This window comes from Dama dama, chromosome 28, assembly GCF_033118175.1.
Source record: "Dama dama isolate Ldn47 chromosome 28, ASM3311817v1, whole genome shotgun sequence".
NCBI classification, from domain to species: domain Eukaryota; kingdom Metazoa; phylum Chordata; class Mammalia; order Artiodactyla; family Cervidae; genus Dama; species Dama dama.
The window spans coordinates 23,709,715-23,853,893 of NC_083708.1; the positions used below are offsets into that span (position 1 = coordinate 23,709,715).

Sequence of the window (144,179 nt, forward strand, 5' to 3'; positions counted from 1 at the left end):
GAATTGCTCCACGTTGAAGATTAAACCCCAAGGCTCCACTTCTATCTAATCTTTCCTTTTTCTCATATTTGTTGCCACTACTCTTCAAGACCTCTGGTTTTCTTTCCCTTTCTGTATTCTTTTAGTACATTAGAGCCCCTTTGACTTCTCTTCCTTTACTATTTAGCCTAATTTCATGCAAGCACATTTCAACTCTGCCCTTTTTTCGTGCATGCACATTTTTAACTCTGACCTGTTTTTCCCAGTGCTTTTGAATCCCTAAACTCTAACCTTCCATCAACGTACAAACTCAGGTAAAAAATCTTGATAACTGCCACGCTCATACCCTTCTTTCCGTTAGAATGCTTGATGCTCCTGTATGTCAAAGATGATTCTGAATCATATGGATTCTTGCAATTTTCATCTCAGTTCCAGGAACCTTTTAATTCATTTCTTGTAGACTCAGAATCATATTTCCCAAGGTGACCTTAAAGACCACTTCTTGTCTGTGATTTTATAGCTGCCTTGTGTGTGTGTGCTAAGTTGCTTCAGTTGTGTCTGACTTTTTGTGACCCTATGGACTGTAGCCCACGAGGCTCCTCTGCCCATAGGATTCTGCAGGCGAGAATACTGGAGTGGGTTGTGTGCTCTCCTCCAGGGGATCTTTGCAACCCAGGGTCAAACCCGTGTCTCCTGCATTAGCAGGTGACTCTTTACCACTAGCACCACCTGGGAAGACCTATAGCTACCCTACCTGCATCAAAACATCTAAAAGATTAGTTTCTAGCCTTTGCCCTCACTTCATTACCATCCTTTGAGTTTTTAATCAGTTGCACTGTTTCTTCCAACCTTAATGAAAACTGGTCTCTCAAAGGCAACCAGTTTCAGGACTCTCACTTCTAGAATGGCAGCATGAGTTCTATGGACCCATTCCCCAACCAAATAACCATAATTGGTAAAAACTGTTTTTAAAAGACAACCATTTAAAAAATAAATAAATAAAAGCCAACCATTTAATGTATATGGAAATTGGCATAAAGACATACAACAAATAAAGAAATATTTATTCAAGAAAATCTACTAAATGCAATAAGAACATTGAGAATCTGGGACATTTGTGCCGGGGTCCAGCCTCGGCAGGATCCAGGGGGTACCCTCGGGATGAACGGTGTTGGTGAGAGAAAGAGAAGACACGTGAGACTAGCCTTGATAGGGCCCAAGTCTGCGAGGGAGAGAGAGAGAGAGAGAGAGAGAGAGAGAGAGAGAGAGAGAATGACCAGACGGGGGTGTTTACAGGGTCTGGCAGAGTCTGGCCATGCTTTATTTTTTACCATAGCTTTTATACCCTAAGTTAGTACATTTTTAGGGGAAGAAAGTTTAACATTACATCATCTTGTCCCTCAGGAAACCAGGGTGTTTCCAGTAACTTCTTTGTGAGTGTCTTATACATTATCTTCTGGCCTCTGGGCCTATTGGCATTTTATGACCTAGGTGAATGCAAAGCTGTTTTCCTGTAATCTATTCTTTAATGAACACAAAGGTTAGTCCTTTTGCAGAAGTTATTAGTTGAATTTATCTAAAAGGTTTACAACACAAAGACTCTGCAGCTCCGGTGAGGCAGCCCCTGTTTAGCATTCCTGGTTAAAATGAACAATTCTAACCACTTTTAAAATAATATTTTTGTGTTACATTAATACGCATTTGCCAAGCAGGCTAGCAAAGGGGTCTAAATTGAAACACTCCTTTCATCCTGAATAATCTTATAGGATACCGCCATCTGGGGGACATGTTGATTAGAGCTCTAAGTTGATTCTGTTTGGAGAGAAATCGGGGAAGGCCTTCTACCTGTGTCACAGAAATTAGGGAGTAGTCTAATATAGCAAGCATCAGAAAGACAGAGATCATCTTTAAGGTGAGCGCCGGGGCAGCTTTTTGAAATTCCTGAAGTCCTGATCTGCCTTGCTTGTCAGGCTTTCTCCTCATGACCTTGTCATGGGTGGGATCTCGTGTGCTGGCTCCCAGCACATTTGAATTACAAGCTATTCCTCTGTCCCTTCTTCTGTTCCAGCTCAGCATGAAAGAAACCTCATTCCAGACAAATGCAGCCAAGAACATATAGTTCCCTCTCCCCTTTAGTGCTATGCAAGGGACAGGCTGCCAGTGTTTATCAAACACCCCAGCTACCCTTGGCAGAGTTTAAATTCCAGGTGACTACAGTAGAGGTCACAGGCTCTCTTCTTTCACCTAGCCTCAACTCATAGATCAGAGGTTCTACTACAAGTGTGGTAGGCTGAGAAGACTAGAACCTTGATTTCTCCCAGGCTAGCTCCTTCGGAGGTGGGGGTTCCACTATAGGAGAGGCAAGTCAAGGGGACCAGAGGCTGCTGCATACACTTTGTACCCTCCTCCTAAAGGAAGAGAAGTACATAGAGAAGTTCCCATCCCTTGTTCCATGGCTCAGAGATTTATTTTCTCCTCGGGAGGACAAGTAGGCCTTTAGAACAGAAAGTTCTGAAGCTCTACAAAATGAACTAACTTTCTATGAAACAGAGTGTGGGGAAAGGTTGAACCTAAGTGTGCTCTTAGAAATAGTGGGGCTGTTTGTTGGGAGTGAGAATGACAAGCTAAAAGACTGTCCAGCAAGTTTGTTAGAGGGAAACAGGGGGAAAGTTACCTAAGGAAATCACTCCTGGGGTCAGAGCAATCTTCATACACTGGCTTCATACATCAGCCCTGTAATGAGGCCTGGATTTAATAGCATCAAACTGTGGAGGAATTTATGCCCAAGGGCATTATAGAAAAATACCGCAGATCAGCCAGAAATTAAAGGAGTCCAACATCTGAGTGTGATCAGGGAAAGAGAGAATCAAAAGAGAGCCCTGCTAAAACCACTATTATCCCAGGAACTGTCTGCAGTACCGTCTCCAGACAATATCAGAGTCTCCAAAATAAAACAGTAACGCCAGTAGCTAAAGAAATAAACAGGCAAACAATGAAAAGCACCAAATGGGTGGGGGTGAATCATATGCAGAGTCGCTACAGTATATTGTCTAAAATGTAAAGTTAGAGACTTCCCTGGCAGTCCAGTGGTTAAGACTCTATGCTTCCAACGCAGGGGCACAGGTTTGATCCTTGGTCAGGGAACTAAAGTCCCACATGCCACACCATGCTGCCAAAAATAAATAAATAAATAGAATTTAAGACTAAAATGTAAATTTTAAAATAATGAGACATGCAAAGAAAATGTAAAGTGTGACACATATTTTTTTTTATAAAGCAGACAATAGAAACTTTATTTGAGGGGGCCCAGATGTTGACCTGGAGAAGGCAATGGCAGCCCACTCCAGTGTTCTTGCCTGGAAAATCCCATGGACAGAGGAGCCTGATAGGCTGCAGTCCATGGGGTCGCTAAGAGTTGGACACGACGGAGCAACTTCACTTTCACTTTTCGCTTTCATACATTGGAGAAGGAAATGCAACCAACTCCAGTGTTCTTGCCTGGAGAATCCCAGGGACAGGGGATCCTGGTGGGCTGCCGTCTATGGGGTCGCACAGAGTCAGACACGACTGAAGTGACTTAGCAGCAGCAGCAGCAAATGTTGACCACTGCAAAGACTTCAAAACAACTATCACAAATACCTTCAAAGAATCAAAGGACATCATCATGCCTAAGGAATTAAAGGAAGGTACAGTATTATGATGTCTCATCAAAGAGAGAATATCTAAAATGAGAAAGAAATTACAAAAAAAGAAAGAAATTCTAAAATTGAAAATACAATAACCACAAGAAAGAAAAATCACTACAGGGCTCAAATGCAGAACTGAGCTGGCTGAAAAAAAAGCAGCAAATAAAAATAAAGGTTGACAGAGATTATGCAATCTGGAAAAACAGAGGGGACAAGAAGAATGAAGGAAAAATGAACAGAGCCTAAGAGAAATGCATAGCAACACTGAGCTCACCAACATAATAGGATTACCAGAGCAGAGAAAGGGGAGAAAGAAGCAAGCAAACAAAACTACAAAAATGTATTCAAAGAAATCGTAACAATTTATTATACTTCATTAAAAAATTATCCAGGAGGCTCAACAAACTGCAAGTTGGAAAAACACAAAGAGCGATTACCCAGAAACATGACAGTTAAATTCAAAGATATTTTTGTCTAAAGGGAAAAATTTGAAAGCAGCACAATGGAGCTCTAATAAACACAATGTCAGATTAACAAAAACTGAAAAAGATTCATTGGAAGTTCATCCAACTAACAGGAAATACTAGGAGAACTTCTTCAGGCTGAAAACAAGTGACCTCAGACAGTAGTTAGAAATCATATAAAAAAATAAAAGAAAAAGATACTGGTAAGGATAATTAGGTAATGAAAAAAACATTGAATCTGTATTGCTTCTCCTTTCTTCTCTTAGTTGATTTAAGAAGCAATTATGTAAAACAACATGTATATAAGTAGGTCTATAACATATAGAAATGTAACATTTGCACAGAGGAGATAGGTGGGAGCAAAGCCATACTGGAATAAGGCTCAAATTTTGAAGACAGCCATAAATGATAAACACAGTTTATATAATAAGTGCTATAAGTATATATTTGTTCTTCTCTCAGTTTCTTTAAAAGATATACAACTATATAAATTAACATTTATAACAATGTACTAGGGGTGTGTAACATTTGTAGATGAAATATGTAATAATTATGGAACCAAAAGGCAGAAAAAAAGAACTACATAGGAATAACATTTCTATACATTACAGGAATGAAGTTACTATAAATCTGAAGAAGACTCTGATAAGGTAAGATGCATATGGCAAATCTGAGAATGGCCATTAAGAAAATAATCCCCAAGTAATTAAAAAATTGTAAAAGGGACAAAAATGTGACAAGAGAAAACATTCATTAATGTAAAACTAAGAAGTGAAGGAAAAATAAAGAAAAAAAAAAGACATGAGACAGAAAACAAAAGGCAAAATGACAAAGGTAAATCAACTATATCAATAATAGCATTAAATGTGAGTGAATTAAACAATCCAATAAAAGGCAGAGATTGTGACACTGATTAAAAAGGCAACAGCCAAGTATATGCTGCTAGAACAGACAAATTTAGACTTATGGATACAAATAAATTGAAGGTAAAAAGATGGAAAATATGTATCATGTAAGCAATAACAACAAGAAACCTGGAATGCCTATTCTAATATAATGCAAATTGGACTTTCAGAAAAAATATTACAAGAGACAAAGAGGGATTTTTAAAAATGGTAGCAGAGTCATTCTTAGGAAGATAAAACATTTGTAACCATGTTTATCTAAAATTAGAGCCAAAAAATGCAGGAAGAATTCACAAAACTGAAGGGAGAAATAGACTTAGAAAAACACAAATTCAACAGTAATAATTCAATATTACCCCACTTCCTTCTCTCTCCCCAGATCTGTGGAAGTATAATTGACAAATAAAATTCTATATACTTAAAGTACATAATGTGATGCTTTGATATATGTATATATTGTGATATGATTACCACAATCAAGCTAATTAACTTGTCTATCACTTCATTCAGGGATGATTTAAATCCCTTATGATTATACAGTGGAAGTGACAAAGAGATTCAAGGGATTAGGTCTGATAGACAGAGTGCCTGAAGAACTATAGACAGAGGTTTGTGACATTGTACAGGAGGCAGGGATCAAGACCACCTCCAAGAAAAAGAAATGCAAAAAGCCAAAAGGGTTTTCTGAGGAGGCCTTACAAATAGCTGAGGAAAAAAGAGAAGCAAAAGACAATGGAGACAAGGAAAGATATCCCCATTTGAATGCAGAGTTCCAGAGAAGAGCTCAGAGAGATAAGAAAGACTTCCTCAGTGATCAATGCAAAGAAATAGAGAAAAGCAATAGAATGGGAAAGACTAGAGATTGCTTCAAGAAAATTAGAGATACCAAGGAAACATTTCATGCAAAGATGGGCACAATAAAGGACAGAAATGGTATGGATCCAACAGAAGTAGCAGATTTTAAAAGGAGGTGGCAAGAATACACAGAACTATACAAAAAAGACCTTAATGACCCAGATAACCATGATGGTGTGATTACTAATCTAGAGGCAGACATCTCAGAATGTGAAGTCAAGTGGGCCTTAGGGAGCATCACTATGAACAAAGCAAGTGGAGGTGATGGAATTCCAGTTGAGCTATTTCAAATCCTTAAAGATGATGCTGTGAAAGTACTGCTCCCAATATGCCAGCAAATTTGGAAAACTCAGCAGTGGCCACAGGACTGGAAAAGTTCAGTTTTCATTCCAATTCCAAAGAAAGGCAATGCCAAAGAATGTTTAAACTACTGCACAATTGCACTTATCTCACACGCTAGTAAAGTAAAGCTCAAAATTCTCCAAGCCAGTCTTCAACAGTATGTGAACCGTGTACTTCCAGATGTTCAAGTTGGATTTAGAAAAGGCAGAGGAATCAGAGACCAAATTGCCAACATCCGTTGGATCATTGAAAAAGCAAGAGAGTTCCAGAAAAACATCTACTTCTGCTTTATTGATTACGCCAAAGCCTTTGACTATGTGGATCACAACAAACTGTGGAAAATTCTGAAAGATATGGGAATACCAGGCCACCTGACTTGCCTCCTCAGAAATCTGTAAGCAGGTCAAGAAGCAACAGTTAGAACTGGGCATGGAACAAACAACAGACTGGATCCAAATTGGGAAAAAGGTTTGTCAAGGTTGTATATTGTCACCCTGCTTATTTAACTTATATGCAGAGTATATCATGTGAAATGCTGGGCTGGATGAAGCACAAGCTGGAATCAAGATTGCCAGGAGGAATATCAATAACCTTATATACATAGATGACACCACACTTATGGCAGAAAGCGAAGAACTAAAGGACCTCTTGATGAAAGTAGAAGAGGAGAGTGAAAAAGTTGGCTTAAAGCTCAACATTCAGAACACTAAGATCTTGGCATCTGATCCCATCACTTCATGGCAAATAGATGGGGAAACAATGGAAACAGCGAGAGACTTTATTTTTTGGGGCTCCAAAATCACTGCAGGTGGTGACTGCAGCCATGAAATGAAAAGACGCTTGCTCCTTGGAAGAAAAACTATGACCAACCTAGACAGCATATTTAAAAGCAGAGACATTAGTTTGCCAGCAAAGGTCTGTCAAAGCTATGGTTTTTCCAGTAGTCATGAATGGATGTGAAGAGTTGGACTATAAAGAAAGCTGAGCACAGAAGAATTGATGCTTTTGAACTGTGGTGTTAGAGAAGACTCTTGAGAGCCCCTTGGATTGCAAGGAGATCCAAACCAGTCCATCCTAAAGGAAATCAGTCCTGAATATCCACTGGAAGGACTGATCCTGAAGCTGAAACTCCACTTTGGCCATTTGATGTGAAGAACTGACTCACTGATGCTGAGAAAGATTGAAGGGAGGAGGAGAAGGGGATGACACAGGATGAGATGGTTAGATGGCATCACTGACTCAATGAACATGAGTTTGAGCAAGCTTAGGGAGTTGGTGATGGGCAGGGACGCCTGGTATGCTGCAGTCCATGGGGTCTCAAAGGGTCAGACATGACTGAATGACTGAACAGAACTGTTCTGAATCACTTCACAGTTATCTTGTGTGTGTGTGTATGTGTGTGTGGTGAGAACACATAATATCTACTCTTTTAGCAAATTTCAATTATACAACATAGTCATCATGCTATATGTTAGATCTCCAGGATTTAGTCATCCCATGTTATTTAAATTTTGTATCTTTTGACCAATATCTTCTCATTTTCCCCATCCCCCAATCCCTGGTAACCACCTTTCTAGTATCAGTTTCCCTGAGTTTGACTTTTTTTATACTTTACAAATAAGTGATTTTATGCAGTATTTTTCTTTTTTGTCTGTCTGACATTTCACTTACCATATCCCTCAAGATCCATTCATGTTGCAGCAAATGGAATGACTCCTTTCATTTCTACAGCTGAAAAATATTCTTTTATACATCTGTCTAGAATGTATAACATAGTATATATAATATATACTATACGTAATGTATATATGTATAATATATAATAGAATATATTAATTTATATTTTTAGAATATGCTCATATATTAGCAGTTTTCACTGTGTGATGTGACTAGGGAATGTTTTTGTTGCTTTTTAAAAATTTTCCTATGTGCACAGTAACATTTTATTCCTAAGCAGAAAAAATAGTTACTTTTTTTTTTTTTCTAAAGCCAGCAGAGAATTACACTCTGTTAAAAATAGATGGGTGGATACAAGGGAATATCTCTTGCTATCTTGGAAGTGATGAAGTGTCCGAATGAGAGAGAAGGAGAGGGAAAGGCATGGACAAAAAAGAGGAGAGCAGAAAACAGCAAAGTAACAGAAGTTATAACCAATTGATGCCCCTCATATTTGATAAAAATATCTACATTTATTTCTCAATTGGGTTTCTCTTGGACATTCCAACTCTTTAGAAAAGGATGAATGGTGACCTATACAGATATAAAATTGGATCAAAATACTTTTTAAGGTTTCAAAAAGTTTTCTGGGATTGTTATAAACACACACACACACAGAAAGTAATTAAGCGTGACATAGAAAAGAAAATTTTATGTGCCTCAAGATTGAAAGCTATTTTGAGCCAATCTCTCAGAAGAGTAGACATTCAAAAGTCTTGACTGCAGAACATGAGATGGAGTAAAAGGAAGAAAGGAAGGTAGAAAAGAAAATTTTATGTGCCTCAAGACTGAAAGCTATTTTGAGCCAATCTCTCAGAAGAGTAGACACTCAAAAATCTTGACTGCAGAACATGAGATGGAGTAAAAGGAAGAAAGGAAGTTTAACAGCAAGTCAAGTGAAGGGGGATAAGAATAACTGGATAGGTATTTTATGAAAACTCAAATGACGGGGGAGCCTGGTGGGCTGCTGTCTATGGGGTCTCACAGAATCAGACACAACTGAAGCGACTTAGCAGCAGCAGCAGGAAACGATTAAAGAAGTGACAAACTAATATTTGCAGATTGAGCCAGCAGTTAAACGTGGACTAGGCAGTGACTTTGGCCACCTGATGTAAAGAACTGACTCACTGGAAAAGACCCTGATTCTGGGAAAGATTGTAGGCAGGAGGAGAAGGGGAAGGGAAGAGAAGGGGACGACAGGATGAGATGGTTGAATGGCATCACTGAATCGATGAGCACGAGTTTGAGCAAGCTCCAGGAGTCGGTGATGGACAGGGAAGTCCACGGGGTCACAAAGAGTTGGACACAACTGAGCGACTGAACTGAACTGAACTGAGGCACTGACATGGTAATATCACAGAGCATTAGTTTTTCAGTCTGTGGTGTGGAACAAAGGTTATTGCTATAAAAGGTATATTTACACTAAGTTGTATGTAAAGATACACTGAAATGCTGTACATACAGATGAGCAAACAGAACACTACTGGAAAACCAAAGGATGAGAAAGTCTAGGTCTTGGAATAGAAAGTTTTATCCTAGGATAAAGAAGGATGTGAGAAGCAAATATCAGATATCCTGGTGTCAGCCTTCCCAGCTCCCACCTTCCTGTCCTCTCAGGACACTTAAATTCTTTTCTGTGGTTTAGACTCAAAGTAGGTCCCAATTTATCAAGGCTAATTACCTGGTGGCTCAGCTGGTAAAGAATCTCCCTGCAATGCAGAACACCCATGTTCGATCCCTGAGTGTTACTGCATGACACCACTGACGTGTCACTGCGGATCCTCATCTTTCCCAATTACATGTCTATAGCTGTGGGTGAAGCATGATAAGAGAAAAGAAACACTGGCTAATCTCTTAGCATATTAGTTACAGAACTGAAATGCATATGTGTCATCTGTGCTACTTCCCATGATCTTCACTTGTTGCCAGACTTGTTCTTCCTCCAAACTCCTAAGTGCTGTGGACCCCTTTTGATTATGTATATAATTTTATAACCATATATATTAATACATGTATAAAATTTTACACATTTTATCTTGATTTGACACTAAATTCTTTGAGAACTGGCAAGTAACCAAATACTCAAAGAAAAGATAAGACAGTGGATAGACTCATCCTTAAGTGACATACTTAAAGAAAGATGCTATCAGGGATCTACAAAAGCTGCTAAAGCTGCCAACCTTAGAAAAATGCAATATCCTGTATCAATACACAGAGCTGGTGCAACACCACATGTTCGATACAAATTTATGGCACAAACCAGACATCTAGTTACTCCCATTCATTATGCAAACTAGTTAGTGCTCCTGAATCACCTTTTAATCAAGTGAATATCTTGTTCAACAGCATGTAATGGCCCAAGTAGCCCATTTCATATTTACAAGTGTGTGCTCAGTCATGTCTCTTTGTGACTCCATGGGCTGTAGTCCGCCAGGTTCCTCTTCCATGGGATTTTCCAGGCAAGAATATTGGAGTGGGTTGTCATTTCCTCCTTCAGCAGATCTTCCCGACCCAGGGATCAAACACATGCCTCCTGCATCTCCTGCATTGCAGGCAGATTCTTTTACTGCTGAACCACTGGGGAAGCCCCCCATTTCATATTGCTAGGTAGGAATTTACTCATGAGAAAGGAGAGGTGGCCTAGCAGAAAGGGATACAAGCTGACCTTTAAGTCCGATCCAGGTACTCCCAGGAAAGCTCACAGATATACTACAAAAATAACCACAGAGATTTTTCCAACTCCTGTACATAGGCCCTAAGCACACAGTGGATACAAACTAACCATAGGGGCTTCCTCAAGTAACCATAGGCAGCCAGGAGCCAATTAAGGGCTCATAAATAATCTATACATATACAAATCTGATTATAACAGACTGAATTATGGAAGACATACAATTGAGCCTGTTGTTATATAACTTGAAATTGCCAATTGGCCTTGAATATATGCCCATCTGTATTCCCCTTCTTGATTGGTGGTATAAGCCTTATTTTGCACAGGGCACAACCAAAAGGAGGCTATGGGAAGTGTGAAAAGGGGGATGCCAAGAAGGAGTATGAAGACTATGACTCCTTCAGAGTTGGCCAGCTCCCATGTCTTAGGAAAGTCTAAGGAAAGATCTGCCTATTTGAGTTGAACTGAGCTGTGACTTGTTTATTGCCTTAAACCCTTTAGCCTGTCATTCCAAATTTCTGTTGTGATAAGAACTGAGGAAGAGAAATGAACTGACCCGATCATATCATATTAAATAGAAATGAAACACTTCCAATAAGAACTTCTTCCTATTGGTTCTAACTTGGTTGCCACTTCCTCCTTATTGTACACACCCTGTTTATCAACCTGCTATTTACTGAGACCCACCTTCAGTTTCTCCTCTTTGACAGTTCAGTTCCTCAGTCGTGCTCAACTCTTTGCGACCCCGTGAACTGCATTACACTAGGCTTCCCTGTCCATCACCAACTCCCGGAGCTTACTCAAAATCATGTCCATCCAATCAGTGATGCCATCCAACCATCTCATCCTCTTTCTTCCTCTTCTCCTCCTTCCTTCAATCTTTCCCAGCACCAGAGTCTTTTCCAATGAGTCAGTTCTTTGCATCAGGTGACCAAAGTATTGGAATTTCAGCTTCAACATCAGTCCTTCCAATGAATATTCAGGAGTGAGTTCCTTTATGATTGACTGGTTTGATCTCCTTTCAGTCCAAGAAACTCTCAAGAGTCTTCTCCAACACCACAGTTCAAAAGCATCAATTCTTCGGTGCTCAGCTTTCTTTATAGTCCAGCTCTCACATTCATCCATGAGATCACATCCAGCCATCCTCTTTGACAAAAGAATCCTAAATCCCAATCCTGGAGAAACATAAGCCTCCTTTCAGCCACCTTCCAAAGCATCTCTGATTGGCAAAGAATTGTAAGCTTGTTGAGCAGTATACAAATTGCCAACATCCCTAGGATCATTAAAAAAGCAATGGAGTTCCAGAAAAATATCTACTTCTGCTTTATTGACCATGCCAAAGCCTTTGATTGTGTGGATCACAATAAACTGTAGAAAATTCTTAAAGAGATGGGAATACTAGACCACCCGACCTGCCTCCTGAGAAATCTGTATGCAGGTCAAGAAACAACAGTTAGAACTGGGCATGAAACAACAGACAGGCTCCAAATCAGGAAAGGAGTACGTCAAGGTTGTATATTGTCACCCTGCTTATTTAACCTATATGCAGAGTACATCATGAGAAATGCTGGACTGGATGAAGCACAAGCTGGAATCAAGGTTGCCAGGAGAAATATCAATAACTTCAGATATGCAGATGACACCACCCTTATGGCAGAAAGTGAAGAAGAACTAAAGAGCCTCTTGATGAAAGTGAAAGAGGAGAGTGAAAAAGTTGGCTTAAAACTTAACATTCAGAAAACTAAGATCATGGCATCTGGTCCCATCACCTATTGGCAAATAGATGGGGCAATAGTGGAAACGAGAGACTTTATTTTTGGGGCTCCAAAATCTCTGCAGATGGTGACTGCAGCCTTGAAATTAAAAGATGCTTGCTCCTTGGAAGAAAAGTTATGACCACCCTAGACCGCATATTCAAAAGCAGAGACATTACTTTGTCAACAAAGGTCCATCTAAACAAAGCTATGGTTTTCCCAGTAGTCATGTATGGGTGTGAGAGTTGCATTGTAAAGAAAGCTGAGTGCTGAAGAATTGACCCTTTTGAACTTTGGTGTTGGAGAAGACTCTTGAGAGTCCCTTGGACAGCAAGGAGATTGAACCAGTCCATCCTAAAATAAATCAGTCATGAACATCCATTCGAAGGACTGATGCTGAAGCTGAAACTCCAATACTTTGACCACCTAATGGGAAGAACTGACTCACTGGAAAAGACCCTGATGCTGGGAAAGATTGAAGGTGGGAGGAGAATGGGACAACAGAGGATGGGAAGGTTGAATGGCATCACCGACTCAATGGACATGAGTCTGAGTAAGCTCCGGGAGTCAGTGATGGACAAGGAGGCCTGGCCTGCTGCAGTCCATGGGTTTTCAAAGAGTCAGAGAGGACTGAGCCACTGGACTGAACTGAGCAGCATAATGAAGCTTCCTGGTGGCTCAGACGATCAAGAATCTTCCTTCAGTGCAAGAGACTCAGGTTTGATCCCCTGGGTCCAGAAGATGCTCTGGAGAAGGGAATGGCAACCGATTCCAGTATTCTAGCCTAGAGAATTAGATGGACAGAGGAGCCTGGCAGGCTACAGTCCATGGGTTGCAAAGAGTCGGACATGATTGAGTGACTAATACAGACACACAGACACACACAATACCTCCATCACATGTGGTACGTATGCTCAGTCTTTAACAAATCAACAAAAAACCTCTTTCTGCTCAAGAACGCAGAAGAGATGTTTAAGAAGGTACAGCCTTTGTAACTTCTCTTCCCTCCCCTTTGGAAATTCTGAACTGTGTTCCTTCTCCTCCACGTTTACATGGAAGCCTGAAAAAAAGCAGGACTGCAGGATTTCAGAGCTTCGGGGTCCCAGCCCTGCGTAGCGAAGCTCGGGACCAGGGACCGGCTTTCCGAATACATGAGCACCTGCGGGCACCTGGCAGAGAGCGGGGCGCTCCGCGTCGGGGGCGGGCTCCTGGGTCTGGGGTGCCCTCCCAGGAGCGGAAAAGCCAGGCGCCCAGACAAGGAGCAGACACGTTAAGACACGAAACGGTTCGCAACTGGCCAGAGGAAGGGCGGCCAGCGCGGCGGGGGCGGGGCGGGAAAGCGGAAGGGGAGCCGGGCGGAGCGGAAGAGGGGCACGTTGGGGCGGAAGAGGGGCGCGTTGGGGCGGAAGAGGGGCACGTTGGGGCGGAAGAGGGGCACGTTGGGGCGGAAGAGGGGCGCGACGGGGCGGAAGAGGGGCGCGGAGGGGCGGAAGGGGGTGTTGTCTCCAGTGCGGTCTTCAGGGCCGTGTGGCTGCGGTCTGGCTGCCGGGGCTGCACTTTAAGGAGCATGTCTTGGCGAACCCTGGCAGTCGCTGTGTAATGGACTTTAGCGCTTCTTCACTGGAATTCCTGACGGCGACCCGCGGGGCTTCGGCGGCGCTGTTCGTGTGAGGCCGGGCCGCAGGCCCACTGCTCTGTGCTGGGCAGAGGGACGCCGTGCAGAGCGACGCAGAGCCTTTTGTCAGGTGAACGAAGGTGATGGGGAAAGGTCATTGTAACTTTCCTGTGAAGGTGAAGAAATAGCTGATGTCGACATTTTCCAAAGGATAGAGACGCGTGATTTCAGTGCTGAATTTATTTATTTAAATTTCATTTAAATGCTGAACACTTTCCAATTCCTGTACTCAGTTGTTGTTGTTCAGTGGCTAAGTCGTGTCGGACTCTCTGGGACCCCGTGAAACTGCAGCACACCGGGCTTTCCGGTCCTTTAGTATCTCCCTGCGTTTGCACAATTTCATGTCCGTTTGAGTTTGTGATGCTATCTAACCATGTTATCCTCTGTCGCCGCCTTCTCCACTTGTCCTCAATCTTTCTCAGTAGTGTTAAAAAAAAAATAATAAAGACGGAAGAAGATAATTTAGGTGATTCATTTAAGTTCACACTTCCATGAAGTGGGCAGCCTCCTTTTGGAGAAATGCAAAATAAAGTGGAAGGCATGAAGCTTTCACGATAAAAAATAAAACAGCCAGTTCTTTTACCAGCAAATTGGACTTATTTGGGAGTAGCCAAGGATTTGGAGTTGGGACAAGCGAACTGTAGCAAAAGTCATAGATAAGTTCAACAAAGAAGACGCCCATTATGTTAAAGAGAAGGAGGAGAAAGTTGGCAGGAGTTGCTTTGAAGAAAGTTCTGGGTTGAGGTGAGAATTCAGGTGGTGATGGTTTCTCATAGGCTAAGTAGCTAGGTACACAGGAAATGTCCCCTTCTAGTGGGTCTGTAAATGATGCTCTCTTGTTGGAGCATGTAATTAACAAGGAGTAATTGATGCCTCCTTTGGTAGTGTGTCCTTCCAACTATTTAAAATGATGTTTTCTTTATTCAGTTTGACGTTTTGTGCTTTTCTCTGAAAGCATCGCTGATGAAGAGTCAGGTTTTCCAGTTTCAGTGGCCCTTGTCCCTTGATGCCAAGAAAGACTTCTTGGTCCACTTTGCACCCCCACCTTGGAGAGGAAAGTGCACCGATTGGAAACCTACTGAGGAAACCTAAGGAGGAGTAGAAGGGAGAAATTGCGGTCTAATCTTAAGATCTTAAGCGTTAGAGAGCGTTCTGATCATTTTGAAATGTGGAGCAACCATCACCTTGTTGGACAAACTGGTTTTACAAACATTTGACAGGCAGCAAAATACAGAACGTAAAATAGTTACACAAAGCAGAATTATAAATAAAAGTTTAGAACCAAATTGTATGATGTAGTTCTAAACTAGGACCGTAAGCCTGAGAGTAGCCAATAAAAGAAATCATGTTGGAGAAGGGGGAGTGTCAGGTGACCCTGTTGCAAGTGGTCTTTCTCTCTGATTCTTCTATGCACTTGAGTTTCTGCTTCTCTAATCATGTTTTCTCTGACATTTACTTGAACCCAAGGGAAAAAAGGCTCATCCCACTGAGGCAAATCTGGTGTCAGGTTTGCTTCCTGGAAGTTCCCACTCAGGGTGACCATGCATGCATACTAATTCATTTGAGTTGTCTTTGACTCTTTGCGACCCTATGAACTGTAGCCTGGCAGGTTCTTCTGTCTGTAGGATTCTCCTGACAAGAACACTGGAGTGGGTTGCCATGCCCTACTCCCAGGGGGTCTTCCCGACCCAGGGATCTAACCCACATCTCTTACATCTCCTTCACTGGCAGGTTCTTTACTACTAACACCACCTGGGAAGGCCATTAAAATAGTATTGTTATTTCGAAAGAACTGTTCAGAACCAAATGTATTACCCAGTAATACAGGCTATAAGTTGCAAATTCAGAAACCATGACTCTAGATAAGAATCCAGAAATAGTTAATAGTCCAGACAAGGAAAAGCTTAAGTGAATTCTGAACCTTCTAACTCTTTAAAAAAAAGAAAAAAAAAAGGCAAGTGAAAAGATTAATTTGTCATGGGGATTCTGAAAGACCATAATCAAAAGAAGAGGTTGTCCCCTTTTGCAATAATTTGAGAAGTACCAATAAGGGTATTGTCTTTCCGTGAAAGAGAGAAAGAGAAAAGCAACAGTGACCAAAAGGGTATACAAGTCTGGTCAGGTCATCTTTGGAAAGCTGTCTGCCTCAGTTATTAGCTGCTTCTCTTTCTAGTCAGTTTGATTTGGATGTTTCCAGTGTTTTTATAGGACCATGTATCAGGTGAAGTCTTCTTTAGGTGTGAGATGTGTACTCAAGTTTCAAGTCCCTGAAGTTTGGTTACCTTCCAGGTCGTGAGGAGGACCTGCTATAGACCGTTCCAAGGAAATTCAAGAGCAGTCTTTTTTCTTACTGATTTCAAACCAGAAAAGTGGAAGAAAATTGAAAACATTAGTTTGAAGAGGAGTAGCCAGACATTTAAAGATAGTAAAAATATTTGACCAAAGAGTTACTTTGGCCACCTGATCCCAAGAGCTGGCTCATTGGAAAAGACCCTGATTCTAGGAGAGACTGAGGACAGGATGAGAATGGCGCAACAGAGGTTGAGATGGTTGGGTTCCATCACCGACTCAATGGACATGAGTTTAAGCAAACTCTGGGAGATAGTGAAGGACAGAAAAGCCTGGTGTGCTGCAGTACATGGGGTCGCAAAGAGTCAGACATGGCTGAACAACAACAGCAGAAGAATTTGGGATCCAGTCCAGCATATAGGTATGTAACAAAACCTTGAAGATCACTGGTAGGACTGGAATTTAATATCTGTGTAAGTGAAAACATGATTTCTTTCTCCATGATTATCCTTTTATTATAGATAATCATAGTAAAACTAACTTGTTGGTATTGAACTTGGTTTGATTATTTACATAAATGAAATGAGAATAGTGACTGATCATGTAAGTTCTTTTTCAAAATTGTTTTGCTTGAACCTTGTAAACAAGGTACCCGGCCAGTTTATTTATTTATTTTTCTTGAGTAGGTCCATAAAGCTACCTGGTCATATCTGAGTCTATGTACACCTTTCTTGAATATGATAATACAGCCAAAGCCATGGTAATATAGCCAGTATTTCCAGTGGTGTCTTGTTATGACGAGAACAGATTCCCAGTGAATTTATGCAAATATACATATTGTCATGAAAAAAAAATACTTGGATTTTTAAATTCTGGAGGGATCAGGAAGGGAGGAAAAAAAAATAAATGTTTTAACCCTTGTTGTAAAGATACATTTTCTTAAAGGAGAGGGGGAAAAAGGGTCCTTTACATCCAGTTCTGTGCAGTATTTTAAAATTATCTAACAATTTCATCCTAGAATATTTGTCAGGATCTTTTACATGAATTTCTTTGAAGATAAACACATTTGCCGAAGCCTCGGAGTATAAACAATAACTGTCTATAAATGACAAAAGACTTAAAAATAGTACTAATTAAAGATGAAGGTTCAATTTAATGTAATCAACAAGTCTGTTTGGTCATTTCTGTGACCACATCTTTAAAACCGTGGCTGTATATTGTCAGCCTACTTATTTAACTTATTTGCAGAGTACATCATGAGAAATGCTGGGCTGGATGAAGCACAAGCTAGAATCAAGATTTTTGGGAGGAATATCAGTAACCTCATTTATGCAGATGACACCACACTTATGGCAGAAAGCGAGGAAGAACTAAAGAGTCTCTTGATGAAAGTGAAAGAGGAGAGTGAAAAGGCTGGCTTAAAACTCAACATTCAAAAAACTAAGATCATAGCATCCAGTCCCATCACTTCATGGCAAATAGATGGGGAAACATTGGAAACAGTGAGAGACTTTATTTTTTTGGGCTCCAAAGTCACTGTAGATGGTGACTGCAGCCATGAAATTAAAAGATGATTGCTCCTTGGAAGAAAATCTATGACCAGTCTAGACAGCCTATTAAAAGCAGAGACAAAGGATGAAACAGAAGCATTTAAAAAAGACACATGTAGGTGAGAAATTAGTGTGTATGATAAAAACAATTCTAGTCAATCATGTAATTTATTTTAGCAAAACTCTGACATTTTAAGTAACCCCAAAAGATTTCAGTATGCCATTTTTAAGTACATGTATCATAAAATATAACTGTTGCACCTAAAAACTCTTATCCCATTTTCATCTATCTGAATTATTTGTTCCCAATATTTATGTTTATTGTTATTAAATTTTTTTTTGTTATTAAGTTTTTATTATGTTATTAAGTTTTACTCACAAAAACTTAATGATTCATTAGACAAAGTCAGCCATCATCTCAAGCAATTTTTTTTTCTGACAGATTTGCAGCAGAGATAATGTGAATATCTGACTAGTAAACTCATGTGAAATAAAAGTATATTCAGTGCTGATGACTCAAGACATGCCTGTTTCAATTAGACTAACAAATTTAAACTATCACATGAACCACAAAAGCATTCGTGTGAATTGCTCTTATATTTCTGATAATTTATATAAGTAACATTTTTAGACCAATTAAATGGAACTCTTTTTATAAATTAATTTTGTGCCTAGAAATTGATTTCAACGGTTGGTAACGTTCTCTGGGAACTCTATAATTGTCCTCACTGCCCATATTAATTATCTTGCTTAAGTAAAATTTGCATCATTCATTTCGTGCAGGCAGCTTTTCAACAACAAAAATGAATAGCTCGCTTTTGGTAAATGTTCTTTCATTCTAGTATTCTTTTTGAGCCTCCACAGTTCTTTTAATGCTGCACACATACATGTAATTGTGAAATCAGCTGGGGGAGGGAGGAGCATAGTAATAAAACAGCCGATCTTTTCTTGATATTTTATTGGTCTGACCTGAAAGAAAAGTAGATCTTAGGTAGCTGGTGAGTTGGCAGTGATCAGCATTCCAAGAAGAGAGGCCAGCTTGCAGAGAAAGGTGAGTGGTGGGATTAATGAACAGGGTAGGTAGAGTTGACTTGTGGACAGATTCTTTAGCCTTGTCTCGTGTTGTGGATTCTCAAGCCTTGTGTGCCAAATTGTTATTGGCAAATAATTTGTCAAGTACTGTACCAAACATTGCAAATGTCCTCTTGCAGCTAAATCTAGTGGGAAGATTTGGTTAAAGTAGTTACAGCAAAGTGTGAGTGAGGGTTAAGGAAGGGTCTAATAAGCATTGTGAGAGCAGACAGAGTATTTTGTGTAGTTGAGAGTATTAGAGGAGTTGATTTGGAGTTGCTTTGAGGAAGAAAAAAGTGTAATGGGGAATCACATACTCAGAGGGTTGGAATGAATAGAACACCTGAAGGATATGAAAAACTGGAAGAAGTTCATTTTGGCTGGGAGGAAAAAAGGTATGTGTGGCATACTCACTACATACATGGTAGTGTTCAGCTCAAGTAGTGAAACTTGAAAGGTGGGTTAATTAAGAAAGAAAGAAAGTGAAGTCGTTCAGTCGTGTCTGACTCTCTGCGACCCCATGGACTATAGCCTACCACGCTTCTCCGTCCGTGGGATTTTCCAGGAAGAGTACTGGAGCGGGTTGCCATTTCCTTCTCCAGAGGATCTTCCTGACCCAGGGGTTGAACCTGGGTCTCCTGCATTGTAGGCAGACGCTTTACCGTCTGAGCCACCAGAGAAGTGAAGTGTTAATTAATGAGAACCTAAAACCAAATTCAGATGCCGAAAACCGGTCATATGCTGACAGTCTGAAGTGGAATAGTTCTGATTTTTTGTTGTTTACTCCCTGCCTTATGCTTATTGTTTTCTTGCTCAGTATGTGTTTGTGTTTACTTTCTGGATATTTCCAGCACCTGATGAATCAGGTTACAGCTTCTAAGAGAACTGAGAGCTTAGTCTCTGTGTGGGGAGGGGAGCTTGTTTGCCTTTGAAAAAGTTAGAAAACATGGAGAGAGTGAAAACTTTGATCTCTGCTCTCTTCTCTTTCCACTTTCCGATGGTGTGATTGTAAGCTTGTTCAGCTGGGCTGAATCTGCTGTGGTAGGGCAGTAAAGCAACAGCCAGACGAGTTAGCAACCCTGACAGGCTACAGTCCATGGGGTTGTGAAGAGTCAGACATGACTGAGTGACTGAACTGAACTGATCCATGTAATAAGTGGTAAGTTGTTCAGTCGTGTCCAATTCTCTGCAACCCCAAGGACTGTAGCCTGTCAGACTCCTTTGTCCATGGGGATTCTCCAGGCAAGATACTGAAGTGGGTTGCTTTGCCATTCTCCAGAAAGTATTCATAATAGGCTCTTATCCAGTGTCAAGGATTGGACCCCTAATCTTGGGGTTAGCAAACTTGAGAGGCTTAGCAATGTCCTTGAGTTTCTCAGGTACTACTCTCTGCCACAGACAAGGGGATATGAGGAGAGGAAAGAAGGGAGAGTTAGTGGAAGGAGGGCAGGAGTTTGGGAGGCAAAAAAAAAAAAAAATGGAATCAATAGAGAAAAGGATCCATGAGGTTTTTATTATGAGGTTTCCATGGAAAAATCAGCATATCAAAGATGTCTAATGAGGCAAAAATATTAGTGACATAATGTTTAAATTTGGTACTGATTTAAGTGTAAAGAGGTACAGATCTGATGATGTCTATACTGATTGCCCTTGTTTTGGATATTGGAGCGAGGTGCCATGCTAAGTCACTTTAGTTGTGTCTGACTCTTTACAACACTATGGGCTGTATCCCAGCAGGCTCCCCTGTCCATGGAATTCTCGAGACAAGAATACTGGAGTGGGTTGCCATTTCCTTCTCCAGGGGATCTTCCGACCCTGCATCTCTTAATCTCCTGCATTGGCAGGTGAATTCCTTTACCACTGGCGCCACCTGGGAAGCCTCATTGGAGGTGGTGGTGGGGGGGGGATGTTTGTGAAGACAAAACAGACATACTCTTTACAATGAGAAAAGATATGTTGTTTATTGATTCTATAATCTCTTTATAATAATTAAAAATGCTAATGATTTTACAAGTCTTATTCCTTCTTATTTTCTAGTTTAACTCTTTATTTTCCCTAAACAGAATACTATGGAAAACATAGGCACCTTTTTTCTTTTTTTAAATAGCCATCTAAGTTCTCATCAAGTTTCTTTGGCATAGTTCTCTTACATTAAAGTCACAGTCAACATGGAAAAGACCTCACCCTGAAATGAATTTTCCGTTTAATGGTCTCTTCTATACATGACTTACCACTAGGGGCAAAACATGCAGAGAGCACATTGTAGGCAAAAGCCAGCTTGGTCATGTTGTGTTTGGCTCTCTCTGTGTAGGCCTCTCAGTTTTGTGAACTGATCTGGCCAGTGACCTTGAGAGCTTATTTTTCTTAGACTAGAAGCAGGCCTAAGGAACCCTGAGCCCTACAGCTTTAATCTTCTTCAAACGCTTTCCCAAGATAAAGGCAGCCCCTCGTTCCATGTCCCACATAAGCTGAGAGGCAGGGGAGTGTGAGAGAGAAGGCAGTAGAGATGAAAAGGAGGAAAGAAGGGAAATCAGAACAAAGAAAATCCAAAGTGGCAGCAGTACCAGTGGAAATAGTTTCACGTTGTTGCCTTCTACAGAGAGCTGTAGTGCTGTGACTGAATTACTTATCTTGGCTCAAAACCAATAGTTTTGTTCTTTGGAAGAAGGACCAGGGAAAGTAGGGGAAAGTAGCTGAAGTCATGGGTTCTCCACTTACGTTTCCCACTAACAGTTACTAGGTCTTAGCCTCAGTACTCCCTGGGTAAAATGCCTCTGATTCTGAGAAAGTCAGAGAATGTAACTGCCTCGCTCTAACCCTTGTGAGAGAAATCTGTTATATAGTTAAAGTATGAAGTACACTACTAACCAAATCCTTGTAAAATGTGAACCACTAACCACAGACATTATAAGTAGGTAATGTCTTATTATCTATAACTTAACCTCATTTCTTAAAAAAAGTCAGTATTTTTATTAATGATCTGGTAGAGATTGTGTTGTATGCAAACCTGATTTGTATACCTGGAAAAAAAAAATCAGACCCACAGCTCTTGTCCTTCTTGTGAAGAGCGGTAGGGACTCCTAAGCTGGGAATGATAGTGGAGTGGTGGTTCTGCATCAAACTGACCAGGGGCCAGTGAAAAGGAGACCACCTTCTCTGGCTGACTGTAATACCCTTAAGCACTTGGAGCTACATATTCTGGACTTGGAATTCCTAGAATCCCCACAGTGAAATAAACTTTTTCTGTCTGGCAAATAAAAGATCTTTTATTTAGTTTGGGAAATGAAGGTTAGGTATACAGTAATCACTGGGCTTCCTAGGTGGCTCTAGGGGTGAAGAATCCCCTGCCAGTGCAGGAGATGCAGGTTTGGTTCCTGGGTGGGCAAGATTCCCTGGAGGAGGAAATGGCAACCCACTTCAGTATTCTTGCTTGGAAAATTCCATGAACAGAGGAGCCTGGAGGGCTAACAGTCCATGGGTCACAAAGAGTTGGACACGACTGAGCATACAACAATAACAAGAACTATAGTAATCCCTATACAGTAATAACCACATTAGGTATCATTTAGTACCACAAATGTTAAATGTAAAAACTCTGTGTGCTAAAACCTTGAATAAGACGTGGTCCCTGCTGATAGGAGTTTTTTAATTTACTGGAGGCAGGAGTGTGATTATGAGTCATTATAATTTACTGGAGGCAGGAGCGTGATTATGAGTCATTATAATTTACTGGAGGCAGGAGCGTCTCTGATTCTTTCTTACCTGGTTTCTGGTCATACATCAAGTTTTAAGAAATGTTATTACCTTTAACGAGGACACTTCTTAGTTTTCAGAACTGCCAGAGACTCCAGATACCTATGTGGCCACCTATAGCAATATAGCAATATTTGTGTTCTTTATTAAATATCTTCTATGCAAAAAAAACAGAATACTTAGAAAAATTAGTTTTGAAATTGGTGTTTTAGAAGATTGGGAGAGATTATTGGCAAAGGCAGAGATACCTCTCCATTCCAAATTGGAAATGTTATCCTTTAGCGGGTGATGTGAACTGGAGTCTGAGTCGGGAAGAGAAAAAAAAGAAATGGTATCCTTTAATAAGAAAAAAGTTTAATGAGAAATGTGGCATACTTGCCCATAGTTAAAAAAGCATAAGAAGAGTTTAAAGAACAGCAACAAGAAAAATAAATACCTGTGTATCCATTGTCTAGGTTAAGAAATACAACACGCTCATTCTGAAACCTAACTTTTTCAAAAGTATCTTAGGTTAGGTTTCTTCATGTCTATGTTTATTTTAATTCTAGCCACAGTAATAAAACCTCATTTCAAATTTAAGACAGTAGTCTTTTATAGAAGTAATTTAGGAATAATCATGTCATGGTCTCATAACATAAATATTGTTATTTCATCAGATACATATTTCAAAAGATTTGTGATTGTGGGCAGCTATTTAATTACTTGAAGTGATGCCTCAAGTTTTAAAGCTTTTTAATAAATTAATATTCTGCTATAAAAATATATGTATTTATTTGGAGAAAAAGAGTAAGAACTTTGAGATCTCTCCTGTTGTTTCAGAATTTGACAGTAAGTAGGTGACTCCCTAGAGGAAAGCTTCACACATAGGTAAGCTTTCATTACTTGTGAAATGGAAGTGTGGGTCTTGTTTCCTGTTTTCCTAGATTTGTTTTGGAAGGGGAGTGGGGCTGTATCATTTTCGTTCTAATTGGTTAGTGCTAAAATAGATAGGTGAAGAACTGATACTCTGAAAGTATGTAAGATGAGAGTTTCTTAAAGGTAGCCACCTCTGCCAATATTTTGGTCTCTACAGTATTTGGTATCTACAAGACATTGTAGAGAAAAGCTAATCTGAGTTTACTTTTTCTTTTCGTTACTCCCCAGCAAATTAGGATGTTGCTTAATTTTTGTTCTACTACTGCTTAAAATGTGAAAACTTGGAAAGAATGAAGGGAAATAAAATATCATAATCCTGTGCACTGATTTAGTATCTTCAGGTCCCTTTCTGCCTACAGAAAATTCTTAGACTTCATGATAAAAGTTTACTGGTGAAGAGAGGAAAAAAAATCAAGTCTCTAATAAAGCTTAGGAGTACGTCAAGGCTGTATATTGTCACCCTGCTTATTTAACTTATATGCAGAGTACATCTTGAGGAACGCTGGGCTGGAAGAAGTACAAGCTGGAATCAAGATTGCTGGGAGAAATATCAATATCCTCAAATATGCAGATGACACCACCCTTAGGGCAGAAAGTGAAGAACTAAAGAGTCTCTTGATGAAAGTGAAAGAGGAGAGTGAAAAAGTTGGCTTAAAGCTTAACATTCAGAAAACTAAGATCATGGCATCTGATCCCATCACTTTATGGCAAATAGATGGGGAAACAGTGGAAACAGTGACAGGCTTTATTTTGGGGGCTCCAGAATCACTACAGATGGTGATTGTAGCCATGAAATTAAAAGACGCTTACAATGCGGGAGACCTGGGTTCGATCCCTGGGTCGGGAAGATCCCCTGGAGAAGGAAATGGCAACCCACTCCAGTATTCTTGCCTGGGAAATCCCATGGATGGAGGAGCCTGGTGAGCCAGGAGGAACCTGGTGGGCCATAGTCCACAGGGTCGCAAAGAGTCGGACACGACTGAGCAACTTCACTTTCACTCCTTGAAAGGAAAGTTATGACCAACCTAGATAGCATATTAAAAAGCAGAGATATTACTTTGCCTATAAAAGTCCGTCTAGTCAAGGCTATGGTTTTTCCAGTGGTCATGTATGGATGTGAGAGTTGGACTGTGAAGAAGGCTGAGTGCCGAAAAATTGATGCTTTTGAACTGTGGTGTTGGAGAAGACTCTTGAAAGTCCCTTGGACTGCAAGGAGATCCAACCAGTCTATCCTAAAGGAGATCAGTCCTGGGTGTTCATTGGAAGGACCGATGCTGAAGCTGAAACTCCAGCACTTTGGCCACCTCATGTGAAGAGTTGGCTCTTTGGAAAAAACCCTGATGCTGGGAGGGATTAGGGGCAGGAGGAGAAGGGGATGACAGAGGATGAGATGGCTGGATGGCATCACCGACTCGATGGACATGGGTTTGAGTAAACTCCAGGAGTTGGTGATGGACAGGGAGGCCTGGCGTGCTGCGATTCATGGGGTTGCAGAGTTGGACACGACTGAGCGACTGAACTGAATAAAGCTTAATAAAAGGAAGAATTTTGTTCTGTTTTCAATTAGAGAATTGAGTTATTTTTGCTTAATGTGTACATACTTCGTTTCTTTGATAAAACTGAAAATTTGTTGAGGGTAAAATTTTTTTTTCCTCCTGAAATAGCTAGTTAATAAAGGGGAGATGACTAATAAGAACTCAGTTAATTTCCATTGAACTGTTATCAATTATGTCTTACCAAATATATCTTATCATATGCACATGTGTTTATATACTAGGATCCCAGTCCTATGAATTTCTTGACTATAAAAACCTACATGTAGTGTGTAATTTACTTAATGGCTCTTATGCACAGAATTCTTCAACCCCTTTTTTATTCTTAGAATGAAACTATTGTCTACTTTAAATAATCCAATAAAGAATCCTGTCCTGTTTTTAAAGATTTATCTTAATTGCTAATCTATTAGTTGTGTATGTTTCTCAGATTTTATCTTCAAAAAAGCAAAAAGGCTTCCAAACTCATTTTGAAATGATGTACAGTATTTTCATCTGTTTCTTTACTTTTCCCACAAACATTGATCACTGAGCTTGAATCTGGGGATAGTGAAAGGGGAGATGAAAGAGAAAGAACAGTGTTTGGGGTCGAGATGGATTTTTTATGCACGTGGCTGGAGTTGTGAGCTTATGTATGTTTCAGGAAAGGGTCTGCAGGAAGGGAGATGCCTTACAGGGTCCAAGAGTAGGCGCTGCGTGTCTAACACTTAGAAGTGAGTTGTTCCAGAAGATAAATGTGTTGACAAAGCAAAAGACTTCACTGGGAAGTGGCCCCCAGGTGAAGAGCAGCAGGGTAAGGGAACCCAGAACTGCTCTGCCATGTGGCTTGCAGTGTTGGGTTTTATGGTAATGGAGGTAGTTTCTGGGTTGTCTCTGGCTAATCATTCTGACTCAGGTTCCTTCCTGGTGGCCTGTGCATTGTTCAGCCAAGATGGATTCCAGCGAGAAGGATGCTGGGAGGTTGGCAGGACATATGAATTGGTGTCTCACTACTTTTGACTTTTCCCGAGTTCTTCCAGTTGGTGGTAGCTTCCGTGTTCCCTACCAAGGTCTCCTGTTGTAAGATAACTCATGCAAGTGGTTACTGTCAACCCTGGCCAGGGTAGGTGGTTTTGGGCAGTGGTTCCCCTAATATATATGTATATAATATATATATATAACATATAGGCATTAGAATATAAGCTTTGTTTGCTCACTTAATTTGTTTCTAGCCCCATTGCTTGTCATTTCTCAACAGCTCCTGAAATTTTTAGTGTAGATTTCCTCTGCTAGCTAAGAGAATCTTGAGAAAACTTGATATTTACATTTAGTCAATAATTTAGAAAGCCTTTAAAATCCTTTATTTTTTCATAGCTATTTCATATTTTAATTAGTATATTTTTGAACTTCACCTTTCATTTCCCATAGACTTAAGTTTATCAACCTTTATCACTTTATTTCTTCTTCATTTTTTAGGTTCATGCTCAAGTCCTGAGAAGTCACCCTATTTTAAATCTTTTCAATTTCTTTGAAAATGTATTTGTAGATTTGTGCTTTTAAGAGCATACAGTAGAAAGATAGCTCTGATTTTAAGGAGTAGTGTGAAACTAATGGTGGCCATTGTATTCATCCAGAGACATAGGTTTGAACTTTGTTGTAGGGGAAATAAAGGATTGGAAAAATAAAAAAGATAGATTGCACATGAGAAATGAAGGAGGGGGAGGAGATTGGGTTTTCTACTCTGGCTTTCTGTGTTGTTGATACTACATATAGTTAAGGGAAGGAATAAAGTAGTTACAGGTTTTAGTAGTGTGAGTTCAGGTTTAAACTGATTTTGAGAAGCCTGTGGTACATCTAGAGGTAAGGAACAAGGAAGTTGATTTTTGTTTGATTTAGGAGTACACAGGCATAACATTTCCAGTGGGGATGGAAATGCAGGATTTATTGTCTTAAGAGTTTTAATAAAAGCTATAGGCAAATGAATAAAAGAATTTCTACAAGTTAGTAGTAAAAGGTTCAGTTCAGTTCAGTGCAGTCACTCAGTCGTGTCCAACTCTCTGCGACCCCATGAGCTGCAGCATGCCAGGCTTCCCTCTCCAACACCAACTCCCGGAGCCTACCCAAACTCATGTCCATCGAGTTGGTGATGCCATCCAACCATCTCATCCTCTGTTGTCCCTTCTCCTCCTGTCCTCAATCTTTCCCAACATCAGGGTCTTTTCAAATGAGTCAGTTCTTTGCATCAGGTGGCCAAAGTATTGGAGTTTCAGCTTCAACATTAGTCTTTCTAATGAACATCCAGGACTGATCTCCTTTAGGATGCACTGGTTGGATCTCCTTGCAGTCCAAGGGACTCTCAAGAGTCTTCTCCAACACCACAGTTCAAAAGCATCAATTCTTTGGCACTCAGCTTTCTTTCTAGTCTAACTTTCACATCCATACATGACCACTGGAAAAACCATAGCCTTGACTAGACGGACCTTTGTTGACAAAATAATGTCTCTGCTTTTTAAATGCTGTCTAGGTTGGTAATAACTTTCCTTCCAAGGAGGAAGTGTCTTTTAATTTCATGGCTGCAATCACCATCTGTAGTGATTCTGGAGCCCCCAAAATAAAGTGTCTCACTGTTTCCACTGTTTCCCCATCTATTTCCCATGAAGTGATGGGACCAGATGCCATGATCTTAGTTTTCTGAATGTTGAGCTTTAAGCCAACTTTCTCACTCTCCTCTTTCACTTTCATCAAGAGGCTCTTTAGTTCTTCTTCACTTTATGCCCTAAGGGTGGTGTCATCTGCATATCTGAGGATATTGATATTTCTCCCAGCAATCTTGAGTCCAGGTTGTGCTGGAATAAAAGATAAATAAATAGAAAAAATGGGTAAAAAAACCTGGAAGAGGCACTTTACAAAAGATGATATGCAAATAACAGATTAGCATATGAAAATGGAACTTCACTTCATTAGATGTCATAGAAATGCAAAGTGATACCACAATGACTGTACCACTATCTAGAATGCCTAAAATGGAAAGAAAGAAAATAAAAAGACATTAGCAAGTGATTAATAAGATCATGGAGCAACTGGAGTGTTCACTCTCTGTGGATATGAAAACTCTTAGTAGCCAGTATCTCTTAAAGTGGAAAAAATGAACAGATGTGATCATTATGACCAGTCCTTGGAAAATGGAAAATGGCAATGTGTGTGTGATGTGTGTGAGTTTGAGAAAGAGAGAGAGATTGATATGTAGAGTTTGCTAATATGTTCACCACGAGTAATTTCTGTGGGAAATAAAGCCCACCGGCCCAGACTGAAAGAATGGACTTGGAGACACTAGGTGCAGCTAGAAGAGAGGCTTTAATGACGGTCTTGCAAGATCTGGTGTCTGGTGGGCAGGCATTCCCAGTGTCATTAAAACAAGCAATTTTATCCCCTAGCATGCAAATCCTTCCCCCAGTTCCTTCTTGGCTGAGAACTGTGGGGTGAACAGTCTTCCCTGACGTTTCCTAGGTTTGTTCCCTCTCTGTTTATGGGCTGGCCCCTCCCCAACATCTTGTTTCTTCCTTTTCTGTGCACCTATTCCTGTTTTTCTGTTTTGAATTCACCAGCAGAATGAGCCTCCACGAAAATCCTAGACATTCCACCCTCCCTTTGTTTGCCCGGACTTTCCAGTTTTATAACCCTTATGGTTACTACATCAGTAAGCTGTTGGGCAACTTTGGCTGATAGTAATTTTTCCACCCAAAGCCAGCACCCTTGAAAATGGACTATTTTAAGTTTTTTTATTTCTTACAATTTCAAGCTACCAGTGGTTTAAAAAAAAAACAACTTGCAAAATTCTTCAATGTTTAACAATCAGTTTTAGCCAACTGCTGCCTAATCCAGTACTTCTATTTTTAGATATAGCCAACAGAAGTGCATATGTGTTGACCCAAAAGACAGATACTAAAATGTTCACAGCAGGTGTATGCCAAATGCCCAGAATGCCAAAACCCAGAAACAACCTTAATGTCAATTACATTGGAATTGATGAATAGTGGTATATTCACATAATGAAATGCAACAATGAAAAGAATGGACTATTTAGAATCTCATTACACATAATAACAGTAATAGGTGTCACAAACATAGTTGAAACCAGACAAAAGAATATATACCATATTTTTTAATTTATATAAAGTTCAATAGCAGGCCAACTAATCTTGAGTGTTAGGAGTCAAGATAGTTGTTATCCTTATTTGGAGTCGTGACCAAAATGTGGCACCATGAATGGTGGACCTTGTAAGGTTCATGTTCTGTTTCTTGATCTGAGTGCTATTTACTTGAATGTATTTGCCTTGTGAAAATTTCATTAACTGTAACTTATAATTTGTATCATTTCTGAGTGTATTTTTTATGTCAACAAAAATACTTACAAAAAGCATTTGAACAAATAGGCAATTACCCGGAGATGAGATATATAAAATGAGAAGAGTTGACAGAACTTTGGGGAATGCAGAAACCTTACACATGTGTTCCTATTTCTTTCCCCATTTTCCTCAGGACTCCTTCCAGCTTCTTCTGTGAAAGCATTACATAAGGTAAGGTTAATACCAAGAATACTGCTCTGTTGCATTTCTGCCTAGAGGTTGTTTCCAAAGGGACTTTTGGACTGAATTTTTTCTTAGATTTAGAGTTAGAAGAACTGCCATCATGAAGAAGACTCCCTGAAGGCAGGAGATGGTGCTAACTACAGAATAGCAACAGTTTTCTAAACCCTCCTAGTGTGTTGGATTTCAGTAAATGCCCTGTAACTATGTCATCATCTCCCACTGATGTACTGAAATAATGTACTTTGTGAATTTTTTGGTTTGAGAAGCTGGGAGAAGGGAAGCAATCTTGTACTTAGAGTGCTTTGAGAAGTAGGGAAGTCCTTCCAGTAAACAGAAAGGTCTCTCGCTAAAGCCTGTTAATGTATTATATTAGAAAAGTGTCTGTTTAGCTAGACTACTGCATACTTCTCTCTTTTTTCCAGAAATGGCAAGAAGTCTTTTGAAGACATCGCCTAACCCTGTAAAGACAAAATTGCTGCATCAGATAGGATTGTCACTTTATAATACTTCTCATGGCTTCCATGAAGAAGAAGTGAAAAAAAAACTTGAACGGTTTCCTGGTGGATCTGTTGACCTTCAGAAGGAAAACAATGGCATTGGCATTCTTACGCTGAACAATCCAAGTAAAATGAATGCCTTCTCAGGTATAGAGATCTTTCTTATGTTAAAGAATGATACCAAATCTAACCTGCTATCCTGTAATCTTTATCCTTAAACTCTGTAGACAGAATTCTTGAAAGTCTTGGTACTCTTTGTAGAACATGAAAAAACAAAAAGTTGTCACATGAACCAGGAATATTTTTAAAATTTATTTATTTTTAATTGGAGGATAACTATGTTATAATATTGTGTTGGTTTCCGCCATACATCAATCAGTCATAGTTATACGTATGTCTCCTTCCTCCTGAACCCCCCCTCTCACCTCCCACCTGATCCCCTCTCTGTTGCCAGACAACACTAGTTTGAGCTCCCTGCATCAAACAGAAAATTCCCACTGGCTATCTGTTTTACTTATGGTAATGTATATGATTCCATGCTACTCTCTAAATTTCTCCCAGCTTCTCCTTCCCCTATTGTGTCCACAAGTCTGTTCTCTATATATGTATTAATATATGATACTTGTTTTTCTCCTTCTGACTTCACTCTCTATATTAGGCTCTAGGTTCATCCATCTCATTAGAACTGACTCAAATGCATTCCTTTTTATGACAGTAATATTTCATTGTATATATGTACCACATCTTCTTTATCCATTCATCTATTGATGGGCATCTAGGTTGCTTCCCTATCCTAGCTATTGTAAATAGTGCTGCAGTGGATATTGGGGTACATGTGTCTCTATCAGTTTTGGTTTTCTCAGGGTATATGCCCAGTAGTACGATTTCTGGGTCATATGTAGTTTTATTCCTAGTTTTTTAAGGAATCTCCATACTGTGCTCCATAGTGGCTGTACCAGTTTACATTCCCACCAACAGTGCTAGAGGGTTTCCTTTTCTCCATACCCTCTCTAACTTTATTTTTTGTAGTTTTTTCATGATGGCCCATTTGGACCGGTGTGAGGTGATACCTCGCTGTTTTGATTTGCATTTCTCTAATTATAATATGTGAACTGTGAACTTCCAGATGTTCAAGCTGCTTTTAGAACAGGCAGAGGAACCACAGATCAAATTGCCAACATCTGCTCGATCATCGAAAAAGCAAGAGGGTTCCAGAAAAACATCTATTTCTGCTTTATTGACTATGTCAAAGCCTTCAACTGTGTGGATCACAATAAACTATGGAAAATTCTGAAGGAGATGGGAATACCAGACCACCTGACCTGCCTCTTGAGAAACCTGTATGCAGGTCAGGAAGCAACAGTTAGAACTGGACATGGAACAACAGACTGGTTCCAAATAGGAAAAGGAGTACGTCAAAGCTGCATATTGTCACCCTGCTTATTTAACTTATATGCGGAGTACATCATGAGAAATGCTGGGCTGGAAGAAGCACAAGCTGGAATCAAGATTGCCGGGAGAAATATCAATAACCTCAGATATGCAGATGACACCACCCTTATGGCAGAAAGTGAAGAGGAACTAAAAAGCTTCTTGATGAAAGTGAAAGAGGAGAGTGAAAAAGTTGGCTTAAAGCTTAACATTCAGAAAACTAAGATCATGGCATCTGGTCCCATCACCTCATGGGAAATAGATGGGGAGAAGTGGAAACAATGTCAGGCTTTATTTTTTTGGGCTCCAAAATCACTACAGATGGTGATTGCAGCCATGAAATTAAAAGACACTTACTCCTTGGAAGGAAAGTTATGACCAACCTAAATAGCATATTAAAAAGCATTACTTTGTAGCCAACAAAGGTCCGTCTAGTCAAGGCTGTGGTTTTTCCAGTGGTCATGTATGGATGTGAGAGTTGGACTGTGAAGAAGGCTGAGTGCCGAAGAATTGATGCTTTTGAACTGTGGTGTTGGAGAAGACTCTTGAGGGTCCTTGGACTGCAAGGAGATCCAACCAGTCCATCCTAAAGGAGATCAGTCCTGGGTGTTCACTGGAAGGACCGATGCTGAAGCTGAAACTCCAGTACTTTGGCCACCTCATGTGAAGAGTTGACTCTTTGGAAAAGACCCTGATGCTGGGAGGGATTGGGGGCAGGAGGAGAAGGGGATGACAGAGGATGAGAAAACTGAACTGAATTATGAGCGACATTGAGCATCTTTTCATATGTTTATTCAGTTCATTTCAGTTCAGTCGCTCAGTCGTGTCCAACTCTTTGCGACCCCATGAATCGCAGCATGCCAGGCCTCCCTGTCCATCACAAACTCCCGGAGTTTACTCAAATCCATGCCCATCGAATCGGTGATGCCATCCAGCCATCTCATCCTCTGTCATCCCCTTCTCCTCCTGCCCCCAATCCCTCCCAGCATCAGGGTCTTTTCCAAAGAGGCAACTCTTCACATGAGGTGGCCAAAGTATTGGAGTTTCAGCTTCAGCATCGGTCCTTCCAGTGAACACCCAGGACTGATCTCCTTTAGGATGGACTGGTTGGATCTCCTTGCAGTCCAAGGGACTCTCAAGAGTCTTCTCCAACACCACAGTTCAAAAGCATCAATTTTTCAGTGCCCAGCTTTCTTCACAGGCCAACTCTCACATCCATACACGACCACTGGAAAAACCATAGCCTTGACCAGACGGAGCTTTATTGGCAAAGTAATGTCTCTGCTTTCTAATATGCTATCTAGGTTGGTCATAACTTTCCTTCCAAGGAGTAAGCGTCTTTTAATTTCATAGCTACAGTCACCATCTGCAGTGATTTTGGAGCCCAAAAAAATAAAGTTTGACACTGTTTCCACTTCTCCCCATCTATTTCCCATGAGGTGATGGGACCAGATGCCATGATCTTAGTTTTCTGAATGTTAAGCTTTAAGCCAACTTTTTCACTCTCCTCTTTCACTTTCATCAAGAAGCTTTTTAGTTCCTCTTCACTTTCTGCCATAAGGGTGGTGTCATCTGCATATCTGAGGTTATTGATATTTCTCCCGGCAATCTTGATTCCAGCTTGTGCTTCTTCCAGCCCAGCATTTCTCATTGATGTACTCCGCATATAAGTTAAATAAGCAGGGTGACAATATGCAGCTTTGACGTACTCCTTTTCCTATTTGGAACCAGTCTGTTGTTCCATGTCCAGTTCTAACTGTTGCTTCCTGACCTGCATACAGGTTTCTCAAGAGGCAGGTCAGGTGGTCTGGTATTCCCATCTCCTTCAGAATTTTCCATAGTTTATTGTGATCCACACAGTCGAAGGCTTTGACATAGTCAATAAAGCAGAAATAGATGTTTTTCTGGAACTCTCTTGCTTTTTTGATGATCCAGTGGTTATTGGCAATTTGATCTGTGGTTCCTCTGCCTTTCCTAAAAGCAGCTTGAACATCTGTAAGTTCTCGGTTCACGTATTGCTGACGCCTGGCTTAGAGAATTTTGAGCATTACCTTACTAGCGTGTGAGATGAGTGCAGTTGTGTGGTAGTTTGAGCATTCTTTGGAATTGCCTTTCTTAGGGATTGGAATGAAAACTGACCTTTTCCAGTCCTGTGGCCACTGCTGCACTTTCCAAATTTGTTGGCATATTGAGTGCAGCACTTTCACAGCATCATCTTTCAGGATTTGAAATAGCTCAACTGGAATTCCATCACATCCACTAGCTTTGTTCGTAATGATGCTTTCTAAGGCCCACTTGACTTCACATTCCAGGATGTCTGTCTCTAGGTTAGTGATCACACCATTGTGATTATCTGGGTCGTGAAGATCTTTTTTGTACAGTTCTTCTGTGTATTCTTGCCACCTCTCCTTAATATCTTCTGCTTCTTTTAGGTCCATACCATTTCTGTCCTTTATTGAGCCCATTTTTGCATGAAATGTTCCCTTGGTATCTCTAATTTTCTTGAAGAGATCTCTAGTCTTTCCCATTCTGTTGTTTTCCTCTATTTCTTTGCATTGATCGCTGAGGAAGGCTTTCTTATTTCTCCTGGCTATTCTTTGGAACTGTGCATTCAAATGGGAATATCTTTCCTTTTCTCCTTGGCTTTTTGCTTCTCTTCATTTCACAGCTATTTGTAAGGCCTCCGCAGACAATCATTTTGCCTTTTTGCATTTCTTTTCCGTGGGGATGGTCTTGATCCCTGTCTCCTGTACAATGTCGCGAACCTCCGTCCATAGTTCATCAGGCTCTCTGTCTATCAGATCTAGTCCCTTAAATCTATTTCTCACTTCCACTGTATAGTCATAAAGGATTTGATTTAGGTCATACCTGAATGGTCTAGTGGTTTTCCCTACTTTCTTCAGTTTAAGTCTGAATTTGGCAATAAGGAATTCATGATCTGAGCCATAGTCTGCTCCTGGTCTTGTTTTTGGTGACTGTATAGAACTTCTCCATCTTTGGCTGCAAAGAATATAATCAGTCTGATTTTGGCGTTGACCATCTGGTGATGTCCATGTGTAGAGTCTTCTCTTGTGTTGTTGGAAGAGGGTGTTTGCTATGACCGGTGCATTCTCTTGGCAAAACTCTGTTAGCCTTTAGCTATCTGTGTATCTTCTTTGGAAAAATGTCTGTTTAGGTATTCTGCTCAGTTTTTGGTTTAGTTGTTTGTTTTTCTGGTATTGAGCTGCATGAGCTGCTTATCTGTTTTGGAGATTAATCCTTTGTTAGTTGTTTGATTAGCTGTTGTTTTCTCCCATTCTGACAGTTGTGTTTAGTTGTCTTTATACCTTGTTTATAGTTTCCTTTGCTGTGCAAAAAATTTGAAGTTTTATAAGGTCTCCCTTGTTTGTTTTTGTTTTTATTTCCCTTAATCTAGAAGGTGGGTCATAGAGGATCTTGCTGTGATTTATGTATTCTGCCTATGTTTTCCTCTTAAGAGTTTTATAGTTTCTTGTCTTACATTTAGTTCTTTACTCCATTTTGAGTTTATCTTTGTGTATTGTGTTAGGAAATGTTCTAATTTCATTCTTTCACATGTGGCTGTCCAGTTTTCCCACCACCACTTATTGAAGAGACTGTCTCTTCTCCATTGTATATTCTTGCCTCCTTTGTCAAAGATAATGTGCCCATAGGTATGTGGGTTTATCTCTGAGCTTTCTATCTTGCTCCACTGGTCTATATTTCTCTTTTTGTGCCAGTACCATACTGTCTTGATGACTATAGCTTTGTAATATAGTCTGAAATCAAGAAGGTTGATTCCTCCAGCTCCATTCTTCTTTCTCAAGAATTTTTTGGCTACTCACGGTGTTTTGTGTTTCCATACAAATTGTGAGATTTTTTTTTTGTTGTTTTTCTAGTTCTGTGAAAAAAGCCATTGGTAATTTGATAGGGATGCATTGAATCTGTTGATTGCTTTGGGTAGTATAGTCATTTTCACAATATTGATTCTTCCAATCCAAAAACGTGCTATATCTCTCCATCTGTTTATGTTGTCTTTGATTTTTTCATCAGCGTCTTACAGTTTTCTGTATACAGCTGTTTTGTCTCCCTTAGGTAGGTTTATTCCTAGGTATTTTATTCTTTTTGTTGCAGTGGTAAGTGGGATTGATTCCTTAATTTCTCTTTGATTTTTCATTGTTATTATATAGGAATGCAAATAATTTCTGTGTGTTGATTGATTTTGTATCCTGTGACTTCACTAAATTCACTGATTGACTCTAGTAATTTTCTGGTAATATCTTTGGGATTTTCTATGTATAGTATCATGTTGTCTGTAAGCAGTAAGAGTTTTACTACTTCTTTTCCAATCTGGATCCTTTTCTTTCTTTTTCTTTTGTGATTGCTATGGCAAGTACTTATAGAACTATGTTGAATAATAGTGGTGATAGTGGGCACCATTGTCTTGTTTGAACTAGGAACATTTTTTACTAATTGTGTATATTTTAATGTTTTTTTATATATATGAATACAGATGTTGATAAAATTAATCAAATTGAGCTTGATTATTTTTTCCATGGAAATTTTAAGTGCTTAATAACTTCATTTGTGTTCAGCTAATATCACTTGGAGATAAAAGGAAGGATATTTCAGAGATTGAAAACTAAAGAGAAAACCCTAAAATGAAAAAAAAAATTTAGTTTTTTTGTGAACTAAAATAAGACTGTCATTTTAACCGTGTAATTCTAATAATCAGTAAAAGCACTGTACTTGCCTATTTGTTGCCTCTTTTCTAACTCTGAGATACAGGTAAATACCTTCTATTGCTAGGCAACACTCTTGGCATATAAGAATTTTACATTTAAGAGACTTCAAGGTCTAGGACCTGGATAATTTGTAATTTTTTGCCAAAGCTCAAATTTGAGCTATTCTACCATGATGTAATACAGAAGCCAATGAATAACCTTGCTGACTACCCAGCACTCATGTTTCAAGGTGATTTTGGCAGTCTCTGTTTATCAGTTACATGCTTCATAGAGGGAGGGGGTTGTGAATTATATTTTGTAGTAGCATTTGAAATATTGGGTTCAAAAATATCCCAATAGTTTTGTCTTTACATAATCATAACTATAGATGTAATTCGATAGACTGTAAACTTTGTAAATTATCAATGATGAGTCTTTAAACACAAGATGACTTTTCTTTACACTCAGCAGAATCCAGGGATATATCTTGCTATAAATGTTAACAAATAGAAATATAATGCAGGACACAAGTGTCAGCTATATATATCATTTAAAATTTTCTGGTAGCCCTATTTTTAAAAGGAAAAAGAAGGGTTAAATTAACTTTAGTAATATTGTGTTTAGTCAGTGTATTCAGAATATTGCAACTTGTGATTGATATAAAAAGTATCAATGAGATATTTTCCTGTTTTTTTCATACCAGGTCTTTGAAATCTGCTATGTATTTTACACTACTGTTAGCGAGTTGGGTCTGGCTGCTTGCTACTCAAAAATCAGCATTCAAGACAAGTGTTGTTAGGAAAGAAAGTTGCTTTTTAGTCAGAATGCTGGCAGTCTGGGAAGATGGTGGACTCAATGTCCCACAAAAACCACCTGTGAAGATTCTGCTCAGCCATGAAAGTTTTAAAGGAAAAAGGGGACATAATCTCAGTCACTGAGATGAAATGTCTGAGTCATTGCCATCCCCCACTGTGTGCTGGCTTGTTGAATTTTTGTGAGTTTTCTTTAGATGCTCTCGTTCACATAGTTTGTTTGCCTGGATTTGTTCCTGAGATTTCTGAAGAAGAAGCTAGGGAAGAGATCTAGTCCTCTGTTACTTATTCTTCACCTCTACTTATCTGATCTATGGAAAGAACCAACAGGTTAGGCAATGTACTCTGTCATCCAGAGATCTGATAGTTGTGCCTAAGGCCAGAGATGAGCAGAGGATGGCGTTCCCTGGCCTAAGGTTAGTGATAAGACAGAAGAGACTTCCTGTAGAGAGCTATTTCCTGCCAAAGTCTGTTTACACTACTGCACATCTCAGTTTAGACTAGCTTTATTTCAGGTGCTCAGTGACTTCATGTGGGCGTGGCTACTTCATTGGACAGTGCAGCTCCATACCTTCATTTGGTTCAGAGAATAAAAGGCAACTTTTATATGAGCCTATAAAAAAATAAAATTAGGTAAGATTGTTCTAGAGATTTTAGATTAGATAGCTACTAATTTTAACTAACTACTGAATAACTATACTTTATGATTTATCTTAGTAAAGCTTTTTATTCAAATGGAAACAAGTATTAATTTGATGCCTAGTGTTTAAAACTGACACAAGCAGAGCTACTTTGTTATTTTTTTTTTTTAGAGCTACTTTGATTAGAGTGATGGGGTTGGGTTGGGTTGAGAGATGATAAATGAGCCCTACACTCACAACTCTCAGGTCCTTGCCTGAAGATCACCCAAGCAGATACCCCATGGTCCATTTCATCTCTTACATTTATTTCACAGAGTCAGTAAGATTAGTTTAACTACTGGTGTAGGTTTCTTATATTCAGGGCCAGCTTTTTTTCCTACCTAACCACATATTTATGTGGCTTCTTAATTAAGGAGGAAAGAGAGAGATCACTAACAAATTGTAAATTTTTAAAGCAGAGAGACTGTCATGCTTATCTTCTTTGTATATACTCAGTACCAACATTATAGGCATTTGATAGACATTCAGTATTTGTAAAATTTGTGATCTAAGAGTCTTTTTTGATACCTTACAGTTCTAAATTATTTCTATTTGTCCAATATTTTATGTGTCTGTGATTCCCCCTCCCCTCTCTGGCAGGCGTTATGATGCTACAACTTCTGGAAAAAGTGATTGAGTTGGAAAACTGGACAGAGGGGAAAGGTCTCATCGTCCGTGGGGCAAAAAATACTTTTTCTTCAGGATCTGATCTGAATGCTGTGAAAGCACTAGGAACTCCAGAGGCAAGTATTGTATGAATTAAGCAGTAGATTCTACATGTTTGTCAGCCATCTATGGCTAAGATGTTTATATTTTACTTACATGGTTATTATGATGACAGCTATTCTCTAATAGCTTTCCAAAGATAAGAGTTTTTGTTTTGTATCTAAAAGACTAGCTTGTAATAGTGTGAAGTAATGGCAGAAAAATGAAGGACAGGAAGGTTGGCAGTAAAACGTCCACTATTAAAACCAGCAAGGATGTGAATTTTTTAAGTGGAAGCCCCTTAGCATCTCATGATACGGAGTTTTGCCTGTGGTACATATATGAAATATCTAGCGTGGTTTTGGCAATTGGTAGGCTCCAACAAATGCTGGGAGTTGAAACATTTGCTTTTGAATTATGGTGACCGAAAAGCAGTTGGAATCATCTGTCAGTATTTGTCCTCCAAGGAAGCTGTTTTTCGTGAATTCAGCCCTGGACTAACATTCCCTAGGCAGGAAAAAAAAAAAAAACAGATGAAAGAGAGAGAGGAAAAAGGGAGAAAAATGTATCTGTTACCATTTAATGACAGATGTGAACTGTATGTAGTTAATGTTTTAATTATAGAGTGGTGCTCTTGCACCACTCTATGTAGTATAAGGATTTCTGTTTGCATAATATATGCAATTTCTGTTTGTACAGATATATGAGGAAAGATCTATCTTTTCCTAATTTTGATAGATTTATATTTGAAAGTTGGTTTCAACATTTTCTGGCAGGCAGGAGGGTGCCAGCCTAAGAACTGAGTGAGCTACAGTTTTATAATCTAAGGGAAAGTGGAGACAGGGAGAAGACCACCATCTTCCGTATTCTTGAGGATTCCTTCATCAGTTCCTCCTCTGTGTTGGGTGGGGGTCTTTCTTGTCCCTATGTGGTCAAACTGGCACTGTCATGGTGCAATGGAAATGAGCAAAAGGAGCTAACATATGCCAAAATATGGTAAATCATCTCAGGTTTCAGTATAATATCACCTTTTCCTTATGTTTTTGTTTTTACTGTGTATAGAGAACCACATCATAGAAGTCATTAACTTACTATGCTTACTGGGCAGGATGTGGGTCTCATTCCACCATTACTTTATAATTTTGGGGCACGTCTTATGCTTCTGTTGCATTCTTTTACTGCTAAGGAAGCCTGTTTGGTTTCGTGGTAAAGTGAAACTGCTGTCTTAAATGATCATTAACTTACTAACTCTCCCAAACTTTGGTTTTATTTACAGTCCCCTCTTGGGATTAATTATTTAACCACTTGCTCTGTCCCTTTACTTTATCCCTATCAAGAATACTAAGCCAGCAATCTGAATATATGGATTCTTACCCAGGCTTTACTAGTAATTTTACTATGGGGCCTGCAAGTCATTTGCTTATAATTTTTCACCTCTAGAATGATTCTGTTGCTAGACATCTTATTTCTGTTCACAAAAGACACTATAAAGATAGAATGAGATACTAATGATAGATTATTGTGGGTCTGGTATAAGTCAGTGTTGGGTTCTACTCTCAGGCCTGGAAAGCCCACACTTGCCCAGCTTCAAGACCAAAGAAAGAGCCTGGGTTCAGTGACAGCTATCAGTGGGCCAGTGAAAAGAGGGAGCTTACATGTCTGAAGCAAAGTCCTGAGGCAACACCCCACCAGCTGCAGCAGGCAGGGCAGGACAGTCTTTGCTTCATGGAAGAGGGGAGCCACTTATAAGGGGAATGAGCTTCACGTTGGCTCATTGGTTACCAGGGAAACTAGCAGAATGCCCCTCACCGCACCTTTGAGGAGAACAGTGACTTGCAGGTATGTAGAAAGGTCAGCCATGTGAGTAGGGTGTAAACGAAGCAAGCACTGGTCGAGGAAGGGATGTACAGAGAGCCAGGGAAGAGCCACCTTGAGTGGCCTGACCTTACAGTCAAATAGGAAATCATCCCTAAAAATGCGAAAGGTTATTTTGCTTTCTTTTAGTTGGAAGGTTGTTTCTTTCTCTTTAGATCATGTGGCCAGCATTTTTTTTTCTGCTATATATGTAAAAACTACAAGTGGAAACATGCTAATTGTTCACACACATATATATAGTGGGCCTGATGTAAATCAGATAGGAAAATATCAGACTTCAAATAAGATATCACTTAATAAAGTTTATTCTTTCCAGTGAGGACCTTCTCCAGATAACTTGCTGTCTTGAATGTTAGCAGTAGAGTGGGTGTGGATTTTGATCTACGGCTGACAACTCAGGTGATGTGACCCCAGTGCTTAAATAGCACTGCAGGTGTCCATCCCTTGTAGTCACGCACATCTGCCAATATGGATAAAAAAAAAAAAAAACCTTGAAATCGTGATTCTGCTTTACAGTGTGTTATTTTCAGGCCCAGAGTGGTTTTAAAATACCTTATTTCAAAATATTTTCTTGTGTAGATGAATCCTTTATTGTACTTCTATGAAATATCATTAGTCATGGTTATAGGAAATATATAGCATAGAAATAGACAATTTAAATAAATTCTCTTTATGGATAATATTGGGCTTCCCAGGTGGCATGGTGATAGAGAATCCACCTGCCGATGCAGGAGATGCAGGAGACATGGGTTTGATCCTTGGGTTGGGAAGATCCCCTGGAAGAGGAAAGGGCAACCCACTGAAGTATTCTTGCCTGAAAAATTCCATGGACAGAGGAGCCTGGCAGATTGCAGTCCACGGGGGTCGTAAAAGAGTCAGACATGACTTAGCACACGCGTGTGTAATGTACACGTGTGCGTGGTGTATTTGTCACATGATGACTTTAAAATTAACAAGAACTAGAAACAGTTTAAATAAAATTCCTGATGACTGTTTCCATTTCTCATATAGAGCTTATTTCTATATGCCTGAAAAGTAACTAGAAATGTGTAAAACTGAAATTTTAAATAGCCTTGGGATTTTTAAGGCTCATACATGTTTATGAATTGCAGCTGCACATGTGAACACGCCTGTCCCTCACAGCTAAGAAATTCTGAGATGCTTAACATGACTTAAAGTTATACACAGCCTTTCTCTGAACAAAGCTCTTTTTTATCTAGCATACTTACTCTTTGTTCTCAGAGATGTATCACTGCATCTGCTTGTTTGGTGAATTCACTCTTCTGAGGATGGATAAGTAAAATAGATGATGATTTCAGTAATTGGATTGTTTTTCCTTCAGATTATTAATAAGGTACTTGAAAGTGATTATTAAATGCCTTTTTTTGAAAAAGATAATTATATTGATGTTTTTGCCACTGTGTTTTTTCCAAGCTTTGAAAAATATTTTGTTAATGAAAATTAGCAAATACTAACAAAAGTAGACTTGTTGACTGAAAGAAGATGGGCAACCTAGAAGTTGCGAGTTAATGTTTTATTCTGCGGACATTCTTAGGACTTCAAACCTAAGGGGAGACAGTGTCTCATAACCCTGAGAAATTGCTCTGATGCTCTGAAGGGGAGCCAAGATATATGGGTGTGTTTGCAACAAAGGGCAAGTAGTCAGGAGATTACTGTTAACTAAAGAAAGCCAGACATCTGAAGTTAAGGAATTCAGCACTTTTCTGTGTCCGGGAAGATTCAAGAGTCTGGGCTCACTGAAATCATTTCCTTTGGTATGTACCTCAGCTCTGGGGGCCAGTGTCCTGTTTTCTCATCCTGAGTTCCCTCAAGCTGCCCTGTTGGGAGTGGCTGCAGTCCGATGACTGCTCGATGGGGGTGCATTCTTTGTTTCCATTCTAAGCTCCCTTAGGCGCTCACCATCAGGGTTGACTGTGATTGCTGATGACTGCTCCATCCTTTGTTTACCTATAGGATAGGCAGTATTTTGTTTTTCAGACTAATATGTTGAAACCCTCCTGTACTCAGAATGAATGATCATCAACATTGTATTTGATTATCTGTTGTTAGTTTTTTTTTACCTTTAGGACCTGGTCTCGAGAGGTTGATTTCATTTTGATACCCTTTGTTTAATGAGCAGAGAAAAAAGCTCTCATTGTTCCTAGTGAAAGAAAGTGAAAGTCACTCACTCATGTCTGACTCTTTGCCACCCCTATGGACTATACTGTCCATGGAATTATCTAGGTCAGAATACTGGAGTGGGTAGCTGTTCCCTTCTCCAGGGGATCTTCCCAAGCCAGGGATCGAACCCACCAGGGAAGCCCCTAATTGTTCCTATTAGACAGTTAATCCTTCGTTAAGATGGTCCAAGCAGAGAGATGAATTAGCATAACACAAGCATTAGTCCTGAAAAGTTATGGAATAGAAAAAAAGAATAAAAGAGGAAAAAAAATCTAGTGCAGTATTAACCCACTTCTAAGATGTGAGTTGATGCTGCAGATGTTCTGCAGACTCTGAGAAGTCTTTTTTCAGAGGACAGAAATAATAAAAATCCAGTTGAAGCTTTAAATTGGGGGGGGGGGAGCAGGAAATAAAAACCTTCTTACTCTGCAGTGAATGGGTTTAATATCTTGAGGAAAAGTTTGGCCTTTTAGAAACCTGTATATTCTCTATCTACCTTGAAGATAGTAGACTTCTTTGTTGAATGACTTCCCTTGTTAAGTTTCGGCCAGTCTGTTGCCCTCTATTTCTCTGTTGCCTGAATTTTTGCAGCAACCTCAAAGTTCTTGTCTAACTTCTTTGCTTTTGCTGTGATTATTGTACAGTTCCATTGTAGCCTTATTGCTTTGTAGACAAGCTGTTATAAATTTCTCAAAACCCTTCTGTGTATTTTGAAGAAATTAGTAAATTCATACAATAGGCACTTAGGGAAAAAAAGGAAGGCTCATTTATGGTTCTCTTACTGGAAGGGGGACCGTTTCCAGGGCCCAAGAGTGAGCTCCTGTCTAACACTTGGAAATGAATTGTCCAAGGAGACATGCATGCTGACAAAGCAGAATGCTTTATTGGGAAGGGATGCCTGGGCAGAGAACAGCAGGGTGAAGGGACCCGGGAGGACTGCTCCGCCACATGCTTCTCAGTCTCAGGTTTTATTGTAACTGGGAGTTAGCTTTCCAGGTTATCTCCGGCCAGTCATCTTGCTTATATCCATATTTGGTCTGATTCCTGGCAGCACTTACATCTCTCAGTCTCGATGGTGTCTGGCAAAAGGATTTCCGGGAGGTTGGCAGAACGTATTATGGGCTGGCATCTCCTCCCTCCTGTTGGCCCCTCCCAAATTCTTCCCAGCTGTATCATACTGGTTTTTACTACTCGTTGATTGCTTTTGTTTTATGAATCAATGTAGTTCTCCACCTCAAATTCATCTGAGTCAGTTAACTTCAACAAGCACATACTATATGCAGAATGTTGATTACACTGCTAGCTTCTGAGGATAAAGAAGGCGTTTTGTCAGCCGCAAATTATCTAGCAAATGCCATCTCCTCTTCTCCTCCGTAAAGCCTCCTCAACTACTCCAACCCAGTGCATTGTTTCTTCAGACATGTGGAGTGGGTAACTGTTCCCCTCTCCAGGGATCTTCCCAACCCAGGGATCGAACCCAGGTCTCCCGCATTGCAGGCGGATCCTTTACCAGCTGAGCCACAAGGGAAGCCCTGCATTGTTTCTTATTTGCCACTATTCTCAGCTTGTTTAGCATTTCTCAGAATGCTTAATGTACTATACCTTGATGCATGATGCATTTCTTTTTTCTCACAAGATTTTTGAAGACTGGGAACCAGGGCCACATTCTACTGATCACGTTCCCTGTTTTTATCTTGTATAGATGATGTAACTAATAATAAATCTAAACACAATGTATACAATCTATAAATTCTCTAGTTAAGTTAGAAAAATGAAAATACTACAGAAACACAAAGGAGAAAGCTGTTACTGTGGGATTTAGAAAATCTTGTTGGAAAAATCTTTGATTCAGGCATTCCTTGAAATAGGTAGAGAAAAGGACCAGCTGTTCCAAATAGTGGGAGTGACATGAGCCAAGACATAGAAAAACAGTAAATGTAAGGTGTTAAAGGAATGGCAAATAGGTTGTTGCAGAAGTTAGGATGCTTGACTGAAGGGTACAGTAGTCAATAAAGTTGGTAAAATAGTTTGGGATCAATCCTTCCCAAGGAATTCTGACCTTATTTTATTGGTGATATGAAATTATCATCCTATAAGAAGGTTTTTCAGGCAGGATGCAAGATATATTACAGAGGAAAAAGAAATTAAATACAGAGAGGCCAGTTAGGAAACAAGGCTGTTGTGATAATCTAAGCATGAGTAACAAGTTCAAACTTGTGAAAATAGAAGAAGGGATTTAAATTGGAAATATTTCAAAAGAAGGTTTGAGGGGACATGCTTGGTAACTCAGCAAGCACAGGAAAACTGTGAAATGGAAGAGTTAAAGATAATACCAGGAATTCTGAACCTTTTGAACTAGAAAAACCATTCCTGTTAATTCAGAACTCACTGTGATCTATTACAGAGCATCTAGGTACATTTCCATCTTTCCAACCATTTTTTAAATCAAATAGAACAGGTTTTTAAAATTTTCCATTCCTTCCTTATTGTGTAAGAAAACTGAAGCTCACAGTTTTGACTTGCTCAAGTTTATGTTTTTATTATGTGGTAATACTTGGGTTAAAAGTTAGCTTTTTCATAACCAGTTGGTTTTGCCATGCCAAATTGGAAATATTGGCAGAATATGAAATTTCTTAGTAGGTTTTGGGACTCTAAAGGAAACAGTAGTTGAAGCAATGGGAATGGATGAGACTTCCAAGGAAGAAATTGTAGATAAGGGAGAGAAAGAGAATCATGGATTGGAATTTTGGTAACATGTATTTAGCTGAATTAAAAAGAGACAAAGAAGAAAACTTAGAATATAGTAATCAAAGAAATAGGAAGAGGATCAGGAGTTGAAGTGTTGCTAGAAACTGAGACTATCGAAAAAACTGATCAAAGGAAGATGCTATATATGTTATGGTGATACAGAAGGAGATGAGAATAAGGAAAAGCCATTTAATTTAACAAATAGGAGATTGTTAGAAACCTTTGAGGAAAGTCTTTTGAGAGAAGACTGAAGACCACATTATACTTGGTTTAAGAAAGTATAAGGGGAACTTGAGGAGGAGCCAAGATGGCGGAGGAATAGGACGGGGAGACCACTTTCTCTCCTACAAATTCATCAAAAGAATAATTGAACGCAGAGCAAACTTCACAAAACAACTTCTGATCGCTAGCTGAGGTCATCAGGCGCCCAGAAAAGCAACCCATTGTCTTCGAAAGGAGGTAGGACAAAATATAAAAGAAAAAAAGAGAGACAAAAGAGCTAAGGATAGAGATCCGTCCCGGGAAGGGAGTCTTAATAGAGGAAGTTTCTAAGCACCAGGAAACCCTCTCACTGGCGGGTCTGGGGGAAGTTTTTGAATCTCGGAGGGCAACCTGACTGGGAGGGGAACAATAAATAAAACCCACAAATTACGTGCCTAAAAGCAACTCCCAGCAGAAAAGTACCCCAGATGCCTGCATCCGCCACCAGCAAGTGGGGGTGGAACGGAGAGGAGCAGACGGCATTGCTTAGGGTAAGGACCGGGCCTGAGTGCCCTGAGGACAATTGGAGGGAGCTTTTGTGAGTTACCAACTTAAACTGTGAGATAGCAAGAGAGAGAGAGATAATTAATTGGCCTGAACACACTGCCGGCTGTTCACAGAACAGAGGGTCTGAGCAAGTCCAGAGAAGAGCTTTCAGGCTGCAGACTGGCCCAGCCCCGCCGGAGGCAGAGGGGAGGGGTAAGGGGCAGGCTCGGCCCCAAGGACCGCATCCCCTACCGCACTGCAAACAGGCCTCCAGTTTCTAATCAGAGACCTCCTGAGATTCTGGATGGTCGACATCCGCCGGGAGGGTCACGGCGAGACACAGGGTGCAGGCACCCGACTGGCATGGGCGGGGACTGGGACTGGGTACGCGGAGGGCAGAAGGCGCACGCACCGGACTGGCACGGGCGGAAACTGAGACTGGGACCGTGGAGGGGAGAAGGCGCGCCGCACCCAGGGAGAGTGCACCCGTCAAGCTCCTGGCTGCCTGAGCTGCCCGAACGTGGAAGGCACAAAAAGCAGGCGCAGCTTTTTGTTCTGTGCTTTTGTGGAACACCCGAGGGCTGGAACCGCGCACAGCGCAGGGCACGCTCCATATAGAACAGCCGGGAGCCTGAGCAGCGTAGACGGGGAAAGCAGCGCCAGCCCCTGTCCGCAGCGCGATGGAACTAGCAACCTGAATAAGAGACCACCTCCGCCTGCCTGTGTCAGGGCGGAAATTAGGCACTGAAGAGATCAGCAAACAGAAGCCAAATAAACAAAGGGAACCGCTTCAGAAGGGACCGGTGCAACAGATTAAAATCCCTGTAGATAACACCAACTACACTGGAAGGGGCTTGTAGATATCGAGAAGTGTAAGCTGGAACCAGGAGCTATCTGAAACTGAACTGAACCCACACTGACTGCAACAGCTCCAGAGAAAGTCCTAGATATATTTTTACTTTTTTTTTTTTAAGTTAAAAAAAATTTTTTTTTTTTAAATTTTTTCTCTTTTACTTTCCTTTAAAATTCCCTATTACTCCCCCATTACTCCTTAACTTTCATTTTCATAGATTTTTTATGATTTTTTTAATTAGGAAAAATTTTTTTTTCTTGTTTTTTTTTTCCTTTTTCTCTTCTATTTTCTATTTTTCTTTTTCTCTTATTTCATTTTAAAGTCCTCTATTACTCCTCTACTACTCCTTAATTTTCATTTTCATTACACTATAACCTTACCAAAAAAAAAAAAAAGAGAAGCCCTATTTTTAAACCGAACTTCATATATATTTCTAAAATTTTTTCTTGTGTTTTGGTTTTTGTTTTTAATATTGTATTTTTAAGAGTCTAACCTCTACTCTAGATTTTTAATCTTTGTTTTTCAGTATGTGATATAAATTGTGGGCATTTAAGAATCCAATATTCAGTTCCCATTTTTATTCAGGAGTGTGTTGATTACTCTCCCCCAATCTTGACTCTCCGTTTTCTACCTCAGAACACCTCTATTTCCTCCTTTCCCCTTCTCTTCCCAATCCAATTCTGTGAATCTTTGTGGGTGTCAGGGCTATGGAGAACACTCGGGGAACAGACAACTGCGTAGATCTGTCTCTACGTAGATCTGTCTCTCTTGAGTCCCCCTTTTTCTCCTCCTGCTCATCTCTATCGCCCTCCTCCCTCTCCTCTTCTTCATGTAACTGTGAACCTCTCTGGGTGTCCCTCACGGGGGAGAATCTTTTCGCCATTAACCTAGAAAGTTTATTATCAGTGCTGTATAGTTGGAGAAGTCTTGAGACTACTGGAAGAATAAAACTGAAATCCAGAGGCAGGAGACTTAAGCCCCAAACCTGAGAACACCAGAAAACTCGTGACTACATGGAACTTTAAGTAATAAGAGACCGTCCAAAAGCCTCCATACCTACACTGAAACCAACCACCACCAAGAGCCAATAAGTTTTAGAGCAAGACATATCACGCAAATTCTCCAGCAACGCAGGAACATAGCCCTGAACGTCAACATACAGGCTGCCCAAGGTCACACCTAACACATAGACCCATCTCAAAACTCATTACTGGGCACTCCATTGCACTCCAGAGAGAAGAAATCTAGTTCCACGCACCAGAACACTGACGCAAGCTTCCCTAACCAGGAAACCTTGACAAGCCAATTGTCCAACCCCACCCACTGGGTAAAACCTCCACAATAAAAAGGAACCACAGACCTCCAGAATACAGAAAGCCCACTCCAGACACAGCAATCTAAACAAGATGAAAAGGCAGAGAAATACCCAACAGGTAAAGGAACATGAAAAATGCACACCAAGTCAAACAAAAGAGGAGGAGATAGGGAATCTACCTGAAAAAGAATTTAGAATAATGATAATAAAAATGATCCAAAATCTTGAAAACAAAATGGAGTTACAGATAAATAGCCTGGAGACAAAGATTGAGAAGATGCAAGAAATGTTTAATAAAGACCTAGAAGAAATAAAAGAGTCAATTAAAAATGAATAATGCAATAAATGATCAAAAACACTCTGGAGGGAACCAAGAGTAGAATAACGGAGACAGAAGATAGGATAAGTGAGGTAGAAGATAAAATGGTGGAAATAAATGAAGCAGAGAGGAAAAAAGAAAAAAAGAATCAAAAGAAATGAGGACAACCTCAGGGACCTCTGGGACAATGTGAAACGCCCCAATATTCGAATCATAGGAGTCCCAGAAGAAGAAGACAAAAAGAAAGGCCATGAGAAAATACTCGAGGAGATAATAGCTGAAAACTTCCCTAAAATGGGAAAGGAAATAGCCACCCAAGTCCAAGAAACCCAGAGAGTCCCAAACAGGATAAACCCAAGGCGAAACACCCCAAGGCGAAACACCCCAAGACACATATTAATCAAATTAACAAAGATCCAACACAAAGAACAAATATTAAAAGCAGCAAGGGAGAAACAACAAATAACACACAAAGGGATTCCCATAAGGATAACAGCTGATCTATCAATAGAAACCCTCCAGGCCAGAAGGGAATGGCAGGACATACTGAAAGTAATGAAAGAGAATAACCTACAACCTAGATTACTGTACCCAGCAAAGATCTCATTCAGATATGAAGGAGAATTCAAAAGCTTTACAGACAAGCAAAAGCTGAGAGAATTCAGCACCACCAAACCAGCTCTTCAACAAATGCTAAAGGATCTTCTCTAGACAGGAAATGCAGAAAGGTTGTATAAACGTGAACCCAAAACAACAAAGTAAATGGCAATGGGACCACACCTATCAGTAATTACCTTAAATGTAAATGGGTTGAATGCCCCAACCAAAAGACAAAGACTGGCTGAATGGATACAAAAACAAGACCCCTATATATGCTGTCTACAAGAGACCCACCTCAAAACAAGAGACACATACAGACTAAAAGTGAAGGGCTGGAAAAAAAATATTTCCTGCAAACAGAGACCAAAAGAAAGCAGGAGTCACAATACTCATATCAGATAAAATAGACTTTCAAATAAAGGCTGTGAAAAGAGACAAAGAAGGACACTACATAATGATCAAAGGATCAATCCAAGAAGAAGATATAACAGTTATATATGCACCCAACATAGGAGCACCGCAATATGTACGGCAAACACTAACGAGTATGAAAGAGGAAATTAATAGTAACACAATAATAGTGGGAGACTTTAATACCCCACTCACAACTATGGATAGATCAACTAAACAGAAAATTAACAAGGAAACACAAACCTTAAATGACACAATGGACCAGCTAGACCTAATTGATATCTGTAGGACATTTCACCCCAAAACAATCAACTTCACCTTTTTCTCAAGTGCACACGGAACCTTCTCCAGAATAGATCACATCCTGGGCCATAAATCTGGTCTTGGAAAATTCAAAAAAATTGAAATCATTCCAGTCATCTTTTCTGACCACAGTGCAATAAGATTAGATCTCAATTACAGGAAAAAAATTATTAAAAATTCAAACATATGGAGGCTAAATAACACGCTTCTGAATAACCAACAAATCATAGAAGTCAAAAAAAAATCAAAATATGCATAGAAATGAATGAAAATGAAAACACAACAACCCAAAACCTATGGGACACTGTAAAAGCAGTGCTAAGGGGAAGGTTCATAGCATTACAGGCTTACCTCAAGAAACAAGAAAAAAGCCAAATAAATAACCTAACTCTACACCTAAAGCAATTAGAGAAGGAAGAAATGAACAACCCCAGGGTTAGCAGAAGGAAAGAAATCTTAAAAATTAGGGCAGAAATAAATGAAAAGAAACTAAAGAGACCATAGCAAAAATCAAAGCTAAAAGCTGTTTTTTTTGAAAAAATAAACAAAATTGACAAACCATTAGCAAGACTCATTAGGAAACAAAGACAGAAGAACCAAATTAAAATTAGAAATGAAAATGGAGAGATCACAACAGACAACACTGAAATACAAAGGATCATAAGGGACTACTACCAGCAGCTCTATGATAAAATGGACAACTTGGAAGAAATGGACAAATTCTTAGAAAAGTATAACTTTCCAAAACTGAACCAGGAAGAAATAGAAGATCTTAACAGAGCCATCACAAGCAAGGAAATCGAAACTGTAATCAGAAATCTTCCAGCAAACAAAAGCCCAGGACCAGATGGCTTCACAGCTGAATTCTACCAAAAATTTAGAGAAGACCTAACACCTATCTTACTCAAACTCTTCCAGAAAATTGCAGAAGAAGGTACACTTCCAAACTCATTCTATGAGGCCACCATCACCCTAATTCCAAAACCAGACAAAGATGCCACAAAAAAAGAAAACTACAGGCCAATATCACTGATGAACATAGATGCAAAAATCCTTAACAAAATTCTAGCAAACAGAATCCAACAACATATTAAAAAAATCATACACCGTGACCAAGTGGGCTCTATCCCAGGAATGCAAGTATTCTTTAATATCCGCAAATCAATCAATGTAATACACCACATTAACAAATTGAAAGATAAAAACCATATGATTATCTCAATAGATGCAGAGAAAGCCTTTGACAAAATTCAACATCGATTTATGATTAAAACTCTCCAGAAAGCAGGAATAGAAGGAACATACCTCAACATAATAAAAGCTATATATGACAAACCCACAGCAAGCATTACCCTCAATGGTGAAAAATTGAAAGCATTTCCCCTGAAATCAGGAACAAGACAAGGGTGCCCACTCTCACCACAACTATTCAACATAGTTTTGGAAGTTTTGGCCACAGCAATAAGAGCAGATAAAGAAGTAAAAGGAATCCAGATAGGAAAAGAAGAAGTGAAACTCTCGCTGTTTGCAGATGACATGATCCTCTACATAGAAAACCCTAAAGACTCTTCCAGAAAATTACTAGAGCTAATCAATGAATATAGTAAAGTTGCAGGATATAAAATTAACACACAGAAATCCCTTGCATTCCTATACACTAACAATGAGAAAACAAAGAAACTAAGGAAACAATACCATTCACCATTGCAACAAAAAGAATAAAATACTTAGGAGTATATCTACCGAAAGAAACAAAAGACGTATACATATAAAACTATAAAACACTGATGAAAGAAATCAAAGAGGACACAAACAGATGGAGAAACATACCGTGTTCATGGATTGGAAGAATCAATATTGTCAAAATGGCTATTCTACACAAAGCAATCTATAGATTCAATGCAATCCCTATCAAGCTACCAAAGGTATTTTTCACAGAACTAAACCAAAGAATTTCACAATTTGTATGGAAATACAAAAAACCTCGAGTAGCCAAAGTAATCTTGAGAAAGAAGAATGGAACTGGAGGAATCAACCTGCCTGACTTCAGACTATACTACAAAGCCACAGTCATCAAGACAGTATGGTACTGGCACAAAGACAGAAATACAGATCAATGGAACAGAATAGAAAGCCCAGAGATAAATCCACGAACCTATGAACACCTTATCTTCGACAAAGGAGGCAAGGAGATACAATGGAAAAAAGACAACCTCTTTAACAAGTGGTGCTGGGAAAACTGGTCAACCACTTGTAAAAGAATGAAACTAGAACACTTTCTAACACCATACACAAAAATAAACTCAAAATGGCTTAAAGATCTAAATGTAAGACCAGAAACTATAAAACTCCTAGAGGAGAACATAGGCAAAACACTCTCCGACATAAATCACAGCAGGATCCTCTATGACCCACCTCTGAGAATATTGGAAATAAAAGCAAAAATAAACAAATGGGACCTAATGAAACTTTAAAGCTTTTGCACAACAAAGGAAACTATAAGCAAGGTGAAAAGACAGCCCTCAGATTGGGAGAAAATAATATCAAATGAAGCAACAGACAAAGGATTAATCTCAAAAATATACAAGCAACTCCTGCAGCTCAATTCCAGAGAAATAAATGACCCAATAAAAAAATGGACCAAAGAACTAAACAGACATTTCTCCAAAGAAGACATACAGATGGCTAACAAACACATGAAAAGATGCTCAACATCACTCATTATCAGAGAAATGCAAATCAAAACCACAATGAGGTACCATTACACAGCAGTCAGGATGGCTGCTATCCAAAAGTCTACAAGCAATAAATGCTGGAGAGGGTGTGGAGAAAAGGGAACCCTCTTACACTGTTGGTGGGAATGCAAACTAGTACAGCCACTATGGAGAACAGTGTGGAGATTTCTTAAAAACCTGGAAGTAGAACTGCCATATGACTTAGCAATCCCTCTCCTGGGCATACACACTGAGGAAACCAGATCTGAAAGAGACACGTGCACCCCAATGTTCATCGCAGCACTGTTTATAATAGCCAGGACATGGAAGCAACCTAGATGCCCATCAGCAGACGAATGGATAAGGGAGCTGTGGTACATATACACAATGGAATATTACTCAGCTGTTAAAAAGAATTCATTTGAATCAGTTCTAATGAGATGGATGAAACTGGAGCCCCTTATACAGAGTGAAGTAAGCCAGAAAGATAAAGAACATTATAGCATACTAACACATATATATGGAATTTAGAAGGATGGTAACGATAACCCTATATGCAAAACAGAAAAAGAGACACAGAAATACAGAACAGACTTTTGAACTCTGTGGGAGAATGTGAGGGTGGGATGTTTTGAAAGAACAGCATGTATATTATCTATGGTGAAACAGATCACCAGCCCAGGTGGGATGCATGAGACAAGTGCTTGGGCCTGGTGCACTGGGAAGACCCAGAGGAGTCAGGTGGAGAGGGAGGTGGGAGGGCGGATCGGGATGGGGAATACAACAGGTAACTCCATGGCTGATTCATGTCAATGTATGACAAAACCCACTGAAATGTTGTGAAGTAATTAGCCTCCAACTAATAAAAATAAATGGAAAAAAAAAAAAGTATAAGGGTAAAAAGAAGAGCCAATGAATTTATACTACTATTAAGAAATTTGTTTTTTATATGTTTATATTCTTAGGGGATCAGAGTTTGGGATAATAGGTGGGTATGTCTTACGCCTTGTCCTTCCAAATTACCCTGGGTAGAACTCTACACTTTTCTGAGACCTGACTCTTAGACCTAAGTTCATGGTAATACCTCATACAAAGCTGAGTTCAAAGAACCCTTGAAGAGCAACACAATAAATACAGTATCATTTGCATTTCAGACAGCTTCAAAGAGTTTTTAAATGAAAATCTCATTTTAAAAATTTCATTATTTTTGGCTCTATTACTTTCTAAATCCTGAAAGTGTTGTTTTTTTTTTTTAAATTTCTTATGTGAAACATTTACATTGTGTCTTTGTGTTTATTCTTATTTAAAGGATGGAGTGGCCTTATGCATGTTCATGCAAAACACCTTAACACGATTTATGAGGTAATGTTTCTTTGTTTTTAAAACATGATTTCTTTGCTTTCTTCTCTGTAACCACCTCTGTGTTTTTTCAGTCTTCTAACTTTACTGAGGCTTTGAGTGGCTAAGTCAAAGATCTATCTTGGTAAATGTCACATGGTACTTGAAAGTATATGGGTTGTTTTCAAATATCTTTTGATACTGATTTTTAGCATCATTTCACAGTGGTAAGAGAAGAGACTTTGATTTTGATACCTTTAGACCATGAAATTTTTGCACCTTGTTTTATGTCCCTGGATATGTTCCAGGGTCTCCTAGTTTATAGTTTATGAGAACTTGAATAGAATTTGTATCCTCCTGTTGTGTGAAAATTGTATAAATCTTAATTATGTTGAATTGGTTCATGGTGCCTTTCAGGTCTACTGTATCCTTCTACTTTTCTGTATATTCAGTTCATTAATTTTTGAGAGTTTGATATTGAAACTCCAACTAAAAACCTTTATCTATTAAAAAATAATTGTAATATATAGTGGAACTGTATGTAACTTTGTTCTATATTTTCCAAGTCTCCTATAAATGTGTTATATTTTCATAATTTAAAAAATAAAAAAGGCAATAATTTAAAAACACAATTTCTAAAAAACCCAAAATAACTATTATTCTATGCTTTGCACTAGTTAAAAAATAGTCACTGATAGTCTATTCATATTTAGAATATATGAATTCAATATTCATATATTTTGGTTCATATTTATTTTTGCCATCAAGGACAGTCATATAATTAGTTGTTAGTGAAGTACATACAAATATTTTAAAAATAAGAGCCTTGAGATGTTAAAAAGAGTTTAAGACTTAGCTCTTTTCCCTGAAGAGTTTGTATTTTGTTGTAAGCTTGGCTATATTTAAGTATAGACATGTCAAAGTTAAATACTGATACTAGAGCAGAAAAGACACATAAAGATAACCTAATATTCAAAATTAGTAGAATGTATAGTGAAGTGATCTGTATCCACAAGGAGAGAGAAATAGAGTTATCAGTTGGAGAAAGCTTTTACATACTTCTGAGAAAGATGGATTCACTTTGCACCTAGAAGAGGAAGAAAAGGGAAAAAATTTGGGTCCTGCCATTATGCATTTGGGGTTACAAACTTACATGATTGGGGTGATTAGCTTTCTACTTCCATATTCTGAATGTAAAAAAAGTTAAAATTCAGGGAAACTAGGGAAATACATACTTGTTTACACACTTATTAATTGGACATCAATGTATTTTTGTTGCTCTTTATATGTGAGAGTCTAGGGAGAGTGAATACTGTCTTCATTGTCTTACTTCCTGTTCACCTACTTCTTACCACATTTGACCTTTTCTTAAGTAAATCTTAGAAGTTTTTTTCTTTAGATAATTCTTTTTATTTGGAAGCAGTGTGTGTTAAGAAATGTGCAGTTTCTTTAGACCTGCATCTTTTCATTTTGGTTAGACCCACAAAAAGTTATATATTTTCAAAACATTTTAAATTCACCTTTTAATACACAGTTCTGCAAAATGGGTCTTTGCAAACATGAAAGGTAAAGACTTTTTACTTCAGTACCATTCTTTTATGTAGAATCAGTCTCTGGATCATTTGAATGAGGAATGAAAAGATTTTTGATAGGAACCTTCGATACCACATTTCTTCCTTTTTGATACAACCTTAATTTTCCCATCTGTAATTTGATATCAACAAAAATGGACTAAGACTGAGTAATTCCCAATTGTCAGGTGCTTAGAAGTTCCAGGAGCTCTCTACAAGCTTGTTAGTCAGTCACTCAGTCATGTCCAACTCTTTGGACCCCATGAACTGTAGCCTGCCAGGCTTCTCTGTCCATGGAATTCTCCAGGCAAGAATATTGGAGCGGGTTGCCATTGCCTTCTCCAGGGAATTGTCCCTGCGCAGGGATCAAACCTGGGTCTTCTGCATCGCAGGCAGACTCTTTACGTGTGAGCCCCCCGGGGAGCCTGTATACAGGCTTACCTCGGAGACATTGCAGGTTGGGTTCCACACCGCCACAACAAAGTGGTGTCAAAATAAAGCAAGTCACAGAATTTTTTGGTTTTCCAGTGCACATGAAAGTTATATTTATACTCTACTGTAGTCTATTAAGTATGTGATAGCATTATGTCTTAAAAAATGTACATATTAATTTAGAAACACTTTATTGCTAAAAAATGCCAATCGTCATCTGAGCCTTCAGTGAATCTTAATCTCTTTGATGGTGTAGGGTCAGTATTAATGGCTGCTAACTGATCAAGGTGGTAGTTGCTAAAGGTTGGGGTAGCTGTGGAAATTTCTTGAAATAAGACAACAGTGACGTTTTCAACTTCACTTGACTCTTCCTTTTATTTCTCTGTAACATCCAGTGCTGTTTGACAGCATTTTACTCAGAGGAACTTCTTTCAAAATTGTAGTCAATCCTCTCAAACCCTGTGGCAGCTTTATCAAATACGTTTACTTAATATTTAAAATCTTTTGTTGTCATTTCAACAGTCACAACATCTTCACCAGGAGTAGATTCCATCTCAAGAAAACACTCTTTGCTCATCCATGAGAAGCAACTCCTCATCTGTTTAAGTTTATCATGAGATTGCAGCAAAATCAGTCACATTTTCAGGCTCCACTTCTTGTTCTCTTGCTGTTTCCATCACATCTGCAGTTATTTCCTCTAATGATGTCTTGAACGCCTCAAAGTCATCCAAGAGGTTTGGAATCAGCTTCTTCCAAACTCCTGTTAATGATGATGTTTTGAGTTCTTCCCACAAATCACAGATGTTTTTAATAATGTCACCAGACTCCTCTGCCCATGAAATTTTCCAGGCAAGAATACTGGCATTGGTTGCCATTTCTTCCTCCAGGGAATCTTCCCGACCCAGGGATCGAACTGCAGTCTCCTGGGTCTCCTGCATCACAGACAGATTCTTTACCTGCTGAGCCATTGGGGAAGCCCCAACAGCATCTTGAATAGTGAATCCTTTCCAGAAGGTTTTCAATTTACGTTCTCCAGATCCATCAGAAGAATCACTCTCTGTGGAAGCTAAAAGACTAATGAATTGTATTTTTTAAATAATGAGACTTGAAAGTTAAAATTACTAACTTGATCCACAGGCTGCAGAATGGATATTGTATTAGCAGGCATGGAAAACAGCTTTTATTTCACTGTACACTGAGCTCTTGGGTGACCAGTGCATTTCATTGTCAATGGGCAGTAATAGTTTGCAAGAAATCTGTTTTTTCTGAGCAGTAAATCAGCAGTGGACTTAAAATATTCAGTAAACCACGTTGTAAACTGATGTGCTCACCCAGCCTTTGTTGTTCCATTTACATAACACTGAGTAGATTGAGCATAATTCTTAAGAGCCCTCAGATTTTCAGAGTGGTAAATGAGCATTTAGTTTCAACTAGTAACGAGCTGCCCCTAAACAGAGAGTCAGCCTGTCCTTTGAAGCTTTGAAGCCAGGCATTGACGTCTCTCTGTAGCCGTGAATTTCAGTCCTAGACGGCATCTTCTTCTAATATAAGGTTGTTTTGTCTGTGTCCTCACCTTCATGAATTATCTTAGTTAGATCTTCAGGATGACTTGCTGCAGCTGGCGTTTGATCTGCATCAGCACGTGCTGCCTTACCTAGCACATTTATGTTATGGAGACGGCTTCAGCCTCTGCTAGCTTCAGACTTTTCTTCTGTGTCTTCCACATCTCTCTCAGCCTTCATAGAACTGAAGAGAGTTAGGACCTTGCTCTGGATTAGGCTTTGGCTTAAGGAAATGTGGGTAGTTTGATCTAATACCTGAACCAATAAGACTTTCTTCCTATTAGCAATAAAGTTGTTTTGCTTTCTTATCTTTCCTGTGTTCACTGGAGGAGCACTGTTAATTTCCTTCAAGAACTTTTACTTTGCATTCACAACTTGGCTAACTGTTAGCCAAAGCCTAATCTAGCACAATAAGTGAAAGTGAAAGTTGCTCAGTCGTGTCCGACTCTTTGCAACCCCATGGACTATATACAGTCCATGGATTTCACCAGGCCAGAATGCTGGAGAGGGTAGCCTTTTCCTTCTCCAGGGGATCTTCCCAACCCAGGGATCGAACCCAAGTTTCCCACATTGAAGGTGGATTCTTTACCAGCTGAGCCACCAGGGAAGCCCAGTAAAGTGAAGTGCAATAAAATGAGATGTGCTTGCATTACACAGAAACAACTGTTTATTTGGAAGAAAGTTAATATGCCTGTAGTTTAAAATAAATAATGATTTGGAGAGGTATGTTGATCAGTTTGGGGCTTCCCTGGTGGCTCAGAACGGTAAAGATGGCAGTGCAGGAGACCCAGGTTTGATCCCTGGGTCAGGAAGATCCCCTGAAGAAGGGAATGGCTACCCATTCCAGCATTCTTGCCTGGAGAATTCCATGGATAGAGGAAGTTGGCAGGCTACAGTTCATGGGGTGGCACAGAGTCAGACACAACTTAGCTACTAACACCTTCACTTTGACAAGTTTGCATATCATTTAGTATGAATTATTATATCTTCATTATTATACTGTTTTGCTTCTCATGGTTACAGGCTAATGGTTCTATTGTACTTTGAGGTGTGCTTGTTTTTATAAACATAGGTCAATAATTTTGTTTCTACTATATCTCAAGTTTTTTAAATACTTGTAGATTAATATCAAAATTTAAAATATTAACATCCATTTTTTCCTTCTTCCTTCAATACATAGACTTCCTTTAATAAGTGTTGCACTGGTTCAAGGTCGGGCATTGGGTGGAGGAGCAGAAGTTACTACTGCGTGTGATTTCAGGTAGGGTAAACATTGTATTGCTCCTTGCACAAATATAATTAACGTGTGAAATTTATTTCTTTGCCCGAATTATAGGTATTTTATATATTTTTAAATAGGATGATCGATGAGCAAATATTTTCTTTCTGCCAATCATATCATTAAAGTAGATAATCTTAATCAGTCTAATGTAACTCCATAATTACTTCACTGCTGTGCATTTCAGAAAGTTAACAAAACAAAATGGTTTTGAAAGAAACAAATCCATATTAACAAAGTCCCTGGGGAATGAAGCCGAGGAAATACATGAAACTTTAAGAGTCATAGGAATTATACAAGAAAAGAACTAAAAAATAAAACCAAAGAAATAAAGAGAATGGGGAAAGGGTCTGCCTAAGTGTTCCTCTTACTAATAACAAGAGGTTTTCTCAGACCCTGTCTGTACTGTGATTTGTAGAAACTTTGTGGGGAGTTTGGGCTGATTAGAGAATTCATTTAGAGAAAATTATTTGGTACCAATTAACTTTTTAATCCTAGGATTCTTTTTAGTATTGGATAGCTATACTTTAGGAGAAGGGAATGGCAATCCACTCGTTTTCTTGCCTGGAGAATTCCATGGATGGAGAAGCCTGGTGGGCTACAGTTTGTGGGGTTGCAGAGTCTGATACGACTGAGTGACTAACACACGAAGCTGTACTTTATAGGAATGATACAGTTTTGTAAGGCTTTCTATATTTTGGTTTTGTGTGTATAAAACATAAATGTCAGTTTAATGACTTGCTACAAAATAGGAAGCTATGTAACCATCTTATAGGTCAAGAATTGAAACATTATCAGCATTCCTGAACTCCCTAAGGCATAACCCCTTCATTTCCATCTGTAAGAAAGTATTACCCTAAATTTTATAATTACTTTCTCATTTTCCTTTATAGTTTTATAAGTTAACTATTCTATAACCAATATATTCTATTTATTTTCCTTTTGAACTATATAAATAGCATACTAATAGAAATACTATGAGGAAAGATTCAGTTAGCTAATTTATGCAAAAGAGGTAACTTTTTTCAATTTATGATTCAGGTTTCAGTTTATAAGTTGAAACATGTCACTTTATAGTCAAATAAATTGAGATTTTAAAATAGTTTGGGTGTATAAGACAAATGACAAAGATCCCAGTCTCTTTGAAAACTGTGCTAAAGTTGCTTTAGTTGTGTCTGACTCTCTGTGACCATATGGACTGTAGCCTGCCAGGCTCCTCTGTCCATGGGATTCTCCAGGCAAGCATACTGGAGTGGATTGCTATGCTCTATTCCAGGGGATCTTCCCGACCCAGGGATTGAACCTGCGGCTCCTACATTACACGCAGATTCTTTACCTTTGAGCCACCGCCACCTGGAGAAGCCAGTTTGAAAACTTCCTAACTGGGGAGGATTCTTGTAGCAACAAAAACTGGTCATTTCCCATGACACCGCCCTCTGCTGTCGCCAGTGCAGATTGCATTCAGTTCACTTCAGTCACTCAGTTTTGTTCGACTCTTTGCGACCCCATGGACTGCGCGCAGCACGCCAGGCCTCCCTGTCCATCACCAGCTCCTGGAGCTTACTCAAACTCATGTCCATTGAGTCAGTGATGCCATCCAACCATCTCATCCTCTGTTGTCCCCTTCTCCTCCCACCTTCAGTCTTTCCCAGCATCAGGGTCTTTTCCAAGGAGTCAGTTCTTTGCATCAGGTGGCCAGAGTATTGGAGTTTCAGCTTCAGCATCAGTCCTTCCAATGAATATTCAGGACTGATTTCCTTTAGGATTGACTGTTTTGATCTCCTTGCAGTCTAAGGGACTCTCACGTGTCTTCTCCAACACCACAGTTCAAAAGCATTAATTCTTCAGTGCTCAGCTTTCTTTATGGTCCAACTCTCACATTCATACATTTCTACTGGAAAAACCATAGCTTTTACTATATGGACCCAATTCCAGATTCTATCAGGAAGCTACATTTCATTCTGTGAGGAGGAAGGAGTTATATTGGCTTTATGGACAATATGAGACTAAATTGAAAATGTGTGTGAAAGGATTAAATGCTTTTCTCGCTTTACCCTGAAATAAAGGTACTTATGAAATATATCATTTAAATATAAAATTATATAATATATAAATATAAAGTATATATTTAGATATAATGTAATATATCTAAAGAATCCTAAGCTATATGTAAGTATACATTATTACACTTAAAAATCCTCTACATAAAAGTAAGTGAAAATTAAATCTTTATAGATGTACTCTCTAACACAGAGTCATGTGCTCATCTTTAAGCATTTGTTAGACTTTTGTTTCATCTTTTATACTCATTCCTGATCTGTGTTTCGCTGGAGTTAGGGTTCAGGACAAAAGGCAAAATCACAGAAGAAATAATTAAAGATTACTTAGTCCTTTAATACTATGTTTGCTATGTTTTTCTATAAATGAAGTGTCTTATGTCCTAGAACCTCATAAAATGCTGAGTTTTTTTTGATTATGAGAAATCTGAGGGTACTACCCTCATCAGATATATTCAGTATCATAAACAGATACAGTCACTTTTCCATGAAGACATATTCATTTGTGGATCAATTACTTGGCTTGTATAGATCCTCGTATTAAGCTGCATTCAGTAGAGTCATTCATTAAACATATGTTTATCACACATTTATGCTAGCTTGGTGCTGCCATTCAAGAAAGTTGTGCATCTTGATTTTTTGTTTAGTACTTTTAGTAATACAGTTTTATTACATTTTATAAAATTGTTGGTTCACCACTTAGAAGAAGTTTAAAAAACATAGAAACTGATCTTTCACAATAGAAGTGTGAAAACACTCTCTTAGACTATTCAGCTCTTTTAAATGTACACACTCAAGAGTTCTTAAAGGTAAAGGGTAGTAGAGAGTCTTTTTTTTTTTTTTTTTTTTTTTTAAGTAGAGAGTCTTGTATAACTGAAGTACATTCCTAACCACTAGTTATAAGGTAGTGATAAATCAGTATAAATTACTCTAGCTGATCTTCCACCTAACTTTATCATTGCTCTGTCGATTATTTTCTATAACAAACTGTAAACTATTTCAGGAGATGAGAAATACTTTTTTTTTGAGAAATACTTTTAATATGAATATTCCTAATAAATGAGCTTATATAGCATTCCAGCATTACCCCCCTCCCTGCCCCAAAACCCTTTAAGCACCAGCTGATAATACATGTAATAAATTAATACGTCAGAAGCACTCAGATCTACATGACATATATAGACTCTTAGACTGAATTGCCTCCAGTTGAGTCACAATTTTCATGTAAAACTTGCTTAGAGAAAATGGCTTTTAAAAAACATTTTCTAAAGCTGGTAACTTAAAAATTGGCATTCCACAGTGCTCAAAAACTCGTCATTCAAACATTATGTTTCTCTTTAGTGACAAAATTGATGAGAAAATGAAAAGCTAGAACTGTGATAAAATCATCTGCTTCTGACTTTTAAATTTGTCTTGATTAAATGAAACACAAATTAAGAAAATATGTATTTGAATATTAATTTTCTATTGCAGCCATAACAAATCACCACAAATTTAGTGGCTTATAACAGCACCTGTTTATCTCACAGATACATAAGTTGGAAGTCTGGCTGGGCCGAACTGGCTTCTCTAAACCTGGTCACGCAAGGCCCAAGTCAGTAGATTGACCGGACTGAGCTCTAAGGACTCGGGGGAGCGTGCACGTCCAGGCTCATCCTGGTCACAGCTGGCAGAATCCAGTCCTATGCACTTGTAAGACTGAGGTCTCTGTTTATCTGTCAGCATGCCAGCCAGGGGTCAGTCTTCACTCTTGGAGGATGCCTGTATTCCTTCTCATGTTTTCCATGTGACCACCTTCAGCAGTGGGGGGGTTAAGTTCCTTTCACACTTTAAATCTTTCTCACTTTTCCCTCTGCTGCATCTTTCCGACTCCAGCTGGAGAAAGTTTTCTGCTTTTAAGAGCTCACTGGTTAGAATGAGCCCACTCAGATAATGCCTGGGATAATGCCTCTCTCTCTATATATATAAGAGGTTTTATATATATATATATATATATATATATATATAAAAATATATATATATAAGAGGTTTTATATATATATATATATAAAACCTTAATTAGATCTGCACAGTCCCTTTTATCATGTAAAGTAACGTATGCACAGCTTCCTGGGATTAGGGCCTGGACGTCTTTGTGGGACCATTCTACCTCCGTCACAAGGGCTTGTCATAGAGAATATAGTTGTCAGTTTTTTTTTTTTTTGCTAATTTTTATATTCCTATTTGATCACCAATTAAAATTGGTAACTTTGTTACTCCAAGTTACCTTTGTGAACTGCATCTTTTTAAACTTGTAAATTTAAATACACCAAATTGATAAAGGTTCATTGTTCCAAAAATTACTTAATGTGTTACTGTATTATAGTTCCTTAGATTGGTTTCAAGCTCAAGATTCTAGAGTGTGCTTTAGGAGGTACTAAGAACACTCATTCCTTGAATCCCCTTGTCTTATTCCCTATCATTCAACAAAAGGAAGGGGGTGGGAGAGGCAAGGGGAAAGGAAAGAAAATCTCTCAGAAATATCCTTGAAAATAGAAAATGACAAACTCAGACTGCTTGAGTTTTCACTGTCAACTTTTGGCAGTCAGAAACATGTGAACAGTTTAATTTCTTGTCTGTTATTCAGTTTTTGCTACTTAATTTGGTATAAGAGAGAAATTGGAATTGTGTTTTTGGTTTGAAATTACGGTTAGCCCTCTGTATCTGTGTGTTTCAAATTCAAGATTTCAACCAAGGATTGAAAATACTCTGGAAAAAAAATTCCAGAAAATTTCAAAAAGCAAAACTTGAATTTGCCATGTGCTTGCAACTACTGATGTTCCTTTTACACTGAATTAGGTAATCTAGAGATATTTAAACTATATGGAAGGACATGTACAGTTTATGTAAAAATACTGCATCATTTTGTATAAGGAAATTAAGCATCTGAAGATTCTGATATCTGTGAGGGATCCTGGAACCAGTTGTGGAATGGACAAAGACTCCCTGTACCATTTTATAATGTAACTTCACCAATTTTTAACATTTTGCTCTTCTGTTTTTCACCTCTTATGTGTGTGTGTATATGTATGTTTTATATATGTATATACATACACATATATGTAAAATAGTTTTTTATGAGAAATTTGAGAGTAGGTTGCAAACATCTTACCCTTTTACTCCCTTATACACACACACACACATACATAAATATATATTCTTTTTTCAAGAACTAGTTGTTCAGTTGCTCAGTTGTGTCCGACTCTTTGCGACCCCATGGACTGCAGCACGTCAGGCTTCCCTGTCCATCACCAACTCCTGGAGTTTGCTCAAACTCATGTCCATTGAGTTAGTGATGCCATTCAACCATCTCATCCTCTGTCATCCCCTTCTCCTTCTGCCGCCAATCTTTCCTAGCATCAGGGCCTTTTCCAGTGAGTTGGCTCTTCACGTCAAGTGGCCAACGGATTGGAGCTTCAGCTTCAGCATCAGTCCTTCCAAAGAATATTCAGGACTGATTTCCTTTAGGACTGACTGGTTGTCTCCTTGCAGTCTAAAGGACTCTCAAGAGTCTTTTCCAACACCACAGTTCAAAAGCATCAATTCTTCAGCCCTCAGCCTTTTTTATGGTCCAACTCTCACATCTATACATGACTAGTGGAAAAACCATAGCTTTGACCAGATGGACCTTTGTCAGCAAGAGTCCATATAGTAAGTTACTGTACTCTAATGAAGAACTAGAGTGTTCTTTATATAACCATAGCACACAGTTGTCAAATGCAAGAAGTTTACCATTGATGCCATACTTTCGTCTAGTATACTTTCCATATTCTAATTGTGTCAGTTTGGCAATAATGGCCTTTATAGCACTCCTGGACATTTCCTCTACTGCAGGGTCATGTACTACACTTAGTTTTCAGAACTCTTCATGTTCAGAACTGAGATAATGTTTTTTAAGCCACTAAGTTTGTGTGATAACATCATAAGTAATACAGATGATGATACTTTAAAAATGTTTACTGTGCTTTCTGGTTGTAAAAGGATATTGTGTGCATTCTGGTGAATATGAATCGCCTGAGGATTTTATTGAAATGCAGTTCTGACTTCATCTCAGGGGTGAAGCCTGAGTTGATACTGATATTACTGGTTCACAGACCACACATTGAATAGCTACGTTCTAGGTTATTTTGTGTGTTGGTCATTCAGTCATGTCCGACTCTTTGTGATCCCATGGACTGCAGCCTGCCAGGCTCCTCTGTCCATGGGATTCTCCAGGCAAGAATACTTCAGTGGGTAGCCATTCCCTTCTCCAGGAGATCTTTCTGACCCAGGGATCGAACCTGGGTCTCCCACACTGCAGGCATATTCTTTATCATATGAGCCACCAGGGAAGATTATTTTGAAAATACTTATTTTGAACATATTGTAAATATTATAATAATAAAATATACCTTACTGTATTTAAAAAAATTTTAAGAATATAGAGTTAGCTATAGCATAAAAATTAAAGTTACAGCAAAGATAATTAGCACTAGCACTGCAGTGTGCTTTCTTCATGTCTTTTTAAAATAGACATATAATATTTCTGTTTTTTGAAAATTAGGATCATATGACCTATAGTTTATATTTAACGAAAGTGTTCCCATATCACTTGGGTATTTAAAAAATATGAATTTAAAATTTTTAAAAATATTCCATCAGTTTGGATGTACTAAAATATCCTTTTTTGACTGTTCCTAATTTTCCTCTATTATGATTAATGCTGTGATAACTGCTTGATATGTAAGACTTTGTCATTTTGGATTATTTTCTTTGATTTATTCTATAAATTCTAACACTTACTAAGTAGTTCAGGTACTTAGTCAAAGAATGTGAACATGTTTAAGAGTTCTGATATATAGTGCCAGGTTACCCTCCAGGAAAGATTCTGCCAGTTTATGCTGTCACCAGCAGTATATGAGTGTCTGTCTGAGAGCATCCTTTTTTACAATAAGTACTACTCTTTTAAAAGCTCTCTTCTAACTTTGATAATCAAAAATTAAATTTTATTTTGTGCTTTTTAAGGTTTTGGTGAGGCATAAATTTTCATATGTTCATTGATGTGTATCTGTGTGAATTATCTGCATTTTCTTTTTGTTTTCTTTGGAGTATCTTAAGATTTTGCTGTTTATACACTGGATGAAAAACACATTTTTATTCCATCATCTCCCTAGAGGAATAAAATTCTCAATTATGCAATTTAGAGCCTGCTATTTAATTTGTTTTCAATCTTGAACATTGATTTCATGAATATAAATAGCTCTCAGCCAAAGGTATTAGCATTTCCAGCTGCTACCTATTAGTTCAAAGTCTATTACAAAGAAAGGGAGCTGGAAACAGGCTTGTCCCAAGGGAGCTACTGTACGTAGCCCTTTTCTTAAAATACTAACCTAATAAGTCAAACACGAAATACAACATAATACTCATGCTTGCACAAATGTGCACACAAACATGCACACACACACCAACCAACACATCCCAGAGTCATTAAAAAGCAAATTCCATTTTTACTGTGGCAGTGCCTGTACTCTGAATATGAGATGTCCACCTCAGGAAGCAGTCACATTTCCTGTGCGTGTTGCTTTGTTCTGTAGTTAGCACTGTATTATGTGAAAAGTCTTACTTCAGAGCTTGTAACATCAAGAACATCCCCTTCTCTGAGCATGCTAGGATTACAACTGAATATTAAAATCAGACTTTATATTCCCCAAACATTCTCCTGTTGGTTTCTCTTTCACTGTACCGCCACCATCACACACAAATGCACACGTGCACAAATAGAAAAAAACTTCATTCAACCACATACTTTCTTACTCAAGCAGTCTCTTTACATAAAGTACATGGAGCCTCATGAGACCAATCAGCCAAGAGCAGGAAATCAGAAAGATGAGGTAAGGGGAGGATCTTTGAGATCTTTCCCTCTATTTTCTATAATTTGTCTTGTGATGTTATGGCAGGTAGACAGCAGGAGGAAGAAAATGCCAGGAACGTACATGCACAAACAGATACATGTCTGTGTTCAAGGCATGGTTCTAAAAAGTTTGAACCATATTTCCCCATGTCACTACAGTTTGCTTTATTGTATTTGCTTTGTTCTCCATGCCACGTAAATGACCAGCAATTTCTGACCCTAAAACTTTATTTAAATCAATGATTCCAGACTTTAAATTTATGATATCATGTGATTTAATTTTGTAACAGGACTGCTGTCTTTAAAATTTTAAATATTTATGCTTTTACTTATATTGCACAATATTCCTTTAGTTAGTCTTAGGTATCTGTCTATGTTTTTTTAAAAATAAGTCAACTTGGAATCTTCCACTTCAGCCATATCTATAACAGAACACAGTATTATTTATACCTTTATTTGAAAATTAAGAATTGCATATACTTTGTAGTCTCCATTAACAGATATTCAGGAAAGGTAGTGTATCATTATTTGCTGGGCTTCCAGTGCAAGTATAGCTCTTTTACATTTCAGTACTTTAGGGAACCTGAATTTAGTCCAGGAAAAAACTTTATAATGCCATTCTAGCAGAAACACTGCTATTATTTGTAGTGACTTACCTATTAAGGCAACCAAATTGATAATAATGAAAGCTAGTACATAGAGAATGTAGTGTGTGTACTGTGAGGCTATAAAATACATAATTTTTGTATACCAAATAAAAGTATAAATAATACTGTGTTCTATAGATGTGGCAGAGGCAGAAAATTTCACACTGATATTTTTTTTTTGATGTGGACTATTTTTTTTTTTTTTTTGATGTGGACTATTTTTAAAGTCTTTATTGAATTGGTTACGATATTGCTTTTGTTTTATAGTTTGATTTCTTGGCCAGGAGGCATGTGGGATCTTAGCTCACTAATTAGGGATCAAAGCCACATACTCTGCACAGGAAGGTGAAGTCTTAACCACTGAACTGCCAGGGAAGTCCCACACTGATTTTTTTAAAAAATATATATAAACAAGTTCCTCTAGAATTAACAGAATTGTGGCGTATATATGTCCTAAGCAACTTTCATATATTAACTCATTTATTGTAGTACTCATGGAAATTCTAAGGCATAAATACTGCCTTTATTTGCTGAACAAGCATACAGAGGCCCAGGGATGTTAGATAGTGTGCCCTTCCTCATCCTCTTTAACGAGGTGTAAAACACAGCCGGTCTAGTGGTCAGGCCTGGCAGTCTGGCTTAAGCTATACTCTTTCCCACTGAAATTATGTATGTGTTTCTTGTTTCTTTGCCATGGAGTACCTTCTTTGCCATGAAAAGTACCTTTCTTTAATAATAAACATTTTTAACACTTTTAAAAAATAACTTCTACTAAAAAGTTTGCTATTTTAGTACAGTTTGGTAATTGTTTTTCTTGAAAACGTTTGTTCAAAGTCCTGAAGCTTATAGCTAAATTCATCAGAAATTAGTAGCAAAATGAACAGCCCTTTCAGGTATCAACATTGACTTTGCAACACCTGTTAAAAGATACTCTTTCGCAAGTTATGGTTAGTTTTTCCTGATATATCCATACCACAACACCAGGTATATCTAAGTTAGATTAATTTCCTCATCACCCCTCTCAGTGGGTGTCACAGGAATTTTCAACCTTGCCGATGATAATGACACTAAGAGATAGCCAGAGAATACTTACAGTTCTTTTACTCGTCAAAATAAGAGAGTTAATATGGTTTAGTGAGTCTGCTATAAGGCTTCAGAATTTTAAGATTTGGGTCTTCCAGTTTTCTACATAGATTAATAGATTATCGCTTGCAATAAACTACATTATAGGTGGTACCAGATAACTGCATCTAAACTAGCAGGAATTAGTGTATAATCCTATAAGGGCTCTTAGGAAGAAGTTTCTATTTTTGGATATATCTTGTTGATATGACATTTTCTTCATAAAATCTGATTATCACTATTGAAAATTTTATATTTGAACTTTTAGATTAATAAAGAGTCTTGTGAAAGGTTATCATCCGAATGTCCCATATTTCTCTCATTGTTAAACTACGTGTGTTCTTTTGTCACTAATAAAATTTTTGGTCATATTTACTAATGTAATACGCACTTCAGTTCACAAGTACACCCTAGGCAAGATGTATAAAGAATGGATGTCAGAGTTTGATGACAAGAGGTATTTGTACAAGGACAACCTCAGGATTTGTTAGAGTCATTTACAAGGGATACCTAACCTTATAAAATGTGGCAAAAGGAAAACAACCACACATGGTATAAAGATGATAATAAACATTATTCTTTAGAAGCAATTCCAAATATATATATATATATATATATATATGCTTTATACATAATAACTTTTGTTGTCATAAATTCATCTGCATTAGCCCAACATCTAGGACTTTAACCAGCTTTTATGTTCAGCTGATTTTAAGTGAAGTTTTTCCTGACATAGTCCTTCTTTGTATTGTAGACATAGCTCTGAGCCATCAATGTCAGTTCCAGGGTATAACTAGGAACTGTGACAATTTTATCCGTGAAAAGCTTTATAGAATTTTCAATATTAATAATATTCTTATTTCCAGGTCTATTAGACATTACTGTAATTTCTTTCTTTTGACCTTGATTTCTGTTTAACTAAGCTGTTCTTCCCTCACAATTTGGGGCTAGTTCAGATTCTTAAGACACTTGGTTCCTTCTTCCCTCCCATTTGAAAATTATATATTGAAAACTACTACTTTCATGGCTGTTTTCTTCTAAAAGCAGTGGTTCATAATTGAGGCAGATTTCCCCTCATAGAAATTCACAGCTGCAAGAACGTCCTCTTTCCCAGTGGGTTAGTAAATAGGCTTTTGTGAGAATTCTCTATTGGAATATTTCTCTTGATTAAAGGGTCAAAGACTGAGAGTCTGTTGTTCTTGGTGCTAAAAGAACCAACCACCTGCAGCTGGGCATTGAACACTTTGGAATTGCAGAACTTAGTCTTCGTTTTTGTAATGAGTAGCTTGAAAGCAACAATTTTTCTTAAAAAATTAAATTCAGACATGACCTTTAGACCAAATTAGATTTTAATAGTGAATGCATTGAGGCATGCAATCAAAACACTGATAGGCTGCATTCCCTAAACAGTGTAGCTTTATGCAGCCTATTAATAACAGCATACACATATTTAACTGGCAAATGTGATTGCCGTGCCTACTAGTCTCGTTTATTCCCCTTTATTGTTCCACTTGATTAATCACCCTGTACATAAAAGTCCCAATATTTGGGGAAAATGTATCCCTGCTGTAGGAAATCATCCCTTGCAAGTCCAACCCAAGCCACTGTCAACTTTCTTACTGGCTTGCCCGCGTCCACTCTCCTCTAGTTACCTGTTGTATGTAGTGGGAGGTTAAGAGCACGCATGGGGAAGCTAACTTACTTGGATTTAAAATTCTGGCCCTGCTATAGCTGCATGGCCTTGACTGTGCTGTTTATTTAATCTGTTGCCTCTGTTTCTGTCTGCAAAACGAGCATTACTATACCTCCAGGGTTGTTCCAAGGATTAGTTAACATAAAGTTCCTTAAAATAGTTGGTGTGCTGTTAAATGCTAAATAGGCAACTCTTACAAAATAAATCAGATACTGCTCCTTTGGACAGCTTCCTCCTAAAGATCCTCACACTTGAAAAATAAAATCTGACCTCCTATCCAAGTGCCTATAAGCTTGCTTTGATCTCATCCCCCATTTCTCTCTGTTGGCTCTATTCCTGCTACATAAGCCTGTCCCGAGAGACACTAAGCAGTTCTGCTTCAAGGCCTTTGCACTTGTAATTCCCTCTTCCTGGAATTCCCTTCCAGAATTTTGCATTGCTCACTCACTTGGGTAGTTGCTCAAAAATTCAGAGGCCTTTTCCATGCACACACCCAACACGTGTATCCTCATTCTCTAGTCCCTTGCCCCGTTTTCTTTGTAGCATTTATCACCACTGACATTATATTGTTGTTCAGTGTCTTTCTTTCCTAACAGGAGTGTAAACTGAGCAGAGAGATTTTATTTTGGTCATTCCTGTAGTCCTGCATCTAGACCACTTGGCATTGGTAGAACTTAGTAAATACTTGTGGGAAGAGTGGAGTTAAAAAACAAATCCCAAGTTAGAGAACAGTATTTTTACCCTGAGGACTACTGACTTTAACTTATTATACATTTTTTTTTGTACTGTGCACCTAACATTCCCTACTCCCATACCTTCACTTTACTCCAGGCTGTCTCATCAGGCTACCACTCACTTTAGATTGGGTTTTCAGAATAAACGTGAAGATTAGATTCCTATATCCAAAGTAAGAGATAAGCGAACAGAAGATTGGTGACCTTGTTTTCAGACAGAAGCACTAAATGCTGTGTAGTAAACTGAAGTCTATACTTAGCCAGGTTTTTTGAACATTATTTTTAATGACACAGCTACCTATAAAGATCTATGAAGATTTCAGGTCAGATTATGAATAGGTAGTACTTTGTGACTAAAGCATACATACTTTCAATTAGTTTTTTCTTTTTTGCAGGTTAATGACCACAGACAGTGAGATCAGATTTGTCCACAAGGAGATGGGCATAATACCAAGCTGGGGCGGTGCCACCCGGCTGGTTGAGATCATCGGCAGTAGACAAGCTCTCAAAGTATTAAGTGGGGCCCTTAAGCTGGATTCAGAAAAAGCGTTACGCATAGGAATGGTGGAGGACATCTTGCAATCTTCAGACGAAACCGAATGTCTTAAAGAAGCGCAAGAGTGGCTACAGCAGTTTATCAAAGGGCCACCAGAAGTAATCAGAGCTTTGAAAAAATCTGTTTCTTCATGCAAAGAGCTTTGTTTAGAGGAGGCATTACAGAGCGAGAGAGATCTTCTAGGAACACTTTGGGGTGGACCAGCAAATTTAGAGGCTGTTTCTAGGAAGGGAAAGTTTAATAAGTAATTTTTAAAAATACATAAGTAAAGTCGCTCAGTCGTCTCCGACTCTTTGCGACCCCATGGACTGTAGCCTACCAGGCTTCTCCCACAGGATTTTCCAGGCAAGAGTACTGGAGTGGGTTGCCATTTCCTTCTCCAGAAGATCTTCCCCACCCAGGGATCGAACCCAGGCCTCCTGCATTGTAGGCAGACGCTTTACTGTCTGAGCCACCAGGGAAGTCTTAAAAATACACACTGCAAGTTAAAACCCCAGTGATTAATATGTATAAAAGTTGAATGGTATCAAATATCAGTGTTAAAACTACTTAGAAGGTAGTAAAGTATTTGTAAAATTAGTATAACAACTGTTTGACTGAACTCAGCTGGTCTAATTTTCAGTTTATTCAGGTAGTTGCTAATTTTGAATCTCTTAACTAATACACAACACTTTTGGCTTAAACATAATCATTAATTCCCAGATTCCCATGATAGTTATTAGGCTATAACCAAAGGCTAGTTTTTAGGAAAAACTACAGAAAACCTATTCCTGGTGTTCTTTCTCATAAAGTATTTGTCTTGTCTTAACCTGGAAGTAATTTACAAAAATAATATAATGAAGTTTAGAGAACAAAAGTGGAAAGGGGTCGGGGGACAGGAAGATATGTAGTTATGATTAGTCCTTTCTTCTGTTCCATGCAGCTGCATTAAGGAAGTCATGGACTGGTCCTTCTTTTAAGGATGCTCCTCACCCCACCCTTCTACAAATTTGGACCTTATTTGATCTTTTAAATAGTTGCTAGATTTTTATTTTTGGTTATCTACGAAACGATGGCCACCATACAAAAAGTCTGACTCTACAAAATTGGCCAGTTGATTTGTATGCACCAGAATTTCCAAGCTAGCAGTTACTATAGTTTATGTAGTAATCAACTTTTCTTTGATCAGAGACTCATGAAGCATCCTGTTACACATGAATCAGATTTTTTTTTTTTTTTGCTGAGAAATAGCTATCTTTTCTTCTTTTAGAACTAGGTATATTTAAAAGTAAATTTAATAATGATGGGTGACAGACTTTTATGATCTTAGTAATAGACTTAAAAAAAAAAAAAATCTAAGTCAAAGAATTAAGTCCTAATCTTATCACAAGAGGTAAAAGGTAATTTTATTAAAGTAATGACAGTTTATATTTACTATTGTAATAATTCAATTCACATTTGATAAATTGTACTAAAGACAACTTGCATATGCTTCATCAACATAATCCTGCTGTTTTGATTTAGGAAAATATAGAAGATAAACTCATGTTACTTTTCTGCAGAATCAAATTCTGGATTACCAAATTAACCCAGCATTTCCAACCTTGCTGTAGATTCTACAACATTCTGTGTTGAGTCAGTTTGTGTCTACTACTGCTGTTTAGAAATAAACCTACCATTTAATTCATATTGGTGCTAGCCATTAATGAAGACTGGCAAGGAAAACCCAGTATATACATAGCCTCTACTATCAAGTTATTTAAGACAGGCTTTAGGTTTATTTCCACACATAATTATTCCATGAAAATTCCCTGGAGACTGTTTAAATATTCTCTATGAAGAAATCATACTTTTCTGAGCAAGTAAACCATGTGAGCTGAATACAACCACCAATTCAAACCACCACCTTTTTAGTGACCTTTTGGCCACAAAATGTTTCCATCCCCTTCCAGATTCAAACAAGAGACAGACTGATAAATTCTAGTATTTATTAAATTATAAAGTCTGTAATCAAAAAAAAAATGTGGATCAAGAGAAACCTCTAACTACAAGGACTAGACAGCAAAGCCTATGGGAACGCCATGAAGTGTGTTACAGACAAGATTCTGAAACATAAGTTATAAGCTGTTTTCTTTACATTTCCATTTCAGTTAACTTTACTATTAAATAGTTGTTGTTATTCTATTTTAAAACCCCAAATTCACATTTGTTCTCACATTAAGCTTTCTGTTCATACTGATACCAGACTTCTTGTAGGTGCCAAATTTTAGTAATGGTTTTATGTCAATCCATGCAGAAAAATAGGAACCAATGCAGTAGTCAGATAAGGACCATTAATGCACAGATAATACACACACGCTGGCCAAAAGAACTGAAGGTATTTTTAAAAAACTATAAAATAAACAGACCTCAAGAAAACTGGGTTATTACTAAACAGCTCTCAACTATTAACACCCAAGTTCCTTATATTAAATAAATTTCTCAACAGAGATGTGTTAGACATTTTAATTACAGGTCTATCCTTCCCATACCCCTTCCCACCCCAACTCCCAAAATGCACTACTAGGGATGAGTATAATGTTACGTGGGCAGAAATTTACAGATAACCATTTTCATCTTGAGCATGGATCTGAAAACTTTTTTATTTAAACTTCCGTTACTGTGCACTGTCCATCAGGCCTTCGAGATCTGACACTCACTGTTCCACCCGCTGCCACTGATCGATCAGTTCCTGACCGATCAGATACTGTCTGATTTGGATTAGGAACCAAAAGTCTCTGTTGGGTCAAGGAGTGTTGTGCAACAAGCGCGGATACATCCTCACTATCACTACTGGCATCGGATTCGGTTTCTTCAATCGAAGTGTCTGGTGCTGGTACCCTGCCTGAAGATGGCGATTCATGCTCTTCTTCTCCTTCCCCTCTATGACTCCTTTCTGCTATGCTGTCTCCACTGAGTTGTAAATGTGCAAAAGAGTCTTCCAGAGAAGTGCTTGCATCAGGGGATGGCGTGGCGGGGCTTGTTAGCTGACCATCTACTGACGTCAGGGGCCTCACAGAAGACGACTGAACAGAAGCTCCGCTCTGAGCCGGTACACTGTCTGCTCCATCAGCAGAGCTCTCTCTCGCGAGGTTTACGGTATTAGCATCACAGTCCAGCCTAAGTCCGGCTACTCCCTTCTTTGGTATATCTATTATATCCCGCTTGATCTTCCTGCGACGTCCATGTTCGTTTCTCCTATACTGTACCATATTTTCAAGATCGGCAACATACAGAAACCCGGCAATTAACATTTCAGTGCTCTTTTTACCTTTGGAAAAAGCATCTTCCAGCTCTCTGCTAGTGCGCTCATCATACTGCCACCACCCATTTCTTCCTTCATAATACCAGGCATATTCACCATTTCCTCTACTTGCTGCTTTGAGTTCTTCTGGTGACAACAAGGTTGGCTTATCAAGGAAATCTTCGGGAATTTCTTGTCGACAGAGGGCACATCGCTTTCCAAGCCATGAAGCTCCCTTCACACATAGATAGCAGAAAACATGCTTACAAGGCAGACTGACTGGGTGAACACATGTCTGCAGACAAATGGCACATTCAGGGACAGTTAGAGAAGGTGCAGTATTAGGACAGGACTCATTTGCTTTCCTGTTCGTAGGAAGCATGTTTATAGAGTGATCAATTTCTCCACAGCCAGCCATCCTGAGAAAATGAGAGAAAATACATATAATATTAAAATCTTGTTTTAACTCTTTCAAAATCTTAATTCAACATTCAGAAAACACTTACTAAGCACCAATTATATGCAAGTCATGTCCTAGACAATGGTGACAGGAAACTGAAACAGAAAAAACTTATGTAGAAAAATATTTTTGATTTGAATTTATTCTTATTTGTGGGGGAGGGGGCAGTGAGGCACAAATAAAAAGGTACAACCAAAGTATAGATTTGAAATAAATATACCATTTTTATTCACAGAATAGAACTAAATGCGAAGATTTTAAAATGTACAATCCATCTAGACTTTTAAAATCAGTCTGGAAAGTAGAGAAAAACAAAAAAATGGTTAAAAATAATTCAGATTACAATCACAGAAAGTAAATTTTGTAGCCTTTTAGGATACCACTAAGTGCAATTTTGCAATACTTCCATGTATTAATGTACTTCTGGCACTTGACAAATAGACCATATAAAATGACTAGAGCTGAAATCCTAGAAACCCGAGAAACTCCCTTTCTCTGCTGTATAATCTTAAAAACACTGGTTAAACCAGTCATCTCATTCCCCCTCTGTGAAACACCTTTTAGTGACCTTTTTTATTGCTGCTGGCTTTTTCTAAACCACACATACGTTCCTCTTGCTGTACTCGTTCAAGATGATCTCATCTACATTCATGGCTTCAATTATTACCAACTCCTAAACTGATAATCACCAGCCCAGGTCTTCCATTTTAGCCCTAGAACTATCTTTTAATTGCCTACTTTAGTGCTCTTCTTGGCTGTCTTAAAGGGACAAAAACTGAATTTGTGATGTTTCCTCCTTATTTACTTACTCCCTAAATGCCCCTCTGGAGACACCTCTATTCATTTGCTTTTCAAGCCAGCAATCCATCACTGAAGCTGTCCTCCTAACCCCTCCCCATTCAAAACATCAGCAAGTCTTAGATTTTATCTCATAAATATCCCCTAAATCCAACTACAGTCCATCTCTGCCCTTCTCAAGTCATCAAGTAAACACTATTTATTAAATTACTGTATATGCCTTTTTAATGGGTCCGGCCTTATGTCTTGTTAAAAAGTTGGTTTCAGGTTAGAGACCAGGATCTATATGCCCTGCACAGTCTGTCTGGACGCCAGCTCCTATGCCAGCTTCGTCTCACACCATGCTTCCTGGACTTCAGTTTTCCTATCAGTAAAATGTTTTGACTCAATTCCCTTTTCTAAGATCTAATACACGCTTGCCACACACTACATAATAAATACTTGCTAAACTGAATTTAGCTCCTCTTGTTTCTGTTTATTGGCAAAAGCTATATACATATTGTTCTTAGAAAAAAACTGAAAACAGTTGTAAGGCACTGACTGACTAGGTTTCATTCATTAGGTCCTACTGCTACATTTACACCACAGAGTAACTTGAAACATTCTACTAACAAAAAGAAATAAAATTAGCTAGAGAAAGGGTGTACAATGTATTGTCTTGTCTCTTTCAGTTTAAAAAAATTCACTGTCAAAGAAATTCTGAAAAATCTTTTAAATTTTCACATTTCAGTTCAGTTCAGTCGCTCAGTTGTGTCCGACTCTTTGCGACCCCATGAATCGCAGCACGCCAGGCCTCCCTGTCCATCACCAACTCCCGGAGTTTATTCAAACTCAGGTCCACCGAGTCGGTGATGCCATCCAGCCATCTCATCCTCTGTCGTCCCCTTCTCCTCCTGCCCCCAATCCCTCCCAGCATCAGAGTCTTTTCCAATGAGTCAACTCATCGCATGAGGTGGCCAAAGTACTGGAGTTTCAGCTCCAGCATCAATCCTTCCAATGAACACCCAGGACTGATCTCCTTTAGGATGGACTGGTTGGATCTCCTTGCAATCCAAAGGACTCTCAAGAGTCTTTCCACATTTAAGGCCCAATTAAAAATAAGGAAGTCCTTCATCCACAAGTAATAATTTAACTGAGTAAGAGAGATGTTTGATTCTACTTGTAAGACAAAATGTTTAAATGAGCTACTGCTCATCACTACTTTGGAAAAACAACAGCAACATCTCATGTACAATAAGTCCATATCCTAAACGATCTAGGTAGCTTCTGGACAAAAGAAAGGCCAATAGATTTAAAAATTTTTTAAAGAAAAATAGAAGTCTAGTAAAATGTAAATAAAGTATCTAATAGTACAACCTGGATGAATGCCATACTTTTAAAACATACATAGTCTCAAACCCTGTTGTATTATAAGTAAAATTAACCCCAAATATCAATTTTCCATTAGATGCAGTTACCTTATCTATGAAAAAGAAAGTTTTCAACCTAAAAGCATTACTCTCCATCCTGACCAATACTCTTGTATGCATAAATAAATGTAAACGTATAATTAACAAAGTAAAAAAAAAAAAAATGATAGCCATCCCAGAGAAGACATGAACTGTGAAAGCAACATACTTGGAAAGGCAAAACAATTCTTTTCGGGCAGGTATTCTGGTTCCCTCATTAGAATGAGATAAAACTGGATAAACATCATCAGAAAACAGGTAGAAGATAGTTAAAGCTTCATTATTTTACCTAAAGAACTTTCAATTATCAAGATCTCTTCAATAAAGTTGAAGATATCAAGGGAACCTTTCATGCAAGGACAGGCATGAAGGGCAGAAACACTAAGGACCTAAGAGAACAGAAAGAGGCGGCAAGAATACACGGAACTAGACAAAAAAAGTCTTAATGACCCAGATAACCACAATGGTGTGGTCACTCACCTAGAGCCAGACAACCTGGAGTGTAAAGTCAAGTGGGTCATACGTAGAAAGCATTACTACAAACAAAACTAGTGAAGGTGATGGAATTCCAGCTGAGCTATTTCAAATCCTAAAGCTGATGCTGTTAAAAGTGCTGCACTCAGTATGTCAGTTTTCATTCCAATCCCAAAGAAGGGAAATGCCGAAGACTGTTCAAACTGCCATACAATTCTGCTCATTTCAAATGCTAGCAAAATTTTGCTCAAAATCCTTCAAGCCAGACTTCAATAGTAAGTGAACTGAGAACTTCCAGGTGTACAAGCTGGGTTTCAAAGAGGCAGAGGAACCAGAAATCAAATTGCCAATATGTGATGGATCATGGAGAAAGCAAGGGAATTCCAGAAAAAAAATCTGCTTCATAGTCTATGCTAAAGCCTTTGGCTGTGTGGATCACAACAAATTGTGGAAATTCTTAAAGAGACGGGAATTCCAGACCATCTTACCTGCCTCCTGGGAAACCTGTATGCAGGTTAGAACTGGACATGGAACAACAGACTGGTTCAAAATTGGGAAAGGATTATGTCAAGGCTGTACATTGTCACCTTGCTTATTTAACTCTATGCAGAGTACATCATGTGAAATACCAGGCTGGATGAATCACAAGATGGAATCAAGATTGCCAAGAGAAAGATCAATAGTCTCAGATATGCAGATGATACCGATCTAAAGGCAGAAAGTAAAGAGGAACTAAAAAGCCTCTTGATGAGGGTGAAAGAGGACAGTGAAAACGCTGGCTTGAAAGTCTACATTCAGAAAAAAAAAAGAAAGTCTACATTCAAAAAAACAGATCATGGCATCCAGTCCCATCACTTCATGGTAAATAGAAGGGGAAACAATGAAAACAGTGACAGATTTTATTTTCTTGGGACTCCAAAAATCACTGTGGACGGTGACTGCAGCCATGAAATTAAAAGACTCTTGCTTGGAAGGAAAGCTGTAACAAACCCAGACAGTGTATTAAAAAGCACTTTGTCAACAAAGTCTGTAAAGTTAAAGCTATGGTTTTTCCAGTAGTCATGTATGGAATATGAGTGTTGGACCATGAAGAAGGCTGAGCACTAAAGAACTGATGCTTTCAAACTGTAGTGCTGGGGAAGACTTGAGAGTCTCTTGAACAGCAAGATCAAACCAGTCAATCTTAAAGGAAATCAACACTGAATACCCTTTGAAAGAACTGTTGCTGAAGCTCCAATACTTTGGCCACCTGATGTGAATAGCTGACTCACTGCAAAAGACCCTGATGCTGGGAAAGAGGAAGGCAAAAGGAGAAGGGAGCAGAGGATAAGATGGTCAGGCAGCATCACCGACTCAATGGACATGAATTTGAGCAAACTCTGGGAGCAAGTAGAGGACAGGAAAGCCTGGCGTGCTGCAGTCCACGGGGTCACAAAGAGTCAGATATGACTTAGGGACTGAATAACAACACCTTTCAACTATCAATCTGCCATGGCAAATACCAAATTCTGATTCTGTGTAGCCCCCAAGTATACTCCTAGTGTATCCCAAGGAAGACATGGGGAGGAAAAACTTTAAGTACTTTTTACATAATTCTGTATTAAGTACATGCAGTAGACAAGATACCATTAAGATATGTAACAAGATGAAGACAAAGCAACCCAAGCCACCAGCCTGCCCATCTGTAAGACACACTCCGTGCATATGTGCTGTCGCTTCAGCCGTGTCCAGCTCTGCGACACTACGGACTGTAGCTTGTGAGCCTCCTCTGTCCACGGGAGTCTCCAGGCAAGAACACTGGAGTGGGTTGCCATGCCCTCCTCCAGGGGATCTTCCTGACCCAGGGATCAAACCTGCATTTCCTACGTCACCTGCATTGGCAGGCATGTTCTTTACCATCGACACGACCTGGGAAGCCTTCGATGATCTTCAAATAGGCTGGGGGCTAAATTTGTGCAGAGGATCATACAAGTATGTAAGTAAGAAGTGCTTCTTTTTCTTTCCTTTTTGTAGAGCAAGGATTTGATAAAGAGAGTGCTAATTAAAGAGAAATATTCCCTAAGTAATAAATGTCTTAGGAAACTTTAGAGACCATTTTAAAAAAGGGAATTTATTTCCTGGTTACTAAATTAATATGTAGAAATTTGGAATGAAGTTAGTCCAACTCTACTGAAGAACATAAATGTATCACTCATTTCCCAAGACATTTTTTTTTTTTTTTAACCAACTGAACCCTTAATGTGCTATTATTACTTTTATGCATAAATTCCATTCTTCTAAATGATGTAAAATATTTCTAGAAGACGAAAAAATGTCTATTAATGCTACTTAAGACTTCTCTGCAACAAGACCAAATATAGAGGGATATAGGCACATTCAGTGGAAATCTATAAGTATTCAGATTTTGTTTAATCTTCTTAAAGATATTTAATCAAAAGAAATGTAAAATTACTATAAATGAGAAAGATCTTTAGCTTACATAGTATTGAAGAACTTTCTGCCACCAATAGAAACTACAAATACTGAAAAATGGATTTTTTAAAAGTATGGACTCAGAACCCAATTAAAAACATGAAAGAGAAGGAAGAATAACATACTACATCATCTTTTGTGGAGACCTATCAAAAAAGAATGTCATCTTCCTTTCCAAAACTTTGACTGTTTTGTTTTTTTAAAATTCCTCAAATCTTTACTTCTGTTGGAATATAAAGAGTTTGAACTTTAATACAAGTTAAAAATTTAATATTAAAATTTTAACAATGACTATTCCTAAGTCCTTAAGACAAAATTCCTAACTTTTCCTGTTGTACAGTGTCTTGTAATTGGTAGGTGTTTAATTTCTGTTGGATGTCTACTGATGCATGTTTTATTATAGTAAACTATTTAACAACTAACAGTTACTGATTGCATAATATGTGGCAGATATTTTGTGCAATACTTTAATCCTCCTATCACCCTACGAACTGGGTCTGTTATTTTCCTTTTTACAGATGAGGAAACTGAGGTACAAAAAGCTCAGATGATATACCCAAAGTCATAGTTCATTAAGTGATTGAGCCAGCCTCAAATCTAGGTTCCATAATCCAGGTGATCTGACTTCAGAGTCTTTACTCTTAACTGCTACATATTGTTTCTAAAACAACCACGTCTATCCAAATATAAGAGCCACCATCAGTAATTTTAGGAAAGGTAAGGCTTCAGGAAGTTACAAGAAATTTCATAGACAGAAGAATGACATCTTATCACCTGCTGCAAGAGCTGTCACGTATTTCTCCTTATTCCTTTTCACTTTTGAACAGAGAACGTGATCTACCATGCCCATGGCACTAGGAAGGGAAATGCATAATAAAGTCTGCCATCAAAGTTAAAGAACACTGCATTACCTAATGATTTTTTGCTAAGTGTAACAGATACCAGGGAGTACAAAGGAAGAAATACCAACTAGCAAGGAGGGGATAGATACATTTTGAATAGATGAAAAGTACTGTGCAAAGAAGTACAGCAGAGACCTTCTATATTATGGTATCTTTAAATAAAGTTTAAACATTTTAAACGCAAATGGTTCGTAAACACTTCTGGTCACAGCCTTATTAAAAACTTAGTGAAATTTTACATATAATTTAAGGAGTTCAAGAATCTCTTTGAAGCTGGTCCTTATACTAACTCCTAAGGAGTCAACAGGAATTCACTGAAAGGTTATGTTAGGAAGTGACAAGTTGGTTTACTAGTTTATCAAGACCAGCTGGACAGAAGTTTGGAGAAAGACTTGGCAGCATGAGGCCAAAAGCAAACTAGAATTTATAATAATCCAGGTAAAAGATAATGGGAAGGAAGGGACAGATGTAAGGTTCTAACAGTAGAACATAAGAAATACTAAGGAAATAGAAATGAAAGCACTTAGTTACTGATGGATGATCAAGATTCAGAATCTGAGGTGAGTTCTGACATTGTAATTTCGAGATATTTATAAAGTCTTCAGATGAAGACAGGCAGATGACAGTTGAGTTTACTGGACAGGTACACTCAAGAAATCTAAGCAGAAAGAAGTGTCTTGAGTCACCAACACATACATGATTACTGAGACATGAAAATAGATGAATGCCCAAATTAAATCTGCACAGACAGCATACAAAAGGGCTAATCACAGAATCTTGGATTACTCCAACATTTTTAAGTGAGGCAGTGGACAAGAAGAATGGCAGATTGAACTTTGTGGGAGAATGTGAGGGTGGGATATTTCAAAAGAACAGCATGTATACTATCTATGGTGAAACAGATCACCAGCCCAGGTGGGATGCACGAGACAAGTGCTCCGGCCTGGTGCACTGGGAAGACCCAGAGGAATCGGGTGGAGAGGGAGATGGGAGGGGGGATCGGGACTGGGAATACATGTAAATCCATGGCTGATTCATATCAATGTATGACAAAACCCACTGGAAAAAATAAATAAATAAATAAATAAATAAAATTTTGGAAAAAAAAAATAAATAAATAAAACAACAGATGGTTTCTGGGGCTACAATGCAAAAAAAAAAAAAAAGAATGGCAGAGAAGAACGGGGAATAAAGTGAAACTACACCCTCAAAAGCCACAAGGGGAGACATTTGCAAAAAAAAAAGGATCAAGCAAGGAGCAAAGTTACAAGTTACTCTTCAACTTATGAAAATTTCCACAATTGTAGTGAAATATATGGTGCAAAATATGTGAACACCACACACTGATTAGCTATTTTGAGTTCCCAGAACCCATTGTGCCTGGTATCAATTACTTTTTACTTAGCCAAGACACCTTTTTCTTTCCCTATTGTCCCAAAGACTGTTTTAAAACTTTCCCAACCTCTTAGTTAAGAGATATCCTGAACCTTTATATTAAGAAATTAGGTATGAGTGACTCCTCAGCATTTATCTTTATCTTCATTCTATCTTATTCCTCTTGGCTCAGGATGGAGTACTGGTAGCTTTCCAAGCTAAACCATCCCAATTCCTCTACAATTTCAATTAATATTCTATTCATAAATTTCAAAATCAACTAACATGCTAAGTCTAATGTTCTCTTTCAGTCTTATCTATTTGATTCCACTGCACTAAATGATATTATTAACCACATAAATCTAAAAATTTATATTATTCATTTCCATGATGGTACTCTCTCCCAGTTACCACGCCCCACTCCCCCAACCTTCTTTAGTTTCCCTGAAATACCAGTATTCCTCACAGAGGCTCTAAAGTGACCAAATTTTCAATACTACATTTTATGCCTAGACAATCTACAGAATATCCCAAATTTACATGTATGAATATAAATCTCATATCCCCAAATGTAATATCCAGAACTGTTCTGGATTTCTAAGAGCTATTATTTCCAATTCTGTATTCAAAAGGTCTACCTCAATATTCTCCAGTCACCTGAAATCAAACATGACTAAAACCAAAATTATCTACTCTCTTAAACCCACATCCTCTTCTTATGGTCTCTATCTTTGATAAAACATGGGAGTCATCCTCAGCGCTCCCCTATTCCTTGGCCACTTGGCTTTTCTGCAACAAAAACCTTTATAGAATGTGTCCCCTTTGTTTCTAAAGCCTGTGACCTTAATTTTGGCCTCCTGGGCACACTCTTATACAAAATACTGACCTCTCAAGTGGCCTTCCTGACCTCAAGTCTTTTCTTCCTCTCATCTTTCCTCAGTTTAATTATGTCTAATCAGTCTTTCCTCCACTCAGTCTTCAGTAGTTTTCTATTGCCTACATAATGTCATCAAAATTGCTAAGCACTGACTTTCAAGTACACTGACACAGACTTCAGAGTAAAACAAGACTTAGTTAAAAATCCATCATTTATTCTTACTATGTTGACCTAGAACAGTGTTTTCCCAAACTTCTCCGAAGATAAGAATTAGCTGGTGTGCTATCTCTTGGAAATTTGGACTCATCTGCGTTAGAGTCTAAAAATCTGTTTTTAGTAAGTGCCCTAGCAGATAATTCTGAGAAATCTGGTAAACACTGACACAGGGAAAATGAGTTTTATCTAATTCTGTTTCCTCATCAGTAAATAAGGCTACTATAATCTTGCGATTGAGTTCAATAATCCAAGTAAAACATCCAGTAAGCACCAGGCAACAAGTAGGTATAAATAAACATACTCATTCCCTTTACTAACTGTGAAGTCTCTATTTCCCATTGACCTTCACACATAGGATTGTTCCCTGACTCCCCCAAGATGCTTGAAGATTTAGGCAACTGTGCCCTTCCCCATTTCCTTGGCTTGAAAAATAATTCCTAATTTTCTCGGATTGTTAAAATTCTATTCATTCTTTAAGACCAAACCAAGAGTTCCCCTGTTCACTCTGAACTCTTCAGATGGAATAAATTCTCTCAGTTCTGAAAGTGTTTTACTGGTGTCTCAATACAGTATTTCTTCCACTGTATTAATTATATATGTGTCTTACTTACTAGACTACAGTCTAATTCCTTGATGGCAGAGATAGTCTGATGGTCAGACTATCTGACCTACAGGATTAAAAAATATACAGAAGTATATAGACAGACAGATAACATGTAAACAGGGTTAAATTAAAATTATATTTGTCCCAATTTTAAAGAAAAATGCTTACTGGTTTCATCTGTCTTTTATTAAAATTCTCAACACCGAAAATATCATAATACTTTTAATCAGGGTATATAATCAAAGCATCATACTGGAAAAGTAGATAACAACAGTTACATGTCAAACGGGGAGAACATATGAAATAGTATCTATAAGGGTTACTCTTTGGTCAAGTATTTTAACTACTGTAATCACCAAAACTGTCAACTTGGAAGATGGAAATATGATGTTCATTGTGTAAAAAAGTTTCATCAATAACAGACTAAAGTTCAATATGGCCAAGATAGAGGTAGTGTTAACATTTTAAAGCATATTTCACAAAGAGAAACTGATAGGAAAATAGAACTAGTAAAACTGGGGACTAGAGTGGCTCCAATAAGAATTAAAATGCAATGATGTACTTTTTAAAAAAATAAATTAACTTTGGTTATTTAAATAAATTACTATGTAAAGAATAAGTAGAACCTAGAAGACCTGGAGATCTTTCCAGTTTTTTAGCCTTCTATGTGCAAATTTCTCTGTCTTCAGTTTCACTTTTATAGGGATTATTCCCTATGAAGAGATTTTTTTTTTTTTGGAAGCCTATATTAAAAGTAATTAAATGGTATGACAAAACCCACTGGGGAAAAAAAAAAATAATAATAATAATAAAAAAAAAAGTAATTAAATGTGAATAAACTTGTCAATTCAATTAAAGATCTAAAAGTCAATATAAAACATTCATTTTGTTTCATTAAAACTGATATTTGATTTATTACATTTTATACCAGTCATTTAACTTGTTGCAGCTTTGTAAAAACCATGATGCCATACTTACATTTCTATTACAGACCCCACAGATGCCTGCCACAAAAATAAAATCTCATCTTCATGAGTAATCAGCCAGTTTGCAGTATTTTCTCCTCCATTGCTGGATCATCCTGTGCTGCAAAAGAAAAATTTCAAAATCAACTTCTCAACAAAATTAGTCAATTATGTATGACTCTTTCATTTAACAAAATTCAGTGGCAAATTTTATCTCAAAACTGGAAAAATTTCAAGGCAAGGATGCCTGCTTTCCCCACTGCTATTCAACACTTTACTGGAAGTTTTAGCCAGAGCAATCAGATCAGAAAAAGATATGAGAGGCATACAAATTGGTCAAGAAAAAGTAAAATCAGATCTATTTGCAGAGATAGTAAAATTTTCTCTGTTCTCTATACAGAAAATTCCAGAGAATCCCCAAAAAAGCTGTTAACCGTAAAACAAACTTAGCATAGGTGCACTTTATAAGTTCAATGCACAAAAAGTCAGTTCTGTTTCTGTATCAACAATTCAAACAAGAAATCAAGAAAGCATTCTCACTTATAATAGCATCTGAAGGAATGAAATACCTTAACCAAGGAGGTGAAAGACTTACACGCTGAAAAACTACAAGCATTGCTTAAAGAGATTAAGAACTAAATAATGGAAACACAACTGGCGTTCATGGACTGGAAAACTATGAAGATGACAGAACTATCCAAAGTGATCTAAAGATTCAACATAATTCTTATCAAAATCCTAACAGTTCCCCCCCCCCCCCCAGAAATGAAGAAACTCATCCTCCAATTCATATGGAATTGAAAGGGGCCCCAAATAGCCAACACAATTTTGAAAAGGAACAAAGATGGTGAATTCACACTTATAGATTTCAAAACTTATTACAAAACTACAGTAATGTAAGTGTGGTTTTGGCATAAGAATAGACAAATACACCAACAAAAGAGAGAGTGCAGAAATAACCATCTCTATGGCCAACTGATTATATTTTACAAAAAAAAAGAATTTTTTTAAAAGTGAAACAAGTTCTATATGGACATGATATGTATTTCACAGCCTCTGCCTTCCTATACAAGGTAATGTGTGGGAAGGCAAGGTCATCACATTACCTAGGACCTCCAGGTACCTATATGAATGTCCCAGTTTACAAACCATTCAGTCAACCTTCTGAAGATGCCTGCTGTCCAGGAAATCCAGAGGAACCAACCAAAACATCATCTCAGTCATTAGTCCTCTTTCTTCACAGTTAGTGTTTCCTCCATCCACTTCACGCCCACTACAGGAGGCTCACTTACTGCAAAGAACATACATGATGATGACAGAGACAGGCTTTACAGTAACAAGACAGAAGAGATAACTATTCTTTCAGTTCCATGACCCTCTTATAGTGTGGGAATCTATCTCCCTAAAAAACTTGGAATTTTAGTGTTTAAGATTTTTTAGATATATGCCCTTTTAAGATAAGCCAGCATATCTCACCAAATATTTAACAGAACAGACCAAACAATATGTAATCTGTCTCAAAGCTGAAGACTTTTCAAAGTAACTGACTAGAAAGGGTTTACAAACAACTCGACTTTTTATTTTACTCTGACTTTAGAACTTAGTTTTTCCATGACAAGGACTCTACTGTCCTGACTTTCCTCCACAACCCATACACTTTACTCTCTAAGTGCCTACAACTTCAATGGCACCAAAAAGGACTCCATCATTCACTTCCCTCCTATAGTCTACTCAAAATATTAGAAACCGCCCACTTTCGCACATAGGATAATAGGAAACATTCTACTATTCTAACATCATTACTCTTAAACACAAACAAAACCCCACTTAATTCTTCTAAGTCTCTAACCATTGGCTGTAATCCCCTAAAGCTATTCTCTTAACCCTTAAGATACTGAAAGTCTACTCACTACTGGTCATCCAATTCATTATAATTCCTGACACCTGACTATGAATTTATTAGATATCCTTAAGAATAAACCGTTCAACACCTAACCTCAAACGTCGCCACAGAGACTGCTTGTTAGAAACACACATCCTCAGACTCTAACCCAAGATACTGTAGGCTAGTAGACATGGGTTTCAGCCCAGGAATCTCACCTCAAGTGATGCTGATGCAAGCAGTACATCAAATACAATGTGAGAAACACTGTCCTTATTTTTCAATTCCTAAATACAATAAACTTCACCCTCTGCTCCAACAAAATATGATGGCCACGTTTGGAACTAGATGCCACCTAAAACTGCTGCCTCTCTAAAATCTTAAACTCACTCTCAGACCACAAGCTCTGGTTCTTCCAGCTCACTTCCTCCTTCATTCTCACACCTGCTCTTTAATTCCAAGTGCCTCTCCAGTCTCTTGCCCACCTCCTTTCCTTTCTCCAATAGCTGACCCCATTTCCTTTTCTGCCCAATCTGGAGTCCACCATTTTAACTTCTTGAGAGAATGCTTGGCTCTCTCACATCTGTCTCTCATCTACACATACTCTACACACCCCCACCTCTGCATGTATCTTACAACGTGACAGCTTGGCTTCTATGCCTTAACCAATGAGTGCCAATGGAGAAATACAAAATTATTTTTCTCACTCCCCTTTCAACACGTTACATCAAATTGCCAACTTTTAGCCCTAACACCTTTGGAATCTATCCTCCATTCTCTTGCCATTGCTAGTGCCCTAGTTCAGACTTTTACCATCACTGGACTACTGCTCCATCTGATTATTCTGCTTCAGTATCATCCCTTAAATTAAGTCTCTGAATGTGATACACTAAAAAAGAAAAATGAACCCTCCATATGTGAAGCCCTATATGGGCTCTCCAGCCTATACAATAAACTAAAGCTCCTCAGACAATATTCAACAGCCTTAAAGACCTGAAACCTAAGTAAGTCTCTAGTCTTATTTATCTCCCACAACCACTCTCATAGATGAACACTCTAGTTACAGCAAATTACTCAGTTCTCCAAACTTTCCTTTGTAACTCTGTATTTCCTCCTACCTGTATAGTCTTTAAGGTTTATGAATTCTACTGCCTTTCTCTGACTGCCTCTGGAAAAGCTGTTCCTTTCCCTATGGTTTGTAATTCTTTACTACTGAATTTATCACATGCATTGCGATTATCTGTTTGCTTCTGACTCTTCCAGTAAACCATGAGACCCCTGAGATAAGGATTACTTATATCTCTAAGTGGCTAGTCAACTGCCAATCAGTTGTTGCTGTCTTGAGCTGGTATTTCTTGGATGAATGAAAAACTAAATTCATATAATCACCTAAACAATATTTACATTCTGTGAACAGGCACCCAGCCACAAAAGCTATAAAGGTATACAACTTTCAATTTTTCCTTTAAACAACTTAAAATCCAACAGAGGGAGTTACCACATTTACAAATATAAAGATGATGCCATCTTTATATCTTTTGACAAGTATATAATTTACCCAGCTATTATTCACTGGCAGTGAATTCTCCAGAATGCAGATAAAAATCCAGGAATAAAACCGATTTTAGTAAATCTTGTCAGCTCCAGGGACCTTTCCAATCACTATCTCCCATGGCTAAAATTTCAAAGCTGGCTGTAAATGGATAATAGCTGAGGGGAGAAAAATGAACTAAAACCTATATAGTAATCTAGACTTCCAGGTATGACAACTGTGGTCCTCAACCAGCAGTATCAGTATTACCTGAAAGTTCTTTACAAACAAATATCCAAAGCCCCACTCTCTACCAAGAGAATCAGATCTCCAGGTAGTTCATATGCATATTGAAGGTCACTAAGTAGACGCATTATACCACTGAATCCTCAAAATGACTCTGTGAGAAATTTTATAAATGAGGAAACCCAAGCCCACAAGGATTTAGCCCCAATTCACAAAGCTATCAATACTGGGAGATGAGATTCAAACTCAAGTATATCTTAAAAAAATTTTTTTTTCCTCAATGTGCTGTATCTCAAAGAATATCATTATCTAATAGAAATACCATGCAAGTCACATAGGTAATTTCACATTTTCTATTAATGACAACAATAAGAAACAAGCAAATTTGGAGAGTATATTTCATTTAACCCAATATATTCAAACCATTACCATTTCCACATGTACTTTACATAAATTATTAGTGTGGTATGTTATACTTGTGTGTGTGTGTGTACATGTGTGTGTACACTCCTTGAAAGCTGATGCATGTTTTTACTTTATAACACAACTCAGTTCAGACTAGCCACACAGCTTGCTCAATAGCTCCATGTGGCTAGTGGCTAGCATACTCGCAATGCAGGTTTAGAATGTCTTGCATACCAAGTCTTTAAAAAAAAAAAAAAAAGAACCTGCAATTTAGTGCAAGAATTGTTGAACAAAGAAAATGAACTCCATGCTCCTTTACTCACAACTTTGCTTGCATAGATTAAAAAAATAATCATATATTCTACTGTGATCAAAACTGACTGGTTTAGGTATCCCAATTCCACCAATTAGATCCATCAGCTCTAGCCTCTGAGAACTGTAATGCCAACTGGGCACAACATATGGTATGGTGTGTAATATTCAGAATAGTCAGGTGTAATATTCAAAACAGTCGAGTGGCCCTCAGAAAACTTATACATTTGAAATCAAAGAATTTTTTTAAGGGAGGGAGGGGGAGTCTTTTACTTTTAACCAAAGATAAAAGAATAGTGTAATTCTAACTGCAGACCACAATTAATTTGGCAAACATAAATAACTCAAACACATAATTCATTCTGCAATGAATAATTTGTAAATTATCACCAAACTAAATATGAATTATTCAGTAAAATTTACCATTATATTTTGACATGCATCTATCAATTAGTTAGTGGGTTAAGTTTCCTTCTTAAGGTGCAAATTTACACAGAAACAAACTATTAGGAAGGTAACATAAAAAGAGAAAAGATTTGAAACTAAACCACTTATTTCTGCACCTTAACAATTCTAAAGGAAAAAAAGTGGCAGACTATTTTTTTAAAATATATAAAAGTTTAGAGATTAACAGTGAACTTAAATCATTTACCCATTCAACCAATCAAGTTTAACTGAAAATGAATATTGTATTATTTGTTATTTTGTGACCTCTCAACAAATTCATGCGCCTATTATTTGTACCCACTGTTCTTTTCTCTGAAAATATTTAGGATTAATTACGATTCTACTTTTCAAATCAGTCATGGACCAAGTTTTTTTTAGACAATAGATTCAAATAAATGATTATCTTTTTTAAAATAAAATCAAAGAAAAGGTAAGCATGTAACAGTTAAAGTATCAATTATAAAGATCTGAAGATTTCCTGTATTTTCCAATTATTAACAGCTATAATAAAAGTTATTATTCTTTATTCAAAATATAAAAAACAGGAAATGTTCTACATAAAAGTATCAGTGACAGAAAAGAAAAATACTACACATCTTACAACTTTTGTTACACAGTCAAAAAAGAAAAAGGAATAAAAAAAAAATTAAGGGCCAGGAAAAGGAACAGAGAGAGAGTGGGTGTAATTTAGCAAATACATCTTAGTGCTTCTTAAGAGAGAGTCCCAAATTGAGAGATGTAACAAAATGCCCTAATGTTTTTCCATTTTTAGCTTTCCTTCTCATCTCCTGTTAAAACAGCTTACAGAAAGCACAAGTCATACTAGGAAACAAAAGTCTTCAGTCAAAACTCACTTCTACTAAATGGGGTCCAATATTTTACACTACTCTGTGTTAAAGAATTATTTCCACCACTTCATTTAATATTTCCCATAAAAATAGTTACTGTATGACAATCTCTGGGCTTCACAATCTTCATATCCAAGCATTAAAGCTTTACACTTCTCACCCCAAAATGTGGGCTTTGCATTTTAACATTAAATGTGAAAGTGAATGAATAATGTCTTTTAATCACATCAAACAGAAGTTGCATAGTCTGAAACCATTTTGTAAAGAAGAAAGGTTCTGCTGCTAATTACCTGTGTGCCCTTGGTCAAGTCACAACTCCCATGTCTTAGTTATTTCACTCTATTCTACACTTGCATAATTCTAAATACTTAAAATAGCAGGCAGTTAACAACAGGTTCTGTTTTAATTAACCCAAAAGGTAGTAAGCCCTGAACACTCAGCACTGCATAAATAAGCACAGGTGGTTGTAGCAGAATGTAAATAAGGTGGTTTCCATACCATGCAAAGACTGTTTCTAATCCAGCTGGTCATACAAAATCAGGTTCCTTGGGCACAATCAAAAACCAGGCAACAGAATGGAAAAGGTTCAGCCCCAGCCTTTACTAACACTGACGGAGAAGCTACTAGCCAACTGAGTGTGTCAGGTGTGTCATGCTAGTAAATGTATCACACACAAGATAACATTCTCTAAGCAGACCAATATTGTGAAACGATTCAATACTTTTTTCTACTATGGAGAAATCATTTTTAGATCATGTCCAAAAAAAAAATCTGCCTTATCCTCCTGACAATTCAAAAAAAAAAAAAAACTTTACCAGTTGATACATGGTTCCTTTTAAAAAACATCTTTTTTTCCCTCCTCTTATCTAATAACCAACTATTTAGAAGAACAGTATTCCTGATGATTATAATTCTATCAAGTTTTTAACAATGAGTAAATAAAAAAATTCTACAAATGTTTACTACCAGGTAAACATTTGCAGAATTATTTTCATTTTGCCCACAATTTACATTGGCCCATTTGAAACAAAATTCTAAATCAAAGACCGAGCTTAAAAAACGCTACAATTTAAGACGTACAAGCAAAAGCAAAAACATCCAAAATCTATTTTTAGAGTGGTTTTTCACTCTTCCGGTTTGCTCTTTAAAATTAGATTTACTGGACATAGTTTCATGTTTTGTTAGTGCACTCCACAGACTCCCAGACACTCAACACAAACAATATTTGCTGGTCACAAAAACAGCAAAGCTAACATCATAAATCCCGTTACTTGAGCAGGTGATTTTCTTCCTGTGTCCTATATATCAAGTCTTTTAAAAGTATGAATATAGAATCACTTATTAAAAAACAAAATAGCCTTAAGTCTTCCAATTTCTGGAAATGTATACTGCTTTCAATGACATATCATATTTTCAAACCCTATTTTAAAAGTACACACATTGTAAGCACTTCCACTTACCACATCACTCTGCTTGACCACCCAGATTGTATATAATTATTTTATAGTTAAGTTAATCATGTTCCCATTATGGCTTGCAATTGTAATTATCTTTTACCTTGCCACTGACTGGGAAAACTGATAACATCTTTCACTATTGTGATTATGTAACTATTACTCACTTATTATTTATGATTGATCAACAGAAAAATAATAGAACTCTGAATCACCAAAACTATGATTTAATAGAAAAACCTGTATCACTTTTTAATATCCAGATGCATATCCAAATTATCTTGAAATTTTTTGAAAAATATAAATGCCCAGGTATTGCTTTTTTTTCTCCAGAGCTCCAGATATGTTTCTAAGGAGCAGTCATGTTTAAAAAGAACTGGACTATATGACCATCTTTTACTTTTATCTAGTTTGTCTCACTTTTTCTATTTCATATTCAGTGCTCCCACTTCACTTATATTTTCCAATTTCTCCATGTTTTCTTTTTGATGTTCTTTCTCAAATCTTTATCAAGCGTAGTAGAAAAGCTTTTGTATACATATATACAATATGCATATTTTAGAAAATGTGAATTTTTGACTAAAAAATATAGGACATTTTGATTCCACTTGCTTGACTCACTATGCATAGAATGTGGATTTCTAATTTAAAAAAATAAGTACGCAACAAGCAACACGAAACTACAGTATCTTGTAATAACCTATGATGGGAAATAACTTCAAAAATAATGTATGTATAACTGAATCACCTTGTTGTGCACCTGAATCAGCGTTAAGTCAACTATACTTCAATAAAATGTTAAGTGAAAAAAAAAAAACCGTGAACTTAATCAGAAAAAAAAAAAAAGTACACACATTGGAGGGGCACCTGAAAATGTCAATCACAAAGATAATGCGATTTTCTACTATTTCTTGGCTTTCTTCTCTCAATTCCAGTTTCACTATTACTTAACAAACAAAATGTACCTACTTTAGCAACTTGAGAAATAAGTGCTCAGTAAAATGGCACTTAGGGAACAGAAAGCAAGCCATACTAAATTTGATATCAAGAGAAAAAGATCTAGTTGCCAGAAGTGTGTGTAAACTCGAAACAATTTTTCTGCCTTTCTCTAGGTGCCCACAGAAAACAAAAAATAGCGGCCACAATGGAACATCCATTTACCCTTTCAGACGGGATTGGGGGGCGGGGGGGGGGGGGGGTGTAGGGAGAGAACTCCGCACCCAGCAACCAGAACAAAGCAATAGCCTCGTCTTTTAAGATGCACTTAGGTTTTGGAGGCTCACCGGATACTGAGACACCTCTCAGTAGTTCCGGTGCTTTAACAACAGTGCTGGGCTTTAACCCAGACAAGACGAGGGACTGGACTGCTCGTCGGATTAGGCAAGACCCAAGAACTGAGCAGAGGGAGAGAGGAGAGAGAAAGATGCCAAACACACTCCGGAAAAACAAAATGCAAGAACTGTACGTCCGGACCCAAAGCCCGGGTGGACGCCTCCGCACGGGTTATTGGGGGGGGGGGGGGGGTTAACCCCTCAAACCATCGCCGCCTCTGCATCTTGAGGCCAATAAAGTCCCCGCGTAGAGGCCTGACACCCGCGCTGAAGGGACAGGAACGGGACCTGGCTGCCACCAAAGGCAGCGACGAGGACCCCGGCGGAAGAGGCTGCGCAGTAATGGCCGCTGCTCCGCCTCTCGCACCCCGACCGTGACCAGCTCCGGGCTCTCGCCCAGGGCAGCGGCTGCGGCGGCCACGGGCAACGCGGCGTCCGTCACAGTCTTCCTGCCTCTGACAGCAACCAAGCTGGGGGCGGCGGAAAGGGCTGAGCTGTGCCACGCCGGCTCGGCTGCACGGCCGCGGCCGCGCCGGCCCAAGGGCGTCCACCCACGTCCCAGCCCCTGACCCCGCCGCCGCCCCTCTCAGGCCCGGAGAGCAGGGCCGACCCGGGGAGTGCCGCGCTTGGAGGTGATGCTGCGGGCCATCACTCCTCTCCCCGAGTAGGCCCCAGGAGTGGCTTGACTTTCACCCTGCCCTTCTAGTGGGCTTCGCCCCGACTCCCACCTCTGTGGACACAGCCGAAGCCGCCTCGCCGTCTTTTCTCTTCGGCCTCCGAGCCCGCAGCGGCCGGGCACGAGCGCGCGCGCGCGCGCGGTCGTCACGTGACCGCCGGTCGCGGCGCGGGGGCGGGGCCACGGGAGGCGGAAGCAGCGCCGCGCCACGGGAGCTCGCGCCGGCCCCGCCCCCGTCTTATTTCCCCACGCCCCGCCCCCAAAGCCCGCCGCGGGTTGCTAGTCTTCTCGGATGTTTCCGGAGGTGCAGTTTCCCGGCTTGGGTCTTTCTAACTGCTTTTTATTTTGCTGTGCTTGTAATTAGGTGCCGAAGAATTCTGAGCGACTGGAAGTCCACCACCAGAGAGATTGGGGGCCGAGGAAGTAAGACGCGTGTAGGGCCAGCAGGTGCTGCTGCTCAGAAACCCAGCTTCCATACCCAGGAGCAGCCCTTGGGCGCCTAGCTGGGTTTGGGGTTGAAGAGTCTGTGGCAACACTGCGCGTTCTCATTCAAACAAAGTCCAGTTTACTCCTCTTTTGAACCACTGAGCAATCTAATCGGCAAAAAAGAATTACTTTCCTTCTGGGCCCATTTTTCTTAGACTGGATCACATGTGTGAAAGTCGCTAGTCGTGTCCGATTCTTTGCGACCCAATGGACTGTAGCCCGGCTAGGCTCCTCTGTCCATGGAATTCTCCCGGCAAGAATACTGGAGTGGGTTTCGAGTTCCTCTTTCAGGGGATCTTCCCAACACAAGGATCCGACCCAGGTGTCCCGCGTTGCAGGGGGATTCTTTAAAGTCTGAGCCAGCAGAGAAACGCAGAAGCTGGAAAAAAAAAAATTAATCAGTATACAAATCTAAAAACTACAGAAATGGCTTCATTTGTTGGACGTGTGTGGTTTTAAACATCAAACTCCTGGCTGTATCTCCATTTCATTTGGGCCTGTACGTTGTCTTTTTTGGAACTGATTGTAGTTTCTTAATTCTTAGTAAAATAAGGTGGAAGAGCATGGTTTCTTACCTTTAAAAGAACACTATATATTTCAACATTTTTTGCCAGCATCTTCTTACTTGCAATGCTGTTGAATTTCCAACTCTCATTAACTGTTTAGTCACGGTTGGAAAATTTTCATTTCTTATATGTAGAGAAGTAAGTGCATTTTCTTTTATTCTGTTTATCTGTCTGCTGTTCCATCCATCTGCATGCAGAAACGGAATTAGTCGACAGGAATCTCACTAAAATGCCCTTATGGGCTTCAAGCTCTTTCTCAGCTGCACTTATAGTGTTCGTCATTTCAGTAGCGCCATCTTTCCTTGTTCAAACTGAGGCAGGATGTAGCTGCCCCGCTGCCCCTCCTAAGGTAAAGGGATTGGCCATTCATCCCTGTGGTTGAAACTCCAAGAGGAAAATTTTGTTGTTCAGTTCCGCAATCATGTCCGACTCTTTGTGACCCCATGGACTGCAGCATGCCAGGATTCCCTGTCCTTCACCATCTCCAGGAGCTTGCTCAAGGTCACGTCCATGGAGTCGGTGATGCCATCCATCTCATCCTCTGTTGTCCCCTTCTCCTCCTGCCTTCAATACTTCCCAGCATCAGGGTCTTTTCCAATGAGTCAGCTCTTCCCATCGGTCAAAGTACTGGAGCTTCAGCTTCAGCATCAGTCCTGCTAATGAATATTCAGGGTTGATTTCCTCAGACATTACTTTGGCCAACATGAGAATGGCAGGACAACTGAGAGAGGAGGCTGGGGCCTGCCCAGACTCCATATTAATGTTGCTTATTCTTTAAGTCAGGAAACCTCCCTGACCACAGGCAGAAAGGCTCCTTGGAGGTCAAAGGGCTGTGGTGTGAAGAGATGCTATACCCAGAGGCCTCTTTAATAGAATCCTTTTTAGTGAAGAGATTTGAGTGCACACATGCTAGGGGCCTGAGATATACCAAATATGGAGTCTGAACCAAGGCAAATCAAAATGACTGACCAAAGGAAAATCAGAAGAAATGGCCCATTAAAGAAATTCAGATTGCCATTGGGTTCCACTTAGAAACTCTGAGTCTGCCTGTGTGTCTATCCACACATACTATACTCTTTTTCCTCTCCCAAAATACTTGCTTCATTACGTTCTGTCTTTGTGGGAATTCTTTTCTGCAAAGCCAAAAAGCCAGGGCCCTTGTCACTGACCACTGGTCCAGTGGTTAGGATTTGCTGCTCTCACTGCCGCGACCCAGCCTCTATCTCTACTTGGGAACCCAAGTCCCACTTCAAGTCATTGCAGGCTGAGGCCTTCCGAGATCAAAGCCTATCTTTAATTTCTCTCTTATGCCCCATATCCACTTTGCAAATAATCTGTTGGCTCTTCCTTCAAAACACATTCAGAATTGGACTCCTGACTTCCTCTCCTACAACCTAACTTATGTCTTTCAAATGGTTTACTGAAAGAGGTTAAATCAGAGTCCAACAGATTCAAGACATTTCTGTAATAATGTTACTATCATTGGCATTCTATTTTGCTTCATTGAATCAGAGAGAAAGGAGTGGCAACAGACTGCTAGGACCTGCTCACTATTCACAACTCTTTCCCATAAGTATATAAAATGTGTTCATAAATACCACATATCTCAGGCACCCCTTCTTCCCCATACTATCCCCCCAACATTTAAAAAATGTTTGATGTTGTTAGTTTAATGATCAAAATACTCTGGTTAATTCTGAAGACATCCATGAAAATATGCTTGAGACGATTATATGTGTTTCAGTGGAAAATGTGTTGAAAACTATTGCCTAAAGTAGTTTAGGGCGGTGGTTTTCAGAGTGTTTCCTCATGTTTCCTGGAGGTTGTTGAGATGCTTTCAGAGGGTCCTAGAGGTAAAAAATTATCTGGATAATAATACAAACAAAAACTCTAAGTGCCTTGTTTCTCTTTCCGTTTCTCCCACCCTTCTCCTTTCACTTTACCACAGTCAAGTTTTCCAGAGGTCACATGATGTGTGACCATCTGTGTGGCCGACTGAATATAGAAGCAGATTCTAGAATTTGCCTATGTTAATTAGGCCAGGCACTAAATAAATTTGGTAAAAGGTAAGCTAATACTGTTCTTTCTCACTGTTAACTTTGCTTTGAAAAATATAGTTATTTTTCAGGAAATATTTATGTACTTACTTTAACATTAATGGGATTATTATTTTAAATGACTTAATTTTAATTGAATTAATTTTAATGACTGTGAAGTATTCATGAATATTTTAAACAGTTCTCAGTTTTAGTTTGTTAACTAGTGATAGGTTAACATATATAAAACAGTTCTTTTGAGGCTTCTATAATTTTTAGGAGTATAAAAAGTTCCCAAGACCAAGAACTTTGAGAACTCTAGCACTAGTATAGTCTAGAATAGTCTGGGACCATTTTGTGCACCAGCGCTAAGCTAGATTTCTTCCCACATGCCAGCAATCATCTGATAACTGTGGACACAACTTTCTAATGTGTTTGGAAACAGAACAAACCAGTTTCAGGAATGCACCCAGTCATTATAGCTAGCAGATGAATAGAAATAAAGCCAAGAGGAAGTTTTGGAAAGCAAACTCTTCCATTTCCAGTTGAAGATTTTGCTTCAAGAGTTGTTGTATAGCTTGGTCTCTGTCCTACTATTCGACATGTTGTTCAGTAATCAAAAATATTTACTCTTTGAGTAGAATTCCTTTGTAAATAGTCGCAGCCTGGACAGTTTTGCTTGTGCTCATCGTTTACCTAGCATGATTACTAGTGCTCTTCCATGGCTCATTCTTAGTGTTTCTAGAGCAGCCCTGGAAGCTACAGCTGAGTACTGACAATTTTATGCCTGGGAAATAGCCCAACACAAAACAGTCCCTGAGTAAGATGTTATAGTTTGACTGTAAAGGCAAGCACGCCTTTCCTAACCTTGACTGTATGTGTACATTATATATGTATTAGTTTTTAGATGTCTTATATTGACAACATTAGCTATTATCTCCAAAGTTCATATTTGCTTCATTGGACATGACCTCATTGAGCATTATGTTGAATAACTACTCTATTTTATTTATTTGTAGAATTGCTTATTATTTTAAAGCTAAATCAATATTTTAATAAAACGGACACAGTGCACTCTGTTGCATAAAGGACATAGCTTACAGGGCAACAAATATGTTCTGCAATGCCACATTTTCCTCCAAATGGTTAGGATTTAGGAAAGCAATGTAGAGTAGTTTTATAATTATGCATATTTGAATTTTTATTTATGTAGGAATTATATACATATCAATGATCAGTTCAGTTCAGTTTAGTTCAGTTGCTCAGTCGTGTCTGACTCTTTGCGACCCCATGAATCGCAGCACGCCAGGCCTCCCTGTCCATCACCAACTCCCGGAGTTTATTCAAACTCATGTCCATCGAGTCGGTGATGCCATCCAGCCATCTCATCCCTTGTCGTCCCCTTCTCCTCCTGCCCCCAATCCCTCCCAACATCAGGGTCTTTTCCAATGTGTCAACTCTTCGCATGAGGTGGCCAAAGTACTGGAGTTTCAGCCTCAGCATCAGTCCTTCCAATGAACACCCAGGATTGATCTCCTTTAGGATAGACTGGTTGGATCTCCTTGCAGTCCAAGGGACTCTCAAGAGTCTTCTCCAACACCACAGTTCAAAAGCATCAATTTTTCGGCACTCAGCTTTCTTCACAGTCCAACTCTCACATCCATACATGACCACTGGAAAACCATAGCCTTGACTAGACTGACTTTTGTTGGCAAAGTAATGTCTCTACTTTTTAATATGCTATCAATTTGGTCATAACTTTCCTTCCAAGGAGTAAGCGTCTTTTAATTTCTTGGCTGCAATCACCATCTGCAGTGATTTTAGAGCCCCAAAAAATAAAGTCTGACACTGTTTCCACTGTTTCCCCATCTATTTCCCATGAAGTGATAGGACCAGATGCCATGATCTTAGTTTTCTGAATGTTGAGCTTTAAGCCAACTTTTTCACTCTCCTCTTTCACTTTCATCAAGAGGCTTTTTAGTTCCTCTTCACTTTCTGCCATAAGGGTGGTGTCATCTGCATATCTGAGGTTACTGATATTTCTCCCGGCAATCTTGATTCCAGCTTGTGCTTCTTCCAGCTCAGCATTTCTCATGATGTACTCTGCATATAAGTTAAATAAGCAAGGCGACAATATGCAGCTTTGACGTACTCCTTTTCCTATTTGGAACCAGTCTGTTGTTCCATGTCCAGTTCTAACTGTTGCTTCCTGACCTGCATATAGGTTTCTCAAGAGGCAGTACAGGTGGTCTGGAATGCCCATCTCTTTCAGAATTTTCCACAGTTTATTCTGATCCACACAGTCAAAGGCTTTGGCATAGTCAATAAAGCAGAAATAGATGGAACTCTCTTGCTTTTTTGATGGTCCAGTGGATGTTGGCAATTTGATCTCTGGTTCCTCTGCCTTTTCTAAAACCAGCTTGAACATCTGGAAGTTCGCGGTTCACATATTGCTGAAGCCTGGCTTGGAGAATTTTGATCATTACTTTACTAGCATGTGAGATGAGTGCAATATCAATGATCAGTTTAATACATTTATAACCTAGAAGCTTGAAATATTTTTCACAGTGGTATGTATATCCATTAGGGTCCTGTTTGAAAAACTGACACCACCATAAGTATTTCAAACAAAGGGACTTTAATGCAGTGAATTGGCTGCAATATATTATGAAACTGGAGGACCCCAAAAAAGAAAGATGAGGATACCCTGAAATCAGTAACTGTGGACACTCACAAGCTCCCCTAAGGATGGAGGAGCAAAGTTTTCACTGATGTTTCCAGGAGCCTATTCATATCCTCCCGTAGGTTGCTCAAGCACCTCTGTATGAACTGCTGCAGGAGGAAGCCAGGACTCATAAGCTCACTGAGCCTATAGGAACTCATGGTGATTAGCAGTCGCCTACTATCACGGGCTTCCTTGGTGGCTCAGAGGGTTAAAGCGAATGCCTGCAATGCGGGAAACCTGGGTTCGATCCCTGGGTTGTGAAGATCCCCTGGAGAAGGAAATGGCACGCACGCTAGTATTCTTGCCTGGAAAATCCCATGGACGGAGAAGCCTGGTGGGCTACAGTGCATGGGGTCGCAGAGTCGGACACAACTGAGTGACTTCACTTCACTATCACTGCAGATTGTGATTGCAGCCATGAAATTAAAAGACGCTTACTCCTTGGAAGGAAAGTTATGACCAACCTAGATAGCATATTAAAAAGCAGAGACATTACTTTGCCAACAAAGGTCCATCTAGTCAAGGCAATGGTTTTTCCAGTGGTCATGTATGGATGTGAGAGTTGGTCTGTGAAGAAAGCTGAGTACCGAAGAATTGATGCTTTTGGACTGTGGTGTTGGAGAAGACTCTTGAGAGTCCCTTGGACTGCAAGAAGATCCAACCAGTCCATCCTAAAGGAGATTGGTCCTGGGTGTTCATTGGAAGGACTGATGCTGAAGCTGAAACTCCAATACTTTGGCCACCTCGTGTGAAGGATTAACTCATTGGAAAAGACCCTGATGTTGGGAGGGATTGGGGGCAGGAGGAGAAGGGGATGACAAAGGATGGGATGGCTGGATGGCATAATAGACTTGATGGACATGAGTTTGAGTAAATTCCGGGAGTTGGTGATGGACAGGGAGGCCTGGCGTGCTGCGATTCATGGGGTCACAAAAAGTCAGACACGACTGAGCGACTGAACTGAACTGACTGACCCCACCACTGCCAGAGCCAGGAACAAGAAAAGAATCACATTCTCCCTCCCCCTCCTTCTATTTCATATAAGTTCCTTCCATTACTAGAACCACACAGAAAACCAGTGGTCATTGGCTTCTGGGAAATAACTTTTCCAGCTCCCTTTGATAGAAAACAGAATATACAAGTGCCAGTGAGAGGCTGGGCATCAACAGACAGGGAATTTGCTGCTACTCTGACTAGATTGAGTTCCCCTTTTTGTCCCCTGATATCCATATCAGTCCATGAGATTCTGGGTAATATTACTTCATTCTTGTAAATGGAGAATGTAACCTAGATGAAGTCACTGAGGACACACCAACCCCTGGCTAAAGACTGTAAGATGTGACATTTGACCCAAGATGGTGCTATCATCTGAAATTTGAGGACATTTACAGAGAGTTTGGGGGTAGGGAGCCTCTGCTTCTTCACATGGCGTCAAGTGCAGCTGTGACACGTGACCCACCTCATCCGTGTTGATATCCTGAGGAAAACCATCCTGAAGGGGAAACTAATAGATAGAGGACAGAAGGGCTGACAGAATGGCAAAGGCCTCACCGAAGCACACAGAAAAGCTGTCCTTTCTCCGAACTTCTCAATTTTCAGAGTTCTTATATAGCCCTTATGTTATTTGTCAGTTTGAGTTAGTTGTTCATGTAGTATTTGCAACAAAAATACAATCTAATACATGATTCAGTTCCTGGATCTAGCAAAAAATGGTTGCATACTTGAGCTATAAACGTTCATATTTCTGGCTCTCACACTTTCATAATCCTTCTAAACTGTTAGAAGTGTAAGATAAGTGTGGGGAAAAAAAACTGTTTTGCACAACTGATTCATCTTTCAACCTTCCACAGAGTACACAGGAAAAAAGAAGATAGTGATAAGGAGAAATTGCATGATCATTTAAGTCTGAATCAATGGATATATAATAAACTTTATGTCTATGAGAAGATATAACTTATATTCAGATGGCCATGTAATAATTACTAAACAGAGAAAGAAGAGAAAGACTCATGAACTTAAACTACAAAGAATGTTTCAATAAATTTCTCAATGTTTTATTGGGTTATATTTTTTCTGATAGCAATGTAGTTAAACTGTATTAATAAGAAGTATTAATAAGAAACTATTAAATGGGAAAAAATTGGTATCATTTCAAAATTCCAAGTCTCTAAATCTTGGACCAATAATAAAATTAGTATTGTAATTTGAGACAATCTTAAAACAAGAATAACAAGAACATAATGTATTAGCACTTCTTGAACGTGGGCAAAACTAAACTCAGAGAAAATTTCATAGACTTAAAATGTCTTATTGCTAAAAATAAAGAATAAAACTAGGAATTTTTAAAAGGACACAAGAATAGAGAAATAAAATTGTAGGTATAAAACTCCAAGAAGGATCAATAATCCAAAAGTTTTCTTTGATTTAGAAATAAATGCACAATATAACAGATAAATTTAGACAAATTTTATTAAGAAGAGATGTAAAGTACAAATAAGCATTATTATGTAGAATAAGAAAAAGAGCCACATATAATGGGAGAAGTTAGCATCATTAGACAACAGTATACTAATAAATCTAAAACTTCTAGTGACTTGAGTAACTTGGAACATATCAATTTCTGTGTGCACAGAAATTTTTTCTACATTTTGAACTAACTGTGTCTTCTATGTAAAATCTTGCTATGGTCTGAATATTTGTGCATAGCCAAAATTCAGATTGAAATCCTAAATTCACAAAGGCAATGATATTAGTAGGTGGGGACTTTAAGGTCTTGAGGGTAGAGCTCTCTTGAATGGGATTAGTGCTCTTATAAGAGACCTTGCAGAGCTCCCTACAGCCAGACATCCTGGAGTGCAATGTTAAGTGGGCCTAGGAAGCATCACGACTAACAAAGCTAGTGGAAGTGATGGAATTCCAGCTGAGCTATTTCAAATCCTAAAACACAATGCTGTTAAAGTGCTGCACTCAATATGCCATCAAATTTGGAAAACTCAGCAGTGGCCACAGGACTGCAAAAGGTCAGCTTTCATTCCAATTCCAAAGAAAGGCAATGCCAATGAATGTTCAAACTACCACACAATTGCACTCATTTTACATGCTAGTGTTCAAACTCGTTTTAGAAAAGGCAGAGGAACTTGCCAACATCCGCTGGATCATCGAAAAAGCAAGAGAGTTCCAGAAAAACATTTATTTCTGCTTTATTGACTATGCCAAAGCCTTTGACTGTGTGGATCACAATAAACTGTGGAAATTTCTGAAAGAGATGGGAATACCAGACCACCTGACCTGCCTCTTGAGAAACCTGTATGCAGGTCAGGAAGCAACAGTTAGAACTGGACATGGAACAACAGACTGGTTCCAAATAGGAAAAGGAGTACATCAAGACTGTATATTTTCACCCTGTTTATTTAACTTATATACAGAGTACATCATAAGAAATGCTAGGCTGGAGGAAGCACAAGCTAGAATCAAGATTGCCAGGAGAAATGTCAGTAACCTCAGATATGCAGATGACACCACCCTTATGGCAGAGAGTGAAGAGGAACTAAAAAGCCTCTTGATGAAGGTGAAAGAGGAAAGTGAAAAAGCTGACTTAAAACTCAGCATTCAAAAACCGAAGATCATGGCATCTAGTCCCATCACTTGATGGCAAATAGATGGGAAAGCAATGAAAATAGTGAAAGACTTAATTTTCTTGGGCTCCAAAATCAGTACAGATGGTGACTGCAGCCATGAAATTAAAAGACGCTTGCTCCTTGGAAGAAAAGCTATGACCAAATTACACAGCATATTAAAAAGCAGAGACATTACTTTGCTGACAAATGTCCACGTAGTAAAAGCTATTGTTTCTCCAGTGGTCATGTATGGATGTGAGAGTTGGACCATAAAGAAAGTGAGCACCAGAGAATTGATGCTTTTGAACTGTGGTGTTGGAGAAGACTCTTGAGAGTCCCCTGGACTGCAAGGAGATCAGATCAGTCAATCCTAAAGGAAATCAGACCTGAATATTCCTTGGAAGGACACATGCTGAAGCTGAAACTCCAATACTTTGGCCACCTGATGTGAAGAAAGTGACTCACTGGAAAAGGCCCTGATGCTGGGAAAGACTGAAGGCAGAAGGAGAAATGGATGACAGAGGAGGAGATGGTTGGATGCATTACTGACTCAATGGACATGAGTTTGAGCAAGCTTCTGGAGATGGTAAAGGACAGGGAAGCCTGGCGTGCTGCAGTCCATGGGGTTGCAAAGACTCAGACATGACTGAACGACTGAACAACAACAGAGCTCCTTAGCCCTTCCACCCGGGGGGCTACAAGGGAGAGGTTTGCAGCCTGTTAGAAGGCTCTCACCCAGCCATGCTAGCACCTTAATCTTGGATTTACAGCCTCCAGAACTGTGGGTGTAGGTTTCTGTTGTTTATAAGCTACCCAGTTTGCAGTATTTTGGTTAGCAGCCCAGATGCTGTTCAGTTGCGAAGTTGTGTCCTACTCTTTGTGACCCCATGGACTGCAGCATGCCAGGCTTCTCTGTTCTTCACCATCTCCCAGGGATTGTTCAAATTCATGCCCATTGAGTTGCTGATGCTATCTAACCATCTCATTTTCTGCCATCCTCTTCTCCTTTTGCCTTCACTCTTTCCCAGCATCAGGGTCTTTTTCAATTAGTCGGCTCTTCACATTCAGTGTCCAAAGTATTAGAGCTTCAGCTTCAGCATCAGTCCTTCCAATGAATGTTCAGGGTTGATTTCCCTTAGGATTGATTGGTTTGATCCCCTTGCAGCCCAAATGGACTAAGACAAATGTCTTTCCCTTGATCTTTGTTGGTTCTTTCTTGTCAATGATGTCTTAGCCTTAACTGTCACTTGCTCATAGAAGCTTTCTTCTGACTCTTCAAAATTCTTCAGCATCCCTCAGCCTGTCATTCCCTATTATATCACATCCCTATTTTCACCAAAATATTTTTGTTAACTTGATATTTAAAAAATTTTTTCTTAATTTATGATGCTTTTTCTTCTGAGAATGTGTCTTTTGAGATTAGGAAACTTGTAAACCTTTATTGCCCAAAGCTCATAGAGCTCATAGAGGCACAAGGCTGGTATCAATAAAAGTCTTAAATAATTAAAATCACTTTTAGAAAAGTAAAAAATCATAAAAATCACAAAATATACATACAATAATCATTACTTTAAAAAATAGTTTCAAGGCATGACAGTGTTAATATTGAACCCTCTAAATCTTTGATAAATAGAAACTCTCTGTGTTATGTAAAATGTTTGATAGCACAGAAAATGATGACCATTTAATCAGTTATACATTTAAAAAACCCCCAAAAAATAACTTTCAAAATACTTAGAACTAGAAAAAACTTAAGTCAAATATTTAGACATAGAATAGATGATAAAATATTAAAGTTTTATTAAAGTAGCAAAAAGAAATATTATTTATTTTATAAGTATTATTTGAATTAATAATGGTTTACTTTGAAATTAAAATTTCAAATCAAAATCTGAAAAGATGTTGTTGGAGATGGACAAGTTAGTCTTAAATTTACCCAAATATGTTGGTAGCTCAGCTGGTAAAGAATCTGCCTGCAATGCGGGAGACCTGGGTTTCTCTCCCTGGGTTGGGAAGATTCCCCTGGAGGAGGGCATGGCAACCCACTCCAGTATTCTCCTCTGGAGAATCCCCATGGACAGAGGAGCCTGGCGGGCTGCAGTCCATGGGGTCGCAAAGAGTGAGGTATGCCTGAGCAACTAAGCATGCACGCAGGCAGTAAATAATAGACAGTGGCTAGTAAACAAGTGTACAGTGTCTGATGAAGCAAGAAAAAGATCTTAAGAAAGTCTGTGTTTTCAGCAACCAGTTTGGGGGGGAAATTGCATACTTGAAGAAAAAAAATCTTCTCTCCACCCCTTGTACTGTAAAGCCAAGATTACAAACTGCCACCGTTTTACCGTAAATGGGCCACAAATGTATATGTTCATTGCATTGTATTTTAAAAATCAGAAAATTTTACATCAAAATATAAAAGTTAAAAAAAAAAAAAAAACCGCTTGGGAAGAAAAAGTAAACCGGAAGGTGGAGCAAGGCTGGACCCACATTTCCAGATGGCAGTAATTGGCAGGAAGAGAGGAGCTCAGCAATTTGGCACAGTGCTTCCTGCCGCCTGGGCTATGCCAGCTTGCCTCACGTGTTTATATGAGTGGCTCCAGTCCTGTAGCCATTTGAGATGAAAAGCGCCAGATGGATCAAGAGTTAGATGTGAAAGATGAAACCATGAAATAAATTAGAAGAAAACACAGGTGGATATTTAACTGGTCTCGAGAGCTGGACTAACTCTTCGATTATTCTTGTTGATGAATGGTAGGCTCCAAGGCTTAGGGGGTGAGTGAGGATTAAGTACTTCCTCACACCTCTCTATCAGATTCTAGAGAAAGCAATCCTCCCACCAAATTCTTCTCCACAAGCAGCCATTTATCCAGCAGTTTTTATGAGAAGGTTGGCAAAACATCTCATTAGGATAAACGCTGTGCTGTGCTTAGTCGCTCAGTTGTGTCTGACTCTTTGCGACCGCATGGACTGCAGCCTGCCAGGCTCCTCTGTCCATGAGGATTCTCCAGGCGGAAGGCTCGAGTGGGTTGCCATGTCCTCCTCCAGGGCATTAAGATATATAGGGCTCCCTAAATTCTTACATACGTGCTTCCCAGGTGGCTCAGTGATAAAGAATCTACCTACCAATGCAGGAGACATGGATTCGATCCCTCGGTCTAGAAGATCCCCTGGAGGAGGAAATGGCAACCTACTCCATTCTTGCCTAGAGAACCCCATGGACTGATGAGCCTGACTGGCTACAGTCAGGCTCGTCATGGGGTTGCAGAGTCAGATATGACTCAGCAACTGAACAAGCAAATTTTTATATCCTATTTAAATAAGAGTAGGAAGTGTCCCTGAAATTTTTTATCCAATGTGCATATCTCAAATGCCATTAATTTCACCAATAAGATGAGTTCACCAATAAGAACTCATCTCACCAATAAATACCCTTTTCCACAATTTGTATATTGGTTAGCCAAAGTTCTAGCAGTATTAGAGACAAACTCACTGAAGCATTCTTTGGAGTGAGGCCTTTCTGACTGAGTGTTAGTTAATCACCATTTGGATGGGAAATTCTAATTAGAACAAATAGCTACACGTAAGGAGTAGCTTAAGCCAAGGAGTGTGTACCTCATAGCACCCTGTCTATGCTCAGGTTCTTCAAAGTGAAGTATAAACACCACCACTGAAAAAGTGGTGCAGAAAAAGCTTCTGCTTTTTTGCAGAAAAAGCCCTTTCTAAGAATAAAAGAAATGGAAGAAATTGCAAGAGGAAAGGACAATATTTGATGCTACAAAAATGACAAGTTTCTGTACATCAAAAATACCTTAAATTAAAAGGTGAATGAAAAACTGCTGGGATTATTAGGAGCAGTTATTTCTTAAGTGAAATACACATTTACATGTTACACACATGTGTGTGTTTCTAGTTTCCTCTTTGTCTTTTTATATGAATCTCATTGTGCAAGAAATTGTTACATGAATTTTCACTAAATGTTTGCTTCGAACTCAGCAGTTTTCTTCACGCCAGCATTCTCATCTGGCTTCTATGCTGTGTTGCTGCTGCTGATTCTCTTGAGTGTTACTCTGCTGGCCACAAACCATCTATTGGTCACTGTTGAGGAAACCCCTTCCTGATCTTAAGCAAAGAAAAAACTTCTGCAGTCCAAATGATTGCAGTTTTTGTTTTGTTGGAGAGAGCAGTTTTGGGGGGATGTGTTTATTTTATGTTTTATGGTTTGTCTGTTTGTTTTGCCATGCCCAGCTATCACTGACCTGATGGACATGAGTTTGAGCAAGATCCGGAAGTTGGTGATGGACAGGGAAGCCTGGTGTGCTGCAGTCCATGGGGTCGCAAAGAGTTGGACATGACTTCGACTGAACTGAGTTATTACTCAGAGGTGCCTTCCATGACAGAGAAGAATTCTACAACCACTATCACAGATATAGAAAGCTCCAGAAAGTAGCTTATCTTTCTTCTTTGTTGCTGTTGCACCTCACACAGCACACAGAGATTCCCAGAAGCCACCCTAGGCAGAAGTAGTTCTAGGATAGCATCTTGGTGTCATCATGATGCCTTCAACTCCAGAGAGTGAAGAAAAACCCTTCTTCTCCCAGATAGAGGCTCATCTCATTTCCTCCTCTAGTATTAACCACTTCCTAGAATGACTGATCTTGAAAAATCCTTTCTCTTATTAAAAAATATCATGGCCGCGCACCAAGGTTCAACTTCATCACAACATTGTTCTATATTGGTACAATTCCCAAAACCTGTGTTATTCAGTCATGCACTAGACATCTGTTGTTTAAGGCTGCCAAAAATCCACTTCCCCTTCTTTTGAAATGATGCCCTGAACTTAACATTGGGAAAACTACTCCTCCACTATTAGTTGCAACCTTGGAATGATCAATCAAGATGTCCCCATTTCCCCTGGCCAAGGGATGGACACGTGACCCAATCTATACCAACCAGATCCTTTCTCTTCTTGGAATTTGAAGCTCATATGGAATGTGGGGAAAGGTGGAAAAAGCAGTTGGAGTGGATCAACTCCATCTGGCTGTGACTTTTCATTCCTTTTCATTTTTGCTGAAGAAACTTTGGCTTCTGACTTTTCCAGGATTGACTCTGAAGTTATGTAAAGATGCCCCATGTACCTCAATCCTCCAGTATATTCCTCTATGGTTGCTTCTTGCACCTGAAATTCTAAGTAATACAAGTTCTACTCATAATTAATTTTTATGCAAGTGTGCTTTTTCTCTAAACTTCCTGTTGTGTATGTGTGTGTGAGTGTGTGTGTGTGTGTTTGTGTTAGTCTCCCATTCATGTCCAACACTTTGCGATGCTGTGGACTATAGCCCGACAGGCAACTCTGTTCATAGAATTCTCCAGACAAGAATACTGCAGTGGGTTGCCATTCCCTTCTCTAGGGATCTTCTGGACCCAGTGATCGAACCCAGATCTCCTGCATTGCAGGGGGATTCTTTACTGTCTGAGCCACCAGAGAAGCCCAAATTCCTGTTACTCAGCTGCATCTACCAGGGTGGAATTCTACATTGATCTTCCCAACTCCATTCACCCATCTGGTCTACTTTTCTCTTGAGATGTTGGATCTATCCCAGCATGAGGCCAAGATCAGATCATGCCTGGAATGTGGTTGGTAAGGTAAAATAACTCTCAGGACTCATTTTCAAGTAACAATACTTTCATTTTTGCTTTTTTATTGCTTCAAATCAAAAGCACTCTTTGAGTCCCTGACTGAAAGAGAAGAAAAGAATGGAAATAATGACCAGAGATGTGGAAGTTCTTTCCCCTGTCCTTGCCACCCAGCAGGAAAGAATAGGTCAGTGCAAGTGAAATCAGAACTGAGGCTTATGAGTTCTGGGTGAAAAATTGAGTTTATCTTTGAGCAAGACAATCCCTTGTTTTGTATTGGACTTCTTAAAAATGTCTCTTTATAAGTATTTCTTTAATCTCTTTGGTGGTGGTGGTCTAAATTTAAAGTGAAAGTGTTAGTAGCTCAGTCGTGTCCAACTCTTTGCTATCCCATGGGCTGTAGCCCGCCAGGTACCTCTGTCCATGGGATTCTCCAGGCAAGAATACTGGAGTGGGTTTCCATTTCCTTCTCCAGGGCATCTTCTTAACCCAGGGGTCAAATCTGGGTCTCCTACATTGGAGGCAGATTCTTTACCACTTGAGTCACCAGGGAAGCCCCGAGGGTGATCTAACGGCTAAGTCGTATCTGACTCTTTGAGACCCCAGTGACTGTAGACCACCAGGCTCCTCTGCCCATAGGATTTCCCAGGCAAGAATACTGGAATGGGTTGCCATTTTGTACTCCAGGGGATCTTCCTGACCTAGAGATTGAACCCATGTCTCTTACATCACAGGTGGTCTCCTGCATTGCACACAGATTCTTCACCGTTGAGCTGCCAGGGAAGCCCTAATTGCTTTAATCACAGTTATAAAGCAAAAATCTGTTTGTGAGATGATAGAAAAAAATTAAGTGTGTTTGTGGGTCTGCCTTGGGTTCCTGGCACAAAGCTCCTAAAATTCTTGTAACTTCCTAAGTGATAATGGAACTAGGAGTATCCTTTTTTTCTAATATTTGGTACCTTATTCCTAACTCAAGAGTTCCTAAATCCCTTGGAATCTCCTGGGTGATAACAGTGTCTTTCACTCTAATGAGGTGACTCCTGACGGGCTCCTCAATGTGTTAGTGATGATCGTGTCTACATGATGAAGTCTTCATAAAAATCCCCCCAAAATACTAGGTTCAGGGATCTTCTGTGTTCTAAACAACATGGAGCTGCTGGGAAATTGGTGTGCTTGAGAGAGCTTGGATGCCCCACACTACTTCCCACATACCTTTCCTTTTGTATCTCTTCCATCTGGCTGTTCTGTATTCTTTGTCATATTCTTTTAAAATAAACTGGTAAATAGTAATTAAACTCTTTTCCTGAATTCTGTTAACAGCTATAGAAAATGAATTGAACCTGAGGAGGTGGTTACAGAAACTCTGATTTATAGCTGATCAGTCAGAAGTGCAGCTAACAGCCTGGACTCTGGACATGCTGTTAGCTTCTGAGGATGTGGGCAGCTTTGTGCGATTGATCCCTTACCTTGTGGCATAAGATGCTCTTAGCAGATAGTGTCAGAATTGAATTCAATTGTAGGACACACAGATGGTGTCACAGAATTGCTCGGTGTTTGGAAAACCCCCACACATCTGGTGTCACAAGTATTGTGAGTCTCATACATACTTCCCAATATTCATTGCAGCACTATTTACAGTAGCCAGGACGTGAAAGCAACTAAATGTCCATCCACAGGGGAATTGTTTGTTACAGAGAAGAACTGATTCTGATTCCATGCTGGAACCGTTTCTTTGATTTGCTTTTTGTTGCTATTGTTATAATCATACATAATGGACTGCCTCAAAGGACCCTGCCCTCTGCCTGACTGTTAAAGTGCCTTAGTTCAGCTCTTAGAGAGATAATCTGACCCTGCCCACCTGTGAATAGAAGGGGTTACCACACCGTTTCTAAAGGCTGGCCCTTCCCAAAGATGTTTTCAAGACTGCAGACCCTTTTTACTTTACCTCCTCACTGCCTTTTCCTCTCTAATCTGCCTTTTGACTTTAGTGCCTCATTGCTTCTCAAATCTCTAGTTCTATGAAAGGACCTGCATCCAGACCCAGACAAGATGATTACTTTGAGACATTAGTCTGCCGTTTTCTTGGTCAGCCAGCTTTCCAAATAATGTCATATTCTTTGCCTCAACGCCTCCGTCTCTTGGATTCATTGGCCTGTCCTGTGGTGAGCAGAGCAAGCTTGGACTTGGTAAAAGAATGGATAAAGAAGATGTGGTGCAGATATACAATGAGATGTTACTTGGCCATAAAAAGAATGAAATAATGCCATTGACAGAAACGTGGATGGATCTAGAGATTGTTGTACCGAGGGAAACAGACAAGAAATATACTGAGCGAAAAGACAAAGACAAGTATATGGTATCACTTACATGTGGAATCTAAAAAAATGGTACAAATGAACTTGTTTACAAAACAGAAATGGAGTCACTGATGTAATAAACAAACTATGGTTGCAGGGGAGGGATAAATTGGGAGATTGGGATTGTCACGGACACACTACTATATATAAAATAGATGACAACAAGGAAGGACCTACTGTGTAACATAGGGGACCCAACTCAGTACTCTGTAATGACCTATATGGGAAAAGAACCTAGAGAAGGGTTGATTTATGTATGTTCATAACTGATTCACTTTGCTCTAGAGCAGAAACTACAGACCATTGTAGATCAACTATACTCTAATAAAAATTTAAAAATGTGAAATACTGTGAGTCTGATAGTAATATGAGAGTAAAGGAGAAACACAGGAATAGTATAGATTTTCTTTACATTATCCATTATTCTTAGAAAAGCCATGTTCATATTTAATCTATTGCATGTTTTACTCCTCCCTATGATTTTTAGGATTATTTCTAAATTTCATTAAAAACCTGTTGGGATCATTTTGGATCATACTCAATCAACAGATGAATATATTTTAGAGTTACCCAGTAAAATCCAAGATGTTCAGTTAAATTTGAAGTTCAGATAATCAAAATATATGTATTTATTTGTATAATTGTTGTATGTATATAATTTTGTAGTATAAATACACCCCATATAGGGCTTCCATGTTGACTCAGATGGTAAAGAATCTACCTACAAAGCAGGACACCCAGGTTTGATCCCTGGGTCAGGAAAATCCCTTGGAGAAGGGAATGGCTACCCACTCCAGTATTCTTGCCTGGAGAATTCCATGGACAGAGGAGCCTGGCAGGCTCCAGTCCATCAGATCACAAAGAGTATAATACTTGGGACATATTTATACAAAAGAGCCTTTTTATTATTCATTTGAAATTGAAGTTTAACTATTTTCTATTCTAACTTGATAACTCTGGCAATGTAATCTGGGAAGAAACGACATCTTTAAAATACTGTCATCATTTTCACAAATACTATATCCTTTCCACCTATTTAGTGTTTGTATCACTAAATCATTGTCGTTGTATATCTGTCTCATTTTGTTATTCCTAGGTGACTTAAAATTTTTCAAGTTATTTTAAATGAGAAAATTTGTTACTGGCCAGAAATTCTATTAATTTTTGTTTAGTGATCTCATATTTAGCAGTCTTGTTGAACTTTATTAATACATTTGTCTATAAACTATCCTGAATTTTTGTATTTACAATAACATCACTTAAAAAGAATGAGCTTAAATAAAGGAGTAAATAACTTCTTTCTAATCCATATTTTTTATTGTGTTTTAAATATATATATGTATATATATATATTTAAATTTGGCTATACTGGGTCTTAATTGTGGCACACAGGATGTTTAGTTGCAGCATGTGAACTCTTAGTTGCAGTTTGCGAACTCTTAGTTCACCATATGTGATCTAGTTCCCTGACTGGGTATTGAACCCAGGCCCCCTGCATTGGAAGCTCTAAGTTTTAGCTACTGGACCACTATGTAAGTCCCTAATCCATATCGGTTTTGTTTTTTCTTTAACTGCACAGACAGGATCTCCAGTACAATGCTGGGAAGAAGAAGTGGCAATAGCAGGTATCTTTGTCTTGTTTCAATTAAAAAAGAAATCATGTCTATAATTTTATCAAATTTTTATGTTTATTGAAGGTCTTTAATAAATAATTCCTATCAGGCTAAAATTTTTCTATTTCTAGTTTGCTAAGAGTTAATCATTATTACACTGAATGGGTATTTAAACATCAAAAATACTTTCTGTATCGATAGAGATCATCATATGGTAGTTTTCCCCTTTAATTTCTCAAATGTGGTAAATATAGTAACAGATTTCCAGATATTCTCAACTTAGTCAAGGCATACACAGAAACAAACACACATAAACACTAGTGGATTCCATTTGTTAGTAGTTTGTTTAGAGGGTTTTTATCCCATGTGACGTCAGCTTATAATTTTTCTTTCTTTATAGTATTTGTATCTGACTTTGGAGTGAAGGCTTTCTTGGCTTTATAAAATGAAGTCATTAGAGAGGGGTTTTTGTTTTTACTGTCCTTTAAAATAGTTTGTATAATTTTAGATTGATCTTTTCCTTGAAACAAAATTGTCAAACTTCAGCCAGCTTTGTGTACAGACTCATCGGCTCTCACGTAGGATTGCTAATTTAGTGGGTGTGAAGTGGAACTTGAGAATTTGTGGGTCTAACAAGTTCTCAGGTTGATGCTCATGCGCATGTTGTAAGGGCTCAACTTCAAAAACTACTGCTTTAAGTATTTGGTAAAATTTATTTATAAACTCTGATAGGCCAAGTTGTTTAGTTTTGTTTTCTTAAGTAGTGAGTGTATTTGATTATTCATTATAGATCTAATTTTAGTCTAGTTTTCTTTTGGGTCTATTTGGAAAGTTATAGCTCTCTAAGAAATTGCCCACAATTTCACTTATGTCGATAGAATTATTCAGGATATTCTCTTATAATGTTTTAAGTCTTGGAGCATTGTGCTCTAGTTTTCAGTTCTAATAATATCTGTTTGTGACTTCTCTCCTGTGGTGTGCTGGAGCTGGTTTGTGCCAGCTGCCCAGAGCTACTTATATGGTCTCTTCCTAATGTGTACAGTGACATCATGTCAGTAGATTAAAATCAGCAAAAGTGCAAATATTTATACTATAGGAATCAGAAACCTTAGAGCCTACAACTTAGAGTCTACCTCCACCCCAGAGAAAGCTGATTAACCAGCATAACTCCCTCTCTCTCTGCCTACTCCTTTTCTCCCCTTTTTCCTCTCATCTTCTCTCTTTTCCATCAAACTTATTATATATTTTTCTGTTTTATTAGTTTTGTCAGAAAATAATTTTTGATTATTTAATTCTCTGGTTTGTATCTTTGTTTCTTAGAGTAATAGATTTTTGATCTTAGTTTTAATTCTCCTTATCTATTTTTAGGATTTATCTTATTTTTTTAAGTTCTTAGATGGATGATTGACTCATTCATTTTTAGTTTTTCTTGTCTTGTAACATAATAATTTTCCTCTGAAAATTGTTTAGATTGAATCCCACAAGTTTTGCTTTAGTTGTAATTTATGACCTAATATTTGATAATAAACACTGTCCATTATGATTTCTTCTTTCACTCATGACTTATCTAGACTCCTGCTCTTTCAAATGCCCAGATATTTGTCACTATGATTTTGATTTGTTTATTTTTTAGGCTATATATTATTGGTTTTTCATTTTGTAGCAGGGTAGTTATGGAACACAGTGTATGTTATTCATTTTGGGGCATTTATTGAGACTACTTTGTTGCCTGGAACCTAGTCAGCATTTGAAAATGTCTCATTTGAGCTTGAAAAAAATGTGCATCCACCAATACACTAATTTAGTACCTTCACTAAGTTATTAATTTTGTTGCTCACATCTTTTAAAAAATGTTTGAACATTAACTATCAGTAGTAGTAGTGTTAAGTCGTTCAGGATTCTTTGACTCTTTGTGGTCCCTTGGACTGTAGCCCGCCAGGCTCCTCTGTCCATGCGATTCTCCAGCAAGATTACTGGAGTAGGTTGCCATGCCCTTCTCCAGGGGATCTTCCTGACCCAAGAATTCAATCTGGGTCTCCTGCATTGAAGGCAGATTCTTTATTGTCCGAGCTACCAGTGAAGCCCTAACCATCAGTAACTATGCATAGCTGTCAGTTTCTTGGAGACAGGCGTTAAAATTTTCCATTGTGCAGATACTTTGTCATACTTCAATTTTCCTGTCTGCTTTTGAATCCCAGCCCCTACTGATATATCTGATTGAATACTCCATCGGCTGAGACCTAGCATCACCTTTGTTCTCTACTATTGCTTTATTTCTATTTTTATGGCTCCTGGAGTTTTCCTGTCTTCTTTTCAAGCTGAAAGTTGTACTAAGCCATTTAAAAAATATTTCATTCAGAATTTTCTTTATTGTCAGAGGGAAACCGTCTACTAGCTAGGTTTGCTGTGTTTGTTCCTGCTTTTCTTCTGCTTTCCAATTCTGCCTTGAACTTCCTTTAACTAAGATAAAAATTCCAACGTTTATCTTTATTAATTCCTTTCACCTGTGTCTCCCTTCTTTTCACTTACTGCATTCTTTTTTCTAATCTCTTGGATTGGACTCCTTATTTTCTTGTCATTATTTTGTACTAATTTTGTAAAAGAAATCAAGAATTTTGATTTCTCCATGAAGAATTTTTTAAGGAGAAGTATATGCCTTGAATATCATTTTCTTAGTTTTCATTTGTAGCATTGCTTTGTCCCTCTGTATTAGTTTTTTTAATTTAAGTAGGTTTTGCTTGTGCAAAATTACTCAATCAAAAATTTTTTCCTATTACAAGGGTGCTTTAAAAAGCTATGTAATGTCTGCAGAATTTAGTCAATACATAGCTATTATATAACTCTTACTAATGAGATTATTCAGTTATACTTTATATTTATAATTTTTAATCTAGTTGATCATTCATGATTGAGAATGACATGGTGTATTTAATCTATACCTTTTGTGCTTACAAAAAAAAATTTTTTTAACAATTTTGTGTTATATTTCTAATGGTATTTAAGTATGTGGTATTTATTCAAATGGAAGTTAAATAAATTAGTTTAAAAAGTGATATGTAAAGATGCAATGATATATAAAGTCATATGACTTTACTTTTTATCACTACATATCAATTTTCCTTGGAGAAGGAAATGGCAGCCTACTTCAGTATTCTTGTCTGGAGAACCCCATGGACAGAGGAACTTGGCAGGCTACAATCCATGGGGTTACAAGAGTCAGACATGATTTAGTGACTAAACCACCACCACTACCATCAGTTTTCCTATTTAAAATTTTTTGGCTTGAATTGTAATTTGTTTTTTGAGGATTCCACAAATAAATAAAAATTTAATTCTCTTATTTTCTACCTTTTCATTTATATATATGGTTTCTTTACGATGATATATATTTATATAAATCAATTTTAAAGACAAAGAAACCATATATGCATCTTAGATCTGTGAGACACTCACTGTGTATCTCTATTTCCTCAACTGTAAAATGAAGATAGGTGTAGAATCTACTTTAGAAATTTAAAGACTATATTACAAGTAAAGTGCTTAGCCACTGTATTATATATAACCCTATATTACCTAGCATCTACCTATGTGTCCAACATATGCAAATTAACACTTGAAAAATAGTGAACATTCAATAACCGTCAGATCAAAAAATGAGAAAAATATTCCTAAAACAAATATTGACAACATAAAACAGCAACCTAAGTATATCCCAGTTTAATATCTCTGGGCTTTTAAAAATTGCAAGTGAAAGTGAAAATTGCTCAGTTGTGAGTCTGACTCTTTGTGACCCCATAGTCCATAGTATTCTCCAGACCAGAGTACTGGAGTGGGTAGCCTTTCCCTTCTCCAGGGGATCTTCCCAACTCAGGGATCGAACCCAAGTCTCCCACATTGCAGGCAGATTCTTTACCAGCTGAGCCACTAGGGAAGCCCTTTAAAAATTAGGCAGAATATAATCCTATTAACAATAACTTTTGTTTTGTGGTATAATTTAAAAGGGGCTTCTCTGGAGGCTTGGATGGTAAAGAATTTGCCTGCAATGCAAGAGACCCAGATTTGATCCCTGGGTTGGGAAGATCCCTTGGAGAAGGGAATGGCTACCCACTCTAGTATTCTTGCTTGCAGAATTTCGTGGACAGAGGAGCCTGGCAAACTACAGCTAGTTTATAAGATAGTTCAAATTTTTAAAGTTTGGATTTAATTATGTAAGCATTAGAAAGCTATCCTTCAGTTTTGAGCAGGATACTATGGTGAAGATAGTGGTAGAGAACAATCTATTTGGCCCTGTTGAACAAGAGATCTGAGTTTATTTTAATCTAGAGATGTATGATGAAGCTGCAAGGCAAAATTGAGAAAAAAATAGGAAACACTGCCAAGAAATATCACATATATCTATTTAAAAAAAAAACCTTTTATTGGAGTATAGTTGATTTACAATACTGTTAGTTTCAGATGTACAGCAGATTTAACCTGTTAAACATATACATATATCCACTCTTTTTTAGCTTCTTATCCCATGTAGGCTATTACACACTGCTGAGAAGAGTTCCTTGTGCTATTCAACAGGCTGTTATTAGTTATCTATCTTACATATAGTACTGTGTATATATCATTCCCAGCCTTCTAGATTATCCTTACTTCCTGTTACTCCCGGAACCATAAGTTTATTTCCTACATCTGTAATTCTGTGTCTGTTTTGTATTTGTAGCCTTTTTTTTTAAAGATACCATGTGTAAGTGATATCATATGATATTTGTCTTTCTCTGTCTGACTTACTTCACTCGGTATGACAGTCTCTACATCTATTCATGTTGCTGCAAATGGCATTATTTTGTCCTTTCTATGACTGAGGAAATTTTCCATTGTTTATACATACCACATCTTCTTTATCCATTCCTCCATATTGATGGACACAGAGGAGTGGATAAATGTTGATGGACGTTTAGGTTGCTTCTATGTCTTGGTTATTGTAAATAATGCTGCAAATTGGGATGCATCTTTTCAAATTATGGGTTTCTTTGGATATATGCCGAGAAGTGGGATTGCTGGATCATACGGCAGCTCTATCTTTAGTTTTTAAAGGAACCTCCATACTTTTCTCCCTAATGATTGTACCAGTTTACAGTCCTACCAACAGTGTAGGAGGGATCCCTTTTCTTCAAACCCTCTCCAGCACTATTGTTTGTAGATATTTTGATGATGGCCGTTCTGATCTGTGTGAGGTGATACATCCCTGTAGTTTTGATTTGCATTTCTCCAATGATTAGTGATGTTGAGCATCTTTTCATGTGTTTTTTTGTCCATCTGTATGTCTTCCATGGAGAAATGTTTATTTAGATCTTCCAATTTTTTGATTGATTTTTTTTTTTATATTGAGCTGCATAAGCTGTTTGCATGTTTTGGAGCTTAATCCCTTGTCGGTTGCCTCGTTTATAAATGAAATATCACATAAATCTTGATGAAAATCAAGTTTCCACAGTTTCAAAGTAAATCTTTAAAATTTGTACTTCATACATCTATAGATTCTCAGAATTTAAAAGGGAAAATTAGCTTTTATTTATATTTTAAAAATTTTGTGAGCATGTAATTTTTTTAAAAATACAATTTAAAATGTTTAACTAGAACTTTCTCTTCCAGTCACAATGAACTAATAGAGACCAGATTGCCTTCATGACCAGAAACCCACACCCCTTGCCTTAAACAACCAGAAAAAGAGACACATGAGACATATACGGTTTTGGACATTGGACAGCAAATAGCACAGGACTATGACTCCCGAGAGAAGGGAAACAAACAGTGCAAGACTTATGCTTTTACCAATTTATTCTCACAGATACTTTTCATGCTGCAATACAGTTAGAGGAAACTGAGTAACCCAGGTCTTACTAAATTGAAGAGAAAAAAAGCAAGAGTTTGGGAGCCTGAACTGACTAGAATTTGCTGCTAAAATTTCTGAAGAGATAAAAAGCTGCACAAAAAGAGTTCCAGAGATTTTTCAGAGGGATCTCTTGAGTTTTTAGTTGAGAAGCAACCTACACATAAATAAGAAAAACTATCTGAGGATCATAGAAAACTGTCATGAAGAAGTAAGCAGAATAATTCCTAGAGATCACTCACGGTTGGGAATTGTTCATGTTCTTAGCAACAAATGTGTAAATATCATACAATACAAAGTTCATCAGATGACATTCTCTGAAGAGCATCACGTTAGTGGGACTACTTTAGCTCTAGACTGAAGGCTACTTTGGACATTGTTCTGATGACCTCCTATTTAGCCTGTTGATGAAGGAGGGTGACTTCACCTTAAATAGTAGGAAGTGCCCAAACACACGACACTCAACAATGGACAGAGGAGACTAGCAGAGGTTTATTGGCCCCATAAACTCACATCTTGGGAGTGGACATGTGTGCACGCTATGTCGCTTCAGTTGTATCTGACTCTTTGCAATGCTGTGGATGTGTAGCCCACCAGGCTCCTCTGTCTATGGGCTTCTCTAGGCAAGAATACTGGAATGGGTTGCCCTCCTCAAGGGGGTCTTCCTAACCCAGGGATTGAACCCAAGTCTCAATGCTATATAGGGATACATGGGAGGGGGGAATGCATATGGGGGCAAAGTAATCCCAAAGGGCCACGGGAAGCAGTTTCCAGGCTGTGGAGAGGGAGGAAATTGTTAAATTGAAAGACGTCAATCACCAAAGCTCACTCAAGCAGGAACAGATAATTTGAATGCTCCTACATCTGTTAAAGACATAACAATTATAGAACTTATAATTATCTAGCTTATATAATTATATAACAATTATATAACTTCCCACAAAGATAGTAAAGCTACCACTAAAGTGATACCAAAACCAAACAAAGTTGTGCCGAGAAACAAAAGAAAACAAGAAAACAATGGATCAACATGCCTTATAAGCACCTATAAAAAACTCCAAACAAAATTTTAGCAAATTGAGCCCCTAAATATATTAAATGGATAATATATCATCATGAAATGGGTTTTATCATAGGAATAGAAAGCTGGTTTTACAGAAAATAAATCAGTGTATTCACTAAATTAAAAGTTAAAAAAGAAAAATCATATCGAAAACATTTCAACAAATGGAAAGAATGCTTGACAAAATTACATCTATTCCTGGTAAAGAAATAACAGAAGCATATTCCCACAACCTGAAAAAGGAAATCTGTAAAAAGAAAAAAAAAAACAACAAAACAAAACCTACAGCTGATGTAATACTTAATGGTAAAAGAACAAATGTTTTTCCTCTAAGGGCAGGAACAAGACATAAATGTTGGCTCTTCCTAAATTCATCATTGGGAGGAAGGGCTACATCTGACAGAGTTGCATATCTGAAGTGAAATTTCCCTTGTTTATATCTGTGAGAATACATGCAAGTGCCTAACTGTTTATTGCTCAGTGATAGAATGAATAGGGAGGTCACATATAGGAGGATTCCTTCCCAGAAGCCAAAAGAATACAACCTTCCCATGCTTTTTAAGAACTTTTGGTTAACCTGACAATTTTTAACAAATGATGATTTTATTTTGGGTCTCAAATTCTGCCTGACACCGATTCAATTTGAATTCAGTTCAATTCAAATTCTACATAGTATAAGCCCAAAGTCTTTTTGTTTTGCTTAAGAGGAGATGATTTTTTTTTTTAGGGAGGTTACACTGAAAAAACAAAATAAAATAAAACACTGGTCTGGAAACAAAAGCTCTGATTGTGATCTTGGTTCTGCCATTCAGGCAATTACCTTATCCTTTCTTAGCCTCAATTTCTCATCCAATAAGTAAGTAAAAGGCTAGACTCAAAAGATCCTCTAACTCTCTTCCAGCATACAGTTTTTCTTTTTCTAAAAAAAAATAAGTATTTAACAGTATCTTTCATGCTTTAACAGGCAACAAAATCACCCAGTGAATTTGTTAAAACATAGATTCCTGATTTCTGCATTGAGAGTTTCTGATTCAGTGGATCTGTGGTGAAGCCAGATACTTTGCATTTCTGACAAATTCTGAGGTCAAGATGCTATTGTGGTCTTCAGGCTATACTTGGAGTAACACTGGTCTAAACTCTAGAAATCATAGTTGCAATTCTTTTTCAAGACACTAGATGATATATTTTTGGATTCAAACTAGTCAGAAATACTCCAGTAAGGACAGTGTTTTGAATATTTCATCATAAAAATATTTCTGTTGCTATAAAAAGCCAGTATTTACTGTTTTATATTATTATCTGGTTTTGGTTGGTTAATGAAGTACATGCTTAGTTTATGTGTATGCTTTAGGAAATTTAACCCCTTTTATTGAATAACTTTTATGTACAAAGATTCTTGACTTGTATTTTGGGCCGTATTTTGAGCATAGGTTAACGTCTTTAATCTTTCACGAACTCATTAGTAAGTGGGGGACACAGGCAAAAAACAAACAGCTTTATATAAAGCATCAAATAAAAATGTTAAAATAGTTCTTTAAAAAACACAATATACCCCCTTTAAAAACAGAGGAGGGTGAAGGAGAGATTAATTCTAACTGGAGTGTACAGAGACGAGGTAACAAATAATACGTTACAACCTGGTGACCAGATCCTGGTCATAGAGAAAGTAGAAAATGTTAGTGTAAGGGAACCTATAAAATAGATACGGGGAGGCCTATTTTATTTTTTAATATTTAGTTACTTGACTGTGTCAGGTCTTAGTTGTGGCACATGGGACCTGTGTTACATCACACAGGATCTTTCATTGCAGAGCAGGGGCTCGGTAGTTGCTCTATCCCATGTCCCCCAACCAGGGATTGAACCTTCATCTCCTGCATTGCAAGGCAGATTTTTAACCACTGGACCACCAGAGAAGTCCCTATAGGGACCTATTTTAAATTCTCTTCTATATTAGAAGACTCACTTTTTGGGGTCTTCTTTTGTAGTGCTACACACATTTTTCAAGTGTATTCCTTTTAAATATACTGGGGATGATCTAGAAATAATCCATCAAGCAGTCATTATGATCTTAAAAAGTCACTTTTAAATCTATTGCTTCTCATTAACAGTAATATCTTCTACACTTCCATGTTAATGAAGAATGGATAAGCAAATAGATAATCAGTGAAATCAGACACTAGTCAAATCAAATTTGCAACAGAATGAACAATATTTCTGAAAATAAATTTTGGTGAAAACTTCAATGTAATGTGTGTTTTCTGATTTAAGGAGAGTACATACTCATATGAGTTGTACATATAAACTATCTATATAACATTCATGTAATTATATGAGTTGAACTATAAAATAAGTAAAATATTAGAAATTAAAGTTCCAGAGGCAAAGAGGTTTAACTGGATCCAAGGGCTACACCTGTAGGTTTTATTCTTTTATTCTAGTTCCCTACTTGCATTGTGATATTGAGTTATTATGATATTCATAATGGTCGGTACAATATGTTGAATGACTATTATGTGCTATCCACATAACATGCATTTTCTTGAATAATCCCAACAATCCTAGAAAATAAATATTACTAACTTTATATTAAACATAAAATTTAAAAGTTACCTTTCAAATGGCATGGTAGATTTATACTTGACTCCAGAGTGAGTACTTTGCCCACACCATTTACTTTGTTTCGAATTATTCTATTTTCACCTTGGAAGAAGAAAATCTTGCTGATTTAATTACTAATTGGTCAGTACTACCAGCTTCCCTGGTGGCTCAGTGGTAAAGACTCCACCTGCCAATGCAGGACACAAGAGAGATGCAGGTTTGATCCCTGAGTCATGAAGATCCCCTGAGTAGGAAATGGCAGCCCACTCCAGAATTATTGCCTAGAAAATTCCTTCGACAGAGGAGCCTGGCAGTTTACAACTACAGTTCATGGGGTTGCAAAGAGTTGGACATGACTGAGCAGCAGTACTGTTATCAGGCATGTATCCACTTTGTGTGTGACTTAAAAAAAAAATCTTTATTTGTTTGGCTGCACCAGGTTTTAGCTGAGGCATGCGGGATTTAGTTCCCAAGCCAGAGACTGAACTCCAGCCCCTGCACTGGGGGCAAGGAGTCTCAGCCCCCAACCACTGGACCAACCACCAAGGAAGTCCTTGTTTGTGTCTTCTGATTAACAAATCAAGCAGGGACAGGGGGAATAAGATGAGGAGGAATCGGTGGACGTGGAGTACATGTCTCTCCTCGGATACCTCAGGACCAAATCAAGCCGAAGAGTTATCCTGATGGTGCTATATGTGTGTGCGTGCATGCATGCTAAGTCTCTTCAGTTGTGTCTGGCTCTTTGCAACACTATGGACTGTAGCCAGCCAGGCTCCTCTGTCCACGGGGTTCTCCAAACAAGAATACTGGGGTGGGTAGCCATGCCCTTCTCCAGGGGATCTTCCTGACTCGGGGATCGAAACTGGGTCTCCTGCATTGCAGGCAAATTCTTTACTGTCTGAGCCACCAGGGAAGCCCCAATGGTTCCCTTCAAATCACACCAACAAAGCCAGTCCTGCACTAGATAAAGGTCTCTGCCTGAATTCCAGTTCCCGGTCTCCTTTAGTGGCCCATCATCACATTCTGCTGAGTCCTGCTTGTTTATATGTATGTATGTCCCTTCCTGTCTTGGTTTGTATATTGATCTGTCTATAAAATGTATTTTATAAAGTACATGCCTCTCTCATATGTGTGGATCTCTCTTTGTGATTGTGTTACCATATGAATTTTTTAATATCAATTTCCCGTTGCCTCTCTGGGATGTGTTTGTGCTTCTCTCTGTTCATACCTTCCTGCCCGATCCTTTATCTTTATGTATGTGTCCGTTTTTACATGTTGAATTCACTTTCTCTTTTTTTCCTTTTCTGTCTCTGCCACTTTCTACTTACTTCTCTCACCCTCTCCCAGGGCAGGTCGTACAGCAGAGTGGGTTAGAAGACATACACTGAAGTCTATTTCCTGGGACCAGACCTCAGCTCTGCCACATACTGTGAGATGACCTTGGACAAATATCTTCACATCTCAGAGTTGCAGTTTTCCCATTTGAAGTATGCTGACGATAACAGAGCCCAATCATAGTGGTCACAGACAAACTTCGAGATGGTCTGTCAAAAACTGTTCAGGACTCCAAGTTCACCCACAGAGCCGTCCCTCCTGGAATGCCATCTGTCAGAGGTGTCACTCCAAAAGAAAGCTTACAATCCCTCCACAGTTAAGCCTGGATGGAGAATCTTTTTAACATATTCAGTCTCTGTGCCTTGGGAGAGAGAAAAAAGTTTATCAGTTTCTCTTCTATTCAAGATAACATGTTGTCTTAGGCCAAGTTTCTGAGAAGTACAGGAGGCCCCAGGTTCATGATTTGAAAAGGAAGTGCTCAGAGACCACAAGAAGGGAGCCATGTTAGCAGGACAGGGAGCCATGTTAGCAGGACAGGGAGCCATGTTAGCAGGACAGGGAGCCATGTTAGCAGGACAGGGAAGCGAAAGAAACGAGGGAGGAGCCTCAGCCTGATTTGAGGGAATGTCCGGTTTCCCTGAATGCAAACTTCGCCTCAACATTTGTCCTGACTGGAGGGGGAAAGAACTGGGCTTTCGTATTTCTATGTCAGTAGTTACAAGGGCTGGGACCGTGGGAGGTACATAAGCTCTCAGGAGGCTTCGCTTCTTTGCTCCAAGTCTACAGGCCAACAGCTTCAGGTGGCCGTAGGCAGTTTTCTGAGGAGACTCAGGTACAGGCTAGAAATGGGCAGAGGGCCACTCAGGGAAGGTAACAGGGACCCAAGGAGCTCTAGGCAGAACACTGACAATGTCCCCAGCCCTACACATGTCAAAATGCAGGATGAATTGACAACAATTTTATTTTAGGAATAAAATTTGAATAAGTTCAAATTTACTTTAAAATTTTAGTCCTTCATAAGTGTTGGTGCTTTATCACAGGTGGCATTTCCCACACCTGGTTGCTCTATTTCTTGAGTCGTGACAACACATACCTAGTTAGATTAGACACTAGTTCCGTTTTTTAAGAATAGTAACTATAGTCTGTCTGAAACTTAATTCAGACTCACTTTTCTTATAATTATACTTACAAATTGGCACAAGTGATAATGATGTAGGAAAGAGAAGAGGTTTTCCAAGGTTAGTACATATCATAGGCTCATTAACATTTTCAGGTTAAGAAGTCTTCTAAATAAGGGTGTGGTGGTGGTTTAGTCACTAAGTTGTGTCCGACTCTTGTGACCCCATGGATTGTAGCCTGCCAGGCTCCTCTGTCCATGGAATTCTCCAGGCAAGAATACTGGAGTGGGTTGTCATTTCCTTCCCGGGGGGGATCTTCCCAACCCAGGGACCAAACCCAGGTCTCCTGCATTGCAGGCAGATTGTTTACCCACTGAGGTACAAGGGAAGCCCAAATGAGGGGGCAAGAGGTAACTTCTAATGACTGTGCTGGGCTCTCTGACAGGAGCCAGGCCACCACAAAATAATGGAAGTTAAGGGAGATGCCATCTCTTACTGATTCTTTGATTTCAAATGTACCAAATGGATCATTCAATTCACTCCTAGGCCCTGCAAAATCTTTCCCCACCTCATTCCAAAGGCCCAGAAAAGGCCAAGCAATGAGGCAGTAAAGTTTATACTTGGCAGCCTCAGTCTCTTTCATCTGAGCCTTTTTTTTTGCCTCAGCTGGGGCTCCTGTGGATTTATCCTCAACCAATAGAGAAGTAAACTGAATTTTAACCATGTTTAACCTCTTTGGTATTGTGTGTGAAGCTGTTAAATAGACACATCTTCAACTGCTATAGCCTGTGTTGACATAGGACATGTCATATATGATACTCATGTTTTAATTAATACCTAAGTTGTTATCAACCCATCTGGAGATAACCTGTCTTGCCAATGTCTACAGAACATTTCTCTCTGAGAACTTTCTTTTTTTGTTCCTTCCTTTCTTTCTGTTTTCTTCCCTCCCTCCTTTCCTATCCATCCACTATCCTTCCATCCATCCATCCATCCACCCAGGGAAGAAACAGATAGGATAGAGAGAGAGAGAGGGAGGGAGGGAGAGGGAGAGGCGTAAGGAGAGAGAGAAGGTGCATTTCAAGGTTAAGAAGTAAAGCAGGCTGAAAGCATTTTATGGGACAAATTAGAGGAATCAACTCTCCATAGAAATCAACTGGTAGTGAAATCTGAGCATGTAGATAGAAAAAATGAAGATACTCTGAAAATAGTAATGAGGGCTTTCAAATAAGAAATACACAAATCCCAATGTAGGTAGCCTGATAAAACTATCATGGCCATAGAAGAGAATATAAGAGAATTCCAGATTGAAGCAGTATATGTACTATGTATTCTCATCTACACTGACTATAATGCTCTCATAAGCTCCTCAGTAAAAAGGAAATAAACATCTAGTTTAGAAGTATATCAGTCATGTCTGACTCTTGTGACCCCATGTGCTATATGTAGCCCACCAGGCTCTACTGTCCTTGGGATTTCCCAGGCAAGGATACTGCAGGGGGTAGACGTTTCCTTCTCCAGGGGATCATCCTGACCTGGGGATGGAACCTGCATCTCTTCTGTCTCTTACTTTGTAAATGACCTCCTACATTGCAGGCAGATGCTTTACCGCTGAGCTACCATGCACAGCTGTATAAAAGTATATGAGTGTGTGAGTGTGCATATATACGTATGTGTGAACTGCAACTGACTTTCATGGAAAGAGACATGGTTGGTGGAGACAGAGCACTTTAATTCTACTCTTAACAGGTGAAAGTGAAAGTGACTCAGTCGTGTACAACTCTTTGTGGCCCCATGGACTGTGTAGCCTGCCAGGCTCCTCTGTCCGTGGAATTCTCCAGCCAGAATACTGGCATGGGTAGCCGTTCCCTTCTCCAGGAGATCTTCCCAACCCTGGTCTCCCACATTGCAGGCGGATTCTTTACTATCTGAGTCACCAGGGAAGCCCAAGAATGCTAGAGTGAGTAGCCTATCCCTTCTCCAGTAGATCTTCCCTACCCAGGAATTGAACCAGAGTCTCCTGCATTGCAGGCAGATTCTTTACAAGCTGAGCAACCTATCCATAATAAAAAACAAAAACTCCCAAGCCACAGACAAAAAAATAAGCAGAGGAACACTCTTGTTATCAGGTGTTGATTCCAAAGTCCCATGGGGATCTTCAGTGGCTGGGCTAGCCTAGACCATACACTGATTCTTTTGACTTGGCTGATTGGTCCTAAGTGGCCTAGGACCAAGTCCAGAGGAAGACTTTCTTTACTTCTAGGTCCAAGGTTTAAATCTGAATTCTGAATATCAGCACTCAAGGAAAGCATATCATCTAGCAACAAACAGGAAGAAAGCACAAAAATCAAGAAAGTATTTGGCTCAAGGCATAAGGCAAAGCTGGTTGGATTCCCTCCTTCTGCATTTTTTTGGGTTGTCTGGGAGAGGAACTCAGTGAAGATCCCTTGGCTTTTCTTATGCAGCTGGGTGGAAGAACTATTCAGGGTTATGCAACATATACCAGATGAAAACCTCGTTCAGTTATATGAGGCCAGAAATATGAAGTGTCTGAAATAGTTTGCTTTCTATAAAACTAAGCAAAATGAACCTGTTCTCTTAATAAAGAATACTCTTTGTTATCACAGGAGAATGACTCTCTGGGACTCTATGGACTATACAGTCCAAGGAATTCTCCAGGCCAGAATACTGGAGTGTGTAGGCTTTCCCTTCTCCAAGAGATCTTCCCAACCCAGGGATCGAACCCAGGTCTCCCACATTGCAGGCGGATTCTTTACCAGCTGAGCCACAAGGGAAGTCCAAAAGGGTCTTACTCTCAAATTATTCCTGAAGAAATATTAAAATTCTAAAACATATACAGAACCATCTGTACTCTTTCAGCCTCTCACTCTGATGTTAAAACCAATGTACAGGACTTTCAAAACTGTAGTATATCAGCTCCAAGTCTAGCAACTTTTGCTGAGTTTATTTGCTCGGTTGTTTTCCTGCTTCTTCATATACAGATCCCATTTACTACTGTTTTTGTCTGTTTGGTTCACTTGGGGGCTGACAGTGATTGGTCCATGGATGGTAATATCTCCCAGAATGGGCAAATCAGTCTCTTTCTAGGCAAATTAATCTCTTTCTATCTTCTCTCTGGTCAGAAGCTATAGGATGTAAGTAAATAGTCAGAAAGCATTCTACATATTGAGCAGAATGAGAAATCCAGGAAAACAAAGCTAATTCCTTCCCCTCAATACAGAGGTGAGAAGTAGGGAGAATGTCTTGAGAATATTACCATATACAGAGGAGTCCTTCAGTATTGGTTTATTCTTGAGGCTAGTTCAACACCCATTCTTCCAAAGTCTTGATTGTTTTCTAAGTTCTGAACATTCAACAAATATCCTTCCATTAAAACTTCCCCTTTTGCTTAAGCTAGTTCAAGGTGGGTTTCTGTCACTTATATGTGATAGAATCCTGACTAATACATCAACACTTTCAGTTGTTCTATTTTTTCTAACATAAAAGTGGCTGAATTACCCTGGTGGCCCAGTGGTTAAGAATCCACCTGCCAATGCAGAGGACACGGGTTCGATTCTTGGTTTGGGAAAATTCCACATGCTTCAGGGCCGCTAAGCCCATGCACCATAAGTAACGAAGCTGGCATGCCCTAAAGTCAGTGAAGCCCCTGCAATGAGAAGCCCATGCACTGCAACTAGAGAAAGCCTGCATGCAGTAACTGACCCAGTGCAGTCCCCCCCAAATTGCTCTATGAGTCCTCATTGGCTTCAACCTTTAGATTCTGTGCTGAGAATGCTAGTTGATGGTGCTGGCCCAGGTAGAGCACCCCTATTGTCTAGACCAACTTAGCCTGAGTGACCCAAAACAAAACTAGCCCAAAGGGGAGGACTTTGCCTATTCCACCCAAACTCATGCCTTGGCTTAGACCTCATGGCAGAGACTGCTAGTTGCCTACTCTACTTTTCATTCCCTGTTTCTTCCTTGTGATGAAAACTGTGGCTTTTAGATGGAAACATGATTGCCTGGGGAAGAAAAAAGCTCTACTTTGTAATCTTCCCTGCAGCTAGGTATGGCATGCGATAGAAGTGAATGATATGTAAGCAGAAGGTTTTTTTTGTTTTGTTTTGTTTTTGTTTTTACAGTTTCTCAAATCCCTTCTTCACTGATCAGGTGGTATGTGTCCTTTGCCCCCTTTCTTCTTCAAGCCTCCTTTTTTTCGACTGGCTTTTCCCTCTTACCAGTTCCCAGGGAACTTGACTGGTTCCCTTGCACAGACAAGTTCCGTTGCACCATGAGGTGGAAGGCATGAGCTTTCATTGATGAAACCTGAGTCTATGATATCATGAAGCTCCGTATCAGCACTGGCATACATATCTTCAGGCATTTTTTTTAAACATGAGAAAGAAATAAACTTATTTTTTGTTTAAGTCAATATTACTTTGTTATATGCAGCCAAACTAATCCTAAATGATGAGCCATTCCAGTTGGAGAAAATTCTAATTAAGATCACATGCAAAAATATCCAGAAATTAAAGAAGAGACTTGAGTGACTAGACTGGAGCAGACACCTAGGACTGTAGCACAAGTTCGGTGCTCTGAGGCTTGAATTAAATTAGACTACAGTTCTGCATTGTGAGTAGAATTTAAGGTAGGCTTATGAGAGACACTTGAGTCCTCCCAAAGGCAAAGTATTTATGTTTATGTGTGGTAAAAAGTCCCAAATTCACATTTCATGAAAAAGTCGAATCAATCTCAACAAACATTAATCTCTTCATAATGTTCAGTGTTATTTTCAAAAATGCCATCTGAGTAATATCACCATTCTACTAAAAGCCCTTTAATGACTGAAAGCTCTTAACATAATTAGCAAAGATTGTATCTATTTGTTTCCTTATTTGTTTGGGGTTTTTGTTTGTTTTATTATCTCAGGACTAACTATAAGCTCAGTGAAGGCTGAGCTATGCCTATGTTATTATGTCACCAATGCCTAGCATATGTCACCAATGCCTAGCATTGTGCCTAGTATATAGTAAATAGTCAACAAATATTTGCTAAATGAATGACAGATGAATGAAGAAAGCAAAAATTCATGAATATGAGAAATCCTTTAGGTAACATTATTCTATCATTATGCAGAGTGAACCAGTCAAGATCTGGTGTGCCAAAAGATTAAACCAAACTGTACTTTTTATAAAACTTTGCTCTAATTGTTTATATGTGAGAAGTGGCTGTAATGATATGCTGCATAAATAGACAGGATACTTGACTAATACCCAAGGATCCATGACCTTGTATGGCCCCCACCCTTTGAGTGTGGGTAAAACTGTGAATATGGTGGGGTATCACTCTTATGACTAGGTTACTAACTAGTTGACTGACCAATCTCAAGATGGAGATTATCTTTGTGAAATGAAAATAGCTCCTGCCATATCAATAAATAAGAATTATCACAGCCACTGAAAGTGATTTCTGGCCTCCAAATGTAAATGAGGGCTCCCCAAACTGTGATCCAGCAGATGCTGCCACCCCCATGGTGATTGCTGAGGAGCTGGGGGAATCTAGGAAGCAGACATCTGCCACTCCTCAAGGTGAAAAAGGAAACAGGATTTGGCCCCAGACAACTGAGGTGCATGGGGCTTCCCAGGTGGTGCTAGTGGTAAAGACCCTGCCTGTCAATGCAGGAGACATAAGAGAAGCGCGTTCCTTTCCTGGGTGCAGAAGATCCTCTTGAGGAAGAAATGGCAACCCTTTCAGTATTCCCGCCTGGAGAACCTGTGGATAGAGGAGCCTGGCAGGCTACAATCCATAAGGTCCCACAGAGTCGGACATGACTGAAACATCTTAGCACGGCACAGCACACAGCTGAGATGCACATGGAAGGAATGAATTCAGTGACCCCAGAGGCTTGCAACTTCTCATACGTAGAATGCTAAATTGCTTAACTTGATATCTGAGTTTTCTTACCTCACAATAATTTTTGATGTTCAGACTCTGCTCCCTTTGTTGCAAACTTGGATATAGACTGATTCCCCCTCCTGTCTCCTTGGAGTAGTTTTCTCAGGGCTACTGAGATGCTATCTGCCTGCCTCAGGGTCCTTAACATTCTCACCAAATAAAATAACTCTCTACTTTCAGGTTGTGACTATATTTTTTAGTTGACATCCTCAGTGAGACTGACCTAATCGAGTGAGCTCTTAAAAGATGTAAGGAACATCAGAAGATACACTAGACGAAAGCAAACTTTGGTATTGTGGACTCATTATGGGAGACACGTGACAAGGAACTTTGAATGGCTTTGGATCACCAGTCAATAGCTAGAAAGAAAATGGGCGCCTCAGTCCTACAACTGCAAGGAACTGAGATCTCTCATAAATGAGTAAGTTTGGAAGAGAAGCCTGAGCTCCAAAGGAGAATAGCATCATGACCAGAACCTTGATTGCAGTTTTATGAGACTCTGAGCAGTGGATCCAGTTAAGCTATGCCCAGACAATTCATCCTGGGGAATTTGAAATAATACATTTGTGTTGTTTTAAGCCTCTAGGTATATGACAATATTGTTGTATAGTAATAGAGAACTATGACAAACACTTTTACATATATTACTTCATTCTCTGGGAGATGAACAGATTTATGTTTTTACTTTAGTGTTTACAGATAGTGAAACTGACCTCAGAGAGGTTAAACAACTGGTCAGTGTTTGCCAACTTAGTAAGTGTATGGAAGGATGAGGAGAGTTTAATAGAAAGATCATATTAGAGGTGGGAATACCCACATCATGTATGCATGTATGCAAGTGATGGAGTAGACTAAGAACTAAGGTTGCAAACACCTCCTTAAAGTGGTATAATTGCTTCTATGCAGATGACAGTGTTGATTTATATCTTTATAAAAAGATATTTTATATCTTTATTCTAATTATAGCATAGTAAACTAAGCCAAATCTTTTCAACTTTTATTGGGAAAACTGATGCTGAAACTCTAATACTTTGGTTATCTGATGCAAAGAGCCAACTCATTGAAAAAGACCCTGCTGCTGGGAAAGATTGAGGATGGGAGGAGAAAGGGATGACAGAGGATGAGATGGTTGGATGGCATCACTGATTCAATGGATATGAGTTTGAGCAAACTCCAGGAGATAATGAAGGACAGGAAAGCCTGGCGTGCTGCAGTCCATGGGGTCACAAACTATTACAGCTCTGTCAGTGCTTTTTAGGTTACTTATTTGGACTCCTGGCTTCTTACTCCTATTTTCATTTTTCTGTTTTTTACTCGGTATGTTTGTTTTGAAATCTGCCTTAAATTCTACAAGGCATGAAGTATAATAGGAAGAAGAAGGAAAGGAAGAAAGAAGGTAGGAAGGAAGGTAAAGAGAGAGAAGAAGAGGTAGAAAGAGGAAGTGGAAGAAAGTAAAGATGAAAGGGAGGAGAAAAATAAGATAAGCAGGAAGAAAAGAAAGACGAAAACTACAGAATGATGCCTTACAACTCATATGACTCAGATTAAATGACTTGCCTGAATTCAGTTTACAAGCTATAATGTGTAGTTCCCAAGTCTTCTGGCTTTAAAATGTATGCTTTCTTTTTCTTTTTTTCTTTTTTTTTCAGGCTGACATAAATATTTGATTATCCTTATCCTGGGAATTTCTATGAGAGTGTGTGTACTTTGCTTGAGCAAATGAGGCAAATACCTATTTCACCTACTCTCAATGAAAAGAATTATCAGTGCCTCTCTGTTACCAGTTAGGTTTTGTAGTAGATTTGGGTCTTTTGTATTGCTAATAGAAACAGGCTGATGAAAATAAAACATGATGAATTTGGATGAGTTTCATCCACACATGCTTCAAAATCACATTTTAACTTAAGGGTAAAACTGATGTCTTGAAAATTTAACAGATCAAAGAGAAACCAAGAAAAAAAATGCAATTTTAGAAAGGAGAAAAGAATAGCAAAGTAAATAGAAGGTAATAGAAGAGAGGAAGAGAAGATGAAGAGGAAAAATGTTATAAAACAGAGCTAAAGAAAAATCAATTTTTCATAATAAATCTTAAAATCCACTCTGGTATTTATATTGTATTTTTTCCAAGTCTTAAATAGTTCCTGGTTGTGACTCATTTATTATGGATGCAGTTTGGATTGTAGTGTACTTGAGACCATATGGAATATCAGAGTATCTAGAACACACTGATCCACGCAACTTGTCATTATCTCACTGTACAATTTGAGATGGCATTGCTTTGTTAGGATTATTTTTTTGTTCAGGGAACAAGGTGTGTTTTCAAAGCTTTTGTATACAGTAACAATTACTTCATTGAGGAGAAAGGTTAAACTTGAAAAGAAAGAATAAATGCTAAGACTCTACCTGCAGTACTTCTTATTACAGTTAACAACCACTTCATCCTTCTACATACTGAGACCAAAACATATTGGAGTCATTTGAATTGCTGTTTCTTTCACATCCTGCTTATAACCCTATGGCCAAATCTCCCAGCTCTGTTTTCAAAACACTATCACCAGCTCCACATCTATCACCCTATTGTAAGACACCACTGTTTATCAGCTGTTTCCCTTGCTTTTTGTCCGAATCTATTCTCAACCTAGAAGTTAGAGTGATTCCATTGAAATATTGGTCAGATCAAGGCACTTTTCTGCTCAAACCTTCCAGTGGCTCCCCATTCATCCCAGAGTAAAATCTCAAACTCACTCAAGGATCACCTCCCTCAAATCTTCTCTGAAATCTATTTAAAAGCACCAACTGCCATCATAACTCCTCTGGAATGAAGCTTCACAGGTACAGGTGTGCATGTCCACTTTATTCACTGATCTACCCAGAGTATCTAGAATAATGCCAAAAGCACAGTATATATGTGCTAACCATTTGTGGAAGAAATAACTTGTTGACTTGAACCTCTGAGGAATACAGCATAAACAGGTACTATCAGTTGGTCAGTCAGATCCAACCCCTGGTGACCCCATGGACTGTAGTTCACCAGGCTTCTCTGTTCATGGGATTCTCCAGGAAAGAATACTGCGGTGGGTTGCCATTTCCTGCCTTTTGGCTAAGATCAAGTGTATTAACAGTTAAATAACCTGTTATTAACCTTGGTTGATTTAAGTTTTTCTACTCATATTTGGGTATTATTTTATTACCCCAATAAAGAAGCTATCATAGGACCAACATGAGACAGAATATGGCCATTTGAAGAAAAGCAGTTAGTAAGTTACTGTTGGATTGTAGCAGGTACTAAGAAAAGAATCTGCAAGAAGTGAGGCTGGAGAAACAAACCAGATGATGAATTCTCTGACATGCTCTGATAAAAAGATTGGGTTTTATCCTAAAAAAAGTATAGTATGGTCACTGTCCAGGTTAGATGATCTGGGGCTCATCAAGGAAAAAATATGCCAGGGAGAGACAGTAACACAGAGCAAGCTTCATTGGGCCATGTGTGGACAGAGTTGCATAACAGGGAAGTCTCTCTAGACTGTTCAGAGGCAAAGGGACCCATAAGTACTTACAAATGAAAGTAAGAAAGAATGAATAGCAGCGTCAACTACAAACTGGCTCTTGCCAAGGGCATTTGCCATCTGCCTCTGTGAAGATTGAATCCTGTGCTGACCTTTGACACGCCCTGAAGGGAGTTCAGGGTGGAGAGTGGGGGACTTTGTGCTCCAAAGAAACTGGTGGAACAGGTCTTTAGACAGTTGGATAGTCTTAGGAACTGATTTCAGGATCCCAATCTTTGCATCTCCTCATATCTAGAAAAATGCTAATCCCTTCATGGTGACATCAGCTCCTTGTGACTAGCAGAAAATCTTTTGTAAGATAAGTGCTTGATTGCATTGAATTCCCTCTTCACCAAAAATCACATATATTGACCTCCCCCCGCTGTCTTTTTGGTGCAGTTTCTCCAAACTATCTGAGGTGCTGTCTCCCAGGCTGCAGTCCTCATTGTGCCCCAAATAAAACTTAACTTGCACTCACATTGTGCATATTTTTTTAGATGACAGCAATATTTATTTGAATGCGGCCCCAGTGACTTTTGGTAGACACAATGAGGAACATCTTGCAAAAAACCACACAGAAGGCTGAGTGTTTGATAGTGATCATGGAATAAAATAATAACAAAGTTATGGATTTAAGGAATATTAAGGAAAAACCTTGAGAGGATTTAATCATCAGATAAATGTGAAGGTTGAATGCACTTTCTGACTTGAGAAAATGGGTGGGTAGTTTGCTAAAATAGGAAAAAAAAAGAAATGTGAAGAAATTTAAAGGAAGGAGGAAAAAAGTGAGTTCAATTTGGGACATAAGAAGTTTGAGGTGCTATAGGACATCCAAGTCAAGACATTTGGTTTGCTTGCTTGTTTACTTTTCTTGAACTATTCATTAGCTACATGGATCTGGAGGGAATCAGGGTTGGAGATTTAGATGTTGGAGTATCAGTGTTAAATGGTAGTTAAAACCCTGTAAATAAAGGAGATTTTCTCTAAGGGAGTGTCAAGTACAAACTGGCACTTGCCAAGAGCATTGCCAAGTACTGAACAACAAAGGCATTTGCCATCTGCCTCTACTGAGATTGAACCCAGAAGCTGCTATAGCTGTTAACCTTCAACAACCCCCGAGGGAGTTCAGGGTGAAATGAGGCACTCTGTGCTCCAGGGAATCTGGTGGGACAGGTCTTTAGTTGGATGTTTTTAGGAACAGATTTTATGATCTCAATCCTTGCATCTCCTATCTAGAGAAACAGTAAATCCCTTCATGGTGACATCAGCTTCTCATGACTAGCAAAAAACCTTTCGTAAAATGAGTGCTTAATGGTATTGAGTTCCTCCTTCACCAAAACCTTATATGTTGACCTATTCCCATTGAAGCTTTGGCGCAATCTCTCAGAGCTATCTGAGGTGTTGCTTCCTGGGCTGCAATCCTCATTTTGCCTCAAATAAAACTTAATTCACAACTCTCAAGTTGTGCATTTTTTTTTTAAGTCGGCAGGAGATAAAGGAGGACAATCAAGAGACAGTGATGTCATAACAATCAGATGAAGAAAGAATTTGGAGGAGAAAGATGATAAATAGCATCAAGAGTAGTATAGGAGTCCTGTAAATTAAGGATTGAAACGTCTTTTGTTTTTAGCAAGATGTTTGTAAGACTGTATTTAGTGAAGATGAATAAGCATCTATACAGTGATTTAGACAGTCCTAGGAAGTGGGAAAGTGGTGGTAAATATATACCGCTCTTTGGAGAAACTTGGTTCTAAGAAGAAAAGTGAAAGTCACTCAGTTGTGTCGGACTGTTTGCAACCCCATGGACTATACAGTCTGTGGAATTCTCCAGGCCAGAATACTGGAGTGGGTAGCCTTTCTTTTCTCCAGGGGATCTTCCCAACCCAGGGATTGAACCCAGGTCTCCTGCATGGCAGGTGGATTCTTTACCAGTTGAGCCACAAAAAGTAAAGTGATCACTAGAAGGAGATAAAGAGATAGGACATGTTGGAAGAAAAAAAGAAGTCAAAAGTACAGAAAAAAGGAAGTACACTTGATTTAAGTAAGGTTCCCAAGAAAATGGAAAGATGTGATTCAAAGAACAGATGGAAGGATTTGAAAGGCAGAAAGGCAACCACTTAGCTAAAATGTAAAGAAAAGGGTAAGGGTTGTGTTAACTATATTTACATATATTTACATTTGGTTGTGTTGTGGGGAGACACAGGGAGTGGAGAATGGTCTTATGTAGTGGTCTCTATTTTTCTCTCTAAAGGAGGGTTCATTTACTTAGAGTGATGGGAAAGATCAGAGTGGTGAAGGTTTGAAAATACTGTTGTGGGAATGAGAGAGGAAGTGGTCTAGAGGTGGAGACTTTACTGTGTAGTGTTAATAGCTAGACTGATGTGGGAGACCATGAATTTGTAATGGCATCAATCCATGTGGCTGTGGCATTTGTTTTTAGCAGTGTTCAGCAGCCAGAGACTAGAAAAGAGTGACTGGTTGATCCTGGGCTAGAATTTTGCTAATTAGGTGCAGAAGAAGGATAAAGGGCAAAGGCACCGATAGTTTTGGCAGGAGAGTTTTTAAGTAATAAATTATGAAGTTTAGATATGTTAGGTACTTAAAATAAGAACAAGGAGTACAGAATGACGGTGGTTAAAAGACAAAGAAAGGAAAAGCCCGTGAAAACAGAACAAAGGAAGGTCCGAGGACTGGAGTGAGGACCTCAGGTAAAACCGACAGCCCTCCTGGCCAGCCCGGTTTACACAGGGCAGGCTCGGGGAGGGGGGAAAAAACATATAAAAAGAGGGGCCAAAGGTGAGCCAGGGGCCTCTCTTTTCTCTGTATTTTGGGTCGGCCCACCCTCACTCCTCAAGGGTGTACTATCCTTTGTTTTTCCTAATAAAACTGAGCTGTAACATCAATTCATCCATTGCTTCAAATTTTTCCTGCAGTGAGACAGAGCCAAGGAAATTACAAACTCACCCCGACAGATAGCTTGAAGATGATAATGATTATTTAATGCCTACACTTAGCAAGGAGTAATGTTATGTGTTTTACATAATTTATTGCCAATCTTTTCATCAAATATTTGATATAGGTATTACTACTCTCATTTACAAATGAGGAAAATAAAGCTCAGTTGGATAATTTAATGAAGCCAGGAGGAGGATTAAAGATTAAGATAACTTGATGGACCAAGGATTAGAGTTCTTATTGAGAAGAATACTTTCTGTGGACCAATAAGCTGAGGGAGCAGAAACTATAGATCGCCATATAGTGTAAAGAATTCTAGATGGTATATGGTTCAGGATGTCCATACAGAGCTATATAGACAGTGGGTTTGGAGTGTTAGGTATACTGTCTACACAGAATTGGCAGTCATCCAAGATGCAGTAGAAATGGGGGCAAAAATCTGACCTTATGATCGTAAGCTCAAGCCTTTGGTAAGCATGTGGAGAGAAACTGGAATCAGAAAATGGCAATTGCTTGTGGGAAGCATGATTATGCTCAAGGTCCTGAGTTTTAAGGAGAAGTTATGTTGCAGGGAGGAAGCCAGTACTGACTCCATGCTGGGAACTTGTTTATTTGACTTACTTTTCCTTGCTTTTGTATCAGTTCAGTTCAGCTCAGTCACTCAGTCATGTTTGTTTCTTTGGGACCCCATGGACTGCAGAACTCCAGGGTTCCCTGTCCATCACCAACTCCTGGAGCTTGCTCAAACTCATGTCCATCGAGTTGGTGATGCTATCACTGACTTTTGTATAGTCATACTTACTATGATTATGCTTTTGTATAATCATACTTAATAGCCTGCCTCAGAGAACCCTGGCCATCTGCTTGACTGTGAGGTGTCTTTGTTCAGCTCACAGAGGCATAATTTGTCCCTACCCACCTGTGAATAGAAGAGATTAATACACCCCTTACAAAGGCTGGCCATTCCCTTGGAGATGTTTTGCAAGACTGAAGATCTTTTAGTGCTCTGCCTCCCCACTGTCTCTCCCTCACTTTTCTGCCTTTTGACTTTAGTTCCTCATTGCTTTTCTCTTACTCTACAAAAGAACCTGGCATTCAGACCCCAGTAACATGGCTCTTTTGAGGCGCTAGCCTGCCATCCTCTCAGTTAGCTGCTTTCCGAATAAAGTCCTTTTCCTTGCCTCAACACGTTGTCTCTCAGATTCACTGGCCTGTCATGCAGTGAGCAGGCTGAGCTCGGACTGGTAACAATTAAAGCTTAAAAACGGGAACAGGAGGGACGTCCCAGGCAATCCAGGGGTTAAGACTTTGCCTCCCAATGGAGAGGGTACAGATTTGATCCCTTCTGAGAAAAATCCCATCTATGTTCTGGGGTTCACTGGCTTCCTGTTTCCCCATGGAGGTTAGGGGTGAACTTGAGCAGGCAGTGGCTTGAGAGCACAAGTGATCTGTCACTTTTCAAGATTCCTAGCTAACTGATAATGGGATTTAACCGCAGGTCTCTGAAGACATTCTAGCCCAGGTATGCAGACACTCAGGTTAGCTAATTCCCAGGACCTGCCCGTTAGGTAAAAATAGCAGCAGCCCCGAGGGTGGCTGGTCCACGGCACTGTCCTTCATTAGCTCCCTTCAGTACCATATCAGACTCTCAACCCCTTTGAAGCTTGTGGTCAACTAAAACCTCTATGGGTTGACTTTTTTCCATGCCAGGGGCTATTAATTCCCTTGTTCCTTTGTGGTTTACTTTAATGTAGGCCTAGGCTTTCTTTTCTTCTCGATTTTATCTTTTTGGTCCCAGCCTGTCATTCCAGTTTGACTGTTTTACAGTGTTTATTTTCTCATCTGAATCATCATTTATATCTCTCAGCATTCTCTCTCTTTTAGATTTACAGAAGTATGCTTTCTTTAGCTTCATCCAAGCTATTGAGATGAAATAACAGTAAAGGATGAAGGACAATGCTCTATCATAGAACCTGCAGGCTGACACAGAAAATTTTATCAACATTCCTTCCACGAAGCTGCTCAGCTAGATAGGGATCCATCTCATTGTAGCCACTTCTGTAAATGTATGGGCTTCCCAGGTGGCACAGTGGTAAAGAATTCACCTACCAATGCCAGAGACCCAAGAGACCCAGGTTCGATCCCTGGGTTGGGAAGATCCCTGAAGTAGAAAAAGGCTACCCACCCCAGTATTCTTGCTTGGAAAATTCCATGGACAGAGGGGCCAGAGTCCAAGGGGTCACAGAAGGTTGACCTGTGAGCAGAGCTCACAGGACAGCTGTAAATTTATTCAGGAAAATATCCAGAGAGACTCCTGAAATTCAAGATATAGTGTATGAAATTTCCCCAATCTATGATTTTATTTTATTATTATTTTTTTTCCAATCTATGATTTTAAAAACTCTAAAAGGCAAAGCAAACAGCAAACAGACAGAAAGCAAAAAATCTCCTAAAGCATGAAACAGCACAGGAAAGGGAACGTGTGTTTTGGAAGGCGAGCCTGAGGTCTGAGAGCTGTGGTGACGCCATGGTGGCCTGTACCGTCTCCCCTGAGTGTGACGTCTGGTCTTCTTGCTTCTGTGTCAGTAGCTTAACAGTAGTTTTAGAATTCATTTGGATATAAATGTATGACTTTAGTGTAGTCTTCAGATTCTTCATTTGTTCCTCATGGCAGAAAATAACATTTTTAAAAGTGAGTGGTTTTGAAGATGTGATAAAACATAATTGATGTTGTTTTTCAAAAGCATATACAACATTTAAGAAAAAATTTTAAATCAGACTTAAAAGCAAGTTTTTCTCTTTTTTTATTTAGGAGGAACTGTGAAGATATGTGATTTTTACTGGCCAGCTGAGTTTCTATCAGACAGAAAACTAGAATTCTATATTTATCACTGGATCTATACAATAAACATTACATTATGTTTCTGTTTTTAGACATCAAATAAGTTAATGGAGACAATTTAGCCTGATTTTTTGCTGAATATACTGAGCACAAGATGCTTCCTATCAGCAAATAAACACATGAATAAAACATCTAATTTTTAATTGAATAGATGAAACTGTGCCAATATATGGAAGAGTAACAAACTACAACAAAATAAAACTGGTTTCATTAAACAGGACTGTATGCATCCTACTGCTGTTGACTATATCTGAAAATAGGAAAACAGTTATGGAACCAAAAATTTATGCTTCATAGAAAGTATACCTACTAAATATTTCCTTGTAAAAATTTTCTCCTAGGTAGTGATAAGTTGATTTGAACAGTTTGTTTTCTTGCCAACCACTTTTCTTCATGATTCAAACACTGACTTATGGTTAAAGAGGAGATAAGTCAACCTTAAAGTGATGTTAATAACACATTATACTTTATATCTTCATACTTCACTATTAAACTTCATATTTTGCAGTCTTTAATATCTTTAAAAGGACTCACATCCGGTTTTGATTTTACTTGTAATTCATTTATAAAGTAGCATACAAAAAAGTAGAAGTTAATATAGTATATGCAAGTTTTGGGCAAAATGTTGAGTAGGCAATATTGCCTAAAAGTTGAGAAGCTTGACCTAAGTGTTAAGGAGGGCAGTAACACAGATTGATTTTTGGATAGCAAAAGCAGTTAAGGTGAAATAGCATTACCAAATACATTCTTTTAAGGGGAAAGAGACAAAGGAGAATACCAAAAAAAGAAATCTTGCTTAGAATTATGAAGTGATATGGGGATTTGAGAGAGAGTTGGAAGATGTGTTGGGAGAAGTATGCTAAATTGGAAACACTGTTTACATTCCCATTTGTCTACCATGCTTTATTACAATATTTAAAGCTGCACTTTTACTTTTATTATAGGTTAGTTAGTAATTCTACTTTTTGTCTGTTGTCAGGAAATGCCTTTTTCTCCTTTGCTTTAGCAGGTGAACATGCTCTAGCCTGATTTCTTTCTTGGAAAGCAGATCCAAGGAAAGGATAACTTGCCTATGTGTGGGTCCTGGTCTGAGTTCCCTTTCTCATCTACTAGAGGAGAGCTTTTCCACTGCTTTGCCTTTGTCTCTTTTCCATCTGCAGTTCCCTAGCTCCCATTCTGTTCTCAACACACAGATCTGGGGCTTCCCTGGTGGTCCTGTGGTTAAGACTCCTGGCTTCCACTACAGGTGCATGGGTTCTATCCTTGGTTGGGGAGCTAAGCTCCCCTATGCCATGCCCTGTGGCAAAAAAAAAAAATAAATAAATAAAATAAAAATTTAAAAAACACACTGAGGTTTGAATTCTGTTTGTATAATTTTGAGGAAACAAGTTCTGGCAAATCCTGGCAACACAGGGTCTTTAGATCAATTGATTTTGTTGTAGTATTTGATATCATCACACCTTCTTTTGATTCCCGCCTATAACTTTTCTGTGTTGTCACTTTCTTTGTTCTTTATTTACCTCTCAGTCTGACTTTCTTTTTCTCTGTGCACACGTGCTAAGTCCCTTCAGTCATGTCCAACTCTTTGCAACCCTATGGACCATAGCCTGTCAGGCTCCTCTGTCCATGGGATTCTCCAGGCAAGAATACTGGAGTGGGTTGCCATTTCCTCCTCTAGGGGATCGCTTTAAATATTGCTAAGTGTGTTCAGTCTTTTTCCTTTTCTTTTAGTGCATTCTGCTCAGATCCACTCACCTATGCCCTCTGGTTTATTTATTAGATGATTACTTCTAATCTGATGTTTCATTTTACAAATTCTAAAAGGGACTGACTTGTATTTCAGACTCCCTTGAGTTCATCCCCATTGAACGCCTCACACATTTCAACATCAGCAAGGCAAGCAGGCAATCCACTTGTGCCTGTGGTCAGTTCTCTGTGTAGTGATACCACTAACCTCAGACACACCAAGAGACACATGAATTCACTTCCCTTGCCAGCTTCCTCTTGTGGCTCCTCCTTTCAAATGATGTCTGATGTCTGTTCTCTCCTCTCCTTCATCTCCTTTCTGCATTAATTCAGGCTCTGTGTATTTTTGAGTTCAGTAATATAATTTTATTGCACGTAATCAGCCACTCAGTAATATGTGACTCTGTGACTTTATGGACTATAGTCCACCAGGCTCCTCTGTCCATGGAGTTTTCTAGGCAAGAATACTGGAGTGGCCTGCCATTTCTACTCCAGGGGAGCTTCCTGACTCAGAGATTGAACTGCTCATCTGAGGTTTCTTTTGTTTGTTCTTTTAAAAAATTCTATCTTTTCTTTGTCACCAAAGGCATCTTTGTAAGCCAAATAGAATCATTCCATTACCCTTCTCACAACCTTTCCCAGACTCATCACTTTTCAGGATAAAGTTCCAAGTCTTTCACATAACATATAATAAGGCCATTTGTCATCTGTTCCCTGCCCACACACCCACCAATTTCTTGCCAGAGAACATAACAGCAACTTGGAGTTCCGCAAACAGCATATGTATACTCTTTTATGCCAGAGTCTTCTCATGGCCTATGACTCTATCACTTCCTTCCTAACTTGTTTCACTGTCAAAGAACTACAGTAGTCTCCCCTTATTCATAGAGGGTGCATCTCAAGACCTCCAGTGGATGCCTGAAACCGCAGACAGTATCAAATCCTATATATACTATATTTTTTTTCCTACATATACATACCTATGATAAAGTTTAATTTATACATTAGGCACAGTAAAAGCTTAACCATAACTTATAATAAAATCAAATAATTATAATATACTGTAATAAAAATTAAATGAATATGATCTTTCTCTTTCTTTCTTTCTGAATGTCTTATTATACAAACTTAATGCCTTTTTCAATCTTATCTAAGTACTTATCACTCACTGTGCCTGTAACTTTTGCAGTTTGAGGTGTGACAGCAAAAGTAGCATGAATTTCTTTTTCCTTCTTCACAATTTCACAGATAGAAAACTTGTTCTTACCATAGAATTTAGCAACCTCAGCATATATATTTTTTTTCTTTCCTTATTGAGAACTTTCACCTTTTCACTTAAAGGAAGCATCTTTCAGCTTCTCTTTGGTGTATCTGAATGGCCAGCATCACTCCTCTTGTGTTGTGTGGCTGTTATTAATAAAATGAGAGTGACTTGAATACAAGCACTGACTTGAATACAAGCACAAATATCATATGATATCACTTATGTGT

At 38.7% G+C, this 144,179-nt stretch overlaps 2 protein-coding genes across 11 annotated transcripts; one reads left to right on the forward strand and one right to left on the reverse strand.

The window, feature by feature from the left end:
• Window positions 1–13,832: 13,832 nt before the first annotated feature.
• On the forward strand, window positions 13,833–73,244 carry ECHDC1 (ethylmalonyl-CoA decarboxylase 1). 7 transcript variants are annotated; one of them, XM_061131551.1, is made up of 8 exons: window positions 13,835–14,117; window positions 23,530–23,577; window positions 29,697–29,734; window positions 30,169–30,390; window positions 38,488–38,630; window positions 53,968–54,020; window positions 58,742–58,822; window positions 71,418–73,244. In XM_061131551.1, exons 4-8 carry the CDS (start codon window positions 30,171–30,173, stop codon window positions 71,824–71,826), a joined length of 906 nt encoding a protein of 301 aa, XP_060987534.1. In that variant the 5' UTR covers window positions 13,835–14,117; window positions 23,530–23,577; window positions 29,697–29,734; window positions 30,169–30,170; the 3' UTR covers window positions 71,827–73,244. The 7 variants fall into 7 exon arrangements, with proteins under 7 accessions (XP_060987539.1, XP_060987538.1, XP_060987540.1 ...); XM_061131550.1 differs by lacking the exon at window positions 23,530–23,577; XM_061131556.1 differs by lacking the exons at window positions 23,530–23,577; window positions 53,968–54,020 and having other exon boundaries at window positions 13,833–14,117; window positions 71,418–71,553.
• A 284-nt stretch (window positions 73,245–73,528) lies between these two features.
• RNF146 (ring finger protein 146) lies at window positions 73,529–94,726 on the reverse strand. Of its 4 annotated transcripts, none has more exons than XM_061131549.1 (4): window positions 94,615–94,708; window positions 86,592–86,721; window positions 85,444–85,551; window positions 73,529–75,259 (listed from the first exon to the last, which is right to left on the reverse strand). In XM_061131549.1, coding segments are annotated over exons 3-4 (1,059 nt in total). In that variant the 5' UTR covers window positions 85,446–85,551; window positions 86,592–86,721; window positions 94,615–94,708; the 3' UTR covers window positions 73,529–74,202. The 4 variants fall into 4 exon arrangements, with proteins under 4 accessions (XP_060987532.1, XP_060987531.1, XP_060987529.1 ...); XM_061131548.1 differs by having other exon boundaries at window positions 86,580–86,721; XM_061131546.1 differs by lacking the exon at window positions 86,592–86,721 and having other exon boundaries at window positions 94,615–94,726.
• Between the last annotated feature and the right edge of the window lie 49,453 nt (window positions 94,727–144,179).

Excerpts from the sequence above, each read along its gene's own strand:
- ECHDC1 (XM_061131553.1), top strand. The coding sequence starts at position 30,171 with ATGGCAAGAAGTCTTTTGAAGACATCGCCTAACCCTGTAAAGACAAAA. Across the intron at positions 30,391-38,487 it reads TAAAATGAATGCCTTCTCAG|GCGTTATGATGCTACAACTT; the intron begins GTATAGAGATCT and ends CCTCTCTGGCAG. Across the intron at positions 58,823-71,417 it reads ACTACTGCGTGTGATTTCAG|GTTAATGACCACAGACAGTG; the intron begins GTAGGGTAAACA and ends TCTTTTTTGCAG.